General features: G+C 37.4%; 16 protein-coding genes and 3 long non-coding RNA genes across 44 annotated transcripts; 12 read left to right on the top strand and 7 right to left on the bottom strand.

Annotated features, from left to right (window-relative positions):
- The first annotated feature begins 24 nt into the window (after window positions 1-24).
- Window positions 25-4,791, top strand: LOC112280275 (uncharacterized). Of its 3 annotated transcripts, none has more exons than XR_012217229.2 (3): window positions 25-1,204; window positions 1,514-3,492; window positions 3,797-4,791. It is a non-coding gene; the product is annotated as an uncharacterized LOC112280275 (long non-coding RNA). The 3 variants fall into 3 exon arrangements; XR_002969276.3 differs by lacking the exon at window positions 3,797-4,791 and having other exon boundaries at window positions 26-1,204; window positions 1,514-2,070; window positions 2,234-3,250; XR_016502311.1 differs by lacking the exon at window positions 3,797-4,791 and having other exon boundaries at window positions 1,362-3,250.
- A 1,272-nt stretch (window positions 4,792-6,063) lies between these two features.
- Window positions 6,064-10,320, bottom strand: LOC112279633 (uncharacterized). Its single transcript, XM_073532494.2, has 11 exons — window positions 10,292-10,320; window positions 9,012-9,073; window positions 8,637-8,773; window positions 8,412-8,470; window positions 8,074-8,097; window positions 7,793-7,875; window positions 7,334-7,398; window positions 7,074-7,123; window positions 6,718-6,819; window positions 6,547-6,606; window positions 6,064-6,318 (listed from the first exon to the last, which is right to left on the bottom strand). The coding sequence occupies exons 1-11, from the start codon at window positions 10,292-10,294 to the stop codon at window positions 6,211-6,213; spliced, it is 753 nt and encodes a 250-aa protein (XP_073388595.1). The 5' UTR covers window positions 10,295-10,320; the 3' UTR covers window positions 6,064-6,210.
- Window positions 10,321-12,832: 2,512 nt separating this feature from the next.
- Window positions 12,833-13,789, top strand: LOC112280576 (NADH dehydrogenase [ubiquinone] 1 alpha subcomplex subunit 8-A). The gene is made up of 2 exons (XM_024516213.3): window positions 12,833-13,157; window positions 13,381-13,789. Exons 1-2 carry the CDS (start codon window positions 12,967-12,969, stop codon window positions 13,508-13,510), a joined length of 321 nt encoding a protein of 106 aa, XP_024371981.1. The 5' UTR covers window positions 12,833-12,966; the 3' UTR covers window positions 13,511-13,789.
- An 873-nt stretch (window positions 13,790-14,662) lies between these two features.
- Window positions 14,663-17,298, top strand: LOC112280575 (anthranilate synthase beta subunit 2, chloroplastic). Its single transcript, XM_024516212.3, has 2 exons — window positions 14,663-15,817; window positions 16,414-17,298. Exons 1-2 carry the CDS (start codon window positions 15,156-15,158, stop codon window positions 16,682-16,684), a joined length of 933 nt encoding a protein of 310 aa, XP_024371980.1. The 5' UTR covers window positions 14,663-15,155; the 3' UTR covers window positions 16,685-17,298.
- A 988-nt stretch (window positions 17,299-18,286) lies between these two features.
- LOC112280574 (actin) lies at window positions 18,287-20,813 on the top strand. Its single transcript, XM_024516211.3, has 3 exons — window positions 18,287-18,378; window positions 19,015-19,091; window positions 19,276-20,813. The coding sequence occupies exons 2-3, from the start codon at window positions 19,029-19,031 to the stop codon at window positions 20,347-20,349; spliced, it is 1,137 nt and encodes a 378-aa protein (XP_024371979.1). The 5' UTR covers window positions 18,287-18,378; window positions 19,015-19,028; the 3' UTR covers window positions 20,350-20,813.
- Window positions 20,814-35,381: 14,568 nt separating this feature from the next.
- LOC112279950 (actin) lies at window positions 35,382-38,326 on the top strand. 2 transcript variants are annotated; one of them, XM_024514766.3, is made up of 3 exons: window positions 35,382-35,535; window positions 36,591-36,667; window positions 36,934-38,326. In XM_024514766.3, the coding sequence occupies exons 2-3, from the start codon at window positions 36,605-36,607 to the stop codon at window positions 38,005-38,007; spliced, it is 1,137 nt and encodes a 378-aa protein (XP_024370534.1). In that variant the 5' UTR covers window positions 35,382-35,535; window positions 36,591-36,604; the 3' UTR covers window positions 38,008-38,326. The 2 variants fall into 2 exon arrangements, with proteins under 2 accessions (XP_024370534.1, XP_090105405.1); XM_090249279.1 differs by lacking the exon at window positions 35,382-35,535 and adding an exon at window positions 35,549-35,571.
- A 3,304-nt stretch (window positions 38,327-41,630) lies between these two features.
- On the top strand, window positions 41,631-46,761 carry LOC112280136 (inner membrane protein PPF-1, chloroplastic). 2 transcript variants are annotated; one of them, XM_073532990.2, is made up of 10 exons: window positions 41,631-42,319; window positions 43,194-43,304; window positions 43,582-43,717; window positions 43,880-43,953; window positions 44,187-44,291; window positions 44,580-44,690; window positions 44,889-44,992; window positions 45,179-45,379; window positions 45,485-45,710; window positions 46,297-46,761. In XM_073532990.2, exons 1-10 carry the CDS (start codon window positions 41,888-41,890, stop codon window positions 46,375-46,377), a joined length of 1,581 nt encoding a protein of 526 aa, XP_073389091.1. In that variant the 5' UTR covers window positions 41,631-41,887; the 3' UTR covers window positions 46,378-46,761. The 2 variants fall into 2 exon arrangements, with proteins under 2 accessions (XP_073389091.1, XP_024371002.1); XM_024515234.3 differs by having other exon boundaries at window positions 46,291-46,761.
- Window positions 46,762-54,761: 8,000 nt separating this feature from the next.
- On the top strand, window positions 54,762-60,407 carry LOC112280717 (ABC transporter G family member 11). Of its 3 annotated transcripts, XM_024516542.3 has the most exons (12): window positions 54,821-55,078; window positions 55,192-55,274; window positions 56,307-56,559; window positions 56,897-56,977; window positions 57,121-57,203; window positions 57,330-57,619; window positions 57,775-57,946; window positions 58,120-58,242; window positions 58,385-58,708; window positions 58,824-58,910; window positions 59,047-59,427; window positions 59,536-60,407. In XM_024516542.3, exons 3-12 carry the CDS (start codon window positions 56,340-56,342, stop codon window positions 59,926-59,928), a joined length of 2,154 nt encoding a protein of 717 aa, XP_024372310.1. In that variant the 5' UTR covers window positions 54,821-55,078; window positions 55,192-55,274; window positions 56,307-56,339; the 3' UTR covers window positions 59,929-60,407. The 3 variants fall into 3 exon arrangements, with proteins under 3 accessions (XP_024372309.1, XP_024372310.1, XP_090105404.1); XM_024516541.3 differs by lacking the exon at window positions 55,192-55,274 and having other exon boundaries at window positions 54,762-55,078; XM_090249278.1 differs by lacking the exon at window positions 54,821-55,078 and having other exon boundaries at window positions 55,134-55,274.
- A 4,300-nt stretch (window positions 60,408-64,707) lies between these two features.
- LOC112279772 (uncharacterized) lies at window positions 64,708-66,037 on the bottom strand. Its single transcript, XM_024514439.3, has 2 exons — window positions 65,775-66,037; window positions 64,708-65,690 (listed from the first exon to the last, which is right to left on the bottom strand). Exon 2 carries the CDS (start codon window positions 65,614-65,616, stop codon window positions 64,888-64,890), a length of 729 nt encoding a protein of 242 aa, XP_024370207.1. The 5' UTR covers window positions 65,617-65,690; window positions 65,775-66,037; the 3' UTR covers window positions 64,708-64,887.
- A 2,453-nt stretch (window positions 66,038-68,490) lies between these two features.
- On the top strand, window positions 68,491-71,523 carry LOC112280510 (MADS-box transcription factor ANR1). Its single transcript, XM_090249277.1, has 5 exons — window positions 68,491-69,568; window positions 69,765-69,926; window positions 70,040-70,357; window positions 70,547-70,814; window positions 70,900-71,523. Exon 1 carries the CDS (start codon window positions 68,705-68,707, stop codon window positions 69,107-69,109), a length of 405 nt encoding a protein of 134 aa, XP_090105403.1. The 5' UTR covers window positions 68,491-68,704; the 3' UTR covers window positions 69,110-69,568; window positions 69,765-69,926; window positions 70,040-70,357; window positions 70,547-70,814; window positions 70,900-71,523.
- A 7,021-nt stretch (window positions 71,524-78,544) lies between these two features.
- On the bottom strand, window positions 78,545-81,909 carry LOC112279639 (uncharacterized). Of its 2 annotated transcripts, XM_073532989.2 has the most exons (3): window positions 81,464-81,909; window positions 79,016-79,349; window positions 78,545-78,858 (listed from the first exon to the last, which is right to left on the bottom strand). In XM_073532989.2, exons 1-3 carry the CDS (start codon window positions 81,536-81,538, stop codon window positions 78,815-78,817), a joined length of 453 nt encoding a protein of 150 aa, XP_073389090.1. In that variant the 5' UTR covers window positions 81,539-81,909; the 3' UTR covers window positions 78,545-78,814. The 2 variants fall into 2 exon arrangements, with proteins under 2 accessions (XP_073389090.1, XP_024370041.1); XM_024514273.3 differs by lacking the exon at window positions 81,464-81,909 and having other exon boundaries at window positions 79,016-80,144.
- A 449-nt stretch (window positions 81,910-82,358) lies between these two features.
- LOC112280519 (uncharacterized) lies at window positions 82,359-85,414 on the bottom strand. The gene is made up of 6 exons (XM_024516093.3): window positions 84,773-85,414; window positions 84,437-84,535; window positions 83,779-83,956; window positions 83,462-83,559; window positions 83,088-83,155; window positions 82,359-82,931 (listed from the first exon to the last, which is right to left on the bottom strand). Exons 1-6 carry the CDS (start codon window positions 85,385-85,387, stop codon window positions 82,793-82,795), a joined length of 1,197 nt encoding a protein of 398 aa, XP_024371861.1. The 5' UTR covers window positions 85,388-85,414; the 3' UTR covers window positions 82,359-82,792.
- On the top strand, window positions 83,036-83,936 carry LOC141045230 (uncharacterized). Of its 2 annotated transcripts, none has more exons than XR_012217227.2 (2): window positions 83,036-83,175; window positions 83,613-83,936. It is a non-coding gene; the product is annotated as an uncharacterized LOC141045230 (long non-coding RNA). The 2 variants fall into 2 exon arrangements; XR_012217228.2 differs by having other exon boundaries at window positions 83,441-83,936.
- Window positions 85,415-86,800: 1,386 nt separating the features above from the next.
- On the bottom strand, window positions 86,801-87,755 carry LOC149989596 (uncharacterized). The gene is made up of 2 exons (XR_016502310.1): window positions 87,694-87,755; window positions 86,801-87,251 (listed from the first exon to the last, which is right to left on the bottom strand). It is a non-coding gene; the product is annotated as an uncharacterized LOC149989596 (long non-coding RNA).
- A 5,949-nt stretch (window positions 87,756-93,704) lies between these two features.
- Window positions 93,705-97,162, top strand: LOC112280023 (galactan beta-1,4-galactosyltransferase GALS1). Its single transcript, XM_024514929.3, has 2 exons — window positions 93,705-96,229; window positions 96,437-97,162. The coding sequence occupies exons 1-2, from the start codon at window positions 95,022-95,024 to the stop codon at window positions 96,792-96,794; spliced, it is 1,566 nt and encodes a 521-aa protein (XP_024370697.1). The 5' UTR covers window positions 93,705-95,021; the 3' UTR covers window positions 96,795-97,162.
- Window positions 97,163-98,472: 1,310 nt separating this feature from the next.
- Window positions 98,473-101,313, bottom strand: LOC112280024 (uncharacterized). 4 transcript variants are annotated; one of them, XM_024514931.3, is made up of 6 exons: window positions 101,216-101,313; window positions 100,979-101,061; window positions 100,170-100,356; window positions 99,822-99,905; window positions 99,161-99,370; window positions 98,473-98,869 (listed from the first exon to the last, which is right to left on the bottom strand). In XM_024514931.3, the coding sequence occupies exons 2-6, from the start codon at window positions 101,057-101,059 to the stop codon at window positions 98,781-98,783; spliced, it is 651 nt and encodes a 216-aa protein (XP_024370699.1). In that variant the 5' UTR covers window positions 101,060-101,061; window positions 101,216-101,313; the 3' UTR covers window positions 98,473-98,780. The 4 variants fall into 4 exon arrangements, with proteins under 4 accessions (XP_024370699.1, XP_024370698.1, XP_090105402.1 ...); XM_024514930.3 differs by having other exon boundaries at window positions 101,220-101,313; XM_090249276.1 differs by lacking the exon at window positions 99,822-99,905.
- Window positions 101,314-104,060: 2,747 nt separating this feature from the next.
- Window positions 104,061-109,141, top strand: LOC112279404 (peptidyl serine alpha-galactosyltransferase). Its single transcript, XM_024513805.3, has 8 exons — window positions 104,061-105,611; window positions 105,825-105,995; window positions 106,112-106,355; window positions 106,502-106,702; window positions 106,941-107,374; window positions 107,526-107,690; window positions 107,797-108,040; window positions 108,272-109,141. The coding sequence occupies exons 1-8, from the start codon at window positions 105,232-105,234 to the stop codon at window positions 108,953-108,955; spliced, it is 2,523 nt and encodes an 840-aa protein (XP_024369573.1). The 5' UTR covers window positions 104,061-105,231; the 3' UTR covers window positions 108,956-109,141.
- A 5,811-nt stretch (window positions 109,142-114,952) lies between these two features.
- Window positions 114,953-120,947, top strand: LOC112280281 (protein REVEILLE 8). 14 transcript variants are annotated; one of them, XM_090249267.1, is made up of 10 exons: window positions 114,953-115,162; window positions 116,203-116,593; window positions 117,607-117,664; window positions 117,862-117,985; window positions 118,519-118,689; window positions 118,801-118,935; window positions 119,273-119,382; window positions 119,768-119,827; window positions 120,029-120,130; window positions 120,288-120,947. In XM_090249267.1, the coding sequence occupies exons 2-10, from the start codon at window positions 116,412-116,414 to the stop codon at window positions 120,729-120,731; spliced, it is 1,386 nt and encodes a 461-aa protein (XP_090105393.1). In that variant the 5' UTR covers window positions 114,953-115,162; window positions 116,203-116,411; the 3' UTR covers window positions 120,732-120,947. The 14 variants fall into 14 exon arrangements, with proteins under 14 accessions (XP_090105393.1, XP_090105398.1, XP_090105394.1 ...); XM_090249272.1 differs by having other exon boundaries at window positions 115,020-115,162; window positions 118,525-118,689; XM_090249268.1 differs by lacking the exon at window positions 114,953-115,162 and adding an exon at window positions 115,176-115,393.
- A 7,348-nt stretch (window positions 120,948-128,295) lies between these two features.
- LOC112280052 (uncharacterized) lies at window positions 128,296-133,477 on the bottom strand. 2 transcript variants are annotated; one of them, XM_024514993.3, is made up of 5 exons: window positions 130,727-133,477; window positions 130,440-130,594; window positions 129,899-130,304; window positions 129,363-129,508; window positions 128,296-129,136 (listed from the first exon to the last, which is right to left on the bottom strand). In XM_024514993.3, the coding sequence occupies exons 1-4, from the start codon at window positions 132,221-132,223 to the stop codon at window positions 129,368-129,370; spliced, it is 2,199 nt and encodes a 732-aa protein (XP_024370761.1). In that variant the 5' UTR covers window positions 132,224-133,477; the 3' UTR covers window positions 128,296-129,136; window positions 129,363-129,367. The 2 variants fall into 2 exon arrangements, with proteins under 2 accessions (XP_024370761.1, XP_024370760.1); XM_024514992.3 differs by lacking the exon at window positions 129,363-129,508 and having other exon boundaries at window positions 130,727-133,114.
- Between the last annotated feature and the right edge of the window lie 6,155 nt (window positions 133,478-139,632).

Here is a 139,632-nt window from a genome sequence, read left to right as displayed (position 1 = left end):
TGTCTGTATTCGTACATGGGTCTTTCTTGTGTAGGTGTGTGTGTGTGTGTATTCTTCCTTTCGTCGCTTGCGCTGCTCCTCCTACCTCACGGGATTTAGTTACTCTCCTTCTCCTGCTGCCTGCGTGTGAGCCCCTCCCTACGTTTCGACGACACTCGCAGTACCCAACTTCCGCCGTCAGTATTGGATACTGTATCCTTGTTGGATATGGAGTTATACAGCAGGAGGGATGCATGCGTATGAGTGTGCTCGCGTCGACGCCGGGCACGTTCATCCACACGCCTCTCCTCCTCCTCCTCCTCCTCCGCCACCTCTTCTTTCCTTGGTCCAATGAGCAACCAGTCGCTCCGCACCCCAATCTGCTGTGTCGTTACCCTCCCCCCTCCCCCGCCGCTCTCGTTTTGCGTTTGGGTGTCTCTTCTAATTCCCCACCAGTCTCGAGAATTCTTGGCAGTGTTGTCGCTCGGGTTTGTCCTCGCCCCCCGTTGTCATGGCTCTCTTTTCGCCTGCTCGTCTTCACCATCGTTCCTATGAATCCTCTCTCTCTCTCTCTCTCTCTCTCTCTCTCTCTTCATTCGTTCATTATCTCCACTCTCCTTGACATTTCTTTTCAGTCCTTGACAATTCTGCAAGTGTAGCCATTGTTGTGCGATATAGACATGCATTCCAACCAAATAGAATGTTCGAATTTTCTTTCCTTTTATTTATATTTTTCCCCCTCCATTCTCATTGTTTAATTTCTTGAAGCAAACATCTGAAATTGGTCCTACTTGTACACAGTTTTCTACTGTAGTCGAATACAATAGTTCTCTGCAAGGAAATCTTCTGTGAACTTTTTATCGAAGAGAATTTTCCTGTCTCGCTCAATCGAAGTTGAAGTATCAGTCTGGTTAACAAATCACAGTAGCTTGTTGTGGAAGCATTGATGAGCCTGTGAAGACCTTCCAACCCCGGACCCTGTGTGCGATGAACAGTTTTGTTGGTCTGAGGATCAGAAGCTGGGTCCATGTTGCCATCATGGGAAATTGATAAGCAACAATCTGCCAAGAGAGTGATATCCACAACAGAGAGTCTGGAAGTGATGACATCAGCGGGATTTTTTGGCAGACTTGGCTCCACAGCATGTTGTTTTTTGTTTTGGAAGCACATTGAAAATCTGAAGGATGAATAGAAGGTCCCAACAGTGATGGATAATGAAGAATGAGTAAGTGTTTCGCATTTATGTTTTTTTCCTTTCTCTTTTTGTAATTATCTTTAAAGGATTCTGGGCAACAGGAGTGGTAATCTTTCATGTCATCATGTACCCAAGTAATTCTTAAAAGTACTCAAATTTTGAATTGAAATCACTTTTTCATCCACAGATGAGCGAATGTAATCCAATTACATGAGATATAAAAATAAAAATCTAAGTTCAGCAAAACGGTTTTGAAAAGCATTAAAACTGACATGGTTAGAGTTAGAAATACATGATAATCGGCCTCGATAAGTACAAGTAAATCGACCTCGGGTGCAGGGATGACAGGTATGGCAGAATTCTTAATGACAAAGCAATGTCCTAATCATACACTACATTAACAGGAATTTGCAACTTGCGGTGAAGAATCCGCAAGATCTTGAAGCTGTTTTTGTCAAATATTTTTTTATATTTTTTCCCTAAGAGTTAGCGCGGAAGCAAGAGTAGATTGGAGAGGGAATAATCATGAGAGGTGAATGACCGCTCGGTGATTGTGATGGCTGCAAGCACATCTTTGGAAGCAATGATCCCAAGCGAGTATTCCATTTCCTTGACGAAGAAGGATTATTATACTCTTCATTCCGAATTCTGCACTGAAATAACTTCTTTCCAACAATAATACCTTTAAGAAAATGAGTGGTCAAAATGCATTAGGCTTGGGAGGAGACTTACCCAACGACGCCGCCTCACCAACCATGACTAACTCCAACTCCTACGTTGTGAACACACTTTTCTTAATATTCTTTTTCACAGAACCTGTGTCAAGTGGTTTTGGATGCTCTTGCTAGATGGAGAGGCTTTAAATCTGGAAGACATGCAAAGCTGATGCAGCTAGGGTACGTGTGAATCGTACGAGGTTACGAAGTCGAGAATTGTGTCAAATCTATTGGAGCCCTAGCACCGAGCTATTAGAAGTGACTTCCAAAGGAAATTTTCTTAAAGTTGTTCGAAGTTTGAGATTCAATCAGCGAACTTACACTAGTGTTATTTGAGATCCAGGATAGTGGTGGTCGAGACCTTCGACGGCGTCTCGCATGCTTCGAATTGGTGGGATGGGTTGTTGTAATCGCTATGCAATGTGATCACGAGACGAGTTCTAAGCTCACAGCTCAGCATACCATCAGCATTTGACTCTGCCCCACATCAGCCAACGCAATTTTCTGGTACTTAAAAAGCTTACCCAGCAAGAAGGACTCTCTCTTCAGATCTGCAGTGTAACAAAATCATTTTGAGGGATTGAATCTACTCACCAAGAGAATGCTTGTCATGGTGTTCGTCACGCACAGCCAAGCAGCAGGAGAGTTGATGTCAATAGAAAAATTGAAGGAAGGCGTAGAAAGAGCTCGTTCAGCTAATTAAATTGCGGACAACTAACTCTGGATTATTGCTTTGTGAGATGCGCAGCTTGCAATTGTTTTTCTACACATATATATGTCTATACAAACCATATAACAAATCAATGTAAAATAAAATTTTGATTTTTATTGTAATGAATTCATGATTTCTAATCTTATAAACTTTAGACTGTATATTTACACATAAGAATTTAATTCCTAATTCTGATTTGTACAAACGCAAAAACATTTAACACTAAGTTGTACTTTAGTAAAGTTTGAGGCTATTTATAACAAACAATTGTCATAATCAATAATCAAAATAAGTATCAACAGGCACATACTCTTTACCAATAGAACAAGTCTTACAATTGTCTATACACATATGTATCTTCCTGTAATACTTAATTTTCATAATTAGAGCTTGATAATATAATATTTGCATGTTTAATTTGGTTAACAACGTTGCTCACTCAAAAAAAGAGCAATTTATAAAACCATTTTTTACAAGAATTATTTGTTTAGTTTTATGTTGGTATGATACTAAAAGAAAACATGTATTATTCATAGATTTAACAACCCATAAATCAGAGCACGCTCTGATGTCTTATAATTGCACCAATATTATACCATTCTGTTACAAAAGGCCAACTCTCAAACTAATCTTGCATACAAAATACAATATTTATAACTATGTTTGTAAACAATAACTGTAGAATAATGTTATATAAACTCAATATTTTCAATTCTTGATACAAAATTATTGTGACTGTTAAAATGATAAAAAAAAAAAATGGCCATTATGTAAACTTTTATGGGTGTTTGTTTAATATATCCTTGTAGATTTATGAATATGTGATAATTTTTAAATAGGAAAAGAATGTTATGAAAACAAGGAAAAGACATCTACATTTATTTTTTACAGTATGTTTTTGTACCTCTAATCTATGATTAAATAAATAACATTAAAAAAACCTAATGTTATACCTAAGGAGTATGCATCAACCATTTTTTTTTTATCAATTTGCATATAAATTTGAAATAATATAATATATAATATATACAATCATCACATGTACTATTACAACCAAATCCATATTTCTTATTGTTTCACAACACTTTTCAAAAGTATGTTTTTTACATTTTATTATATGCATAATGTTGATTTGTGAGGTTTACACCAAATCATATTTATATCCTAAAAACCACATAATGTGTTTTGAATCAGGGATATACATTTCAAATGAACACTTGGTTTCAACTGAACTTAATGATTTTTAATTTAAGATCATATTACAATTAATGATCAATAAAACTCGTTTAATCAGGTCCAGAGGAAGCCACTCCCTGCTAAAACCCCGTATGACCCAGTTCCTTTAGATTCAAACTGGGTTCGCTGCAATTTTGGTAATCTAGACAAGCAGTCTTCTCTTAGAATCTTCCTCACCAGGCAGACCCTCAAGAGCAGAATGAAACTGATGGAATCCGGAGATTGCATACACTCCGGAAGCTCATTCGGAGGTTTTGTATTGAGCGACGTTGTGTGGTTCATCATGGAAAATGCCATTTTGCGAAGTAGAATATGATGTCTAGATTCCTGAGCTCAGAATTGCGCAGGACATGGAACGCACCTCTACCTCGTCTCAGAGTTTTTGGGGCTCCTCGTACAGTGATGGACATAGGATCAGCTGATTAGTGAGATCCAGCAACTCAAGGGAAGTGATGGGAGTCTGGACAACTTGTGGAAGAATAATTGCAGCACTCGAAATCCACTAGACATACTAGGATCAAGGGTTTATTCGCTACCTAGATTAGCAATGTAGTCAGTCCTCTTCGAAGCATGGAACCTTGAAACCTACTGCAAATCGATACTGGAGTCGAGTCCAGCGCGTTCACGACCGGCAGAGGACAACCAAGTCTAAGTTGTGCATGGTTGATAATAACTTTTTTTAGCCTTTTTGGTTGTTGTAGAAACAAAAGAAGATTGTATCGACACCCGGAGCCGCATAATTACAACCCCTTTTTTCCGGTACCATTGATTAGCTGATGACCGAAATTTGAGACCCTCTCAAGCAGTTCACTGATCTGCTGAAGAGCGGAAGCATATGGTCAGGACGGTCAACAATCATTCACGAGGGAGGAAGTGATAGTGAGGAAAAGCCTGCGTGTGAGATTTGGAGTGTGTGACTCGGCTCTCAGTAAGGAGCCGTTTCTGAGTATCAATAGACTCTCATAAAAACAAGTGTCTACTTAAGGTGTAGACAGCAAGCCGTCATCAACGAAGTCACAAGCAAATGCCTCGCATGTCACACTGCTTGTGGTTAGAGTACTCACACAATTCCCATGTGTGATCTGCCTTATCATTGCGCCTCGTCTTCAGAGTTCTCTCTTAAACACAATGACGGGTGGAATTGACCGAAGAACCGAACCCTAACGCGACAGTTTTCAGTTTTATTGTCTACGTAAACCTGGGATACCTCCAATCACGCTCAGAAAATTCACACAGGAATCAACCCGTAACCTTGTATCTGTTGTGATTGGGTACATCGAATTTCAAATTCATGGTGGGTGGTTAAAGTGTTACATCAAAGCTGGCAAAATGGAGTTGTTATCGACAATCTCACCGTTAATCTGTCTTTGATACTGCACTATTCATGCAACTTAATTGAAGTACGTGCAGCAAGTAGAGGATAACTACCTTCCTAAGTACAGATTAAGCCTTTTTCATGTGCGAAATGGAGAAGCCAACAGATCATTACACAGGTTCACCTTGAAAGTGATCACACTATCTAGCATTGGGTATACCATCATTTTCAGAATTACCGAGGATACACATCCCCAAAGAAACACGCTTTGCATGAATACTTTTGAACAACCACGGGTTTAAAATCTATAGTGTGCCACAATCCGATTTTCAATCCAATACTACTTCAAATTCCTTGCCCGGTTCAGGAATTCTGTTTCTTCTTCACATTAAGGTTGGACTGTCGGACACCATAATGCCTGACACCACCATCAACTCCCGGATATAAGGCAAGATGCAAATGATACAGGATAAGGCTGTCGTGTCAAACAACTTTAACTCCGAAATTGTCGAATCCTTGTATGCATTGATGGACGTACGTATTGCAAGCCTTTCGAAAACTGGGCGCTTACGACTCAGCGGCAATGTAGAAAGCAGACCATTCCCATCAAAAATCCGACTTGAAAATCTTGAGGAATCATGGTCAGCCATAGCGAGCAACCATGGAACACCAGACACCAAGACCTAGTTCAGCTCCACGTTCTTTATACACTCATCTCGTAATTGCTGGGCCCACAAGCCTGTATGCACAGGGCTTGATGGCATGGCCAGGTTTAGCCTATGCAAGTACTTTGTAGTATTCGAACACAGAGTTGCCTGATAAATAGATCTTGGAAAAAAAATGGTCCAAAGCTTAGTCTAGTTCCACTCTAGGATTCTGTCATTGTAACATTCCGGGAAGGGAAGTAATCTTTGAGAATACTTAACACTCAAAATTTTACTGCAAGCACTGGATAGCAGTCGATCGACCTTCCAATGGAGATAAATAGCATGGACAAGAGTCTCAAGCAGGAACAGCAATCCTAATGAATATCAAAAACACAACCAAGCAAGCATACTTAACAAGGATGCACCACCCCAATGTCCCGTAAGTACTCCACAAACTCGTCAATCAAATAAGGCCAAGCGCCTTCTGCGTCGTAGTTCGAAAGCGAAGGAACGATTGTCTGATTAAAAACCAACAAGCGATGAGAAAGCTGTGGTGAGCAGTTCAAAGAAAGCAACACAAACGAACAATGCTAATTTCTGCCCAATTAGAGAACTTCTAAAGTACACATTAGGCATATTCCCACCAGACAGTGTTTCACAAACAATATCTTAGTATTAAAAACTCTCTCATTAAAAATATATTGATAGTAACTTGCGGGTGAACATGAAGAGCACTGTAGGCTTACCCTGGAGAAATCAAGAAGTTGAACCCAGGTATCCTTAGAGATGGCCTTGTTGTGCTTAGCCTGCCCATCCCCAAATCCCATACTTAGAAAAGTAGCAGCTTCCTATTAAATAGAAATAACCAAGGTTACAACAAGATTTTTTAAAATACTAACAAGAGGCAGACGACTTACTTGCAGAAACTGGCACCATGGATCCACGAGAGGCCATACACGCTCTGCAAATAACAATTGCCACATGCCCAGGGCAGTGTCCAACGCCAATGATTTCTGTCCCTGTTTTCACAGCACCAAGACTTCTTGAATCTAATCTGGAGACCACATCGACTATTGTTCATGAACACTATCCAAGCAAAGAGTTGTATTATATCAGTTGTGAATATAATTAATTCAGCTACCCAAACAAGGTTTCACAAAGAGCTAGTCAAGTTCTGTGGCGAGAAGCATTTCATATGGTGCACTTTCTGAACCGAACAGCCGAAATATATGAAAAGTAGGATTATGGCCGATGAAAGTACTTAAGTTCTGACCTTTTCTTTAGCCCAACTGAAAGCGAAGTTGTAGATCTCCCGAAATTTATCTGCAAAATGGTGCCTTTCGGCTTCATATCGAAATTCTTGTTCGTCCAGGATGCGCAAAGTCGGAACGGAACTTTGCGACCATGGGTATTACAACATTTTCTACTGTCACATTTCCTTCTCTAATTTCAGACATGACTTATAACCAGTGTTGTGCTTTTCACAAACATATAATGGAACTCTGAAGCTGGGTGAATAACAAATTTTCTTACGCTCATCTTTTAGCTCTGCTCGCAAGTAGGGGAGGAGGGACTTGAGTTTGTCCAGTGAGTCCACCCTGTCATGTACAACAATAGCAGACTTTATTAGGTGCAAAGATCATGCAGTCCACGGCTGATTGACTGGAAATAATAACTAAAACGACTAACAAAGACTACTCAAGGCAGCTACATCTACAGGGGTTCTAACCTTGACATTTGTAACACGCTTATTCCATGCAGCCATTCAAAGTCGACAAGCTTTGAATGTACACTAAAAGTTCCAGGATAGGAGAATAACTAACTCGCACCCATCCAGTTGTATTAAGGTTAACAAGTATGAATTGTAAGCTTCAAACTTGACAAGGGCTAAAAACTGCAACTTTCAAGACAAAATGTATAATGCTAATTATTTTGTACCGTTATGACACTGAGTACAGCACGAACTGACAAAACAGGGATCGTTTCTCTCACCCTATTGATTGGAGACCATTGGAAAACTCCTGTTTTGAGAACTCAGACATAGTGGCTGCTTTCATATGCCAGGAGATTACAAGCTGCAAATAACCATCAGATACAACCAAATATCCGTCAGTTGAGATCAACGAAAGTTTTTGACACAAAAGAGTTTCTCTTTTCTACACCAGTCAGTGTTAACAAAAGAGCTTCAGTACTTGTTAAGTTAATACTCAGAATCGCATAGCTTCTCAATATTCTTAAGCAACAAGTAAACTTCGGTACAAACAGATGCTCACCATAACGACATCTCCAGGGTCTACCTACATTCAGAGCAGAACAACGATCAGAAGGCTCGTCACTTCATTGTAATAAAAATTACATTAACTCCGCAAACGAGATCGCCCAGTAGTGCTTTCAGCTTCAAACATATTCCAAAAAGTACTCTCTTGACAAATACTACCAGGAACTTCTACGCTTGAAGCAGAGTTATCTCAATGCAGTTCCGACAACTCAACATTCATCAACATTGAACGCCAGAATCAATAACCGTGAGGTTTAGTAAGGTATTAAGAGCCAAGTATAACTGGGTGTGTTGATTTAAACTTACTTCAGGAAGTAATGCACTGATACCCACCTGTAAATCATCACAGAATGCTGAAACTCCATCAACCATGATCATGTCCGAATAAGCATCTGATCACATTAGACGTAACCAATGAGAACAGACGAAAATTTACGACATAAGGGTGAAGGATCAAGAAACGAAATCATAACTGTTGCCCTTTCAATGTTCCACAAATTCGAAACAAATCAGGAGCTCATAAAAAGTGGCAAACATCTATTATATGACTTCAGACACCTTTATATTTCAGATAAAACTCTTCTAAATGCCGTGGATCTACAAGTGGTCTAGCAGGTGGCTGGTTGTAAAAGTTTTCAAAAGCTCCTTCCAAGTTCCAATCGCTAGCCTTCAAGGCTGTCAGAGCGGCCTTTTCACTGCACATACGATGTAGCTTATTCAAAATCGGGCCCGGAAGAAACGAGTCGAAGCAAAGCAAAGTGCGTACTGAGAGAAATCCAACAAGCTAGTTCGAGAGAATCCCAAGTGACCCACACATATCCATGTGAGTCCAGAGTGCGAACTATCACAGTATACTAGAACCTTTCAGTTATACAACACACAACGGCCACTGAAGGAACAAACACGATAGAAAAAATGGTGTAAAAGGAGTACTTCGCTCCAGCAATTCTCATGAACTGTTGAACTTTGTCCCGATGCCCCCTACCAAAGTTGTTCTGCACATTGGCATATGCCCGTAGAAGAATTGAATAAACATCTGTACACATATTTGGTAGCCTAAGATTTACACTCCCAACCTGCATAACCTAACCTCCTTAAGCCTGCAAACAAGATGATTCACAGGCCTGTTTGCATTCAAACCCATCCCATCTCTAAACCTCCACGTTTGATACAATAAAATGACATATGTTGCATTCTTCCCAAATATGATGACAAAAGTGTTGATCATTGCAGCAGGAAATCAATCAAGGGTGTCAATGCAGCACATAAAATGAGCTACTGTCAAGTTGAACGGCGTCCATATGAATGCAACAGATTAGGTCCCAAGAAACTTGCATCACACCACTCAAAACCCATGACTGTTATAAGCCTTGTATACAGTCTCAGGTTCCAACATTAACAAACAATGACGATGACCAATTTTGCCTCTCAACAACATGCACTTGCTGATTTTGAACGACCTCGCATAGGCCGCAGGTCCCAAGACTCCAGACCTACTCTCTCCCACACACTCTCTCTCTCTCTCTCTCTCTCTCTCTCCTCAATTCAACCATCACTCCATCTGAACCGAATGCCCACGATTCACTCCTTATCACAACTCAACACAATCCATAGTCACCTCCCATTATATTTCCCGTGAAAGACACTGGAATAAAAACCAAAAAGTCAAAGCTAACTCCAGCGGGAAAACAGCACAGAATCACCCGATTTCGGATGAACAAAAACTCGAATCCACGGACCAAGAGAGCCCGACACGGATTCACAGCACGGATTCACAGCATGAGAAACCGAGTCGAAACAGGGACATGTACCATAGTGACGGCGACGGACAATTAACCAGTCCAGCAGCGGCACTATTCCAAACCCGTCACAACAAACACCAGGTGCAGCGGAAAGCACACGATTCTGAAGTCACCAAGTCGACGGATGGAATTAGACCCAACCCTAAGCAAGCTCCCAGGAGAATGAACAAGCCTGGAGAAGGCAGAAAACAGCGGCCCACATGCAAACCAAGCGGCCCACCCTGGAAGCACCAATAAAACTCAGCAACTGGCCATCAACACGCTACTTTGCTTCACTGGACCAGAAGCGTCAATGTATGAGAGCCATCAGCATCACAGTGACGATAAAATCAAGACCATTTACGAAGCGAATATAAAACGCACACCACACTCCCCCAAACTTGGACTGTCGATAAGTATGACAAGAGATACCATAGTCAATGCCTCAACCTCGACTCTTTGAAAGTGTCTATGGGGAGTTGTTGCTACCTCTTGAACCAGGGGGCAGATTCCTTTGAGGAATCCATAGCAGTTTCTTTTTTCTGATGTTGGAGGTTGTGAAACAAAAAGCAGAGATGTCCCTTTGTTTTAATTTTGTTTTCTTCTTTCGTTTTTTTGTTTTTTTTTTTTTTTTCTTTGGTTTTATTTATATATATATTTTTCCCAATGTTGTAGACTCCTTGGCATGGAACTAGGAGACCCACGCTTTGTTGGTCTGCTACAGGCTTCGTCAAAAGCATGGACTCGTTGTCTCCCTGCAGGACTGCAACAAAACCATCGTTGACATGGCAGTCACGTTCCTGCTGCGGCGTCAGAGCTGCTTGTCGACGACACAAACTGCACTTCTGCTCCCGTTACGCCTCCTTCTTGTTGCTGTTGTTGTTTTCTTGTCATGATCTGTGAGCTTAGAATCATGATCGACGACGACGATGACAACGCCAGAAAAATCATACCACCATGAAGCAAACTGCATGAGGGCACGCTATTATGGGATAATGTATATGGCTGATGTGGCGAGAAGGGTGTAACTTTGTGCAGTCGACAAAATGTGATTTTGAAATGTGGGTTGTGGTTCTTAGGATTGAAACTGAAAATAAAATTCGAAGATTGTGGATGGATAACGAGTTTTGTTTTTATGAAGATGATTCAAACAAAGTTTTATGATGATTCAGATGTGTTGCGAGGTGGCATAAAATGTGAATTTCCAAGATTGTACTTGACAAATGATTGCTGCGCTTGAGTTCATAGTCTACACAATTAAAAAATACAATAAAACTGCAACCGTAGTTTGTTCATAAGAGGATATTTTGCAAGTATGAAATTAAAGTATCGTAAATTTGTTTTTTTAAATGTACATCATATTTACATTGGTCAAAATACTTCAATATTAATTATTTGGGCTACTTCATCAGGATTAAAATTTCAAAAACAAAATCTATAACTAAAGAGGACATGGATTTTTATTCATTGATCAAACTTTGTTCAGATTTGTAAAACAAATAAAATAACAAAAATATCAAAATAAAAAAGTAAACTTAATTTAAAAAAAAAACATGTATAAATGATGGTATTCTTTTTTGTGTTTATATAAAAATCATATTTTCCTTTTTCTTTTCATCATAATTAAACCAAAGTCTGAGTTAAAACCAAAAAAATTAAACTGTACCAGAAACTCTTTTACATTTAATATTATCAGTCATGTTTTCATACTATAACCACGTACATTGCGTTTTTTTTGTTTTTAATTATCTCTTCCGAATACATATATATTTAATATTAAAATTTACAAGAATAGCTATTTAATAAAATAAAAAAGGTAGGATTTAAATAGTGCTTTTAGTAACAGTATCAATTCCAAATTTCACGTATATTATACATTTTTTAGAAGGGTAATGTAAATTATATTTACAACAAGTTATGCCATAACATTAATTAATATTAACACTACTCATTATGTCTACCCAACTTTATAAATACCACACATACTTAAAGTCAGAGTCCAACCATTCTCTTAATTTCATTGTGCTTCATCTAATACACCATAAAATTCTAGCTTTTGAATATAACTACTAACTTGTTTTAGATTTAATAAAAACTGCAATAATTTCATGACACATTTTTTTAATTCTTTAATTTTAAGACACCACTTGTTATTTGAATTTTTGAAAATAATACCTTTCCAGTATTTGCTTCAAATGATTAACTTTTAATCTGTAAATACATAAATAAATGAATATCTGGTTGTAAAATCTGTGTTTGTCCAGTGTTTACATATTCATGTATCACATTCATAAATTAAGAAAACATCTTCGAAATTGACCTAGGAAGTAAGTGAAATTTTCTTATTAAACTTATATTTAGTTATCTTTTTCTGTACGATTTATGGAATATGAATTCTTCCTTATAACAAGTAATACATAGTTATGTACGTTAGACAAAAAATAATGTGCCATCCTTATTTCGGATGATACTATTAGTATTAATTTTCTTGTTCTGAATAACAAAACAGATGAAAGCATTCATTTGAACAAACACTCTTTTTGAATGTATTGTTTTGCAAAAAATTACAATTTTACAAAATTTTCAAAATATGAGAATGAAATTCTAGTTTTTCTTTACATTACGCATCTAAAATAATTAAGTATTTCAAGTTTGATTTGTAACAAAGATAAACGTGCATGTTAATTTTGATAATATGCAAAAATTTTAAATTCTTCTCAATAACATAACATTTGGTTAAAACTTTTCAGAGGATTAGGCCTCCGTCATTGGATGAAAGCGACTGTCAGTTAAAAACGGGATGAGACCCTCGCAATACGACTATGTTAAGTATACACCTCCTGACACGGTTATTGCAGGACCTCTATTAGCTCTACCGGGTGTCAATGTTTACCGGGTATACATCAATCACTCTTCTTCGTCGTCGTGGTCTGATTGAGCTGGGAAGCTCGGAGTGTCGTCGTGATCTTCTTAACAGCTCGGTTGCGATCGCTCTGTAGGGAGCTTGCACAGTCACAGACGTGAATTCCCTGGGGTCTGATAGCTGTAGTGGGCGGGGATTCGGACATAGAGCTGGTTGGAACGGGACAACAGAATTGCGAAATACCATGGATGTGTCCGCGGATTCAGTGGATAGGGCGCCAATCACTACTTCTGCGGTGTTGATGTCCTCGTCGAAGCACATCGCATCCAAGTGCGGAGCGGAGAACAGAGCCTTTCTGGATTGCAAGAAGAATGATCCTAATCCGGAGAAGTGTTTGCAGAAGGGTCAGAACGTGACCCAATGCGTCATCTCTCTGTAAGTGCAATTCGTGACTGTCGGTAGCCCTAATTTCTGGCTTCTAGGGAGTAATGTACAGGTTGATTCGATGGGGAATATCAATGGTTCTGTATCGAAAGAGGTTGAATTTGGTAGAGAGTCACTGTAAGCATAGGTTTGGGTTTGAGGCTGGTCACTCATGAATTTGGAATTCGTTTTGTGCGCAAAAGGCAATTTTCTTAAATACTCATGGGTATTGCAGGTTGAGGGAGCTTAACACTAAGTGTCCAAAGGCCATGGAGTCTTATACGAAGTGCATGGACTACTATAGCAACGAGTTTGAACTTTGCCGGAAGGAGCAACGGGAATTTGAAGCGAGCTGCCCTCCATAGGTCATCCAGTGTATTTCTAGGGTGTTGACGGATCCTTCCGTTTTTGACTGGTTCTTTAGAGGAAATTCCTTTTGTTGATTCGTTGGGTTGATTCGTTGGTGCACTAGGCTCTGAAGCAGTATGAATTCACCACGCTCGTCAAACCAAGAAATTCAGTAAGCCCTCTGTCATTGGGCTTTTGTTTTTATCAAGTTTGGGAGGTCCTCTTCTCTTTCTACCCTAGTTGACGTCTACTCTTGTCAGTGACTTTCCAGTTTATAAAAGAATGAATTACTCACAGAGAGCATGTTCATGCTAGAAGATGGGTTTCTGGCCAGGCACTTTTTGGAAATTCTAGGGGGTTTGTGAGATTTCAGTATGCAGGTGCATGTGAGCTTGAGTTTGATTAGATTACTGCCAACGACATTATAATTCCGACGTGAACTTTTAGTGATAGATATCTTTCGCTCTTTGGAAGGTTGCTTTTATTTTTCCTTGTTTCCGTTGATATAGGTTTTCATTAAAGTGATGCAAAATGTGTGCTATCTCTCTCCGCAACTTTGCTGAGCGCTTATCTGAACTTTAATGTCTTTTAAAGCCTAGGACATGAAGAGGAGATACTCATTTCTCTTTAAGCTGCCCGATTCCTCTTCCATAGCACTTTGATCCCCTATCTAGGCACACAGTGATCTTTTAATCGTTATCTCTTTGCAAATGCTGGGAGAGTCTGACATCCTTCTTTCTAAAAGAAGATTAGGGTTTCTGGAAGGATGTCCAGGAGTGTCTTGCTTAGTTCTTCCAAGTTCTTGATGGATACTCTGTGATGAAAGTGTAATCGAAAATGCCCAATTTTGTAAATTTAAAGTATAAGAAATATGCTTCGGAATGTAGTAGGCGAGAGAGTGAGCCTCTTTGAAACACGAGGTTTAAACCCGACGATTAATCATTTTGCCAGGTGCGCTTCACGCAGCTGATAAAATACTCTGGAATCAAATCTTGTTGCAGTACTACGTAATGTCAGAGCATATGAAACATGTAAATTATCACGTGTTTTCAGTTATTGTGCTTATCTTAATTGCTGAGCAGAGCAGCTACGTCAAGGACCTTGAGTGTGATGCATCCATTTTTGCTGGCTCTCGGACGAATTATATTCAAACCCATAATCTGATTTCGGATTTATCCTCGGTCGGCACCTTGAAACCGCCCCACAAAACACAAGACCACATGTACTGTGCCGAAAGTAAAAAAAACAAATTAAAGATGCGTATCGAAAGTGAATAAAAGGCGCAGAGGAGGGATAATTCAGATTCGTCGATCGAAGCCCTCGGCTGAACGAACACCCGGCTAGGATTTGAAAGATTCGTCCATCGCTTGCTTCATTGCCCAATGGACATGCGACCTGTGGACTGGAATTTGGGAACGGCATAGTTCGCGGAACACCAACTTCCGTCCAGGAAAGAAGAATTGCGTCTATTGAACGGATGCAGCACGTCTATGGAAACATGGAGAAGCCTCAGGAGTAGCGGCAGTAAAGGGGAGCCGCAGGGCAGCAAGGCTGTTGTTAGTTTGGTCGCTTTCCCCCTCTCAATCTGCCGATTCACAGCCACACTCCAGCGTTCTCGCATTCCCGCTGATTCTCCAAGCCTAGCATCACCCACAAGTCGCTATGGCTACCGCTCAGCTTTCAAGTACGATTTCCGCTCAGATTCTTTCGAGAAGTGGGAGCTATGGAGTGGAAGGAAATTGTTACGAGTCGCAGTTGGGGCAGCGGTTTGTATCTTTTAGGCCCACTGGCATTTCAAGTGCCTCCTCTCCTGGATCTTCGTCCATTCAAGGATTCAGGTTGCGTCAGTCCTTGTTTGAGGGGGACAGGGGCAAGGGGCGGTGTTCATGGCGCGTCGAGGCGGCGGCTGGTGTGGACGAGCGAATAGCAGAGGCGGAAGTGGGGAAGAGGGGAAGCGTCATTGTGATTGATAACTATGATAGCTTCACTTATAACCTATGTCAGTACTTGGGAGATTTAGGGTGCAAGATAGAGGTTTATAGAAATGACGAAATTACTGTTGAAGAGCTCAAAGCGAAGAAGCCGCGGGGTGTTCTGATTTCTCCGGGGCCAGGGACTCCTCAAGACTCAGGGATTTCGCTGCAGATAGTGAGAGAGCTTGGTCCTACCATTCCCTTGTTTGGTGTTTGCATGGGTCTGCAGTGCATGGGGGAGGCGTTTGGAGGGAAGATTGTTCGTGCGCCGAACGGAGTAATGCATGGCAAAACGTCCCCTGTTTTCCATGATGAGAAAGGCGAACCTGGGCTGCTGGACGGTCTTCCCAGGTATTTCATCGTGCTATGGTAGTTACTGTTGTCTCCCCCCCCCCCATATTTCCTATTTTTCTATTTAAACAAATTTTAGTACCTCCCAAATGTGTTGAATCGACTTTTGAGAAGTGCGTGGGGGTTGATTCCTGCATTGCTTTCCTTGTATACACACACCATCAAGTACGTAGATCGTGTCTGTGAAGCCCTGTATTTTGGCATTGGAATAATCTTTTTAACAAAGAAGATCCATCTTTTAGTTTCTCATAATGTTGAACAACGTACTTAAGGATTTAGAAAGTGTGTTTCGTTGCTTCTCTTGTTAGAATGGCGTTATGTAGCCTGTGCTGTGTTCTTCTTTTTAGCTGGATGAACTGTACAATGTTTCACAACTGTAGCCTAGTTGATCGTGCATATTTGCGTCATGACTCCCGGCAAGTTGATGTGTTTTTTTCTTGCTTTTGAATCCCTTCAACCTGTATTTGGTGGCTCGGACAGTAACTGCTACGATATACGTCAGTCTTTAGTAAGTAATATGTTCCTTTTTCTCTCGCCTCACGTATGTCATATTTCCTGAGATAGTTTTTTAATTTTCGCTCTGTGGTTTCTTGTAGTCCTTTCACTGCGTGCCGCTATCACAGCTTGGTCATAGAGGAGGCCACATTTCCAGCGGACCAACTTGAGGTTACAGCATGGACTGAGGACGGGCTTGTGATGGGAGTCCGTCACAAAGTCTACAAGCACATTCAAGGAGTGCAATTTCATCCTGAGAGCATCCGAACTCAAAACGGGATGCAGATCGTCGGAAACTTTCTTAAGATTTTAGATAGAAAGGAGGCGGCTGACAAGGAAGGAGTTGAAACACAAATTTTGGAGAGTGTTTGAGTGATGAGTGATACTGGGATCCTTTTTTCTGGGAAAGATTGCCAGCAGCAGTAAGCTTGCTTTTGTTAGATTCCTCTCCCTACAGCGTGTACCTCCTCGAATATGCACTCAAGCAAGCCTAGAGGTTGCTGCTATAGATTTCTCGGTAAGACAGGGTATTATTGAGGCATTTTTTGCGCTTCCAGATGGAGCTACTACCACAAGTATCTATCCTATTATTATCTTTAACTTCGATGGATTTGCCATGATCACTGAGGTACGTCGAAGTTGTGATTGGACTTGTAGTGATCACTTCCAGAGCGAGCTATCAAACTGGTGCCTAGAGGAGCAACGCAAGGAGTGCTGAATTATTCTAATGATCTCATTTAGCCTAAGTTTTCCGTCAAACATAGTGATGTTTTTAAGTTCATCTCGTTAGTGAAACATCTCAAAGAAGGTACACCATTAAATTATTGCAGGGGTTGTGATGACTTTATTTAATAGTTGACCTCTTCAATTGAGAACGCATTGCTCTCCTTTTGTATAGTTTCAATCATATCAAAGCTCTATTTGTTCTCTGTACCTTAAGCCTTGTGTAAGGCATTTAAATAATCTCTTCCACGATTAAGATGGTAGTTATGTCGCCGGTTGCAACTTCCAAGATGTCCTAATGCTATAGTTCTCATTCACAACTCAGGAGGTTTGTTGTTTTATGTTTTTGAAAGTGACGAAGGAAATTGTTTACTTTTCGCTTTGTGTCTGTGTATTTTAGAATAGTACCTTAACTTCTTACACAATGGTGTCTAATTTGTTATTCTTGTGTATCACGAGCGTTAATCGGTTTGGACGTCGGACCCTTTTAACCAATCTCAATTGCTTCTGTTCTAATCCACGCGTCCCACGAATGGCAGGTCAAATACCGATTATTGCCCGACTCTAATCGTGACAGTCACTGAGACTAATAACGGGAGGTCACTATCTTGTGACGTTCTCGTTATTTTAAAATCTGTATAATGGCAATCCCTTTCTGCACCACGGCGAACTCATGATGATTCTTATCGAGTCCTGCTCACCAACTTTATCACAAGACCCTACGGATCTAACTATGATGACCAAAAGCTTGTTCTACGCATGCATGAGTCCCTTCGTTTGGGAGATTTTAGAATTCTTAGGAACTCACACGTTGTCCATAAATTTTAACACCGGGCAACATAGGATGTTGACATGTAGTCACAAATTTAGAAAAACCGACTTCAAAAGGTTGCCCACGTAGACAAAACAACTCGAACGCAGAAATCCAGGCGACCGGTGAAATTGGAACATTCACAACAAAGCGAGAAGAGGTTCAAAAAAACCGCAGAGTAAACCCTATGCGCCAGAGGGGAATGGGAGATCCACGGGATTCGGAGATGAAAAGGCATCGCGCGAGTAAAAACAAAGAGTGCGGGGAGCAAGGGCATCCAGAAGAGTTTCACTGAGATCTACAGTGTAACTCAGAAAGGGAGCCACTGGTACAAATGCCAGCTTTGCAACGCAGAACGAACGCGGGAGAGCTAACAGATCCGGGCTCAAAATCTCCTTCTTCTACCTCTCAAGCCGTCCACAACCCTCATTCTCCATTCTCGCACTATTCTCCTCAAACCAGTTGCATCTGCGGTTCCCTCCATCTCCAACCCTACGGCTTTCGTGCGAGCTTATTTGTTGCCTATACTAAGGTTAAACCCACTCACTTTGTTGCCTATACTTTGCTTTGCTATTTGGTTGCTTTCGTCTTCGCTTTTGTTCTTTGGTTTATCTCAAGTGCACATGTTCTCGCGACGCTGTGCCGCTGTAGGGGCTGGTGGGCTTATAGACCTGAGCACCGAGGCGTGGGTTTGCTTCGACTGGCTGTGGTTGTTAGCAAGGTGTTCTCGTAAGGTAGTTGTGTTCAGAGCTAGATCTTGTGACGGTGATGCGAAAAATGCGTTCATCAGAGTTAAGTGATAGAGGGGCTTTTCGTGAGATCTGCTTCTGTGATGGATCTGCTGTGAAAGCGGTCCGCGTTCTCCTTTATCTTCAGCTCTGTGTCTGATGTTTGGGAAATGCATCCTTTGGATACGGTGCGATTCAGGCTGTATATTGAATCCCCGAGTTTTGGAAATCTTTATGACCTCACTTAATCCGAAAGCTAATGGGCTGTATTGAGTGAGGCTAATACACATCTCTCCATACCGCGCTTCGGTTTCGACTCGTCTTACCGACCACATTGATTCACATGCGGAGACATCAGTGTTGGATCACTTACAGTCTGACCTAAATAGCACGTGTGCTACACATAGTTTCAATGCCAGTAACAGTCTTTTGATGTGCAGAGTATTTCTTCTCCATGGCTGGAGAGGGTGAGGATGTCCAGCCTTTGGTGTGCGACAATGGATCCGGAATGGTGAAGGTATGATATTAACTGTTTTGATGATGCATTTGTATTCTCCCTATGTGATGAAGTGGCTTGCAATAAAATGCAGTTCTAAAGCATGTCATGGGCCAAGCTGGGTCGTTATCGTCTTCTTCACATCGTGGTATCTCTGTGATCGGCACAAAACCTAAAATGTTGGTATTGTGCGGATTTTATGCAGGCTGGTTTCGCTGGAGATGACGCCCCCCGCGCCGTGTTTCCGAGCATCGTGGGACGGCCGAGGCACACTGGTGTGATGGTCGGTATGGGACAGAAGGACGCGTATGTCGGCGACGAAGCTCAGTCGAAGAGGGGTATCTTGACGCTGAAGTACCCGATCGAGCACGGAGTGGTGACGAACTGGGACGACATGGAGAAGATCTGGCACCACACGTTCTACAACGAGCTGCGTGTGGCACCGGAGGAGCACCCAGTGCTGCTGACGGAGGCCCCGCTGAACCCGAAGGCGAACAGGGAGAAGATGACTCAGATCATGTTCGAGACGTTCAACGTGCCGGCGATGTACGTGGCGATTCAGGCAGTGTTGTCGCTGTACGCGAGTGGGCGGACGACGGGTATTGTGTTGGACAGCGGAGACGGTGTGACGCACACAGTGCCGATCTACGAGGGTTACGCGCTGCCGCACGCGATCCTGCGGTTGGACCTGGCGGGGCGCGACTTGACGGACGCGCTGATGAAGATCTTGACAGAGCGAGGGTACTCGTTCACGACGACGGCGGAGAGGGAGATCGTTCGGGACATGAAGGAGAAGCTGGCGTACGTGGCGCTGGACTTCGAGCAGGAGTTGGACACGGCACGGAGCAGCTCGTCGTTGGAGAAGAGCTACGAGCTACCGGACGGACAAGTGATCACGATCGGGGCGGAGCGGTTCAGGTGCGCGGAGGTGCTGTTCAACCCGTCGTTGATCGGGATGGAAGCTGCGGGGATCCACGAGACGACGTACAACTCGATAATGAAGTGCGACGTGGATATCCGAAAGGATCTGTACGGGAACATTGTGCTGTCGGGAGGATCGACGATGTTCCCGGGGATCGCAGACCGGATGAGCAAGGAGATCACGGCACTGGCACCGTCGAGCATGAAGATCAAGGTGGTGGCACCTCCGGAGAGGAAGTACAGTGTGTGGATCGGAGGGTCGATCTTGGCCTCGCTGAGTACGTTCCAGCAGATGTGGATCGCGAAGAGCGAGTATGACGAGTCGGGTCCATCGATTGTGCACAGAAAGTGCTTCTAAGCTAGTGCATACCTGTCTCCTGAAATGCTATCACACCTTGTCAGGTGGGGTTATGGAGTTTATTTGTAGTAGCTGAGCAGCTCGAAGAGGCCAGTGAGAGACTGATTTTTCAGGGGTTGCAAGGGAATGGTTACTCGAGTAAAGAGCCAGCGCTGTCGAGACCTTCTTGGTGCAATTCCATCTTTGAAAGTATGCATCACAAGTTAGATTCGTGGCTTTTGAGCTTGTCCTCATTATTTTGCCTACCATTTATGTTTTTGTGGATTTAGCATCCGCGGCGTTTAAGTTTTTGTTTTAACATTCTTTCTTGTAGGTTCGGGTAGAATGTTGGGGACATTTTATGCTTGAAGAGCGTCTTGCACTGTCGGACTGTAATGCAATGCTTGTGGACCTCAGCCTGGCCTGCAATACTTGTATATTCGTGAAAACAATCATAGCGACTCTGTGTTATTCTTCCCATGTCATTCACTGGCTCTCGAACTTTGTCGAATGCATCTGATGGGCACGCGTGCAGAAGCCGTTCTTTAACCTCGATGGGATGGATTAGTACGATTTGCTGTCATTTAAAACTATTTGCTATCCGTATTTGTCTTCTGTTCGGAAATTTGTGTAGCTTGTTATTTTATGGTATGTTGTAGGAAATCAGCTTTGGTGAGAAATTTGTTTCATAACGACACAATGGAATGATGAATTAAATTGTTGCCAGACCAATATCGTATGTGTCAATCTGATTCCTCAATGCAGATATGGTTGTGGAGCGTCTGCTGTACCTCCTTGTTTTAACCGCCGTATCTGAACCAACTCGAACGTAGTTTGAAAAATGCACTAAATGATGCATATTCAATCGGTCAAGTCATATTAAACACGCGGTTTTGAAAGGTAGCAGGTGTATATAATATAAACATGTATATCGCAAAGGCCCATTCCTGACATTGGATGGTGCTAATTAAGATCTAATGAACCGTTCCTGGCAATGTATCTATCAAGCAAACTGAAGACACAATGAATCGTTGAGTGTATGTAGAAACACAAAACGATCTTGTATTTCCTTTTCATGTGCCAGAGTGAGCCTCATCGATGTACACTGATAGGACTCAACTTTGATATTTTTTGAAGATTCTTATGCCTGAATAAGGTACTTGGAATCATAGTTCTTTGTCTCATGGCTTAACTTGATTAGATTTGGGGATTTGAACCTTTGTAAGAGGCAATGAATTCAAATATGATTATTGGCAGAGGATGATTGTTTCTTGTAGGCTCCAACTGTTGTGGGTGTCACTGTTTTTTCTCTTTATTGCTACGATTAGCAATCAGCAGTAATGTTAGATGTCACATATTTTTAGGTCTTAATCGTTTCAAATTGAGTGATACGTACAATTCAAGTAATTGTCTACTATTTTCTTCCATAAAGTGCAATTAAAGAAAAAGAGAATGTTTTATTTGCAATAAAAATAATCATGAAAACAAAAAAAGTGCTACTGCAATTTTATTATTGTAATAATAATAATAATAATAATAATAAATATACATGTATATATTTTTTCAAATGGAAAAATTAAAAATAAAAGACTTAATGGTGAATTATTAGAAGATAGTATAATTTTTTTATTAAAATTAATATATTTTTTAAAAAATTTATTATTATTTTGAAAATGAATAACAAATAAATATAATCTTTCATTTTTATTAAGTCCTTCAACATCTACTGCATAAGACTTTTTAAAACAATGATTTACCACTTTTCAATTATGAGTAGGTATGATAAATATGCTCTCTTTATTAGAATGTAAAATATCTACAAGCACAACATGACTAAACTTACTTTAAACATTAAGTTGCTACAATACTTTGCAAATTATTGAAAGACCAAAAATATTATTTTCAATACTTTAAAAAAAATTAATAAGTCATACATGTCATTTCTTCTACTCTATATAATTCTTTATAATTTTTTTATTTTTATTTCATCCATACTAACAAAATACAAAACTTTCACATATTTATCACATGTATATTTTATTCTCAATTAATGTACTTCTGTATCCAACAAATTTTTATTTCAATGCATAATAACGTTGATACATAAATTGATAGCTAAAACTTATTATTGATAGAGCTAAGATACCTTTGCTATGTACAATAAGTTTAAGCTTCATCAATTTCTACTAAGTATTTTTTCTTTTAACACTTTGAGTCTTTTACATACATCCTCAAGACTTTGTCATTGTGAAGAATTCAATGCCCAATATTTTTTTATTAATTCTATATTTTTATTACAATTGAAAGATAACTTTTGTCTTTTAAAATGTTAATCCTATTTGATACTTTTTCTTCATTTATCACACCATTACATAGATATTTGCTTAAAAGAATTATAGAATATATTATTAGAAATAAATATACATTCTTTTCAATAGGACATATCTTTATTGATTCTCTTGTATATTTCAATGCATCTAAAGTTAAATATCTTGAAGCTTTATATATTTAATCATTGCTTTTAGCTTTAGTTTCCTTCTCACATCTATCTTAGGTATACGAAAATTAATCAATTTTACAAAAATACATTAAAATCTATTTTTAAATTTATTATTATTTAAAATATTCAACAAAAAATTATGAGCCTATAGATCTTAATAGATTATTTCTATGTCATGTAAACAATATATTCTTCTTGTAATTTAATAAATATTGTTAATAAAAAATAACATAATATTGATATTTTTGCTCTAATATTTCATTCAAAATTTTTTATATTAATTTTCTAAAAATAAAAAATATCACTTCAATTTTTTCTTACTATATTCTTACCATGCTTATTGGTATCATTTTTTTTAACCTAATGATATTTGATTAGATTTAAATGACTTAATCTATCTATAATGCATGTTACGAACATACACATGTAAGCCAATAATTACCTGTATAAATAGGTAGAAGTAAATAGAAGTAGGTAAAAATAAGTTAATTCTATAATATCTTCTATGAAAGCTTTCTAGAAGCTTAATAGATGTTGCTTTGACTTTATAGGTGTCTTTAATTGACTTTTTGGATTAGAAACATGGTCAACAAGTTGGCCATGTGCCACATAGGATGTTAGCTTGAAAACCAAGCTAACTATGTGGCCTACACATAGAAAAACTTGCCTTGTAAGTCAAGACATGTGTCCTACAAAGTCAACACATATTAGAGGTCCTATAGAATATTGTCACGTAGCCCCTAATTAGGTAGTATATATAAAGACAAGAATGAAGCCTTCTTCACTCTTGTCAATTCTTTTCTTACTTTAAGTTTAATTTCAAGAGTCTCAAATTTTCTTGTCTTTTGGCAATATGTCTTTCTAGTTTCTTTTAATATATGTACTTCCTTATTTCTATTTTGTCACTCTTTCTTTGATACTGATTTCATTGGTTTATGCATCATCTTTTAGTTCATATCCTTGACAGATTGATAAGAGTACTCATACAATATCAAAGCTTTGCCTTGTCTTGATTAAGAGTCGATTACTCCTTTTTTATGATAAGACATAAGCATATTAGAAGTTGAAGATTACCCTCTTCTAAAATGATATTGTTCTAAGTATTTTCTTTATCTTCAAGTCCTTTCTTGTACTTGTCTTCAATGATATTAGATATTTTTTTAAGTGTTATTATGGCAGAGCTTGTTGAATTGAAAAGCGCAATGGTACAAATGCAAGAGCAATTGAAGAGTTGATGCTTGCGATGCATCAACTTAGCTTATCACTACAAGGATCAACAAGAATGGTAGGAAATGAGAATATAGAGATGATTAGAGCTGCTTCAACATTTGTACCAAATCATATCCTTCCACCCATGGTGGAACATCCTTCAAGTGTTAGAAAATCAAGAGTTGTCATGTCCAAGAAGTTTGATGGTACAAGATCCAAATTTCAAAGATTTATTAATCAAGTACAACTTATAATTGAACTTCAACCTCAAAGCTATTCAACTCCAGGATCACAAGTTAGATTCATTGGTATACTTCTTTTAAGTTGAGTACTATGATAGTTTTGATCTTTTCTTGAATGACAAGATCCAATATTAGATTATTTGGAGGCATTTTTGATAGAATTCCAATCCATGTATGGAGAACATGATGCAACTCGTATTACAACCAACAAGATTTGTATTTTATAATAAAGCAATCAATTTGAAACATTATATACTTCACAGTTTCGACAACTTATAACTAATATCAAGTGGAATGATGTTGCACCTATTAGCCAATTTTTTTATGGATTATAATATAAAGTAAAGAAATTGATGCTCAACTTACATGATTCTCAAATATTGAGTCAAGAAATTGACTTTGTTGTGAAATGTGACAATTGACTTTTTGAATTTCAATTTGAGAGTCATATAAATAGACCTCAATGTTACTACAATTCAATGGCAACACCAACATCTCTTCAACACATACATTCAGAAGATAAGGATATGCAAATTGATGTGGTACATTTTAAACCTCTTACTGAGCTAGAAAAGACTCGTTGCCATCAAGAAGGATTGTGCTTATATTATGGAGAACCTAAATATATTACTCAACATTGTCCAAAGAAGCAACAAAATCACAAAATCAAGAGCTTATTGTCAAAGAAGATAATGTGTTAGAAAATGAATTTGTCTAACTATAATTGAAACCATGCAATTGGAATCTTATACAATTTCTAATGAAGGTCCTATCTTCTCTTTAGAACCCTCTCTTTGTTTTATAATAGATGTGTATTTAGGACCTAATAATTATAAAGCCTCTGCCTTCATAGATTCATGAGCCTCAGCTTGTTTTTTAGATGTAGAATTTGTTAAAAGTCATAAAATATCGTTAGTACAAAAAATCAAACTTGTTCATATAGAAGTCATAGATAGTCATTTGTTGTCTTCTGGAGATGTTACTCATATAATACTTTCTATATATCTAGCAATAAATGGTCATAGTAGTTGCATAATCTTTAATATAATTAAATCTCCCTCTTATCCATTTATTTTAGGTTTATCATAGTTAAAAAAGTATAATCCTTGTATAGATTAGATTTCTCGTATCCTTGACTTCTCTAAAAACATAATTAAGAATGAAATTAATCCAATAGAAAGTTACAAGTCTAGTGCAATTAAACCTATGTTTGTAGGTACAAGAGTTTTCTTGCATGCTGCAAAAGAAGGATCACCTTGTGTCATTTACGCCACACTTATTTCTAATGATGTGAAGACTTCAAGTGGCATTCCTAGCCAATATCAATAATTTTAAGATGTATTTGAGAAGAAGAATGTAAATACTCTTTTAGAACATCATCCCTATGACTGCTCAATTGACCTACAAGAATGAATATAACCACCATTTGAACCAATCTATAGTTAATAACAAAATGAATTGGTTGAACTCAAGGAATATATTGAAGAGAATCTGGCCAAGAATTTCATACACCATTCCAAATCACCACTAAGAATTCCAATCTTATTTGTGAAGAAAAAAGATGGATCATTACAGATGTATATTGATTATTAAAGATTCAATAAGATCACTATCAAGAATAGGTATCCTCTACCTTTGATATCCGGATTTCTTGATCAATTGAATCAAGCTAAGATCTACACAAAAATAGATCAAGGGAGAGCATACCATCTAGTACGTATTAAAGAAGGAGATGAATAAAAGACTGTGTTTTGAACTAAGTATGGGCATTTTGAATACAACGTCATGCCTTTTGGACTTACAAATGCACTGGAAGCTTTTCAACATCTAATAAATGATGTTTTTTAGAGTTTTTAGAGGATTTTGTTGTCTATTATCTGGATGACATCTTAATCTATTCCAAGAATATAGATGAACATGAACTTCATATTTATTGTGTGTTACAAAAATTAAGAGATGTGAGACTCTATGCCAAGATAGAAAACTGTGTATTCTACACTACTCAAGTCAACTTCTTAAGATACATCATTTAAAATGATAGACTTATAATGGATCTTAAGAAAGTTCAAACGATTATGGATTTGAAGATTCTAAAAAAGGTAAAAGATGTTCAATGCTTTTTGGACTTTGCCAACTATTATCGGATTTTCATTAAAGACTTCTCTCGAGTTGCAGCTCCACTTATACGTTTGACTTGCAAAGCCAAATTTAAATCAAGCAAAGAAGCTGAAGCATCGTTTAAAACTTTGAAGTGAGCTTTTATTTCTCTATCAATCTTGTAATGCATCAACTTTTCCAAGATATTTTTTAAAGAAATAGACTCATCAAACTTTGCTTTTGGTGCCATATTATCACAAATGGAAATAGATGATAAACTTCACTTAGTAGCTTTTTATTCGAAAAAAAATTTAGCATCCGAGATTAATTATGAAATCCACAATAAAGAGCTTCTTGTAATTGTGAATTCATTTCAAGAATAGCGTCATCATCTAGAAGGTGCTTCTAAACTAATCACCGTATATACGGATCATAAGAATCTCAAGTATTTTATGTCAATACGTATTTAAAATCATTGCCAAGCCTGTTGGAGCATGTTCTTATCAAGATTTGAATTCAAGATCACATATCAACTCGAAAAACAACAAGGTGTATCAAATGCCCTTTCTAGATGTTCTAATCTTAAACCAAAAGAAAGACATGCATCTTTTGATGAACAAAGAAAAATTCTCTTGAAGCTAGAGTATTTTCATCTTTGAGTAATGAAATCAATATTGATTGTTGATTTGACCTTTGTGAAACAAATCCAAATAAGTATGTCTTTTGATCTTCTTATTCACAATATCAAGAATCCTTCATCTAAGTCCCAAGATTCTTCTTAGTTTGACTTCAAAAACAACCTACTCTATTTTGAAGACTAATTATATGTTCCAAAAGGAGAAGCACAATTACGTGTTCTTCAAGTACATCACAACTTTCTAGTACCATGACATTTTGGATACAACAAGACTTTGGAGCTTATATCCAGAGATTTTTTGTGGCCACAAATGTAGAAGGGTGTAAAAGACTTTGTTCAATCATGCAACATTTGTTCAAGATCAAAAACTCCTCATCATCGATCTTATAAACTTCTTCAACCATTACCTATTCTTGAACAACCATGGCCTTTTGTTTCTATGGATTTCATCATGGATCTTCTAATCTGGAGTTTTTATGACTTTGTATTCGTGATAGTAGATTGTTTTATCAGGATGGCACAATTTTTTTCACATACAAAATCTATCATGAGTGAAGTAACAACTAAACTCTTTCTTGACAATATCTATCGCTATCATAGATTATCCAAGGATATTATATCAGATAGAGGAACTCAATTTGTATCAAGATTTTGGCAGATTCTTTTTAAGATTTTAAATGTAGATATAAAACTACCTTTGGCATTCCATGACCAAACTGATGAACAAATGGAGTATGTTAATCAAGTTTTGGAGTAGTATTTAAGATGTACCATCAACTACCAACAAGATGATTAGACAACTTTTTTGCCATTGGTAGAGTTTGCTTATAATAACATGGTACATTCTTCTACAAAATAAACACCTTTCTTTGCCAATTATGGTTATCATCCACGATTTAATACTTTTGACTTTTCAAAAGCTGATAATCCTATGGCGAAAGATTTGAGAAATCATTTATTAGAGTTATATGCAACAATGAAGAGGCAATTAAAAGAAGCTCAAGAACAACAAAAGACCAATGTAGATGTCTATCAAATGAAACAAATACCATTTTCTATAGATGATAAGGTATGGTTACTTCGTCGCAATATCAAGACCACTCGTCCTTGTGACAAGTTGGACTATCATAGACTTGAACCATTTTTTATTACTGTACAAATCAATCTACTTGCATATCGTTTACACCTACTAGAGTCAATAAAAATCCATTCAGTATTCCACATGTCTCTTCTTGAACCATACAAGATAGTGGACATACGAAGAAGAAAACAAGCTCCATCTCCTCCTATAAAAATGGACAATAATAAAGAGTTTGAAGTGGAAGAAGTCCTAGATTCAAGGCAACACTAAAATAAATTGGAATATCTTATCTATTGGCACGGATATGATATTAGCGAATACACATGAGAGCTAGTAAAGAATCTTGTAAATACAATAAATGCAATGGAGGTTTTTTTATCAACGACACCCATTAAAATCAAAATAAAAACCTTCCTTACAAAAGAAACAAGATCTAGGCAAAATAACATTCTACTTTCAATCCTTGTTTGAAGCTTCTTTGTAGTTATGATGCTAAGGAGATGGAAAACCAACAACTAGTAGATTCAACTAAAGAGCCTTTGTTTTCCAACTTATAAGACAAGACATTGAAATTATCAAAACCTACAAGACAATGCAATTGAGATGAAGATCCTCAAAAATGAAATATTTTTCGTCAAATAGATGGCGAGATATAAAGCTTTTAGTATCATGACCTTGGAAGAGACTCCCGATGTTTGGTAATTTTATTAGAGGTAGGAACTACTCTCGATAGTGTTCCAAATATTTTATTTGAAGGAAGATATGAAGGCCTCAACAACAATCAAATAATAGGATAGTCTTCTCGCCCTAATATAAAACATTATCGATGGTTGAGGGGCCCTATCAATCAACTTTGAAGAGAATAAAGATTTGGATATGTAACAAATATAATTCGTCCCATCATAGATTTCCTCAACATATGATTATCGCTCTTTGTAGAACTTGTTGTCGTGTTGCAACACAACTATATGGTGAAAATATAAATGAAAAAGATTTATTAATATTTAGTCATCTTGGATGTTAGAAATAGTAGTCAATTCTAGTGCCAATATTCAAGGGCCAGTTAATTTCACCTCATTGCAGCTGTACCACCGAACGTGACAATAGCGTATGCTCCACCGATGTCATCAAACCAAGTATCCTCCTTACCAACGAGACGACCAGGATCATTTTCTAATCCTACATGGAACAAGCCTAGTAGGTATATATCGGTGGAGATACCCGATATGCCTGATGGAGGTATAAGAATACTACTTCGTTGTTACCATTGCAAACAAAATGGTGATTATGCTAGTGAATGTTCCAATTCCAGAGTCAGTGATAATTACGCTCTAGTGTGTGGGAATAGCAAGTAGTCGGGGCATACTTATCAACAATATAATGCTTAGTTCAATTTCAATAATCGGGATTAACAGATATAAAGCCAAGGAAAAATTGAGGAGATAAATTGAGGTCCTCAAGATTCTTCGATAAATCGAGTGGAATGAGTCCAAGCCGTTCTTACCAAGAGTTGGCAAAAGAGAAAAAGACCAATTCAATATTCGGATGAGTCTGATGTGAAGGGCCAATTTGACCCAATTATTGGGACATCCAATCTAGGTCCTATTACGGACTTCTTACCCAGTATGAGACCAGACTCAGTTGGGCAACCCAATGAGGTCCTGAATACGGAGGCTTCAGTTCCATTTCAAATTGTTTTGTTCTTTATGTCATTTCAAGGAAACGTCATTTCCATGGAAAGATCCTCTTAGAGGCGAAAATTCCATGGATGAGGGTTTGCTGTTCCAATTCGGAGTTCAGGGCGGAAGAATGGGGGATCTCGCGGAGTTAAAGGAAAGAAGAGGAAAAAGAAGAGGACATTCAGAGATCGGGATTTTGGGATCGGAGAGTTAGCTTCAAGCTCCTTCGACAGGTGTAGAATTGGATTTCATAGGGTTTGGGATGACTTTTGTAATCATTGTTGAAAGTTTGTTTTTATATTGGTGATTTGGATTTTTTTTGCATTAAAGTTAAGGCTGGTACTTTTGACTGTTTTGTGAAGTTAGAGAAATTTCTGCAGTTGAAATTTAGAGGTATCTAGAGGGTTGAGTATGCCGAGTGCATGCAAAAGTTTGTGTTAATCTTACAAAACAGATAGAGGATATTTAACCATTAGTGTAAAGAGATATCAAAAGTTAGCAGATTAGGGTTGTTTAGGGTTTCTATAATATATGAGGATCTACCAGCTGGAATAAGGTGATTTTTGGCATGGTAAGTCGAGGACTTTTAGGCGATGATCAAGATATATTAGTGTGGATTTACGGCATTTTTTTGCAACTTGTAAGTTAGATTAGATTGAAACTTCTTGAGTATTTAGAAGGCTTGCAAAGACATTAGTGGTAGAAGTTTACAACAATCAGATGGTCAGATTGAGAATTACAGCTTGCCAAAGCTCGCTGTCTAGGATTAAGATTAAAACTAAAATAAAATAAAATAAAAAATAAAAATTAACAAATAACAAAAGACTTTATGCTTATAATATCTTGAATTTATTAAAAATAGTGTTTCTAAGCACTCTGTATTGAGATTAAGCATTTATATTGAAATCATTCTCAAGCAAGATAGTACGTAATACAACATCGTCCCTAGAAAGGGAGGTAATGTCACGGACATACACATGTAAGCTAATAATTACTTATATAAATAAGTAAAAGTAAGTAGGTAAATGTAAGTTAATTCTGTAATATCTTCTATGGAAGCTTCTTAAAAGCTTAATAGATGCTGCTTTGACTTTATAGATGTTTTTAATTGACTTTTTGGGTTAGAAACGTGGTCAACAAATTGGCCATGTGCCACACATATTGTTAGCTTAAAGACCAAGCTAACTATGTGGCCCACACATAGAGAAACTTGCCATGTAAGTCAAGGCATGTGTCTTATAAAGTCAACACATATTGGAGGTCCTATAGAACATTGCCACATAGTCCCTAGTTAGATGGTATATATAGAGACAAGAGTGAAGCCCTCTTCACTCTTGTTAATTCTTTTTTTGCTTTAAGTCTAATTTCAAGAGTATCAAGTTTTTTTGTCTTTTGGCAATAGGCCTTTCTAGTTTTTATTAATATACATACTTTCTTATTTCTATTTTGTCACTCTTTCTTTGATACTGATTTCATTGGTTTATGCATCATCTTTTAGTTCACGTCCTTGACAATGCCTAATTTTTGTAATTTTGATTTTTTAGTTTAACATCTATTATTTTTTTATACTCAAAATTCATATCCACTTAGTTCTATAAATTTTTGTAAAAGACCTATTATCAATGTTATATATTATTTTTAAACTTTTTAAATCAATTAATATTTCTAACATATTTTTAAATATATATATATATACATATATATGTGTCCTGAGTTCTTCAATCTTTATAATAAATATCTTTTCAATTCATAATCTTTAGATTGCACATCTTTACTTACATAAGCCAATCTTTTCTTTATTTCTTCTTTATCATGATTTTCTTCTTCAAAATTTGATAATTATAACAAAACTACAATAATTTCTTTTAACTTCTTTTGACATTTCTTTAAAAATATATCATTTATTTTATCATAATAAGACTTCAAATCTCCTAATAGTTCTAAAAATATCTCTTTATTTTTTATTTGAAAGATATGTGCTTGACACCAATATGGTACTCCACATTCTTTCATTACAATGCATATTTTAAACAAATGCATTGGACATCACAAAATAATAGTTCACATTTGAAGCTTTCTTTCTTACAACTTCTAAAGCTTTCAAATACTTTGTTAATATGAACAAATGATTTTCAAAGCTTTTTATATTTATTTTTTTATGAAAGTATTTTTCTTTAATAATAACTTAATATCTTTGTTGTAAATTTGACATTAAGATAGAGTATCCTTAATATCAATTTTATCACTTTTAATAAATCTATAATTTTTTACAAATTTTTTTATATTTGATTCAATCATAAACAATATAATTATAAATTTTTAATTCTTGATGATTATATATATATATATATATATTTGAGATATAACAAATAATTTTTATATAACTAATTAAATCACATATGTATCTTATCATCCATAAAAAATTCATGATAATTAGTGTATATACCACTTCAGATATATAACATTTCATTCTTAAAAATTATTCATAAATTTCCAAAGCTTGCTTGAATATAAATAAATATTTAGAAAGTTCTATAATTATTGCAACCCTTATAAATAAAATCAATTCAAACATTAATAAAACCACCTTTTATAACAATATACAAACATATATTATAAACATAAATTTAAATCACTTATGTGACAAACCTCAAGTTAAGTGAATTCAAAACATAGAAGCCTATTTTTTAAAGGATTCTCTATAAAATAAAATCTTATAGTAAAATCACATGTGCATTTAATCACATCATATTATGCATAATATCCAAAAAAATAATTATCATAACACTTTGTCAATATTGCTATTACTTCATCTCTAGTTGTCTGTTATTACTTTCTATATTCCTTCTTTTGTGTGTAATCTATACCATTAGCAAAATTACAAAAAAAACAAATCTGTTTAAAAATAAAAAATAAAATAATAAGATAAAATAGCTTAATTTATACTCACCTTATCTTAAATAAAACAAGGCTCCTAAATTATACAATAAATGTATTATTTCAATCTAAATCTTTTATATTCTATGCATTTGCATATCCAAAAATTATTATTGTTAAGCTCTTTACATAAGCAAATATTCTAATCTAATGTAGCTTTATATTTCTACACAAATATGTAATCATTTTGATACCACTCTCTATACTATAGGTCTAATCTTTTATCCTTTAAGAAAGTGTGAACTAAATATCACAAGCATTCTCTTCAAATAACAAGTTTGGTTCGTAAAAACAATCCTACACATAATCAAGATATAATATAGCTTACCAATTATAATTTCAAGATGTATTCTATACCTCTTTAACCAATACTATCTTATGATAATACTTCATTTTATTTATTAAGTGATTTTTACAAATATATTTTTTCTTTTTTTTCTTTTTTATAAATTGTGTAATTTTTTACTCAAATTTCAGATTTTGAGATTAAGAATGAGACAAGAATATGAAATAAATTATTTTATTTTCCTTGAAATCTTATACATTTAGTTTTAAAATCTGTAAATGTCATGTTAGATATTAAAATTGTAAATTTCATGTCCAAAACATTCATATTACAAATTTATCTTTGAAAATATCATTTACTTTAATACCTTTAATTATAAAATATAGCTCCAATACAACTTAATACAACAGCATTCTCTATTTAGTATGTAATGTGATGTTACACAATTTCTTTTACTTTAACTTTTAAACAAAATGAGGCACTCGCATATAATCTTATATCTACTTGGTATCATGATACAGTAGCAGCATAGTGCAATTGAATTCATTTCATTTATTGTTGAATCATGTTAATTGCCAATGGTTATTAATGACCATCATATTGTACCTGGAATGCATTGGAAAAGTAATGTTCCACTAAATAAAAGTTGATCCACCAAATATTGTTGTCTAGTCATATCGACAAATAGATTCAAAATAAATTAAAATTAAAATTAAAAATGTATAAACATTGGCATGAAAATGATATTAATTTAAAACAATTCAAAACTTATACAATTATTTAAAATACATTAGTCACCGGGTTAAAGGAGACAGACTGACAGAATTGGATTGCGGCAATCAGTAGCACTGCACAAATAAATTTAACATGAAAACATTATGATTGCTAATACTCTGTTTGCATGCACTTCTACAACAACAAAAACAAAAAATACAATCAAACAAAACAAGCAAACAATAAATGATTTTAGATTTTGCATGATACAAGCACCAGAGATAATTATGACCATGTGATAAATACAATTTGGACCATTTATATCCTACAAAAAAAAGAAAAAAGAAAAAAGAAAAGTTTTTGTTTGTATTTGATATCTTTATTTTGTTACCAAAATTAGATAATTGCAAGCCTTGTATTGTCTGAGATGGAATGTATATGTAACACATTTGAGCAAAAAATTAAATTAAATTAAATTAAATAAGATTTTTTTATATATAGTAAATTGTAAAATTGACCCAAACATTTACTAAATCAACCCACCCATTCTAACCATCATAAAAAGAATTCCGCTATCAAATCCAGGTTGGTTGAAAACCAATGAAAAAATGGTTGGCTTCTCAACCAATGATAATGGATGGGTTAATTTAATAAATTCATGGGTCAATTTAAAAATTCCATATATATAATTAAAAATCAATTGCAAAAAATATTTTGACACAATCACACGTGTTTTGAAAATCATACATGGACAAAAATACAAAGAGATTTTTTAACCAATATTTTGGAAACACATTTAGCAAGGTGTCCAATGCCCTTCGATACCCACAAGAACACACCTTACTTTGCCCATATTTACCGATATATGCTGCAGTCAGTTAGGGTTGAATCCCTGAGGGAGGGGGGCTCCCGTGTGAACAAAGTCCAATGTGGGGCCGCCCAGGATTAGGGCACCAGGTGTGAACGAGGCTCCACCCGAGCGAGAGCCAGGAATTTGAAACTGGCATGGGAAAGGGGGTTGGTTCCACCTGATGGCACCTGCCCACCACCACTAGTAAAGATTCAATGCCCACCACACTGGTTTTTGAATATAGGATCTTCCTTCTCCTTCTAATTCTTCTCTTGATGGATGAATAATATAACCGATGAATGAGTGGGCACATGGACGGGCCTCGCCCCCTCTCTACTCTCTGCAATACATTACAAAATACATACATGTATACATAGGGATTTGATGACTTCAATACATACACACTACAAAACCGGGTCAGGAGGGGGGTATAACCAGGCAAGCCCGAGTGGCGGGCAGTAACAAATACACACCCCCAAATCGTATGGGCCGGACACGTCTGAGCGACACGCGGGTGCCCTGCCCTCCTGCCCCTTCCCTCGCCCCTTTTCTCTCGACCGCCTGTCGCCGGCCCGGCCCAGACTCCTGCCAACCTGGGAACCAACCCCCCTTTTTGGTGAGTGCTCTTCACTTCCCTCGCACTCGCTGCTCAAGTTGAGGGAGGGAGGGAGTAGGAGTAGTCACTCACCCGGCCTGGCCCGGTCCGGTTCCGGTCCGCGGGGGCTGCGTTGCGCGACCCGTTCTCGTGGGGTTATCTCTGGTTCTCTATCGCTCGCTCTTGTGCATCGTACTGCTCCTACTTTTTCCCATTGTTGCTATGCTCGCTGCCCTGCGCTGCTTGGCCGTCCGTTGTGCCCCTCGCTCGTCAACCAAGCACTGCAGTTCGCTCCCGCATTCCTTTCTGCAGCACGGTGTATCTCTCTCTCTCTCTCTCTCTCTCCTCATCTGTTTAGCGCTGGTGCCGGTTCTCTTAAGGTGAGAGCTTCTGTTCTATCGGTGTTCTCGGTTTTGGTATGTGTGGTGACCGACGATCGGTTTGTTGTGCACGGTCGCTGGATGTATGGTCGTCTTTGTTCTTGTTTAGTTCTGTGTGGCGATTAACGTGTTCTTGGAGGAGTATTTTTGGCCTTTGTCTGCTGATGCGCTCAGCAGCGTTGCGTTAGTGTAGGCTTGTGCTTCACATGAGCGTGCCGCGCGTCTAGGCGTGGTGTTTGAGTTGAATCTTTTGCCGAATGACTATAGTTATTGATTTCTTGTTATCTGTAGATCTTGTGCTGAGATATGTGGTGTAGGGATTCGAGAAGTGCTATCCCCTTGTTGTGATGAACAGTTTTCATTTGATGTGGTTATCATACTTTGGAGCCTTGCATTCCGGATCGTCATTAGCTTCATCTACGTGGCTGGATTTTTCCGTCAACCGTAGACTGAAGTGCCTTAAGGGGTTACATGTGCTGAGTTGACTACATGTAACAATGGCATGCAAACTGATTGCGTGCACTTCATACTTGTATTCAGTTCGTTGTAGAGTCCGGGATATATGTTAGGTAGAATAAAGAATCTTATCTTTCGGCATTCGAATAAAAATTTCATCCTTTTTGAATGCACCTTGTTTGAAAGGTCGCCCCATGCCCACGGTTGACTGAGAACAATGTCTGCGCATCAGTTACTGATGGTCGCACCTGTTGTCACTAATTTGAGTGATTAAGGTTTCCTACCGGCTTTTTCTTTTCCACTGATTTAGTTTATTCTTCATCAAGTTTACAAATATTGCTCTGTATATCACGGTTTTTGTTAGTCTTTGATGTAATCATATTACCTGGGTTTATTATCTAGTGAACTATGACTGATATGCTGGCGCATATTCTCCTACTTAATTTGACCTTATTAGAAGATGTTCGTACTTCGAGTACCTTTTACTTAATGTAACTGAATCTATCATTGCTTTCGTTCTTAATCGTGCTACAAAATTTAACTCATTCTCTCGTTAACTAATGTTTTTGAGCACTTGCACTGTTTTTGAACTCCTGTAGGATCATTCTAAAAAATGGCGGGGGAAGGTGAGGATGTCCAGCCTTTGGTGTGCGATAATGGATCCGGAATGGTCAAGGTATGCACTGTCTACTGTTTTTTACCCTCACACGAACATTCACGTTCCCCTTCTTGTTATGATACACATTGTAACTCCTGGAATTTGACTCCAAATTAGGATGTGTTTACCTTCGCACCCTCTGGAAGATAATTTTCTGTTTCAATAATTCTACTCAAATGAATATAACCTTAACTTGCGTACCCTCAATTTTTATCATCACTTCATCTGTCTGGAGTTCACATCTCTTGTAACATGATGAGTAATCACGTGCGGATTTTATGCAGGCTGGTTTCGCTGGAGATGACGCCCCCCGCGCCGTGTTTCCGAGCATCGTGGGACGGCCGAGGCACACTGGTGTGATGGTCGGTATGGGACAGAAGGACGCGTATGTCGGCGACGAAGCTCAGTCGAAGAGGGGTATCTTGACGCTGAAGTACCCGATCGAGCACGGAGTGGTGACGAACTGGGACGACATGGAGAAGATCTGGCACCACACGTTCTACAACGAGCTGCGTGTGGCACCGGAGGAGCACCCAGTGCTGCTGACGGAGGCCCCGCTGAACCCGAAGGCGAACAGGGAGAAGATGACTCAGATCATGTTCGAGACGTTCAACGTGCCGGCGATGTACGTGGCGATTCAGGCAGTGTTGTCGCTGTACGCGAGTGGGCGGACGACGGGTATTGTGTTGGACAGCGGAGACGGTGTGACGCACACAGTGCCGATCTACGAGGGTTACGCGCTGCCGCACGCGATCCTGCGGTTGGACCTGGCGGGGCGCGACTTGACGGACGCGCTGATGAAGATCTTGACAGAGCGAGGGTACTCGTTCACGACGACGGCGGAGAGGGAGATCGTTCGGGACATGAAGGAGAAGCTGGCGTACGTGGCGCTGGACTTCGAGCAGGAGTTGGACACGGCACGGAGCAGCTCGTCGTTGGAGAAGAGCTACGAGCTACCGGACGGACAAGTGATCACGATCGGGGCGGAGCGGTTCAGGTGCGCGGAGGTGCTGTTCAACCCGTCGTTGATCGGGATGGAAGCTGCGGGGATCCACGAGACGACGTACAACTCGATAATGAAGTGCGACGTGGATATCCGAAAGGATCTGTACGGGAACATTGTGCTGTCGGGAGGATCGACGATGTTCCCGGGGATCGCAGACCGGATGAGCAAGGAGATCACGGCACTGGCACCGTCGAGCATGAAGATCAAGGTGGTGGCACCTCCGGAGAGGAAGTACAGTGTGTGGATCGGAGGGTCGATCTTGGCCTCGCTGAGTACGTTCCAGCAGATGTGGATCGCGAAGAGCGAGTATGACGAGTCGGGTCCATCGATTGTGCACAGAAAGTGTTTCTAGATCTGTACTGCACAGTTTTACATTTTTCAGGCTTGCATTTTGCTGGGATTGAGTTCTTGTTTTGATAGAACTCTGGACGCAAATGTCTTTGACTGCTTAGTTGGGCTGGCGAGCACACAGTAAAGAGTGGTCCATGTTGCCGAAAACTATGGTTTGTAAAAATAGAACGTATCTGGGCGCATAACGAACTGCTTATATATGTCGCTGTCTGTTAACTTCAATCTCTACATGTCCAGATCGATGCGGTAGAACCCGACCATTTTTTGATCGATGTTTGAACCTTTTTATGTTAAATAAAAGGTACCATGTTTTCAGCGCATTAATCATATTTATTTTGGTCACTATGGACTTGATGTACACCGGATGTTACAGCTCAGTTCTACTTCACAGTTATTCACTGACTTGCCCTGAAAAAGTCGGAGTGCAGATCTCGTTGTGTTTTGGTAATCTGGTTGGCCAGTCTCAGAGCTCTATTTTTTGATGAATCCAGTTGATTGGCACTCAATGTTTTTTTTTATTTTTTACTTTTATCATAGTGTCAAGGTTGCTACGCCAGGAATGCTGTGAGGCACATTCTACCCGTATGAATTTCCTCGTTCGCAATAGCTGCAAGCTCAATTTAGGTTTTTCTGAGCAAGTTGTAGAACTATCGTGTACTCTCACCAGATTTCAGCCTCTCAGTGCTGAGTGCTTTCGTCACGTTAACTAATTGTGGAAGATTTGGAATCATGGTTGCATCCCTTAGTTTGACAGAATTCACAGTCGTTAGTTGACTTCTCTATCTTGGTCCACCATATGTCAACCTGTTCAAGAGGGCTGTGCTCGGTTAGGTAATCACTCAGAAGTTTCTTCCTACAGAAAACTTGTTTTGTGGGCATCATCTACGTGGAAGAATTGTTTGAGCATTAAATCATTCAACACCTTCAGTTACATGAAGTAGGTTGGAAGCAGTGCCTTGAAGAGATCCTTCACAGAAAGCCTCTCAATTCTCATGAAGTCTGCATCTAACTTCTTTTGAAGTTTGTACACGTGTGGGCAGAATTGAAGTTGGTTTTGTGTTGTTTGAAACAACTGTAATTTAATAAATCCCAAACAAGACTAAGGCCATCTAACGTTTTCACATGTTTTAAAAAATTACATTGAACTTTGGGCTATCGTAGTTTTAGACAGATGCAATTAAAAATAAAAAGAAAAAAATGAAAAGAAAAAAGTCTTGTTTGTTTTAGTTGTCTGTTTTGTACAGTTTTGTGACCTATTTTAGAGTGTCATGTATCGAACATTTGACTCACAATTATAAGGTTTTATATTTTAAATGAGTCTTGTTGTCTTTTATTTTATTTTGTTCTACATTCTGTAATATTAAAACTTCTATTGAAAACACAACAAACATTTAATTTCAAGTTTTTCAAATTTATATATGCATATTTTGTATGTAAATTGTACAAATGTTCATAATGCAAATTGAAATATTTAATGTAAGATTATAGCACTTAAACCTGATCCAAAAGATAATAATTTTGGGCAAATAATTAAAATTATGATAGACAAAGTTTAGAATGTTGTAATAAAAATTTATGGTAAGTGCTAAAGTATGTAAAACAAATTTCATAAAGAATTGCTTGTAGCATTTTCAAGAGAAAAAAATAAATACTTACGACTATTTTTAAAATGACACAAATAGTAAATAACAATATATTGATGTATATATATATATATATTTAATATTTAACATTAGTGATTTTTAAACTTGCATAGTATTAATGTATGGGAACTGCAAGGTAGACACCTCCCTCTTACTGTATAGACACCTCTACATATACACAATAAAACTTTTACCTATGCTAAAAAGTTCCAAGGTAAATTTACAAAAAGAGATTCCTTATAAGAAACTAATAAGCTATTTAAAGTAAATAAAATAGTTATATGAAATATATTATGAAATATTTAAAGATTCAATTTAAAGAAAAGAAAAGTGCTATAAGCTATTGTATGTAAAACTTTTAGTGTAAATTTACCGTATAAATTTTAATATAATTAAGAGTTTTTATAGTATGTATGCTAAGGTGTGTAGCATAGGGGTGGTATTCACATAGTAAAAGAGAGATATTCACCCAATGGTTCTCTAATGTATTTATAAGGAATATGTTACTTATCATTATTATTATTAACAATGTCTTATTTTTAATTATAAAATATTTGATATTTTAACACATGTAATTGAGAACATGGATCTGGACAAACTTGTAAAATAACAATATATTCAAGAAATAATATCCAAGAATAGATATAGTTATAAAGTAAAAAGTTATTAAAATCACTTCTGCTAAGTAGAAAGAGATTAGAGGATCATGAATGAAGATTGGAATCAAGAAAGATGTTGATAAGATTGAAAAAGGTTTTTAGTTTTGCATCTATAAATACTAGCAAATATAAAGACAATGTAAAAGTTTTATAAGAACCATAAATTGATTTTGCTTACAGACTCAATATCTAAGTTATAGGATACTTCTATAGTGGCTTTTTAGAAGTAGAAAACTTATTAGTGAAGATATAATTGCAGTATGAAATAGATCTAACTTGAGTTTGAAAAGCTTTCTTAATATTTTTTAACAAATATAATATTATATATCCATCATATTAATGTCTACTTATACATACTTTTATTTTTATAAGTAGTGCATGTATATCCATGATATGTGTTAATGTTTATATATAAAACCAATAAGAAAAACAAATAAATAAATAAATAGACCAACATATCATTAATATTTTTTAAAAGTGAGAACAAATTTGAGTTAAGTACTTTATTATATATTTTTAAATTAATTTAAAATAATCTTATTTGAATGAATATTATAAAATTTAAATGATTTACTTTTAGTCTTTTAGAAATACAACAATGATAATGCTTTAAGTAGTTTTAGAAAGATTATTTATTAATATACTTACTATTTTATTTTGTAATAAAAAAATCAAAAGTATCTTAAAGCTATAAGTAGACCCATGCCAATATTCTATAACATAATTTTTTTTTAATAGAAAAAAAGGATGATGGTCGTTTTGCTTCAAAGTTAACAATCATAAAATTAATACACCCCACAATGCAGATTCAAATTACAATTAGTGCACCAACTCAATGTGAGAGGAATCACAATAGTGGAATAGTACATATTTTGCATACAACGAAAGTTTCAGAGGCAAACAAAACTACCTTTATGCATTATGTACACATTTCTTGATATTTGGAAAATATTTACAACAAAATCAGTAAAAAGAAACCTCAGTCATTCTAGAAGTTTCTGCAAAGAAGCTCAAGGGCATGCGGAGAAGCTCATAGCGCGGGGAACCCGTTCACAGTTCACACCTGCGAGAGGGGGGCCAATTGATTGTCTCTTTGTTCATGACGAATGCGAACCTCGTCGTCGTCATCGAGAACCGGCGAATTGCGGTGACGAGAATTAGTTGAGGCAGAAGAAGGCTCAGTCGGATCCGGGTCCTGACCGGACATGGCGAGATTACCCTATCCTCACTGAGGCTTTGCGATCAACGTCGCTGCTCCCCACGTCGCACAACCAGTTCCTCAGGATAGGCTGCTGTTGGGTCCGCGAGGGAGGGACTTCATTCACCTGCCATCTCACCGCTGTTGCTGCTGCTGCGGTCGATTTTGTGCAGCAAAAGCATTCGGGAAGCTGGTGGAGTGGTGGTTCTTCTGCTCCGCCGCTTCTTCTCATCCTCGCGCCTATTTTAGTGTATAATTGCGGAGACCGGGGAATGGTGAATTGAGTTCCGAGGCTTGTGTACGAGAGCTAAAACCCTAGGGAGAGGGAGGGCGGAATTGGTGAGATTAGTAGGGAGGTTTGTCGTGGAATAATAGAATAAGATGGCGACCTTGTCGATTCATGCGTGCTCGCCGTCGCTGTCGACCGCGTTGGCAGTGGAGACGAATGTGGCTGTGAAGCCGTATGTGGTGTTGTCGCTCTTGCCAGCTGCGAGAGGGTTGAGGCCGAGGAGGGGATTGCTGTCGCGGGGACCATCTCTGCGAAAGCATTCGGTGAGGAGGAATGGTCTAGTTGTGCCTAAAGCTTATTCCGGCCAACTGCCTGACCCTGAGCATGTGAGATTGGCCTTGAGTGCTCTGTCGAAGACGCCAGACGCGCTGGAGGGATTGCTTACCCGGACGGAGGGGCTGTTCTTCACGCTGGCGGATGCTGCTGTGGCAACTGATCCTGGTCAGGTGACCGACGCTGTTGTGCAAAAACAGGATGGAGGTTGGCTTGGAGGCATTACGAATACTCTTGAACTAGCATTAACGGTGAGTATGTTTTTCTTTTTCTTTTTCTTCCTATTCTTCCACTCTCGATGAAATCTCATATTTTTTTTTGTTTTTCTGAGAAACTCTCCTCGAACCTCGGTGGTTCATCAACTAAATGTGTATTATTTATTTTCTTTATCACAGTTTATTTTTCTGACGTTTACTTGCTTTATTAGTTGTGGATTTTAGAGAATTTATCGCGTCTTGAACTTTATTGAGAATTGAATCTACTGTGAGTCGTCACTATATTTACGATGTGTCTGCTTTATTTTTCTGATACCCGTAAATTTTCAGTACAGAAACTTTGAAATGCCATGTCGATATGTTTATATAGAGCGGTGAATTTACTTGCTATTTTTGTGTTCAAAATGGAAGCAGTGTTATGTCATCTAATTCTTGAGCCTAGCGAATCAGTCATTGACGTGGTTAACAGTATCTACACTTTTCTAAAGGCATGCACATATTGAGTTACGACACTGTTGATGCTACATACGTCTGAGCGATAGTAATCATGAATTGTAGTCTGGTTTCTGAGCGTGCGTTATGATAGACACCGGAGATATTTAATAATGAACAAAGAAAATGAAGTTGATTTTTACATCATATCTGTCTCAAATCCGCATTCTATATACTTCGTCAAAAAGTTCTTTTCATAACGAGTTTAGTGTACATGATAGCCTCTTCCTTGAGGGAGCACAGCCTAAACATCTTTCATGTGTCCCAAAGTTCATTCAATTTGATAATGACAAGCATTAATAGAGCACCGTGTTGAATATACTGGTGTCATTCGGAATGGTGATGACTTAAGCTTGCTGAAATTTAGAGGTAGCACCATACGAGATTCAGGGATTAACTGATGTTTTGTTGCTTGCAGTTTTTGAAGGACGGCATTGCTAAGATAGGCCTACCTTATTCGTATGGTTTTGCCATTATTCTTCTTACTGTAATCGTGAAAGCTGCTACTTATCCTCTCACTAAAAAGCAGGTACATGATTGTTTACATTTCCTTGTTTTTCCCCTTTGAAATCTCTTGCTTATAAGCTATCCTACTATTTCATAGATTTTTTCTTTGCAAAAAAGAGAAATTATCTGGTTTTGCACAGTTCTGAAACCGTAATTAGTGCTGGATTCGAGTATTGATTGTGTTGATGTATGTTAGTATCTGGTCGGGATTGAGTTTATTGTCAGGCCCAAACCCTATTTATTTTGGGAGAATCACATTGGTGTGTCACATTTAATTGAGAGTGGGATTTATGTGACAGGTAGAATCGACTTTAGCCATGCAAAATTTGCAACCTAAGATCAAAGCTATTCAGACTCGTTATCAGGGCGATCAAGAACGCATTCAATTGGAAACAGCAAGGTTGTACAAGCAGGCTGGAGTCAACCCTCTTGCAGGTGCGGTTGCTTCGATAAGCCCTTTCTGTGGAGACACTTGCATTGTTTGGAGAGTAACTTCAGGTTGTTTTGTGACATAGAATATAGTCGCAGAGGCACGCTAATACTAACTTGGTGCTACACGAAACTCGCTAAGAAACGTTGTGGTTTCTGATTGTACAGGGTGTCTGCCAACCCTTGCCACTTTACCGGTGTGGATTGGTCTGTATCGTGCTCTATCAAATGTTGCTAATGAGGTATTGCATCGTCAAATGCAGCGCATAAGATGGTTGTCTATGTATTGTAATTTGTTGCATATTTGACTTGTGAAATGTTAAGTGTCTACGAAAAATTTATAGCTATTGAAGTGCAGTAACGGATTAATTTTTTCTATTTCAAAGGTACATTTTTTGACAACGTTTCCGTCGAGAAGTCGTGTAAGCATGAACTTGTATTTCCGGAATTTACTGATGCAGTTCTGGACTTGCAGGGACTCTTGACTGAAGGCTTCTTCTGGATTCCATCCTTAGCAGGCCCCACTACAATTGCCGCACGTTCTAGTGGCAGCGGGATCTCATGGTTATTTCCCTTCGTGGTGAGTTGGTCCCTTGGACGCCACCCTTTTTTTTTTGTTAATGATTGTTGATATCAAATCAAATGACGCTGATCATATCTATAACATACAGCAGTTGGATCAGCCATGAAACGCTTTATTTTGTTCTTTGTTCAGTCCTTGTTAGAGTAATTATTGGTCTTGGTTTTTGTCTCTTCTGAGACGAGATGTGCCCTGTATGTGAAGTGGGTGGGCAGTAGCTAGCTTGATCAAGTGAATCATTTCTACTTTTCAGGATGTGCTTACTAATTGAACTTGATGGGTGATCAGGATGGTGCTCCTCCTCTGGGATGGGGCGACACAATTGCTTATTTGGTGCTGCCAGTACTCCTTATCGGTTCACAATACGTATCTATGCAGATCATGCAACCGGCTACTGCGGTACGCCTGTAACATATCTGCAGACAACTTCATTAACTTTCAAAAAAATTCAATATTTTGTGCACGTAACAAGCAGAGCTGATATTAAGAAACAAATAAAAATTTAACTTAAAAATCTATTCTACAGAAATCGTAACATGTTCGTAGGTGCACAAGAAATAGTAGAATAGCATCTAACCATAGCTGGTTCTGTTGCAGAGCAATGATCCAGCTCAAAATCAATCTCAGTTGATCCTAAAGTTCCTGCCCCTTATGATTGGTTACTTTTCTTTGTCTGTGCCATCAGGACTCAGTCTTTACTGGTGAGTTTATTTTTGTTGTTGTGTGTGTATGTGTGTCGTTTTTCAATTATAGTGCTCTCTTTGTTGTGATTACATTTGAGCTTAATTGTTATTTTCAAATCAGTGTTAAATGACACAATCAGACAAGCTCTGGTGCTATCGTACATTTTAAAAGTAATTGCTCTAAGAGTTCTTGTTTATGGTCAGGTTGACCAACAATGTGTTGAGCACGGCTCAACAAGTGTACTTGCGGCAGTTGGGTGGTGCTCAGCCAATAGTGGACAAGGAGGGATCAGGCATAATTAGTGCCGGTCAAGCTAAGCGGACTCCTCTCCCACCTCCATCTGCTACTGCTACTGCTACTGATGCCCCTACTAGTACGTCAACAAAGGACAGCCGTGGTACAAGGTTGATCATTTATTACGCTTATCTCGGACTCCTCACTCCTTGGTATTACTTTTCGACGAGCTGATTCATTTGTGTAATTAACCTCTGTCAACATTTTGCCAACAGGTTCAAACAGTTAAAGGAGGAAGAGGCCAGAAAGAAGGAGGCTCGCCGGAAAGCAGCCGAAGAGGCTTCAAAAGCTGCCGCTGCTAAGGCTGCAGAAGAGCGAGATAATATATTGAGGGCACAACTAGCGCAGGAAGCTCAGAAATCAGCTGCTTCAGCCGGAGAAACCAGTGACGAAGCACAAGTTGAAAGTGATGGAGAAAAGGAAGACTCTGATAATTCTAAGGTATTGACGCTAACTTTACTATTTGGATCATGGTACCAGTTTGAATCAGTTGACATGACGAATCATTGTTCACCTCACATCCTCTAATTTCGATAAGTATAATGCACTAGACTTCGCTGCCTCCCAGAAATTTTGGCATGCATAAATTGCTCCTAATTTTTTAAGCATGTATTAACAATGTTTTCGACGACCTGAACTTTGAACTCTGGACCTTCTGTGCCTTCTGAAGGATAGAACTGGGCTGAATCAATCCAATTTCGAGCGGAAGATGCATCAGACATAAACTTACTTAAATCACCTTTTGTTTCAGGCGATTTCTTAGTCATGAAGTTCTCATTATCATTGGAATGAAACACCTTAAAGAAAATCGATTCTAGCAACACGCGAGTAAGACGAAGCTTGTCTAGGATGCGTATTTCTGTTAGCAATGCTCCTATCTAATCTTGGGACCATCCGACTCTTCGTTTCATGAATTCGAAAAAAAAGAGTAAAAACAGTAAATAAAAGTACAAAAAGAAAGTATTGACTGGCAACGATATGCAAGGACTGTTGCTGACTTCAGTGAACATATTGGCTGCAGGAACAGGCCTTAGCTGCAAATGGAGCCGTAGGAGATTCGTCGGGGAAACAAGCAAGCAAGCGATCGAAAAGAAGGCGGTCTCCTTAAGTGTTCTCTATTCTGATTATTGAATACTTGATTTTGAAGTTGAGTTTAATGTGATCCAGCTTTTCTCTTGGGTAATGCAATTGTAGACTGGTAACTTAAGTGTTCGCTCCATCTTCGTGGCTTTGGATCAGATTTTTACAATTCAACCCAAGTTTGTATATTAAGCTGGAGTTACTTACCTGTTCCAACTTCTCTTTGGAGGGATTGGATAATGCGGCCAATCTGGAAGTTGTAGGCGTTCCCGCTAAGAGATAGATATCAACTTCAGCTCTAGTGGTATTCGTATGCTATTTTTAGGGCTACGTATATTGGTAGTTGGTTCTTGTGTTCCAGTGAGTGAATCGATATCTTAATCAATTGATGAGCTTTTCCCTTTCTTTATAACTCTGATTTTTGTTACCCAGGTTATCTGATACTCTGCACGATGGTTTTTCACTTCCAGTTTTTCACTTCTACTCACTAATGGAATACATTTCAAATACCACTAGGTAAAGGATTCTCTGGTGAAAAGATTGTGCGCACCTCTCCATTTTGTTGTATCCTTCCGTAGCGTGCGGAACCTTCTGTAATTTGGGGGGGGGGGTTGACTGTAGTTCTTAAGGTTACCTCTAGCCGTAAAGTTCATGCCAATCGAGTCAATCTTCTATACGATATTTTGTAGACGGCTTCGCCAGATGATTAGTACGTGTGTATGCAAACATTTGATGAATGCCTCTGCGCACGTACTGGAGATAGTTGGAGAATTGCCTGGCCTACCCACCTGATGCCTCAGAGCCCCATTGAAAGATAATATTATTATTGAAAGTACTGAAGTGCAGAAATTCAACACACAAACCGTGTGTCGGAATGCTACATTAATTTCTCAGTTGCTTTTTTTTTTATTTTTTTAAAAGTATCATCCGCTTACAGGTGGTAATCATACTTCAACCCATAATCCTGTAGCTCACTGAACCCAACTAGAATTAATGATCTGAGCCTTCCTCCACTCGCTCATTGACTCCAACTGTCAGTCAGCCGACGCTCTGAGGTCCACCAGTGTTAAAGCCACCAGGGGGAGGGGAGCTTAAGACCAAAGTACAGAGGACTGTAAGCGGCCCTGTATATTCCGAGGGGGCGCGGGAATAGGTTCCAGGGTGACCATTAAAGAAGAGTGCGGAGAACAGGAGCCCCGCCAACCAACTCTGCCCAGCTCTTCACCAACTGGTATACTGTGGTAATGCCCTCCTCCACCACCTACATAGTAGTCTGTTTCAGCCTCGAGGATGGGGAACGCGAATCCTCCAACCCCAGCCTATGCCAATGCCAATGCAGGGCTGGCCTTCTTTCTTCCTATGCACAAACTCCACTATGAGTGGGTTTGGTGGTGCCTCATCCACCCCCCTTATCATTCATAGGAAAGAAGCCAATATATATATTATATATATATATATATATATATATGTATGTGTGTGTGTGTTTTTATTCTACTTTTAACTTTTTGTGAAATTGCTAACATTATTCTGGGTGTCTGTCTTGGGGATAAGAGTTCACAACAAAAGGTGTGTTTATTGTGTACATGAACAGTGTGTGTCAATGTTAGGCTGGTAGAGAAGACTGGTTTTGAAGTTTGGGAGTGAGCCATAACAATGTAAGTTGCAATGTAAGGTAGCCAATCTATTTCCAATAACTTAAGCATTTCACCATATGTGCAATAAGTGTGGAAATGAAAGAAAAATATTTTTATGTAGGAAAATGGAAATTAAGAGGATTCCATGTGTTTTCACACAATTTGATCCAAAAATAGATATTTCAGATATTTTGTATAAATATTTTAGCTGAAGATTCTTTTCAACTCAAAACTAACATATATGCTGATCTAATTCCAATCAGTGGAGGGTTACAAAATTGAAAACCCTCCTTTTCCATAATCAAGAATTGTGGCACCTAATTATGCTATTAAGCTTCACCTATTTCTATACCACATATGGATGTTAATGTGTGGATGAGGTAACCAGAATTCAACCTCTTCTTATTGAACTTGAATTCCATCCCAACCAATCAACAACTGCCACCTAAATTAAAACATGCCATCTTGCGACACTTTTTATGATAAAAAAATGCTGTAAACTTAATAAGCATTGGACTTATTTCCGACTAGAAGAGTGTCAGAACCAGTCATAGATTGGTTGCCAAACTCGTGGAAATCCCTACTCTATAGGTTGGAAATATGGAGGTGGTCTAGAACAAGTTGGCTACCTTAGACATGTTTTTATGATATTTTTAATTTCTAATCCTTTGAATAAATGTACAAGGTTTTATTGAGATACATAAACATTAATTTAAGACATGCTTTGAATTGGATGTTTGGGATTAACAATGTGCAAGGTGGGAGTTGTGGTATTGTGAAATAATGTGTTAAAGCAATAAAAGTTGGTATATTATTATGCCGCAAAAATTATTCATGAAAATTTGATATCAAATTCTTTTTGTTGAATGCATTTTTATATCATGTAAGAGTGCAAATGAAGAACATGTAGAGTTAAAAAAAAAAAAAATAGCCACTGTTTTGTATGTGTATAAATAAATCACTTTAATATATATATGGTAAAAAAAATAAAATTTTACATATATATATATATATATATATATATATATATGTATATGTTTATCACTTATTTATAATTAAAAGAGCTCAGGAATTATTTGAATGTTTACCAGCTAATAAATTGCATGGAAAGAACTTAAACTCAAGTTAGAAATTCATTTAGAATACTGTACCATTATATTCAAAGATATAAGTGTGTGTTCTTTTTTTTCTTCTTTTTTTCCCTTTCCATTCAACAAAATTAAGAAAAAAATAAAAAAAGAAAACCTGAATGAAAATGATGGTTCAACCTTTACAGGACTTTAGATTGTGAATCACATTTATATAAACCCTCGCTGATACTACATCATCCTATCATATTAATTTGATAAGACATTGCTGGATCATCCAAATTAGAATATAGATAGAGGAAGAAAAAAAAACTAAAACAAAAAACTAATTAACATTGTGAGAAGGGAGCCTTGGCACCACAGATGCCAAGCTCACCCATTCTTTGAGACCCAGAAGGGCAAGATTTCTTATAATATTGTCAAAAGCTTACTCTCAACAAATAAATTTCACACACTGTTATACTTATGTTGAATTGTTTTTTGTTTTTGTAAGGAATGAAAACAACAGCAATACAAGAAGAAGAAGAAGAAGAAGAAAAATTAACAAAGAAAATAAGATGTTTGACATGGGCTTTTGGTGATCAACTCTCATGCTCCAATTGAATGTGTAAATAGGAAGAGCAAATTGTCCATGTCTATGAGAAATTTATTGTTTCCATATCCACCAAAGGATCTGATACCAACTTCTAGAGATGTTCTAATTGAAGAATTTGAAGTTTCTAGCACCATCTACAACTTCAACCTTAGATTTGTCAATTAAAAGGCCAACTGCTAGAAGAAAGCTAAAATGAAAGACTACTAATAGAACCAAATAAATAGAGAGTGATTGATCAAAGTGTTGATTGATGATTTCGTTTTTGGTCCATTTAACCTTTTCTTTTTCTCTAAGATTGTTTACTCCAAGTTTTGCTACTATTTAAAACTGAGGAGATAGTAAAACTTCCTGCATAGATATGTGTTATTTATTGTATCATCAATAATTCTGTTGCACAAAACTTAAATTTAAGTACTCACGAACCATCAACATTGAAAAGGTTTCAATACTTTTAATTGCCCCCCCACACATACACACACACATGAATATCTCTCTGGAATAATAAAAATTAAAAATAGAATTCACACTTCTATTTTGTTAGCATACCTATATTTTAATAACAAAAAAATAATTGTTTGATAAAACAAATCCATAAAACATATCTAAAATATCATTGTTGTTATTGTTTGTTGAAGATGCTCTAAAAATACCAGTTCAAAGATGCTATTTACTAAAGACATGTGAGGTTGCATTGGAAATTAGAAAATAAAAATTAGGCCTTAAGTTGGAGTGATCTTAACTAGTCAAGAAAAATTTAAACATCAAAATCTTATCTATGTATCTATCTATATATACATATAAATACGATTTTGAATTAATAAAAGGATGGCACCAACACCATTGACACACTCACAAAAAAGGAAAAAAAAGGAGAAAGAGTGTCCAAAATACCCTTATTAAAGAATGGGACTTTTATGATTGTAGATATATTAAATAGTATGAGACACTGGGTATTGCTCTTAACTGTACAATATGCATTTTTGTTGTTGTAGCAATAGCTTTTGATTTATGATTGATGGGGTTCTAAATTTAGTTTCTTGTTGCTATTGACATGACAAAAATGCTGATCTGGCTGCTTTTTTTGACAACATGGTGATTCGTTTTTCTTGCAATTAGCACAACAAACTTGAGGATGGGGATACAACTCATTTCAAGTCAATCTGCTCATGTGTGTATTAGTATGCAAATAAATAATCAAATCTGATATATATGGTGAGATAAGAACATGAACTAGTAATGCTAGAGAAATTCTGAATTATGTTGTTTTTTTTTTTGAATTTTTTACACTTCAGGTGAATTTGGAACTATTATTTAGATGTTTGATAAGCATTTCCCATTTTTCTGTGTGGTGAGATTAGTTGATTGCCAAATTTTTGGTATGGGCTGCTTCTGTGTATAAGTATATACTTTGATACCAATATATATATAGATTCATTTCTTAATCATTGCAATTAATGAAACCACAGAGTAAGAAAATGATGTAACCTAAACTAACATACATTGTAGTAAACTTTTATTTATAAATATGTTCTGCTTAATCTATGTACTTTACAATTTGTAATAAGCTCTATAAACGTCTAACACATGATTGCATATTCCTTTTGGGTTGTGAAATGCTTGACTAATAATTGTACAGTGTCAAAAACTTAAAAGTATAATTATTCTATTTCTACCAATGAAATCTTCCATATTTACAACAATCTATTTAAATGTCAATAACTACATACATAAATATGTCTTGTTTACTTAACTAAGAACCATTAACACTAGTTTGAAAATCAATGTTTCATAAAACGATATTTAAAGTTGAATATGGTTTTTGAAATTTTACACACTGGAGGGTATTTTTCATGTCAAAGAAAGTGAAGCTGATTTGTATGTAAATGAATTTATGAATACCTAAATTTAAAAATTCTGCATTGAAGTCTTAAAATAAAATTTGAGATATTTCACTGTTTACTATTAAAATAAGGAATTTACATAAAACTGATAAGGGAAAAATACATTAAAATTCATCTTTTGTATTATTTTTATGTTATAATTTTTTATATAATGTTTTATTGTTATATAATAAACTCTTATGTGGTATTTTGAGTTTCACTATTAAATTTACATTAGGTTTAAATAGGATTTGTTAAAAAAATATTTGTTTCTTTTAGTAACTAAGATGAATTAATTTTCTGAAAACACACTTCAAAGAAACTGGACATATGTCATGCTAAAGAGTTTCATAACGCTCTCTTAACTTTGATTTTTAACTATAATTTTCCAATTCAAAACATTCCAATGTGTTTATTTTAAATTTCAACGTAGAAGTCAAACTCCTTCCTCTTTATGGTTTATCAATTATTTAAGTTTGGATGCTTTTCATCCATCCATTTGGGGTTTGTGGGTTTGGTGAAGGAATAGTGAGATGAAGTTAGGGCTTTCCCTTAATAATGCAAGGTCAGTAAGGCCCATTGAATACGAATGGCATTAAATAGTAATGGTCATTACATTGTGGTACTGAGACCCCCGCTTCTGCTGAATACGCATGGATGGATGAATAAATGAACGCCTTTACTCCATTCGTACAACCCCTACTTTCATCCATGCATTACGGTCCTCCTGCCCTTATAAGTGCCACGTGTCATCATGGCCCTCGTTTCGGTTTATAAAAATAAATAAACAAATAAATAAACAATTGCTACTTCCATAAATAAATAAACAATTGCTACTTCCATAAATAAATAAACAATTGCTACTTCTATAAATAAATAAATAACTACTTATATTTTATGTGGAAGCTTCTAGAATCTTGTAAAGCGGGGGGACATGACCTTCAATGGGTTTTGCAGTGCACAGGCTTGAGCAAAAAATTATTTATTTTTAATATATATATATATATATATATATATATATAGGATAAATCATTAACAATTATTGTTTTATATCCAACACATCAATGTATTCGAACATAGTAAGACTGGATGGAATAGAACCATTAATTTTGTAAGTGTTGAGTACAAGTGTGCGTTGTTTAGTAAAGATATTAACTAGTAATTAGGGAGAAAGCTGAATTTAGCAAAGTAGAGGAAGAGTTAAATTTAAAAACTATGTTTTTGATAGAAAATACTACAATCTTAAGGGGCATGAATTTTTTAAGAAATTGGTTTTATACGGTTTTGTTTTTGTTTTTATTTTAAATAGTTACTTTTACGTTCATTTGGTTACATATCATTGAATCATTGGTCATGGGTTATAAATCATGGATTAACTAATCCCAAGCATAATTTTTGAATTTGAAGTTTAAATGTAAACACCAGAGTTGGGAAGAAAAGCATATTATGATTTTTGGTACATGGTGCATAACCAAATTGAGTTTACTTGATTTCTTTGTATAATGTGATAGGTATTCTAACATTTACATTATTTAATTTTGGACTTTCAAATCTCAGACAAAAATTTCAATCTGATATTCTCATAAATGTTGCAAATCTATTGAAAATTTATTAGCATGGTTAATTTCAATAACTCAAATTACATTGATTTCAACTTTTTTAATGCATCATTTAACAACATAATTGAAATTAAAAACTGATTTACAAACTCCTCCTCTCTTCCTTCAAGCATTGTTTATTATTTATTTATTTATTTATTTTTATCTTTCTTTTACTTTCTTCTGTAATGTAGAAAAACTTTAAGGATTGCAATAATTCTTTTCACATCAAACTTTTAAAGTAAATTCTTTTAATATTTTTTATTTCTTAATCACATCTGATCTTGGTCTTAGCTCTGTTGTATAATTTGGTGCACCTTCCACATTTTCAATTGAAGATGCTAACTACCAGCCCCACTTCCATCATTTATTGTGTTCATTTAATTCAATTCAATTCTTTTCATTTCATTTGATACATTCATGGCCAACCATGAGCTCCAAGTGAAGTGCCTCATCAGACACAAAAAGTAATATCTCAGAGACCTACTTCCACTGGCTATTAACTCCTCCTCAATTTGTCATGTTAAAGCCCCACTTTGTGATGGACTTGCAAACCATTTGTGGGCTGAGGGAGAGAGAGCCCACAGTAAATAAACTAAGATTTTTTCATGTGTGCAGGTAGCCATCTTCATAATACACAGTGAGAGTACAACCCAATGACAGGTAGAATCCCATTCATTATTCATTTATGAATATGTGATGTATATCATTTATTTGCTTTGCCTTTCTTCCAGTCTCTCAAGCCAATTCACCCATCATATCTCCCTCAGGGCTATTGTACATCCATGAAACCTCCTCTCTTTTCCTCGTGCAATGGATTAATTGATCCCCTTCAATGATGTGAATTATACACTCTCTCACATACACTGCCTTAAGAAATCCACCCACTTTCATACACATTCACTCTTTATTGTCATATATAAATATATATATATATATATACACACACATACACACACACACACATATATATATATACACATCTAAAAGTGTGTGTGTGGATATTTTGATAGATATTTTGATATTCATTCATTCATTCACAGGGATGAATTTTTATATCGATATTAGTGCTCACTGGCTGTTTTTATTCTTTAAGGAGATTCACAAGAACCACTATTGCTAGACAAGAACAAGCAAGGGACTAGAGAGTGAGACCAAACCAGTGAGTGGTAGATTAACTTGACAGCAACAAAACAGGAGGACAAGAGAGTGCAAATGAGAATTGCACTGTTGTGTGTGATACGTCTTCATACGTGTTTTGTCATAAGCAGCAGTGAGCAGCAGCAGCGAATGAGTTTCTCTCTGGGCGACTTCAACTAAGCCAGCCGGGGCAGGAGAGGACTCTGACACGCAACAATCTCCATGTGGGAGTATTCAAGCCCCCTTTACTGGCATCATCGACCATGCATCCCATGACAGAGCATTGGCAGTTGTTGTTTATTATGTAGTTTTTGTTTGTTGGACTAGGAGGAGGGTGGTTAGAGGGCCTGATTAAGGGAGCTAAGTGGGGCCTCAGAATCTAGAAAAGTGCCGAAGGGAAACACTGCTCGGGTGGGCACGGGCTCTGCTTCACTGCAGCACAGCACAGTATGTGTCATGGGTGGGTGGTCGAGGTTGGCCAGATGGTTGGCATAAGAGACAATGCGGGGGCACTGTCCTAGGATCGCAGCTTCAAAATAATGAGCTCCCATAAATGCCCTCTTCAACTACCTTGTCTGCTTCGTCTCTCCTTGTCGCCCGGGGTTCAGGAATTCCGGTGCACCCTACCTCCTTTTCCCCCCACTCCCCCTCCCTCCCCCCACCCCCTCCTGAGGTCTCATGTTATCGCAACCTGCAGTTTGTTTTTTCCCTTGGCAGCATGGCCACGCTCTCCACACCCGAAGCAAGCGAGCTTTGAAGCTTCTTCCCCTTTGCTGGACGCATCGTTAGTCGAGGTGGGCCATCAGTCTCGTTTCGAAGTTTCCTATGTTTCATGAGTTGGATCAGCTGAGTAGTTGGTGGTGGCGGGTTCTGGATTGAGAGTTCAGTTCGTGTTCTGCTTCATCAGGCTGGTGATTTTGTTGGAGCGCTGGGAAGCTTGGCTGGACCTTGAGTCTCTCAACATCCTGTTGCAGGAGCAGTCGTGTTGAGGTAAAGGGACTAGTTGTTTTTTCTTCTTTGCAGTTGGGTCTTCGAGGTTCTGTTTCGCAGCACGCTGTGCTTAGTTCTGGATACAAGGGGTTGGGTTCGGTTTTCGAAGCTTCGGTCATATGGTGGAGGCGGCCGACGATGGTTGCTGTACATACAGCATAGGTCGGTGGTAAAGAATCTAGATGAGTTTCGTCTCCTTCTTGCGCCAGTCCGACGTAATGGACCATGGCTCGTAAGTGTGAGTTACAAGGACATGAGTATTCGAGGTGCATAGTATGCTTTTGCAGCTAACTGTGTCGAGTTGGTCAATACCTTCCGCATGCTTCGACGGGTCTATCCGAACTACTGTAGCTCATGGGAGATTTGTTATTGGGCAACTAGACTGCACTTTATTCAGTGTGCTATCGAGCATTGAGAGGGCGACTTGCTTTTCCCACGGCTAAGTGATCTTTTGTCAACTAGTTTTCACGAGGTTAAAAATACTGAAGAGGGACACAAATGTGCTTGCTAATATACTTATTACGCGTTGGGCACATCACCGGAAGAGGTTTTGCACACAGCGAGCCCAATGCTTCATGTTCCAGTGGATCTCCCCAACACGGGTGGTATTTACAGATGTGAAAGGTGCCTCGACGTACAAGTCATTTTATTATCTCAATCCACCAGAACCGACATTATTGCGTCACAAGTGTTGAGAGATTCATAGCTTCGTCCTCAGTCTCCGCTGCGCTAGAAGCTGCAAATATTTTGTTCACTCGACTCATGTCACTCATTCCATGCTTATAAGTTTTTAATTTTGTCCCGAATAAAAGAAATTACGCTACCAGATACTTGGTTTAGATAAAAGGGAGACGCAACAGTTCAAGGTTTAAGCATCTAGGCAAACTGAGAAACTCGTGAAACACGGGCGAAGATGAGTATTGGGTTTAGTGTAAGCAATGTTGGTTGAAAGCACTGAGAAGTCTAGCATGCATTGCAACTACAAGTGATGACAGTCGCAAGTAAAGGAATGATATTGGCAAATAATTTCAGGTCGCTGTAGAGGTGAATGCGGAGCAAATCAACATGGCAACTGCTAACGGGAGGCACGGGCAGCTTAGTTCTGGCACGCAACGACAAGTGCCTCACACAATGCCCGGCATGAGCCCCTTGAGCGAGAGCCTGTGGCGGGACAAGACTGATACTGGAAAGGTAGGAGATATGTCAGCGCGCCTGACATGGGTCGACTTGTGGGTTACCATTGTTCAACGTGGATCCAAGCAAGCCATTCTGCAAGGAATTACAGGTACGCAGAGAGTCACACACCAGGCAAGTTATTCATCAAAAAAAAAAAAAAAAAAAAACACTTCTCGAAACAGTTACTTCGCAGATCCTGCGCTGTGTTGGACGATGACACGTTTGGCTTTAGATTTCGCGCAATTGAGCCGTTGTGATGAACATCTCGTTGAGAATTTTAAAAGAGAAACCGATAATTACATCTAAGCAACTCTGACAACGCAGAGGGTTGCTATCGACCTGTTGCGTTTCCAGCTTTTTTTTCATGACTTGGGAAATTTCTGAGGACTAGAGGTGTTCAAGCACTGCATGGGGTTGAGATAAAAGTTGATTTTTGGTGATTTCAGGTTACGCGGAGCCGGGATCTTTCATGGCCATTATGGGTCCATCAGGGTCGGGGAAGTCCACTCTGCTAGATACATTAGCAGGTATTTAGATTCATTAAAACTCCACTGCATCGGTTCCACGAGAGATCGTTACTGTGTTGTCGTGTTAAGCAGTTACATCAGAGATTTTAGTGAGTTTGGTTTATTCAGCTGCAGTGTGGGGCTCGTGGGGTGGAAATGTCCAGGAAGACTGGCGAAGAACGCTGCGCAAACAGGACAAGTTCTGCTCAACGGTCGTCGCAAAACAACTCTGTCGTACGGAACTGCTGTAAGAACATGCACCGCATTCGAAATGAGTGAAAAACAACTCTTGGCAGGGGACCCCCTCTAAACATTCTTCACATGCAATGTCACAACTTTTTTCAGATGAATTAATGCGCTTTTTGCTGACCAGGCGTACGTGACTCAAACTGACGAACTCATAGGAACACTCACAGTGAAGGAGACGATTTATTATTCAGCCAGTTTGCGGATTCCGAGCACTGTAACGCGGTCTGAGAAGAAAGCCATAGTGGACAGCACCATTCGGGAGATGGGACTGTATGACTGCCGCAATACGCCGGTGGGGAACTGGCACCTGCGGGGGTTAAGTGGAGGCGAGAAACGACGGCTGAGCATCGCGTTAGAGATTTTGACTCGACCTCGTCTGCTCTTTCTTGACGAACCCACCAGTGGATTAGATAGGTTCGCATTCAAACTCCATGCACTTCAACCAAGCTTCAACACATTGAGAGCAGGCTAAGTTGGTTGCAAATCGTAAACACAATCAGTGATCAAGTGTGTTGAATGAACATTACTTTTCCTCCCTGCAACTGATAGATGGGGTAATTCACTTGCAGCGCTGCGGCATTTTTTGTGGTCACAGCATTGCGGAATCTAGCAAGAGATGGGCGTACCATCATTGCCTCGATCCATCAACCCAGCAGTGAGGTGTTTGAGCTCTTCGACAATCTGACCCTCCTCTCTGGCGGCAAGCTTATCTATTTCGGACAAGCCAACAATGCAATTGAGGTACAATGATCTCAGAGTTCTCACTGTCGCTGGCACTGGTAGAAATCACTCATCCTCGATTTTGGCTGGGATTGGGCTCGTGGGCATGCAACTGCGAAAAAGTTTCGATTCTCTTCCTTGTGAGGTAGATGGCCTGCATTCTATTAAACGAGGGATTGCTTGTTTGGTAACAGCATTTCACATCTGCAGGGTTCCCTTGCCCCCAACTTCGGAACCCCTCGGATCACTTCTTGCGTGCCATCAACGCTGATTTCGACCAAGTGAAGTCCAATCTGAAAGGATCCTTCAAAATAAGGGTGAGCCTGCACGTTCCCACGAGCCAGTGTGGCGAGCAGATGATTAGATTGCAGGTTTTTGTCTTGAAGATTGCGCTTCCGCATTCCACTTCTCACGTGGATTGCAGTGCTAACCATTTGTAACCTAAATCTGCCATTGCAGGACCGCGAAAGCATAGATCCCATCGACAGGATGAGTACCAACCAGGTGGTTAAGATACTCAGCGACGCATACCAGAGCAGCGACTACGCCATGGGAACTATATCGCGAATCCATGAAATTCTGCAAATGCAAGGGACGCTACTTGAAGCCGGTGGAAGTCAAGCTAGTTTCTTCAAGCAGTGCCTAACCCTCACACGTCGCTCATTCGTCAACATGAGCCGAGACATCGGCTACTACTGGCTTCGCCTTGTAATCTATATCGTCCTTTCGCTTTGCCTAGGCTCCATCTTCTACGACCTCAACACGAAATATGAAGGCATTCTGGTACGTCTGCTTCACTCTGCAAAAGTTTCTGGAGTTTCTCATTTGAAACGGTGCACATGCAGTGTAAAAATCTCTAAATGCAAGTCATTTACTCAATCCAACTCGTATCTGACAGGGAAGAGCAGGATGCATCGCTTACGTGGGCGGGTTTTTGACCTTCATGTCCATTGGGGGATTCCCATCGTTCGTGGAGGATATGAAGGTACTGATCTTCACTCATGTTCGATGGATGCGATCATCTATCTTGATGTGAAGAACTGATTCCAAAATTATGGAACAGAGAACATTGCAAGGCAGAACATAGTGACTGAACGATGGAGTTGAGTGCCTTTGTGCAGGTTTTCAACCGGGAGAGGTTGAATGGGCACTACGGGGTGCTAGCCTTCGTGATTGGCAACACGCTCTCCTCACTTCCATTCCTCTTCCTCATATCTCTCGTTTCCAGCCTCATCGTCTACTTCATGGTAGGCTTGCACCCCGGATTCGAGCACTTCGCCTACTTCGTGATCTCTCTCTTTGCTCAGGTGGCCATAGTAGAGAGCCTCATGATGGCAGTCGCAAGTCTGGTCCCCAACTTCCTCATGGGCATCATCACCGGCGCAGGAATCCAGGGCATCTTTATGCTGGTAGCAGGCTTCTTCAGGCTCATTGACGACCTCCCGAAGCCCGTGTGGCGGTACCCCCTCTCCTACATTGGATTCGACATGTATGCTCTTCAGGTAACCTCCGAAACCCTAAACCCCAAGTTGGTCATCCGGCTAGAATTTGAGATCTCTATGATATCCCTCTATCTCGAATTAGTCATCGACGGCTGCGTGTGATGACAGGGAATGTACCTGAACGAATTCATTGGGTTAACTTTCGAGAACTACGTACTGGACGGGAAGAAAATCGGTCCCCCGATTCCAGGCTGGTACGTGATCAGAGAGATGTACGGGATCAGAACCTCGATGACGAAGTGGGAAGACATCGCGGTGTTGTTCGGCATGATCATAGTGTACCGCATCATCTTCTTCATCTGCATCAAGCTGAGGGAGAATCTGGGGCCTTACATGCGCTTCAAGGTCACGCAGTACCGCACCAACAGGAAGCTAGCTCGGAAGCCCTCGGAGCTGCAGAACGTTATCCGCCCCGTGGTGACCCCAGTGGCAACTCCGCAACACGACTCCGTCCCTCTCCAATACTCTGCCAAACGACACGCACTCGAACATCACCATTAGCATTCTCTCCGACCTCGATCCACAATCTACCATTCCTGTACACCAAAAACAATCAGTCACTTTCCTGCAGGACCCCAAAATTCATTTAAACTTCCGCACCCACATCATCGAACTAGTCCCACTAGTCCACTAGTACAATTCTGATCTTGAGCCTGGAACTGTGTCCGTCAAACCTCAAGGCTCAGAATCAGTATTCAATAAACACAGGCTCTCTCTGCGAGTTCAGCGATGTGTATCAATCGCCGACACCGAGTAGGATCTCGTGTAGAACTTCATGCCCTGTCGAATCTCAGTGACGTGAACCAGTTTGACACGTGAAAAAGATTAATTGCCAGCGTTGCAAGCTTGGACTCCTCCATGAGTACAAGCATCATGTTGGACACAACTGCGGTGCAATCTGCCCCACAGCTTACTTGTAATTTTGGCCAGCATTCGCCTATCAAAATCAAATGTATGATTTGCTTTAACTCTTGCACAAATTAAGCTCGCAGATTCGTTTGAAATTAGCATTATATTGGAACAGGCGAGTTTTATTTTATTTTACTTGATTTTATTGTTTTATCTCAATTCTGACAATATTGCATTATGAGGAAATGGTTGTGATTGTCTTATCTGTTTTTAATGTTCTGTCTCTTGACCTTGAAGGATCTATCTTGTTACTAAAAGTTTTGGTTTATTGCAGACACGTGGGATTCTGTGCTGGAGTAGTGAGTGATGATGGGTCACTAGTGAGCTGAAGAACTATATCTGAGGGAGGTGGAATAAAATCGTAGTAACCCCTATAATTTGTTCTCTTGTAGAAAATTTGATTTCTGGTGCAGCATCTATTGAATTTCCAGACAATTGATGTGAGTTTGTTGGGAGAGTTGGAGTTTTGTTTTTGTGTCTTGAACAAAAATCGACTATTGTCTGCAATGAGGATGACCTAGATGAGTTTCATTTCTTTGCTTGCCAATTCATCTTGTCATTTCTTTCAACCTTTATTATTTACAAAGAAGTTTGTATGATTTGCTAGTTACTTTTTCCTGTGGGGTACGATGTTAGAAGCTCTTTTCTGCATAGAGTTTGTTTGAAGTCCAACAACTTCCAAGAAATAACTTCGCTTGGATATATATTTTTAAAAATTAGGTCATTGCTGCATAAAGTTTGTTTGAAGTTCAATTTCCACTCTATACTTTGCAAAAATAAATTTACTTGGATTTAATTGATAAGTGAAATGCACTAATATTAAGCTCTATTGCAATTCTTGTAATAGGAAAACATAAGAAAAAAAGACATAAAACACAAAATTTTGTATTTTTTTGATACAACAGGTAGTACAAGTGAATTTCTTTAATTTTTTCAGTAGTATAAAAAACATAGGGGAATTTACAAATACGAAAAAAAAATTGAAAGTATTTATGAAAAGGAAAAAAAAAAAAAAATACAATAGGAAAAAAATGTTTTTACTTGCTTTATCTGTTGACAATATGTATAATAGCATAGCAAAAAGATTTAATAGTGAATAATGAAAACACCACTTTTTTGACTTAAGTAATTGATTCATCAACAACTACCTTTGAAATATTATATTTTCATTTTTTTTTTTTTTTTTTTTTTTTTTTAAAGAAGTATCTATTTCAAACTTGAAAAAGTTACTAATGTACAAAATCTTCCAAAAATAATGTGCAATTTCATTTTTTGCAAATAAATTATCATAAAGAAGAGATTTTACATAACAATGATAACTCTATTATAATAAGAACAACCTCTATTATTAGCTGTGACAATCACAAGTGCAGTGGTTGTGACCTTTTTTGTGATACTTTCTACAAGTAAACTAGTCTTTGAGATCAACCTCTCCCTAACTACAAAGATAGACCTTGCTCAAGTAGCCAGCTTATCAAATTTTGTAAAATTGAAGAGTAGTACCATTGATTGTGTCCATGTCTATAGAGACTATAAAACTAGTCTTAGAAACAAGGTAGATGAGTGCATTAAACGGCTTTGTGTGGCACAATTTAAGAATCCAAGTATTTATTGCTTTCACCATGTTTGACATAAGTTCTTCAAAACATGAAATTTTTGCATAATTAAGAGTCCATGTATCAAATAGAATTTCTCTTAAGTACATATGTGCTTTAAGGTGCATCTTATTAATTTCCGCCAAGGCAACTTCATGTGTATCCATTGTCAACGCTCTCTCATCCAAATCTCACCATTGAGCTTTGTCTTGATTTTGTATTGAAATTTTTCTTAATTTGCTAGATGTAAGTTATATGCACCATGTTTAAAAGTTTTGAAGCCACTCTATACTATATCTTCTAATAATATCAAGAAAAAATATATTCATTGTTTTTGATATAATAAAGTTTTTTACTATTATGTTCCAATTTGCAATGTATCTTTTCATGATTGCTAATTGTAGTCATGGTTTTTAAATTCAAAAATGGCATTGCATATGCAACTTGCTCATAAAACTAAGTATAGTTTTTAGAGCTTTTTACTAGTGCAATACCAAAAACAATAAACACAAGCTAAACCTCTCTCTATTGATGCGATTGAAGCCTAAGTAAATACCTTTATAGGTGAATTTTGATTGAACTGCATCAATTGTGTCTATTAGATAATAATATATAGCAACAATCTTTTATGTGGTAAGGCACAAAAATTCCCTACAAAAGCACCCATGGTTGTCTATATTAATTATTGCAAAGCTTCTAAAATTGACAATATGTAGTTAATTAAATAGCCTAACTATTTTTTAAAATCCAAGCTTGTAATCTGCAACAAAGAGATTTTGGTGGACTTCTTGGCTTCTCTAAGGTATAGTATATGAGGTTTTTACTTCCACTTGTGTCTTTGCAAGATTAAAAATGTTATGCAATCAAAAAACTTCGACATCGTACAACAAAAGTGCAAAAACTTTTATAAGAATAAGTCCTTGGAGGAGGAATATTTGCATGAATGTAGAGCAATTCTTATTATACAAAGTAAATGTGATTACATAAAATTACTTATCTTTGCATTGGTTCATAGAGATGTGGAAGTTGCACCTAAGGCCATTGTCTTACATAAATGTGTAGATGACATCTATTTTTTATTGTTCTTAAAATGATAGATAATAAATGTCCTTTGAGAATAGGAATCTAAGAGTGGCAAGAAAAGAAAGTGGTAGAGAATATAAAGGTATTGTAACTGCAATTGTAGTCCTATATAAGGAAAATTATTATCCTATTTGTAACTATTTTGATATTGTATTCCTATTTGAAAATACTTTTAGATTTTTTTTTTATTTGTAAATTCTTCAAAAATACATGATTAAATATTTTAAGATTTTAATTTTTAATTTTTTTAGAAATTATTTCAATATTGACTTCTAAAAAAATAATGAAATTAATTTATAGCTTTTGAAAAGTTTTTTTAATTAACCAAATTTAATTGAATTTAGAAATTTATAAAAACCTTCTTTAATTTACATATTTAGGTGCAAATTTTGTCTAAATTATTGATAATATTTAATATCTTGTACTTACTCATATGGACGTTTTTCTCTTCACTCCTGAATATTTGATCTTACAATTTTTAACTTAAACTCTTCTTTTTTCTTTTTTTATCCCTTTGTAAGGATGTTGGTTAAAGACTCATTGAAAGTTGGATTGAAGCTGGGCCAGTGGCCCGCTCATGGCGAAATTTGAGTGTAAGGCGAGTGAGAGAGACGAGCATCATTGGCTCAATGTGGTACCGACAGGTGTTGAACATTGTCGGTAACGAGTAATTTGGAGAAATTCGAGAAATTTCCTTCAAATCATCGGAGGTGGAGGTGAGGAGCAGAATTACGTGATTTTTCCTTAATCAGTTTGTTCATTCAAACCAGCAACATTTAACACACAATTCCTGGAGCACAAGATGTTGCTTCTCATGGAAGCAGTGTGTTTGAAATGTGGAGATCTTTCGAAGGGTAGGCAGGGAGAAATTCGAAAATTCATGAGGCTGGAGGATTGATGCCAGGCTTGTGGCAGGATCCTGACTTGGAGCTCTTGCACTCGTCTCTACCGATATGTCTGATAAGATGCAGGCATAATCAACACGGTCACCTGGCAAGTATGATAAGCTCGAATCCACAAGTATTCCGAATATTCTCCATCCTCCGTGTTTCGTTGCAGTGAAGCAAAATCGTTACTCTCTTTGTTCCGCGGGAAAATTGCCTTGGATTTTCCGCCCGTGTCTCGCCGTTGTGGTTCAGAATTGTAGACAAAGGGCTGGGTGCGAAACTCACAATTCAGAAGCGCATATCTATGTCTTCCATGATTTACTGGGTGCGTCAATGAGTCTGACGCGTTGAGTCGCACATTAAAGATTGCACTTCAACTATTCCGGGTCGAGCAAGAAAAGGATGAGAACCAAATTACTGCAGCTGAGAGAGCATTTGTCGATGCTTCAGCACTGACAATGCCCCTTCGTCAACACCGAGGGCCGCAGGAACGTATGCTAATCTGACCATCATATCGGTGATATAAATGGTTGGTGTCAACAACTGTAGATCCGAATAGACCTGAAAGCAGCTACTCATCAAGAAAAATAAACTGAATCCGACATGTGCGTTGTTCACTTCACAATGGATGCTCTAGTACACGGTTGATCTTAACATACACGAGTGAATTGGTAGACTGGCATCATAATCACAAATAGACAAACAAAGAAACGAAAGAGTAATCTACAGACACAAAAATAAACAAATGTGATGAAATCATGTGTTTTTTGAAGGAACCGTATAATTGTAGTATTTACATGTTTGAAAGAAAGATAGTTACAGAATAACCATTGATTTGAGTATCCTACTGCGAACACCATCGGAATAGGGGATTCACTTCATGCTAACGATGGGTTCCTCGATAGAAGTTCTTTTCTTCGTCTATACAATAATCTCAGGCACGATGCAGAGTAGATCAGCACGACCACCGGGCAAGGATGACAAGCTCAAGCCCAGAAACGGACAGAGTATTCGCACCGTGCTGCAGCATGTCTCATTGCATACTGCAGTACAGGTAGCTGACCTTGGAAATGGCTGCGTCTATCCCACCCAGATTGTGCGCATTGATCTGCACGAAGTCCCGTTGTACGATGCAGCTCCGGCAGGTGACCTTGGAAAACGCGGCATCCACCCCACCCAATTCGTGCACACAGCGGTACAAAACGTCCCATACGAGGCTGCAGCCCCAGTCGCGCACCTTTGAATGCGCCGTATTCATTATAGTGACCACCGCGTGATGCAAGTTTTATGTTGGGCTGCTTACCGGGCCCCACGATTTGTGCTTCCGATGTAGAAGCCATAGACTGCACAAGGACATCATGAACTGGCGTGTTTGATGCTGATCCCGTTGGCTGCAACTGGCCAAGGGTCGAATCTTGTGGAGCCTGCGGGTGGTTGAATGGCGCCCCGGTACTTGAAACTTGCACAGATTGCACTTGTTGGGGGTGGAATTGTCTGAAGTCCAGAAATCGCTGCAGGATATCCATGACATCTCCGTTCGTCGCCACTGCTTCTACGTCGGAGCCACTGGGATTGAACGCTATCATGACCACTTGGTTACCGCACAGAATACCCAGCTCCTTAGCCTTGTTGATCAAGCCAACCTTCCTCTTCGAATATGTGGTTTGAATCTTCTTAGCAGGCAACAACTCGATGTCGATCTTCTTCCGCCCCATGCTGCGCAACGTCTACAGACAACTTCTCCGCGGATCATGCACCCACAGCAATCCTCCAAGAGAGATTCCGCACCCTGCGATGAGAAGACAGCACAGTTGAGTTTGAGGAAACAATACCCGGTTCAAAAATATCATTGAAGTGCAGCGTGTAACTTTACCAGGGAAATAAAAAATGTGAAGTGATGTTGGATCTGGCGTGAACAAAAGAACTCTGTCTAGGTCTGTGGAATGGCTAGAGTTCAGTAAACAAGGCGTTGATCCATCTGTTATAACTCCACCACAGAAACTAACGCACCCGAAACTAATGCACACTGACTTTGCTGTGCAATCAGAAGCTACACAACAGTTTCAACACCAGGAACTGATTCAACCCACTTCTGATGGGGCAAAGGCCGAATGGACACTGCAGATTCAGTGCATTGAAACATAGAAACTTATGTTGAGGATTAATAGACGGTAGCCATCGCTTTTACTTTTCCCCAACACTTTTTTTTGTCTGCCGGGGCTTTTCCTTTTTCGAGCACATTTACCTTTTCCGACGTGCCATTTAAACTGGGAGAAAAGTTTCTATGTGGGAACTTCATTGAAACTTTAATGTCCTCGGGAGAATTGAATTTTCAAATTGCTACACAATGTTTTTAGTTACCAAAATTTTGTGGTTAAGTTATTGAACCAAATTTAAGAAGTTTATGTGTGGTTATATATATATATATATATATATATTTATAGAGGGATGTTAAATAGACCCCCCTTTGATAAAGAATAAGATAATCATGATGAATGTGGTTGGTTTTTATTGGTTGCAAATCTAACAGTGAAAAAATAAATCCATAAATCATTATTTCTTTTCATGATGGTTAGGATAGATGAATCAATTTAAAACAAAACTTTGGTCTATTTAATATTCCCTTATATTTTATGTATATATATATATATATATATATATATTAGTAGAAATATTAGGCACATCAATCTCTTGCACATCTATCCATTTCCTTATACATCTTTATGTCTTTACATCTTTATGTCTTTATTTTATACCTAAAGTGCTTTTTATTTATATATAGATAAATATTCTAGAGTTTTTGCTGGGTCCTAGTTTACAATCCAAATAAATAAGAAGATAATTTGGAGGTTTCTAAAAATCCTTTGGTATATGCAAACATTAATATTTAATACAATTATTTTTTTGTAAATTTCAGAATGTCCAGAAGTAAATATTGGAAAAATATTCGTAAATGGAAGAATTTAATGCATCAATTATGAAAATAAGAATTTAAGGCATCACCTCAGATTTATTTTACTTGTTAAATATGAGTTTTGTTATAATAAAGATAGGATAGATGCAAAACTTTCAAATATGCATAAATAGCTACTCTACAGCAAATGTGTGAAAAATAATATTCATTATAAACATTGATATAATAACTAACAGATTCATATGCATTTACTTGATGTAATCTTTGTATATTTTTTTGAGTATGTATAAATATCATGTTTGATAAATGTCATGTTTGAGTCACTTTTTAACAATACAATATTGAACTAATAAACACAATTGGAATTATAATACCAAATGTATCTATAAATATCAGTTAATTACTTGTTAGGATAAAAATATTTTGATAAAATAAGTTTTAAAATTAATTATTTTTAGAGGTGTGAGATTTTATTTAATTACAAAATCAATGTTTTATTTTTCAATCTTATTCTTTAAACTAGGTTTGACTTTTGTATTGATAGAGGTATGATTTTGTTGCATATAAAATTTGTAATATTAATTAATAGTATACAAAGACAAATATAGAAAAATTATTAGCTTGCATTTTATTTTTTTCATATATTTTTTTACAAGCAATTGCATTTTTGCACTCAACATCATTTAACAAGATTAGAAAAGAATGCAATGAAAGTTGTTAGACTGATGCATTACATTGTATATATCAAAATATTCTAAAAGTTGATTCATGATTACTTTTTATTATTACAAAAATATTTGAAATTCTAAGTCTTTGTATCACAATAGCAATTGGGAGGCTAGCTTTGTGATGTGTGATTCTTCAAATAAATTACATCCGCACACAGGATTTTCAAATATTTATTACTATTAATATTATGCTAACAGTTTTCAAAACGAACACATAATTCAATTTTATTCTTTATTTGTCTTTTACATTCACTTAACTCCATGCATCGATTCTTCATTTCAGGAATGTACTTTCAATACAATTACACTTCTATACATTCTAAAACTTACAAAAAATTCTGCATTACACATTAATGTTTGCAAACACCGAATGATATTAAAAAGCCCCAAATTATCCTTTTATTTTACTTAGTCCATAAATTAGAACTCAACAAAAAAATTAAAGTATATCCGTATACTCAGAAACTTTTCAAATATGGTTCAACAACTAAACCACAAACATTTGGTAACTTGGAGTAGCAATTTAAGAATTCAACTCTACCGAGAACATTAAAGTTCAAACGACGTAGACGACGCTTATCTCACACCTCAAACGATGCATCGCAAAACGTAAACATTTTCGATAAAGGAAAAGTCCCCTCAGAAGTAAAATGTGTAATGTACAACACCAGTTTCTATATTTCAATGCACTGAATCTGCAGTGTCCATTAGGGCTTTGCCCCATCAGAAGTGGGTTGAATCAGTTCCTGGTGTTGAAACTGTGGTGTAGCTTCCGATTGCACAACAAAGTCAGTGTGCATTAGTTTCGGGTGCGTTAGTTTCTGTGGTGGAGTTGTAACAGATTGATCAACGCCTCGTTTACGAAACTCTAGCGATCGAAATCAAACTCCGGTCATTCCATAGACCAATACGGAGTTTTTTTTGTTCAAACTAAGATCCAACATCATTTCACCACATTCGTTCCAAAATTGCAGTGGGTCATGCTTTGCATGTTACTACTCTGCTAAAATTACACTGTGCACTTCGACGATGCTTTTATGTCGGGTATTGTTACCTCGCACTCAACTGAGCTGTCTTCTCATCGCAGGGCGCGGAATCTGTCTTGGAGGAATGCTGTGGGTGGATGATCCACGGAGTTGTTGTTAGTCGACGGTGCGCAGCATGGGGCGAAATATGATCGTGGTCGAGTTGTTGCCTGATTCAGAGATTCCAGTTGGGTATTCGAGGAGAAAGCATGGTTTAATCAACAAGGCTAAGGAGCTGGGTGTTCTGTGCGGCAACCAAGTGGTCCTGATCGTGTTCAACCCCGATGGTTCCGATGTAGAAGAGGTGGCGACGAACGGGAATGTCATGGATATCTTGCAGAGGTTTGTGGACTTCAGAGAATACCATCTCCAACATGTTCACTCTGTGCAAGTTTCAAGTACCGGGGCGCCTAAGGACCACCCCCAGGCTCCACCCAATTCGACCGTAAACCCGCTCACGGTGCAGCCTACGGGAACTTCGTCGAGCGCACAAGGTTTGAATCCCGCTGTGCGATCCACGGCTTCGACATCGAACACTTAAGTTGTGTGGCGCGGTCCGAGGCCTCACACACAGATTGCGACATTCCCACGCCATATTAGATACTACCGCGGATTCAATGGTCAGCGGCGGAGGGTGCAGCTTGTACCGAGATGTCCTCCAGTTTAATGAGAGTGGGGTGGATGCAACGAATCCCACGACTAGCGACCAGGACTGCTGCCTCGTAAGGGACTCCCTGCAGCGCAATGCACACAATCTGGGTGGGGGATGGATGCAGCGAAAACTAAAGTCAGTAGCCGAGATCGCAACCTGGAGTGGGACATCCTGCAGCCCAATGCGCGTGGGATGGATGCAGCGAAATCCATGAGTAGCAACCGAGACCTATGCCTCGTGTGGGACTCCCTGCAGCGCAATGCGCTGAACTTGGGTGGAGGAATCTCACTGAGGAAGATCTTATGTATTTCGGGGGACTACATTTAATGCCTCAGTCGTAGCAGAACAGTATCCTCTTTCGTTCACATCCTTAAGCTTTGACATTGAGCAAACTTGTTTTAGATGACCTTCGAATATAATATCTTCTTATACAAGGCTTTTAATATCCAGTTGCACGTTTAATTATTTTGGCTTCAATAAACACGCACCAAATTGTTCATAATCATTTTATGGTTTTGATGATTTTGCATGTAATCTAATGAAGATTTCAAGCTTGTGTCTCAAATCAAGAAAGTGCCCCAGACAGAGCACACAGGACGGAGCCAGTCTCGAGATTCAAAGCTTTCATTCCAGACTCGTTAAAATTGTTTTACAAATGGATAGGGTGCAGCTTTAAAGCCACCTGAGTTCCACGTCAACTAGGACGGTAAGCTTGACATTAACTACATGCAGTAATCACTGTCCGTATGAGTACCACAACATCACCACCTGCATTAACGGTTAAGCAACTAACAGAAGGTGTTCTATCAAAAAGATCAGGTGGACCAAGATGTGACTGAATGCTGAAGTACCATTTCAAAGCATTGCTGGAGAAGGGGACATTTGGTCTGTGTAGTACGAGTTGAACCCACCTGCAGTGCACAAGGACAACAATTTCCCCTGGCCAATTTACATTTTATAGAAACCATCAGACTCTGGGTTGATAACATCTGCCACAGAGGGTGTCGTTCTTCTGTGCGACAATGGCTGCCACAATGCTCGTGTTCAGTAATCCTCAAGCACACAAGTTCTGAGGACTACTAATCTCTAGAGCTCAAATTATCATGTATCGTAAAGTTTTCCAACTGGTTGTCTCAGGTATTTACCTATAAAGCACAATCACGAAGTTCGTAGGATGGTATAATATTGTGGCTTCATCCAAGTAAGTTGTGTTTTTATATATGATTTATATATATATATATATATATATATTTATTTAATTCATTTTTACTGTATGGATTGTTTACATGGTATAATCTGAAAATTGCCTTGCTGTGTGTTTTGAAGCAGATAACATGGAATTAGGAGATTTGACAACTTTTTGGCTCAATGAATACAGGGTTTGTTTTAAGCCTCCTCATGGTTCTTGTTTTTTATTCAATGGTGCATCCACGGTACAGTGCACCACAACAACTTCAAGGATGGGGATATTGGGGTTAGCTTTTATTCAAAAGACACCCTTTATTAGTCAATTGAAAAAAAATACTTAAATGATCCAAATGGAAGAGTTGGTGCGGCATTCATCAAATCAAAAAAAAAGTATGAATTGGATCGGGTATGGTTTTCAACCTTTTTATTCCATTTTTGCCATTTTGTAGTTCGACTATTAGTACTAATTAATGACTTGAATTTTAATGCAGGATATGTGGCGCAAAGCCTGTGCAAAGCCACAAGGCTGTGACTCAATTCAAGAGTGTTAGCTGAGAAAATGTGCGGTTTTGAAGTAGTGGACCAAAACAGCCATGACAATAGTCATTCCAACATCGAACGAAAGCATCCAACATTGACAATACATGGATCTAGAATCTTACTTTATAATCAGAATCCCTCTGAATATCATTTTGTGAGTATGCTAAATAATCTGGTCTAACATTAAGCCAAAAGAGGTGATAAAGTTAGAGAGACCAAATTCTAAATCCCGGAAGGACGATGAACATGATTCAAGACTAACTTCAAATTTTAAGTTATCCAATAAAACACCCATATTTACCTTTACGTTAGATATTACAGCCAAAATAATCTTTTATTTAATATCCATAAAGTAACATGAATAAGCCATAACACAAGACATAATCTTTTAATATAAAAGAAGAGTTTTTTATATTATAAAATATTAATTGACATATTTATTATAAATACATAAAATTTTATTATTATTTTATATAATCTATTTTTTACTGCTTACAATTATAGCTCTTTGTTAAGTACTTGAATTTTGTAATTATCTTTCTATCTTTGGATAAAATTCAATTGTAATTAAAAATTAATATATTTCAAATTCTTAATATTTTTTAATCAACAACAAAGAAAAAAATTTACAATAAGAAGAAATGTTTATAAAAATTTAGCTATTAAATTAGCAATGTGTTGTACATATTGGCCACTTATGATATAAGTTGGCTATGTGGTATATATATTGGAGATGTGTCTTTCAAATTCAACACATGTCACATGATCTATAAAACATCATTATATAATTTTTTAATTAGAAAGTAATTATAGAAGCAAGAGTTATGCTTCTTCATTCTTATTAATATCTTTTTTACTTCTAATCTAATTTCAAAAATCTCTAATCTTTTTTATCTTTAGCAATAACTAATCCAATAATTTCTAGATATATATATATATATCTCTGTTAAGTACTTGATTTTTTTTTATTATAATATTATTATATCAAAGCTTCTTGAATTAAAAAATATAGTATTGTAAATGTAGGAGTGAATAAAAAATTTAATGCTTACGATGCATCAACTCAATTTACTACGACCATGAGCAACAGGATTGATTGGAAGTAAAGATGTAAAGATAATTGGAACTAACTTAATATCTACACCAAATCAAATTACTAGTTTTATAGTAAAATATCATTTAATTGCCACCAAAATTAATAGAAAATAAAAGATATTTTTCTTGAAAAGTTTCATAGTATAAGATCAAAGTTTCAAAGATTTATTAATCAAGTTCAATTAGTAATTGAGCTTCAATCTCAAAGTTATCTAATTCTTGAATCAAAAATTAAGTTTATAAGAAGATTGCTTTCAGGTTATACTTTATCATAATTTTTATCTTTTTTTAAATAACATAATTTAATATTAAAAAAATTTGAGGCTTTGTTGGTAAAATTATGTTTTATGTATAAAAAAAATGATATAATATACCTTACAACTAATAAGATTTGTATTTTGAATTGAAGTAATTTTTGACTATTATTATATATTTTATAATTTTAAAATTTTAAAATTAATAAAAAAACAAAATGATATTGTATTTATTAGTTAATTTTTCCATAAATTTCAATATGGTGTAAAAAATTTGATGTTAAGTTTATTTAATCTTTAGACATTGAATCAAGTAATTGATTTTTTTTTGTAAAGAATGACAATTGATTTTTTGAATTTTGATCTAAAAATTTCCCAAGTGTACCTTTACATCATTACAATTCAATAGCAATGCGAACATCTTTTCAATATATAGGCACAAAAGTAAAAGATATGCAAATTAATGCAATATGTTTTAAATCTCTTACTAAGGAAGAAAAATCTTCACATTATTAAGAAGGATTGTGTTTATATTTTAGAAAACCTAAGCATATTGCTAAATATCATATAAAAAAGCAACACAAATATAGAATAAGGAGCATAGTTGTCAATGAAGACAATGTATTAGAAAATGAGTTTGTTTAGTAATAATAGAGATTATGATTGGAATCTTATGCAACATCTAATAAAGGTTTTATTTTTTCTATACAACTATCTTATTATTTTACAATAAATGATTATTGAAGACCTAAAAATTACAAAGTCTTTTTTTTTTGTTAGATTTAGGAGCCTTAAGTTTTTTTTTAGATAAAGACTTTGTTAAAAGATATAGCTATCTATAGTAAAGATAACCAAGCTTATGTATATAGAAGTCATATATAAAAATAAAAATATTATAATAATTTTATTTTATTTAATAAAAAAATAATTATTATATCTATATGTAAAATGTAAAAATTATAAATATAAAAATTATAAATTTATAAATTTATTGACAAGGATTTTAGAATTTAGATTTAGACTTCAAAATTTAGAAATATAAAGTTTATGATTTAGAATTTAGAGATTTAGAATTTAATTTTTAAAAATATAACATCAAGAATTTTAAAAATTTAGGATCTAAATATTAAAAATTTTAAAATTTTAGATAGGTAGATGGAACAAGTTAAGATGTAATATGATCTAACATTTTATAAGTAAAAGGAAAAAATATGCTTTTATTTATTTGTTTCAAAAAAAATCCAAAAAATCCAAAAATTATAATTTATAAATTAACAAAGATAGATGAAGAATCTACATTAATGTTTTTTATTATTACCATGTTGAATTTATTTTTATTAATATAATAAAAATAAAAATCTTTATAATAAAAAATTCAATCATGTATAATTTAAAAATGTATTAAGATATAAAATTAGATGCACTAATTTCTTAAATTTTATTTATTTATTTATTTATTTTTAGTAATTTAGTATCTTTATTTTGTATGATTACTAAAAAATACAAAATAATCATATTTAATATGTCTATAAGAACTTTAAATAAAAATTAATTAAAATTTTATCATATTTATTCTTAATATATACACATATTAAGAATATTAAATCAACCTCAGCAGCCATTAATTCAATCCACCTATCATCAAAATGACTAAAAAATTTATCATTATCTTGTGACAACAATATCCATATGAATACAAAATTAAAAATTAGATTGTTAGGGTATAACATGTCACAATAAAAATCATTAGTAGAGCAATTAGATTAATCATAGATACTTGTTTTACAAAGGATGTTTTACCAAAGATGTTTTATTCATGCTATTTGTTATAACATTGTTGGCAATGGCAGCAACACTTGACGAGATTCAATGCGGTCCAAACATGCATTGTAATGTAGCATACAATACTTGAATCTTCACTTTGAATTGCAACAGCACTACCAAGCTTGTATAGTGCAGTATTGGAATGTGCAAACTCTAAAAGGAGAAAAATATTGTAATATTAAAAACAAGAATTTATATGTTGCAGATGCATTGTGATTTTTCAATAAAAAACTTAGATGGATTAATTATATATTAAATTAATAGGTGATGTATTGATTCACAATCTCACTTGGTTGTATGATCCTCACTACTTGTCTCTGCTTTAAACCATAGTACCACAAAACATGATCATTTTCTTATATCCAAAGAAGCTACAAAAGAAATTCAATGTTTTTTCAAGTTCAAAAGAAATAAAAAGAACTATATATTGAATATAATACAATATATCACATTTTTAATAAGTAAATGGTACTCTCCAAAGGTTGCAATACATGGTTGTCTTAATATGGCCAAATGGTGATTGATTTTTGTATTTTTACCTACAACTAAAGGTAAGAATGAAAGCAAGTATGTATCTAAGTATCCTTTACTATATTATGCTCCAACAAAGTCTTTCCTTTTTTGAGAGTCAATATTTCATATTCATTCAACTAACTAGCTTTCTATTGCCAATTTCTTCAAATGTGCAATTCTTTAGCTATTAACTAAGTACACATGGACAATGTAACTAATGTAAATACTTCCAAAGTAAATCAAGTTTCCATATTAGCATTGAACCAAGCTCTGCATAATATCAGTCCAATAGTATAAATAAAAATTGCATCAAGAGTTTTATATGAATTTGAATAGTACTATAGCATCAAAGCAAGGATTGGTGCCCATGTCTCAAGTAAAGTAATTTGACCATAATATTCTCAATGTAGCCAATATTCACAATGTTTACAACTCAACCAAATTGAAATCTCCTTGATGTTCACTTATTAATCAATATCCACTATATCCATAATCTAGCCAGTTCAATGGGACAAAAATATTTAAAATTTAGTTGGATGAGTAGATAGAATGACAAAAAATTGGAAGCCCTAATTTTCTCTCATTTTACTTCTCTTCTTCACAATAAATCCTAATGTTAGACATAAGGAGGAGTAAGAAAATTACTTCCAAAATCTTCAATATCATACTTCTCTTTTTATTTCTTCCTATCTATCATTAATTGTCTTAGGTTAAAAATCCTTGAAATTTTTAATGACCAAACAATAATGGCCTTATGCATTGGTATAGTAGGTGATACAATTCCTACTAACACAACCAACAAGTATAAGGATGGACTTCAATGATATGTCCAAGTAAGAAGGTTTGTGCAATCTCAATAAGAATGAGACATCATCTTTTGCATAAGTGCATTGGATGATGTTGTTGTATTATGTGTATTCTTGCTTGAGAATGCACCGGGCATCTAACTGTGGAAGGTAAGTAAAAATACAATAACAATTCTATCAAATCTAATAGAGCCTTAAATAAATTACAAATAATTCTTAATAAATACAATCAAACTTTAAATTATTTTTTCAAAAAAGAAGTCAAAAAAGAAATACAAAGAAGTCATGATTTAATTTCAAAAAAAAAAAAAAAAAAAAAAAAAACTTAAATTTTTTTTTAAAAAAATCTTTAAAGAAATAAAAATAATTTGAATATATACTATAAATAGAAAATTTTAGAAACAATAAATAATTCTTTATAAATATTAAAAATAGAAATTTTAATATAACCTTAATTAAAATCTTAATTGAATCTTAACTAAATCCTAGGTCAAATCTTAATTGAAATCCTAATTGAATCTTAATCAAATTCTAAATCAAATTCTAATCAAATCCTAATCAACTTTAAATCAAATCCTAATCCTAATCAAATCTTAGATCAAATCCTAAGTCCTAATCAAATTGTAGACAAATTCTCATCAAATTCAAGATCTTAAATAAACTCTTAACAAATCCTATGGCAAAACAATTAATGATTAAACTACTGATACCAACAACTAATGATTAAAACATTGATATCAACTCAAAATTTCCACACTTCTTAATATCTTAGTTAGAAACAAGTACAAGAAAGATGAAATTGATTTCACTTATTAATTGAGAGAAATATAAGATAATCCAATCAGATGTTGGGTGGCTTCCTACTCCAACCTGAATGCTAAACTTCCAATGCAAGTATCTCTTTCTTGAACCATTGAATTACTCTCAAATTTCATCAAAATGTTGAAAATCAAGTCTAGTATCCATACAAAAAAAAATCACTTTAATCCAATTGACAAATTGCTAAAGATCTTAGAAACACTCACTAACCCTCAAACTCCAATTTTTGAGACCTCAACCTACAAAAACTTTCTTATACTTTAATCTAATTATTTGGTTAACCTCAAAATTTGCATATGCATTCAGAATTAGTAGGATATTACACAATATCTAACAAATAAAAGTTTGTTTAGATGAGCTAAGTAAACAATATCATGAACATATACAATTGTGCAAGTAAAATCAAGTGTAGGTATGTGTTACATACTATATGGTACTATAAGTGGAAATAATCTTTCTTTAGATGGAATTTTGATTTACAATATTAGATTCTTGCAAAGACCACATTTGTGAGTTTAAAGGGTTGTGTTAATAAAATACTTCTTTATTACAACTACTAAATTTAATACTTTTAATCATACAAGATCATTTTTGTGAAACACCTATAATATCCAACTCAAGATATTTAAATTAGACAATTGGCAAGAAGACTATACAAGCAGGATGCTATATGTGCCAAGAAGTCTATATACATGGGATCTGCTTTTAGACCTCAAATTCTTATAGAAGAAGTTTTTGCTCTGATAAGAAAAATTACACAATAATATTTGATCTATGAGTTATCTTTTAGTTTGTTTTTGAATCTATCTATCAAACTTTTGGCTTCAAAGAAAGCTTTTGGATGTAGCCCTATATATATGCATATCTATTTTATTTCATGAAACTAGGCCTTCTTTAGAAGAAAGTTTGTCTTTTTTTTTTGAAATAATTATTTTTGAAATACTACTTATTGTATTGCCAACTATTGCAAACTATATCGACAAATACTATGCTGATTTTTTCTATGTACTGCAAATCAAATAATTATGAAAGAATAAAAATATGATTCTTTATTTTTTAATTTTTATTTCAATCTTTTTAATATTACTTCTTAATTTTTTTTAAAACCATCTCTTTAAAATAGGTCCAATTAAAAATTCTATAAAAATTTATTATTTATAATATATAAGAAAATAAATACATTATATCTTATTTTTTTATCTTGATGTATTTAGACCTATTTTTAAAATATAAAAATAATTTAAAGATGCTTAACAATTTCAATCAATCAAAATATATATAATTTAGGATTTCTTACCTTATTTTTTAAATTTTAAGGTATGTTTTAGAAGGAAGATATTCGATCAATTTTTAATTAATCATTTATTATATATATAAGAATATAATTAAATAAAAAAATATTAAATCAATCTATTTAAATCTTAAATTAATCTACTTTATTTCTATAATATAATCTTTGTGACCACTATTTAATTTGGAAATAGAAAAAATATGTGAACTCAATAGACAATAGCAAAGATTAACCTAAGATTTTTATAAAGGAAGAAGGGATTTAGAATCTCTTTCACCTTGTTTCATAATGGTTCCAATTTTGAAGCATTCTTTAGTACCCTATTCCTACATACATATACTATAGGGCACATCCTCGCCTAATATCAGCTACCCATATTCCATATTGCTTCTTTTCTTATGCAATAGAACTTTGTTATTACACCTTTAGCTTTGCCAAGAAATCAAGGTTGAATCAAATAAATGAATTCATAGGTTTTTTTATTCCCAAATTGGAGAAGTAGTTATAAAAATTGAACCATGACAGTGAGGTGGGTTGATACAAGGTTTCAGTAGCTGAGTTCAAAGACTCCTTCGGATTTGTTGCAATTTTCAGACATCCAGCCTTGTGGGAATTGCAAGGGAGTTTGTCACCTGCCCAGACGCATGAATGCAAGAAGCAGGATAGTCTATAGCTGCCCATTCACCATTGTGAATGGTTCACAAACCATTTGAAGTAAATTTCATTTCGACGACAGTTCGGAGATAGAGATGCGTATCACTGACAGCTCTTCGATTTCACTCTGAAGCATGGAAGAGAAAATGGTTAGAAGTAAAATCACTCGGTGATGAAAGTGTGTCGATGATCATGTTTTACAGATCACCGATTTTGGTTTTAGGCGTCCACTGGGATCAATGGTCCGAGGGCACTCTCAATCTTTGGGTGGAAAATAACTCTCGCCACTTTATGATGGCATTGATGATACAAGGAACCATCATCCACCACAATCATTCGATTTGCTTTGCAAAAGAATAAAGCGATGGCTCATATTATTTTGCCACTGGAATGTACATGTACAATAATTCCTCCGCTGAGGGTCTTAATCGTTGTTCACGATTTCCTGTGAACTGGTTTAATACACGACGTTAACGAGAACCATTTGGAAACGGTTAGATCATGTTGCTAGAGACAGTTTTAAGGAGAGGCGCACAATCCAACTCAGATCGACATCGCGCCTCCAGCTGCGCACGTCAACTGAGTCGGCACCATTAATGGTGATCCGGAACTAGGCGGAGGCATCCGACCAGGGTCGTGGGGATGAGAGCACATCTGCACAGAGACAGAGCAGCAAACGGTAACAGTTCAACCAGAAGCTCAGGTTCAGTGACGTAGGCTACAACTTCAGAGTCACTAGAAAGAACGGAGAAGTCAATCGCATTGATAATACACAAAACATACGAAAGAGAAGGATGAATAGAAGGCTGACCGAAATCCTGATGAGTTCCGGCGCTTGAGAGGAATGGCAAGCTTTGGGCCGCAAGATTTGGCAATATGAGGGACGTCGCCTTCACCAGACCTGGTCGTCCAACAGAAGAGGACCTTCCACGATTGCCAGAACCAGTGAGACTTGAAGCTTGTGCATCGGCTGGGCCAGTCTCGCAAGACGGAGGGTGGTAGAACGACCGTCCTGTTTCAGGATACCGCCCATAGAAGCGGAACGCGATCACGAACCCCAAGTCCGCCAGCTCCCGCAGCGACTTGATCTGAGCCATGTTCAAAACCGCAATCGATACCCAACGCTGGAACAAACTTGCTGCAGTCTGCGGAACAGTGCGGTTCGTTGTTAGCACTGCAGCAATCCGCTCCACCAGACACCGGGACCACCCTCCCACCAGTCGTCAATGTCGGGAAAACTGCAACTCCTCACCGGTCGCAACCAGTGGTCGCATTTATGGAACACCTCAGCGCTCCACGGATCCGGAAACCAGAGGCGCATCTCACAAGGTCACGCTCACGACAACCTTGTAAGACACCAACACCCACCACACATACACACACATACACACACGAACACACGCCCCAAAACACAACCCAGAGGTGGTGGGGGAGGGATGCAGGGCCCTAAAAGCAGGCACCACTGCGCACAGTCAGAGACGCGGAACCACAGCTCGCAAACCAAACTAAGCGTGGCTCACACAATTCTAGACGAAAAACAAAAAGGAAAAAAGGGGAGATCCCTCCTCCTTAACACACTCCCACACGAATTCCACGTTCGGGTCAATCCAACCCAGTCAGTCAGTCGCAAAGGCCACGCCGCACTTTTGGACGCAACTCCTCATCTCTAAACAATATGGATTTTAGTCTACGCACTGCCACTCGCAACCACCGCAGCAACAACAACAACAACTACTACTACTACTACGGCGACGCCGACGCCGACGACGACTACGACGAGGGCGATGGCAAGCTGGGATTGGCGGTGTCGGTGAGACGGTGATTGAACTTGTTCGGCTTTTATTGTTGCAGTTCGTGAGCAAGTTCTTCTGCGCATCCTCTTTTAGCTTATTTGAGTTTATTTTGAAGTCAATGGGATAATTGTATAAATTAAATTTTAAATTTTTTTTCTTAAAATTTATATAATTATTAATCAAATTTATTTTTCGCTGACAAAAAACTCAAAAAAATATCAGAAAATTATAGTAAACGATTAATAAGTTGTCCCATCCAAGTGCTTGATGAAAAAAATTCCTCTGCAAAGTTCCTAGGAAAACGGTTCTTCAACTATGTAATAATAGAAGGTGGTTCAGTCATTCTAATATTAGATCCATTATTGGTTTTCAAATACTTCTTAAACAACCTTGAAGATACAACATCCTTTTCTATTTATGTTTTGATTGAAACAATCACCATATACTTTTTCAAAAGACTGTACTTTCTTATGCAATTTTGTGCAATGAGCAATAGCATGAGTTTTAGGTTTAATATTTTTCCCATAAAGAAGGCTAGAATATGCAGTATTTGTGTGTCTTTTAATTTTAGAAGTACAAGGGTTAGAAGAGTTTGATGCAACTTTTTTTCAAAGCAACCATATTCTTAAATGAATACACAATATTTTTAGAATTAGAACTATGTAATTTTTAAGTGTAAACTTATGTAACTATATATATATATATATATATATATATATATTTAAATGTACAAATATCCTATAATTTTATATTTTCACCTCATTAGTATTTTTTTTATCTAATTAGAAGTATACTACATTAACAAAAAATCAACAGGTTGATCAAATACACCAATAGAACTTTTTTCTCAAAATCAGTCAATTTTTTTATCAATTTGGTCTGTATTGGAGAAAAAGATCTAGCTTGGAGATATTATTAATTATTTATAAAAGTAATACTATAACTTTATTAAGATTAGATGGCAATTTATTTTTTGTTTGTATGGATCACTAATTTAAAAAGAAAACAAAAATGGTGAACTAACATCTTCATTTATAGAATTTCAATATTTTCATTAAACCAAACAGTTGTCATTAGATGTGCACATAAGTTCTAAAGGAAAAGAATTTTTAAAACAAATCATAGTATACTTTGAAACTTATATGCAATCAAGAATTTAAAATAGATTCAACACGTCTTTTGCTTAAACAATATATATATATATATATATATATATATATATATATATATTATAATTCCTTACTGAAAATCATAGTATACTTTAATGATTTTTAATATACAAAATAAAAAAATTACATAATATGTAAAAAAAATAAGAGTATAATATTATTATTATTGATAATGGATCAAACTTGAAGAACAATTCCAATCAAAAAGAAAAGAAGCCAAACAAGCCTTGTCTAAAAAATAACTGCAATCAATAATGTGGTAGATTTTGTAAGAAAAGAGAGTTCTCGAGTTATTACATGTGAAATATTTTTATTGGTGCCACGTTCTGTTTTTTTGTAATTTGGGGGCCAACATTCTATGTCTTCAATCATTAATTGAAATGTTTGAACTCTTCATGGTATTCATTTGAGAGTTAATTAAATTCTAACTTATTCAAGTTGTGAAAATATCTTTTTATTGTTGAGCTCAATTCAGGAACAATATAATCCCAAAATAGTATGATGTTAAAAATTAAGAGGTGTAAACCAAGGCAGAAATAGAAAAATTAGAAACGTGATCAAGATAAGCAGTTAGGTGAATCCAAAATCCATCAAAAAAAAACAAACAAAAAGTTTAGAACAATTCAATTATAAAACTAGAGGATCCGAAGGGTCACGACTTCAAGATCGTCCACCTTAATTTGGAGAGAAACAACCCTCTAAAGACCCATGAAATGGCGATTGTCCAAAGGACACAATTTACAGGGGCACAAGACAATGTCTATGCAGACATGTGTACTAGACAAGCGCCAGGATGTTGCATGCTTGTCACTACTGTCATGGAACATGCACAAGAGGCTCCACTTGTTATATTATCTATCACAATGTGGTTCAACAGAGTCACCGACTCTTCTTTGACGGCAAGGGAAATACGCTTCGTTTTTCATTGACAGATCGTGCCACGACGTAAATGCGATATTAGATTAATAATTTTACCACGTAAGGTATACTGATTTGCAGTTGTCTAATCTTTGAATTGAGCACTGATCCCGCGGCATCACTTGAATTACATGATAAAATGTTAAAATGATAAAAGGACTACTATTTCCGACTTACCACATGACACCAAAGGCTCACAATTTCAGTACACTCAAAGAGAAATTTTATCTGATTCATGGAGCAAATATAAACGGGACAATCATGACATCCTTGCTTATGTGCAGAATAACCATGATAGAGGTTGTGCAGCAAGTGCTTCTCCAAATGTTATTAAACATGGGTTCAAACCCAAGAGCTCCACTGATCATCGCTCACATCTTTCCATTGGAAAACTAGTTGTACAACAAAGTAGTTCTTCGACTTTGTCATTATCTTCTAACTCTATCTTTGTCACAGAAAACCTCATTTCACTAAAGTGCATTGCTAACTGAAAGACCGCTTCGCTAAAACGGATCCCTTCAACGAATGAGGATGAAAAGTTGGTATACCGGATAACGACAGATGGTTCTCCTCCGCTCCTAATGCCTCTCTTTCCTCCTGATGGTTTCTACAAACTTCGCGCAGAAACTGGACAAACTAAGCTTACAGAAGGCACCCACCTTAGAGCAATAATCGAGGGTAGTGTCTCTTCAGGATTGGGCTTTTCGACTACTTATCCTTTTCAGCCTCGGGAGAAGCGACCTCCTCATCGTCAGACTCTGAACCGGCAGATCCAACCATACGCTCCAGAGACTCGACGTCCGTTTGTTCGGACAGAGTATCGATCCGAATCTTGTTTGCATCATCGCTGCAGCAAATAAAAAGAAAGTAACCACCTTGATACAATACTTTTCAACTCAACTCGAGATCTCACAAAACCCAACATGAAACTTTTGAGTCCATAAATCGAGTACATAATATCAAATGCTTAGCAATAATTAAAAAGTAGTGTATGAAGACTTACTCGGTAACACCAAAAGTTGTCTTGATGGTCAAGGCACTTCTATTATCACTCGTAACAAACTCCTCCAACTGGAACACACCAGCAGCAAGTAAGATAAATTCTACAATGAAAAATACATCCGCAATCTAATCCAAAACATTCTTAAACATATGATAAGAAAACACAATTGATGACACATGACAGTCACATAGCCTTGCACATTGTGAATCTTTGGTTGGAACATGTCATGTGAGCAAAGTCAAGAAAATCAACCATGAGTTTGTTTAATTGGACTTGGAGGAATATACATATCTTTTAATCCTGAAAGCATAACTGTACTAGATTCCTTTAGAAACATGCCTAAATTGTTGCAGCAATTGGAAGGAAGAACTTACTTCAGAAAGATAGAGGAGCTTGGAAAAGAGCGCCTGAACTGCAGCCTTTCGCTTAATACCCTTTTCTGTCATGCCTTCTGTATTCATCACGACTGGGCCTGGCACAACCACATTCTTTAACTGTTGATATATTCTTTATCAAATCGTTCAGAGAATACAAGTCCCTATTTCGGATATACCAGAAAGGATGCACTTGGAGCAAACGAAAAGACAACAGAACATGCCAATATGGAGGAAGGTGTACAAAAAATGAAGTTTAATATATATAACCAAAAGACATTCAAACGAAGAACAATAGCCGCACATGGGTGAGGTACCTTTAGACTTCACTAAGCGTTTGGCAACGTCATTCAACACATCAGCAACCTCGGATTCACTTAAACCTGAGACCTTTCTCAAGTGGAGCAGGTCAGCAACTGTCTCTGGGGTGAATGGCCGCTCATTTAGAGCATAACGTACGTATTTGCGCAGAACCTCGCCTAGAGAAAAATTGCACTGCACATCTCCACAAATTAAACCATAGAGTAAGCTTTCTAATCTTAAACCGACTATGATCAAAGAAAAGGTTCAGAAAGTTTGTTTCACGACATGAAAAAATTAGCGAGTGCTAATGTTACAAACTCGCATGTGAAGGAAAGATGTTTAGAAAGATAATTATCGAATCGTAGAAACCCCACAACTTCTTAAGTCAAAATGCAAATTACCTACTTATCTGAGATAAATCGCTAATCGAAGTAACCAGCAACAACGAGCAACAAAAAATTTGATTCATAAGAACGATGTCTTCGTAATGTCTTCGTTTAGAGAACAATGAACGAAAAAGATTGATGCACACCTAGACCTTTCACACTGATAGATTCGACAGTTAAGATAAGTGCGTTTTAGACGAGCATTGTATCCAATGTGAGCGTCAGAATAGAAACTGCGGTTCTTAATTAAAGAAAAAGAACGAGAAAGGTGGATCAGTGATATTACCTTGTTTGCGAGCTTCTGAAGCTTGTTGGCATCCAATTCATCTCTTTTCGTAGGAAAGTACTCTCCTAAACTTTCCACCAAAAATGCATTCTTTCCTACCTGCCACCACAGTCTTTCGTCAGATACACAGCCAAGTCGAGACAAGCACAGGTTTTAGGGGCGGGCTGGGAATGAGTCAAAAATTGAATCCCTCTGAAATGCAAGCAAGAGACAAAGGCTAATTTGGGAGGGGGGGGGGGGGAGGGGGGGATGCAGTCAGAAATTACACTAAATACCCAAGAATTCTCGAAAACTTATATATTTACCCCTGTCGCTAATGTGGCCAAACGAATCTACCTGGCGTTTTCGTTGTCCTTTGGGGGAAGTGTATTTCTTGTACGTCCTGACACAGGCAATGACAAAAGTAATTCCTAGGTAGGCTAACGGCAATGCAACGAGCCAGGGCATGCGAGTCTCCGCTACTCGCGGCCCAGGAACTCTATCAATTGCTTGGCCAGTAGCAATAACAAGATCCTCGGCCTTTTCTTGAATCCAGGATATTTCTACTTCCTCCTCTTCCTCCTCCTCTTCGCCGGCAGGTGTACCGACCTTATCCACAGCGACTTCAACTTCTGCCACCTTCTTCGCTTGCACAACAAACGACGGCGAAATCCAACGGCCAGGTGACGAATTCCAAAGGACAGAAGAATGCGAAATCGTGGCAGCGTGCGAGCTAAACCCTAGAAAACCCGAGTTGCATCGTCGAATTGAGGACGAAGCTACACGGTTGACTGCCTCGACTCGTGAGCTTGCTACGTCTACAATTCTGGACCGAATTCGACGAGGATTGGATAAGAGAGGAGCTGAGGGAATGGGCGACACATTGGTGCCATGAAGGGAGGCTGGGGAGGCGAGAACACAGGCGTAGGAGCACCGCAACACCTCGGGAGCTGCTGCTGCCATGGTCGCCATAGCCACAACCAAAACTCTCCTTCCTCCAAAGCCCTAACTGGGCTTTGCTCACCCTCCATCCTTGTTTCTCCCTCTGTGCCCGGTTCCCCTTTGTTCCCAATATGTTCCCCATGCCCCATCTCTGAACCCTTGCTGAAACTGGCTCACCTTGCTTTGGTGGTTTCTCCGTTCCCCTTGTTCTCCACGGGAACGGCGTTCCCTATCATTCTTGGTTGTATCCAATCATAGGTAGAAATTTAGATTGATGGCCAATTTTTAAATCATAATAAAAGAATATTTGTTCCATATCATAAATTTCTTTTATTTTTTATTTTGTTTAAAATTCAAGGTTTTCAACTTTTTTTTCAGATGGATTTTTAATCAAGACTTTCGAAGTGTACTTCTAAGTCTAAAGGCCTCTAGATTCTTCACAAAACTACTGCAATAATTTTCACTTAAAAAACAATAACTCTAAAAGGTTGTTAATCCTATAATAATTTTGATGGGTAATCTACAACTACTATTCTGCATTTAAGTGTATCAGTTACTGTGAAAAACAAATCCAAAAACAAAACAAGTACATGTGAGTGGCAGCAAAATTGCACCTTACAAGAAAACTATACAAATTTTCCATCTTGATAAGATTGAGGATGCAGCCTCAAAGATAAAATTAAAACTCATTAAGTATAAAAGTCAATATCTGGTTTTTAATTGTTAATAAATATGGAAGATGTAATTCTCTCTATGTATTAAAACCTATGTATTAAGATCAAATATATATATGAAATATCTTTAAAATAAAGATTTTGATTTCTTGCGACAACAATTATAATGTATTTAAAATTTACCTAAGTGGGACTCACAATAGTACAATATTTGGATTGTGATTAAAAACCTCAACTCAGATTTAAATTAAATCTAAAAGAAAATTTTCATTTTGCTTCCATAACAAAGCATATAAATCAAATGTTTCCATGTTGAATATGAGTATTTGAAGTTGAATATGCTTACAATCAAACATTAAGTACATCTTGTATGTTGTTGTTTAACATTTGATTTTGAAATGATAATAAATAAATAAAAATCCTAATACTACTACTGATAATAAACTGTGATAAATACTGAGAATCTACCAGATATTAAATATTTTTGTTACAAACATGTTCTGATTTCTTCATTAGGAAATGACTTAATGTAATGTAGGGAGATTGTAAAAACAAATCCTTTCTTCATGTATCAAATAAAAAAGCATTAGCATTATCTAAGATTTTTAAAATATGATATTACTATTGATCTAAGATAGAAAATTTCATCATGCACAACACATTTGAATGAAGTATACTAATTAAAGTTGCAATACTCAAAGTCAATAAAACAATGTAGAAATTATCGTAATTGTGAAATCAGATGATAACAAGAATACATTTACCTGGGTTTACATGAAAATAGAATGCAAGTGAACAAATTCTCATTGAGTATCTGAAGCCATTGTTATAGGATGTAGCATTTTCGTGCCTCTTCAAACAACTTAACACTAATGTAGTTCACAGCATAAAGAGTTTTTTAAAAAAATGTTAAATTAGTGTTTTAATTTTAGAATTAATAATCAAATGGTTATACTTTTACAAAATTAATAAATTAATAAATTATACTTCATAATGCAAAGAGGCAATTCAACACTGATGAACTCACACTGTGGGGTGAATGAAGATTTGAATTCCCAAGTCCCACGGCGCATCGTCAATATCGAGGAGGCGTCGTTAACGAGGCATGCTCGTCACGGCGTCGAGAAGATTCTCAATCCTTAGCTGTGACAATGCCGATGCCCCGGCAGCTTGAAGCTTCGCAACTTGTCCTTGAATTCACGGTTACGGGAGATCCCTTGCTGCACAAGCATGACACAATCTCACTCAACCCTGCGATAATGCGTCGTCGTCTAGTCGTTGAGGATTTCTTGTCAGACGAGCACGTTAACTTTAAACCAAGCACCGAAAAAAACACACACACACGGCTTCATAATGCGGTTTCCCTTCGCACTGAAGGGATCGGAAAACTTGAGGTGACGCTACAATTAGTGAGAGCTCGTTTCCTGGTGCACATGTGCGTGAATGACGACGACACCGCACGATTCCACCGGGGTGGTTTTGAAACAATAGACACGTTGTAATCGAGGCCGTCGCGAAGCGCTTCAAGGGCTGTGGGGATCCCACACCTACCTACTTCAACACCCAGTTTGACCAGTGAAGGCTACACGAAGATGATGGTCTACAGCTGATAAGCCTGGCGCATGTAAATTTCAGAGAATTGGCGTGAGAAGAGGAGCGCACCACGATGCTGCTGTGCGAGGCAAGTTTTGCGCAGGTCTTTTTGCGACCAGCATCTGCAGTAACGGATTATTTATTAAGAGAGCCTCAGGAGCAATTTGACCGGGATTCTGTTTCGTGCAGTGGCGGTGGGGGAGACGATGATAAACATTATAATTTTAAAACTAGATTATAAACATTATAATTATGTATTTATTGGTATATACATACACACACAATGTGATTATAATTTATTTTTGATAATAGAGATTTCATGAATATCCTGAATGAATTTTGAAGCAATAAAACACGTAAATGTTCAGATTTTTTTCTGTGTTTTTTTATTAAACAAATACCAAATAGGCTTTAGGAGCTATAATTGTTTTTTTTTAAACGCCAAAATTTACTTGGTTTGGTAGCTCAAGATGTTGAAATCTGTTCAAAAAGAATAAATCTAAAATTGAGATTTAATATATAACAATGGTATTTTACAGTAAACAAAAAAAAACAATAATAATAATAATCTATGACTTAAATTAAAATATTCAATTTGTGATTTGTTACACTAGGGTACTTTTAAAAAAACCAATCTTCTAACAACCGTGATGAGTACATTATGAGTTGCTAACTTAAATTATGTGTTATTAGTTATAATCTTTAAGTTAAAAAAATGAATTAATCCAAAACTACTTCTTTGACACAAATATTAAATACATTACCGGCCATGCATGTATTTATCATAAAAAAATTATGATAATAATAATCATAATAATAACTTAAATATCTTGCAATAAAGAGTTATATTAATGATTTTAAAAATAATCTAGATAGATTTAAAGTAATTCAATGTAGAAGCATGTAACAAAGCTTTATTATAAGAATATATATATATATATATATATATATATTTATATTTGTTATTTGTTATTACACAAATACTTTATGTGAATAGTTTAAGATAAAATTTGTTACCATGTCATCTAAGAGTTACATGTAAATTGATCATAAACTAATTTAGGATTGGACTATTTTTTATTTGAAGAAAAATTTTAAACTATAAAAATAGGAGAATATTAAATAGATCCGTGCTTTTACTAAATAGATCCACTCTTAATGAAGAATGTAATAATTATAATGAATGTGGTCAGTTTTTATTGGTTGTAAATCCAATAGTAGAGAAATAAATCTACATGTTTTTTTAATTTTTAAAATTTTTCCATGATGGTTAGAATAGGTCGATTTAATAAAAATTTATGTCCATTTAACATCCATCTAAAATTAATATCAAAACAATGCATGTATAATTACAAAGTTAATTATAATCAAAGAAAAAATAAACTATTTATCTTATATGAAAATTTGAAGTATTTAAATTTCATAATAATTGATGTGAAACATCTACTTTTATATAACAACAAAACAAAAACAAAAAAAACTTAATAATACAATATACTATTATCATTAATGAATTAATACAATGACAAAATACATTAAAAATATAGACAATGTATTGCACTTGTTTGTGTAGTCTTGTGTTGTTTTATGAGTACAGAGTAAAATATTGGTATTTGAATACACTCATTATTCTAATATGTAAACACTAATTCAATAATAGATTAATAAGATGATTTATTATTAACTCAAATCTCCTCAAATAAATAATAATAAATATCATATAAATTTTTTTGTGTAAGTATTTAAATGGATGAATAGTCAAAAAATGGATGAATAGTCAGGTAGAATGGATGAATAGTCAGGAAAATGGATGAATAGTCATGTAGAATGGATGAATAGTTAGAAAAAGTAGTTATCATCTATAGTATAGGAGTTGGTATCTCGGGGTAGTATAAGGAGGATGGGAGAGGGGAAGAAAAGGCCAAACTGTGAGAGTTGTGAGCCGGGGTAAGCTTAGTGCTACCTCTTTTCTTTTGTTTGTTATTTCCTTTGAATAAGAGGATTGGAAGTTTCTGAATATTGTGAAATGAATTATGGAATGGAAATGTATTTGGTATTATTTGAAAAGAAGAAAGATTGAATGCTGAAATCTGATTGTAGTTCAGAATAGAGAGAATGAGTCTGTGTTTGTCTAAAACATTGTAATGTGAATGGTAGTTCTGTGTGAAGAATTCCAGAGATTGGAACGAGGGTAATTGTGTGCTGAAAGCTGTGAGGGCACAGTATTACAGTTGGAGATTATGAGGGTGAATATATTGGTAGAAATAGCAGTTATTGGTATGACTGAATTATTGTAAGGAAGAGACTGATAAGGTGAAGGAGGAGATTATAATTTCCTTGTGTGTTCAGATATTGGAAATAGAGACGATACATTCATGAGGTAATTGATTGTATGACCTTAACGTGAACACTTAAGCAACTAGTCATTCCTCGTGTTCGAATCCCCTTATACGGGTTTATGCTGGGAGGTTTCTTCCGGAATAAGTAAAACGAGCAATCACATTTTGGTGCCGCTGCTGGGGAGTGATAATAGCTTTGAGTGTTAGGAATTAATTACCAAACGTGTGAGAAAATTGGCAATGGAAGACGATTTTAGTAGTGTTTGAAGAAAGAGTATGCTTATTAAGAATGAGAATTTAACAGCAAAGAGAATAAAGCAATCAAAAGAAAGAATAGAGCGATCGCAAGCAAGAAATTTGTTGGGTAATGAGCGAGATCGTAAATTAAAAAAGAAGCATCGACAAAGTTGGATTAAGTCGTGGTTGCATACCTATCGGCATATTCGATCCTACCCAGAAGACGATCAACCTCTAATATTTCAGAAGTACATATCGTTAAAGAAATTGTTAAGAGCACTCGCAAGGAGCGCTGCTAATAGTCCAGTAAACATCTCGAAGCCGTTAACCGAAAACGAGGAAGGCACAGAGGAATTAGGTACCCCATTGGATATCTTTTCAATTGGAAATACGTCCGATCCTAACAAGACTAGTTTTGAAGATCGGCATAAATCACTTGCTAATAAAGATCAATTCATAGTATATCAAAACCTGTCGTTTTCACCTAATATTCAACTAGTAAAATTATTTGGGGATAATAATAGTCAATCGAGAAGGCCTGGAAGTTCGAAAAAGACTTTTACGGGAGATAGTTTTTATTTTAATAAGAAATTGAGCGGAACATCGGCATCTTTAATGACGTCCGGAGGACCAGCAGTTCCGATTGCAGTTCAAATGGGTGCAGTGGGCGATCGAACGACTAGTGTCGCGCCATTACCTACTTTTCGGGGTTTGCCAGGTGCGGATCCAGATCAACATTTGTCTCAATTCTTGACGGTGTGTGTAGCCAATAATGGAAGAATAGAAGACATTTGGCTGAGATGGCTGCCAACGACATTGAAAGACACAACGTTTGAGTGATATAACCGCCAACCTGTGGGACAATTTATCAATTGGGGGGCATTGAAAAATACATTTTTAGCCCATTTTCGACCAATTGGTTTTGAAGAACGTCTTAGAGAAAAACTAATGAACAGCAGAATTGTACCAAGGGAAGCTGTACCGTCATATTATGATCGTGTAGCGGATATACTTCGAAAATGGCCAAATAATCAAATGCCGGAATCATTTGTGTTGTCCATATTGGTTAATGGACTACACCAACTAGAATTGAAAATGTTTGTAAAGGAGGCCCAATCAGCCACCATTGCATCATCTCTTGAGCGAGCAAAAGTATGGGAGGAATGTCACTATGACCAAAACTTAACAGTTGGACCCACGATGATTCCATCTCAAGGAGGTTATCAAATGACAAATTGGAATGACGCATCGGGAAGTTATCTGGGAAGGAATGATTATGGTACAATTCCATAGGGAATAGTGGATGTCGTTCCATTGCAAGCTGTACCACCATCATCATCACACCCATATGCGCCTTATAAATATTGGTGTTTGAATACACTCATTATTCTAATATGTAAACACTAATTCAATAATAGATTAATAAGATGATTTATTATTAACTCAAATCTCTTCAAATAAATAATAATAAATATCATATAAATTTTTTTGTATAAGTATTTATGCAACAGTAGGTAATTCATATTATTGTAATACATACACAAATATAAATTTGAGAAAGAGCTATTTAAAACAAAAGTGTCAAGTGAAATGGAAAAGTCTTAACTCTTTTAGTGTCACATTAGAAAAAAAAATTAAGATATATATATATATATATATATATATGGAATAATATAAATTAGGTTTAAAAAATATTAAAAAACCATCTTTTTATATGTATTATTTTTTTGGTCATTATTATAAAGGTTATTTTATATTGCTAGGAGTAAATGAATTATGGTTTGATTCTTATCAATAGCATTATTGTATATATTATTGTTTGAATTATAGGCTACCAAGTTAAAGTGTGTAATTTGAAAATCTTTGGACTTACATGGATTCTTTATTTGGATGAGCATCAATTATATATTTGCATCTTCTCTAATGCCATTGAGTTTGTTTTTGGCAGCTATTCTTTAATTCTATGATTCATAGTTTACGAAAGAAAGGTTTTAAAAAAATAATCTTATACTTTTAATCTATTATATTATTATTTCTTTTTGAGAATGGCAATGAATATTTAACTCACACCGTTTAATTTATTTATTTTAAAAATTTATTTAGATTTTACTTTTCTATCTTCCTATAAATACAAGTTTGCAAAAACATCACAAACATTTCTTTAACAATGGATGTCCTTCTAAATAGATATCCATCTATTTGCACCTTAGGCAACCTATTGTCACCCAAGGTCTAAGAATGTAACAAACTTATATTTCTTTACTTTTATTACATACTATATAGGGATGATAATGTTAAAGGATTTTAGTTTTAGTTTTAGAGTAAAGGATTTAGGAGTTGGGTATGGGGGGTTGGGCAACCCCGAAGCAGCAGGCACCTGATTCCACGTCACCACTTGCCAAGTGGCAATAGCCCAGGACCGACCCCGATGAGCAAGTGCCAATTAACTGTCCGTGCCAAGTCACCCACAAACACCCTGGGGCTCATGCCACCGTGGCACACCACCTTCGAGCAACCCTGGTTTGCTGTGTGAGCCGCCGCCTCATGCCCAGTTGCGACGGTAATCCTAATTCCATCGCTGGAGCACTCCATCCCCTGCACCCACTCCACTCCACTCGCACTGTTTCTCTCTCGCAGCAGCTGTCGCCAGCGTAGGTCTACGTCCGCCACGGCGTTAGCAGCTGTCTGGACGACTTCGCGGACGAGCTCCAGCGATGGAATTAGGGGGACGGGTCTGGAGGGAGACAGACAGACTGGAAACGCGCTTCGTCGCCAGTTAGGTATGTCAGGACATCGACTGACCTCGTGTGCAATTTAGAAATGCCCCATCGCCCTTCACCATCTGGGCTGGTGGGCAGGCAGGCAGGTTGGCAATCCGGTCAATGATTGAATCTGTCGAGCAGGAATCCGTTGGATCTTGTTGACACGATCCATGACGAAAAATAAATAAATAAATAGATGAAAGCAAACAGAAAATCGTGTGTGTCGTCAACCTGAAGGACAAATCAGAACGGTGTTTTATCGATAATTGCACGGTGTTATTTAGTGGGGCTTCAGAAAACCATCCATTCAAATAACCGCACTGTGGGAGCTTCACACCCCCACACGTAATGCGCACATCATCAACATTACCAACAATGATCATCACTTTATTGTTGTGCTAAGCAATCACGTTACAAGATCACCCTGTGTCATTTGACAGTTGCTGTTCCTACATTACGCGTCTTCGTCAATCTAGTTCTCCCACAAAATTGAAGTATTACTTCAATTCTCAAAATACTAAAAAAAAAAAAAAGAGCATTTTCTTGGAAGTGTTAATTTGGTTGTCTGTTCGATACTTAAACTCGTAACGGATAATTATGAATTTCAATTCAGATTCTGTTCCTGTGAATGAATTAATTTGTCCATCAAATTTTCTATGTCGTTGCAAATTGTTTTCATACATAGCTCACCTCAAATATAACACCAACTCTGTAAGTATTGTACCGAATTTGCTAGTTATTAGTACCAACTCCTGTTGTTCGCCGTGGATTGAGTTAGACGCTATCGGGACACGAGCATCGTCGACGCGTCGGCTACGGACCGGGGTCGCTGCAACGAACTTTCCACCAGTCGGCGTTTCATCAACTAGGATGCCAGTTCCGAGAAATAGCGACACGGATTCTGTGCATAACAATTCGCTTCTTCACGCGAGGTCCGGTGAAATTACGGACCTTCATGTGGACACAGATTCTCCAACAAGAATCCTCGAAAGCAGAGTGTGTGTGAATCCGCGAAGTCTATAACCCAGTTTCAGCATATGCAAATATATATGTATATATAGGTAAAGTTGTGTACAAAATAGAAAACACCATCGACAGTGACCTGTGACATCGGCAAGTTTTCTAGTTCGTTGCTAACGATCCCTCTCCCTACACGATGCCGTCACGTGACGATAAATGGCACGGGGAGGGCGCAGATTTGCAACTGCCGCGGTGAGCAGTGGGATCACTGACCTAGGACCGGTCGAGGATAGAGAGCGTCGACCGGGGAGAGCTGATTTAGCGTGAGTCTTGTGCTTTGTCAGAGTTCCGCGTGACTGTGCAACTGGTAAAGCAGGCGATGGAATGGGCGGACAGCGGAAACCAGGTGGACTGATATCGCAGGTGTGCTATGCCCTCCGAATGCGAGCTGGTTTTAACCCAGCTGCCACTTGTTTTGAACCGTTTCTCCATCAGCTCTCGCTCTCCGACAGCACAAAGGTGGTTACTAGTCTGCTTCAGTCTGCCCGCTCCGTATACTTTAGTTATCAGCTTCTGTTCGTCGAATGCAGGTCTGATTTGAGCTCCAAGCTGATGTACGCGCAAAGGATTTCCTTATTTTTATGTAATGTGTGTTAGATTAGTTGGGTGTTGTTTGCGGGGGAGCATGCTGTAGTTTTATACGGTTCTGAGTGCGTGGATTAAAACTCGTGCCTCGGACAGTGATTAGACTTGAAACGGCATCAGGAGCTGCGTCAGTGTAATGACATGAGTGTGTAGAAGAAATGTGACGATTCGAGATAGAGCAGACCGTCTCACATGCACGTTAGATGAACTGATGTTGAGTATCGCATATGAGAAGATTTGCGTCATTTCTGTTAGTTTTTGAGCTTAGTCGTTCTTCGACTGTGACTCAGAAACGGATCGATTTGAACTACAACCTCGTGATATTCAGTAGCTGGCGACCATTTACAGCTTCATCAGCTGTTGGCAGCTCGCAGCTCTTCTCTTAGTTTTGAAACGATCGACGACCATCTTTTTTTTCTTTTTCCGTGAGCTTCATATGGAAGCATAGGATACCATGAAGATGGAGAAGCATCAAACTGTCATCAAGGTGGAGAACGAAACGGGTAGAGTGAAGGACAAAGTGCGGTCCAAGGAGCTTAGATGCCACACAGCCATTAAGTTCCACATGAGGGCATTCCCGGATATTCGAGTGAATGTAATCTACACCATGGTTTTGGCAATCGGCCTCTGCCTTGTTGTTGCCCAGTTCTCACCTCTACTCGGCTTCGACCCGAAGGTCTGGTGCGCAGTAATGGCGAAACTGGAAAAGCTAGGGAAGCCGGAAGTCTCACATCCTCCTCAACTCATCTCGGAGGCCTTGTTCCATGAGAAGATCAACACTTCCTCTATAGATTTAACTCATGGAGAATTGCGGCTCTTCAAGCCGCATGGGTTGGCAACGCACTTGTACATCGAGATGAGTGCCTATCGAGGAGGCCCGCGAGTATTTTCCATAGTTGGCCTTGCATCGAAGTCTCTCGAAACCCATCATAATCCACCGTATGCTTGCGAGTGGGTGTCAAATTCTACGGGCGAGGTGGTGCAGGGTCGCTCTCACAAGGTTTTGCCTGACTGGGGCTATGGGAAGCTGTATACTGTTGTGGTGATCACTTGTAATTTTGCGAAGGATGTGGGAGTAGATGGAGAGGATGGCGAGCTAATCCTGCTTGCAAGTTACGGTGATCAATATAGGCAGCCGGAAAGAATAAAGGTTCTCTCGGAATCGAAAGGGGAGTACAATGGGAGCATTTTCAACCCTCAAAACTTTCCTTACGATTATGTATATTGTGGATCTTCTGTCTACGGCAACATTAGCCCTCAAAGAATGCGTGAATGGATGGCGTATCATGCGAGATTCTTCGGAGACAAGGCACATTTTATCCTTCACGACTCTGGCGGCTTCCACGAAGATGTGCGCAAGGTGCTGGAGCCTTGGATCAAGCAAGGGAAAGTGACCTTGCAGAACATCAGGCAGCAGGAGATTTACGACGGCTACTACCACAACCAGTTCTTGATTGTGAATGACTGCCTCTTTCGGTCTCGATTTATGGCGAACTGGACATTCTTCTTCGATGTTGATGAGTACATGTATGTCGAACCCACAACGACTCTGTCGCAGGTGCTCAACGAAAATCCCAACATTACCCAGATTACAATCGAACAAGTTCCAATGGCGAAGGATATTTGTGTCGCTGATAACGCTACTCGAGGTGACCTCAAAAGGTATAAAAACCTACACTTCCTTCAAGTTCTTGTGGTCTTTGATTGTAGCAGACTACTCAGACGAAAGGACTGTTAGTCGCCTTAGGCTAGTGGGACTTGGCAATGTTTTAGGGTTTTTAGGAATCCAGGAACGCACGCGCAGGATTCAAGCCTGACGTAGCCGAACCGGTGATAATTTGCTGTGTCATGTTTCGTTTTTGCGTGCAGTTCGTGGGGATTTGAGAAACTAGTCTACCGGAAGGTTTTGAAGCCAGGACTACGTTACGACCGCAAATACGCTGTGCAAGCTCGCCACGCTGAGGCAGCCGGAATTCATATGTCGATGAACATGCTCAAAGGGCAGAACCTCTACCCGAAAGGTGACAAGATTCGCTACTACCATTACCACGGCACCATTAATAAGAGAGGGGAAGTCTGCAAAAAATTCGTCGATGCGGGAAACAAAACAGCCTTGCAGACACACGACAATCACTACCATAGACTGGAGGAGACAATAGCAAAAATGGCGAAGGATGTGAAGTTGTACGAGCTTAACACTGTTGGGACACAACCATTCATTGTATAATGCCAGGAGAGGCATGCAAACAACGGATCATCTCCTTCTCAGCAGCAGTGAGAATGTCAGTTAGAACGGCAGGCAGCTTCGGCAGAGGCATCAAACAAGAAATCTCGATTCTTTTTGCTCAGGCAATCCTCATTTAGATTGTAAATACGAATTGCAGGGGATCTGACTGGTGCAAAACTGTAGCAAACATGGTCGCGCAGGCTGCAAACACGGAAAAACCAAAGCCGTCTTTGTTACGTGCTACATATTCCTCGAGTGCCACTGACAGCACGCTCATGCTCGAAGCGTACGCCAAATTCAGAAAGCAACAAACAGGCATTAGATTTATTTGTAAGCAAGAATATTCTTCATAACAAGGATATTTCTTACACAGTGTCAATTCTCAAATGCCAGAGCATTCACACCCATGATATTATGATATTGTAGATTGTAGATACACGACTACGAGTGCAACATTTGAGCAGGTCACATTTAAAGTAATGCTAATCTGGATCAACTCCGACTCTACATGCCAATCATACAACGATCAACTTCTGATGTCAACAGTGAGATGGATTCGACGATTTGTTTGGTTGGGTCTGGCAACCAAGAATCCGCAAATCTGCACCTGCTTCATGTTGTCGAAGTCCCACACGCGTACATGACACCAGAGGAATGTCTTCTTGCACTCCTCGATCACCCTCAACGCCCTGGGCGGCGTCCTGGCATCCGAACACGAGCCGTGGCTTCCACATCGTCCAGTACTGGCCGTCGGAGTAGCTAGAGAACGAGTAGTTCTCACGGATCACTTCGTTGTAGTTCTGTTCTCAAACACCAGCACTGCTCAGGAATGACCGACTGTGAGTTAAATTGCTTCTTGAGGCGACACTGAGGGTATCGAAGTAAGCTTCAAACTTAGTCATGCCGATGGGGTTCCACCCTTGCACATACGGCACGCTGCGGTCATTCTGGGCGGAGCTCAAGATCTGAGACTTGCTGGAGAAGAGAATGGCGCTCTAGAAGACTTCACAGAGATGATCTCAGCAGGTGGGCACTGAAAATGTGGCTGCAGTGAAAGCAGTCAGGAGCCACAACGAGACTCTGCGACACCAGCAGCCATCTTTCACAAGAAAATGGCGTGAAGGCAGGATAAAGACTGAGAAGATGAACAGCTGAGGGTTACGAGTGAACAACACAGGAGTGGTATCAAGCAGGATTCAGAATGGAGAGTAATGACCACAAAGCTAAAGCTGGAGTGGGTTTCAACAACCGTCAGGTTGTGGGGCAGCATCATCTTCACCCCTCAGACCACATCCTTCGTTGAATGGAGGCGGAAGTGTGACGTCGAGGTCGAAGAACTTCGTTGATGGGGGATTTCAGAGGAACCTTTTCGTTACTCCATTCAGAAGTCTAACAGATTAAATAGTTTTCGTCGTTCTCCACACACACAAAGATGTACAAAGCATTTCATGATTTGTTGCAGATTACCGATAAACCACCGTTGTGGCTTTCTTGAAATGAATCAACTCGGGAAAAATTGCCCTTGCACTGCTACTGGTGGAGATTGCTCGAAACCCTAAAACTCAGAGAAATATTTGCTGTTCACAACTCATACAGCAATAATACGTACATTTCAGAATTTCGAAACTGAGAAACACAAGACAAGTTAGCTTAATAAGTCAAGGAGCAACTCAAAAAGGAGCGCTGAAAGATGCGAGTCCAGAACATGCAAGCCCCATCTCGCTTTTTACTATTTAAAATCTGAATTGTGTCATCGATTAGAGTTAAATAATGTGCTCCTAAGCTTCAACTGCAGGAACACCCCGACTGGATTGACAACCTATACATTACAAGTATCATGTCTGTACAAATAATATTAAAATGGTCATATGGTTGTAACATTAATGTTTGATAATAGAAGGGCAGTGCTAAGTACTTCTGCGATAGGAGACCTAGAAGATACAGTGGATCTTAACCATGAATGTTTTTCATCTGCCACAAAACATATTACATCTGAGAAAACTCCAGAGCATTGCCGTCAGGGTCCCTTGCAAAGAGGGCTGGTCGTCCAGACTGGCTGAACGTGTAAGTAACACCTGCACATAATAGTTTAAAAGTTTGTGACTAGTCTTCTAAATACAGAACAGGATTTCAGTACTAATACCATAAGAGAACATAGATTTGCAAAACAACCTGGACAGGAATCATTTCAAGAAGATGTATGTGCGGATTAGCAAGTTCGACTTAGGAGAGTACGACTTAGACACTAGTATGGACCTGCACCTTATTTGTAAACTTCTTAATAATGCTGCGATGGCGCAAAACAAAGAATAAAAAGGCAGCGGTGGTGCAATATAAAAAGAGGTAGAGATCAGGTTTGAGCATACCAGCTCTATCAAATACTTCCTTTATTTTCATAACATCCTTAACCGAGACACATGCATGGCGATCCCGCCCACCATGTTTTGGGCGACCTTCTTTGGGATCTGGATTGGGCAACTCCATCAAGTGTATCATTTGAGACGGTGACCCAACATTTAACCAGACACCCCCATAAGGGAGCTTGTCATTAGGTCGATTTGGGTTAATTTCAAGACCTGTTTCGAAAAGAAGAAAGGTACCACCGATTAAAACTCTGGTAAGCAGCAGTAACATAAGACAAGTAATAACAAAGCTGTCTTGTAAGCATACAGCCAAGAGAAACTTGATTTTTTAGAGGAAAACAAATTAAAAGGTAAAAAGTAGAACGTGATGCAAGCGTATCTGAACTCTCAGGTAAGATGAAAAGAAAACAAGTTAACAGGTGAGAATATTATCCATCACAACGTGCCTTTGAGGTCTGCTATTTGAATGGCCAAGACTATTCTTCTCATATGGAAGCTATTTCCTGATAACAATTTCTAAAAATATTCTAAAAAAAGTAAGAAATTTTCATTTAAAAGCAGGAGATTGGGAACTGCGGAAACATTGAAAGCATTCTACTAGTGGAGAGAGACATGAATAGAATGATTTCCGTGAGATCGGGTGCCAAACATGAGAGAAACATACCCAGTAAGCCACAATAAAATTCAAGTGATTTCTCAACGCTCTCACAGAGCAAACCTACGTGATGCACGCCCGTGAATTCAATTGCTGATGTCACACAAGCATTCACGCTTCTATTAGAACTTTACGCGATGGACGCAATTAGCATTGCAGCAAGCTGCTAGGTTACATGGCATACTTCTTAAATCTCTACATTTTGCTAATATCACACCGACAAGTGTCTGACGATTGGCATTATCAATAACAAACTGCGGTTTGCATTCTGCTTTTGAAGATGGTTTGACACACGTGGGAATTACAGGATAAAGTAAGCATTGTTAGTGAGCCTTTGAATCATCAAGTGGCACAAACCTTTAACAGCAGCTTCCAGGCTATCGTCAGATGACTTCTTTGCTTCTCTTTCAACTGCTGATGAAGCCTGTGGGATTGCAGATAGTCTGCAGACTTTCCTACCGCTTATTGGAACCGTCTTTGCGCTCAGGTATTGCTTGTTGATTCGACAAAATGACTGGCTTGTTCCACCCAAAGAAGGGCTAGCCTACTCACACCATCCAATTATTTACACAACAAGACCCGTTATTCTTCACATGCTTCTTGGACTAGCAGACTGTTGTACCCAATTCAAAGTCCAGAGTGACCAATTCAGCTTCACGTTTCACTGTTTGCATTCACCTGTGCAAGAGTTGTAGCTTTGCATACTTTCTCTCGTGTTGCGACTATTCTCATCAATCTGTACGTGGTTGTTAACTTTGACCTAAACACTACAACGCCTTGCAAATTCTAGATCCATTCCTCGCCCTCGTCAAGGCAACTTTTGCACTCCACACCCTATGTATACTCAATGAAAATTATCCACAAGAATTTGCTAGTCACATCAAACATGAGCTATCATCGTCTGTAATTTCATATGTAATTCACGAAAAAAACGCAAATATTACCACTTCAGTAACCTTACAAAACGCCCCAATATCACGGATTATCATGAGCAGATTAAGGTTGCCAGCAAAACCTCGTCAGTTCACCAGCGAATGAGACACTTCATTCGATGGGCTAATAGTAGTTACGAACTACACGTAAAAAAACAAGACCCGATGGATCTATCAAAAATGGGTGAGAATTTCAAAAAGCTCAACCAGAGGAGTTGAATTTTGGTGGGTTACCAAGGGCATGCAAGAACGACTGCAGCAGATAGAGCTCATCGCCCCCAAATTCAGCATCGCCCCCAAATTCAGCGTCGCCATGTCTAACAAACCAACGCATGACCACACAATCAGAAACCAAGTACAAACCCGCAGAGCTCAGATAACACCAGAAACCCCACCTCATCTCCAACACCGAAGCAATATATATACATATGTAATAAAACAAAGAATAAAAGAATAAAATAAAAATCATACCCACCAGCAAATTTCTCCCCTCGAATGTCCAAATTACTAAACCAGCTCAATTCTCAAGCTTGTTCACCTCCTCCGAACCACACACACACAGATTTAAGGAAAACATCAATAAACAACCATGTGGGCGTTACGAATGCGAAGGTCCATCGCACCCAACAGAGCCCACAACGGAATTTGGGTCATCCAACCCTGAGCTGAGCAAACCACAGGAATCGAATTTGGTGTCCCGGATCGAATGCAGTCGGGAAGATTCCAGGGATTCCAGAGCTATCGTGGAGCCCGCGACTTGAAGATCCACCTGCCAAATTTGTGGCCTTGGATTTGTGCCACGTGTCGTCCATTATAAATCTACGGTATGGTGGGGTCTAATGAACATGTTGGTATTCAGACGAAAATGTAGATTCTATAGGCTACTTTCGTTATCGGCGGAAGACTGGGATGACGCTTTACCGTGTTCGTAAGGTCACGAAAAATAAAATTTTAACAATATATATAAATAAAAGGGTTTAAGAGGAAATCTATATCATTTATTAAGCCTTTAGGTCATTGTATGTAATGGAAGTAATAATAACAATAATAATGATGATGAAGATGGTGGTGGTGGCGGTGGTGATTTGAATTACTGTATTACTTTTATTGAGACTAGCTATGAATATTAGTTGTATTGTTACAATGTTTTAAAACCTCAGAATAATCGATGTGTTCGAGGATATGGAAGAGTTCACATTATTTGTTACCTATTTAATGCTGTTGTATTATGTTTTTATGTGTCGTCTTTTTTGTGTAGTGATACAAAAATCAATGAACTTGCAATGCTGGTATTGATCAACTGAGATCTAAAAATGCAATGAAAAAACCACATATGTTTTTAAAAATATAGTTACGAATTCACATGATAAGTTGGAATTACATAGATATAAAAATAAATAAAATATTACTACATGTAAAGAAATTGCATTGCAACTACTCATTAAATTTTATCATATATATGCAAAAAGTCTATCATTAACTCAATTGATGTTAAAATCATAAATTCATGTACCAAATATCATTCATAATTTTATGTACTATATCTAATATTTGTGTCTAAAAAATCACTCATGGTTGATTTCAATTTGATATACCTCTATAGTATTACTCAAGCCACTTATTCTTCTTCATCTCATAACATGTAAACAAAGCCTTGAAAAAATACTATAAAAATGCACAAATCCAAAAATATATTGATTTAAAAATAAAATAAAAGTCATATATTGCAGAAATTAAATTTGACCTAAAGGCTTTTGTAGTGTTTATAATTTTATATAATTTTTTTGCTGATTGTGCAATCATATCTAAAGTATGTAATTAGTATAATAGGTGCACCTCTCAAACAATCCTAAATAAGGATGTCATAAATACTTCTTTAGAAAACAGACTCCAAGTGAAAAATGCTCTCCCCTAATTTCAGAGGATCAAGCCCATCAGAATTTGAAAAACCTAGTTTTTGTATGCACTTTTTAGAAAGAAAAAAACATAAATACAACACCCAAAAGTGGTGGAGAGGAAATTAGGGTTTTATTATTGAAAAGAGAGTGTTGTGTCTTTTGAAATGTGAGAAACTACTTATCTTAGAGATGACTAAATTCTAACAAATTCATAAATCCATAAATCCAATGCTAAGAACTTTATACTCAGTATAACAATAATAATAATAATAATAACAATAACTGATACATGACCTATTTTAATGCAATATATTGATGCCTTGGACAACATATGAATTAGACAACAAGATGATAACATATTAACCAGTTTTTGCAAATCTTTTGCTATTATATGATTCTTTATGATAAACCTTTTAAGTTTCTATCACACAAGATGCTACATTAATTTATTCTTATTTATTTTTGTACTAGTTTTAGAATGTAATTTTTAAATTATATTTCATGAAATAAATTGTAAATTCACTCTTATACTCTATTCCAAGAAAGCATGCTTGTCATGTCTTCATGAGGAATGGTAGAAGTGTATCAACTTTCAAAACAATAAAGTACTTGAAATCTCAAAGCTGAAGATTTGGGGGAAAAATGACATGTGTCAAATCAAACATTGCTAATCACCAATTCTATAGGCAAGGTCCCAAGTCTCCATATTTTGTATTTTGAATATCAAACCACTACACAGTATCATTATACATTAGGATCAGTTTTAAATATTACAATATTTAGTCAAAACATTGTATGTATTGTAACAAAATATGATAAAACAACCTTCAATATTCAATAACACAGGTCTGTGCATGTGTATATACAAGTTCATACTGACATGAAATCTTGTGTTGTCGGGCATGAAAATAGTATTCACAAGCTCCGATGACTTTTTTGATTAAGAGGCATCTCCTTAAAACTCCAACCAGCACTTTAATCACAAAAAAATTATTCACAGAAGAAGAAGAAGAAGAAGAAGAAAAAAAAAAAAAAAAAAAAAAAACTTTGACCAGTGGGGAGACATGCATTCATCCTCTATTGATTTTGTCATTATTTCTCTTTTTCACATGAAACCCATCTTAATGTAAACATATACACACACACACACACACTACAAATGAGAAGTAATAATGGTTCACTTCTAGTCCACCTGGAGAATGAATGCAACTAAACTTGGTGGAAATAGTACAAAAAGATGAAAAGAAACAGAAGAAAGAGTGGAGAATTCCCCTGAATGTTGAGGAATTCTGCAGCTTCCTTCACCACTAGCTTGACTTGGCATGGCTTGATGTGGGGAAGCATGGCTCCCTTGGCAACTGCAAGCTCAGCTCTGATCCATGAAGATCATGGTGTTTCTACACCTACAACACATCCTCCTCCTCCTCTGCAGCAGCAGAAGCAGAAGCAGAAAGACCTGCAAGCGATGGAAGATATGGTGGCGTTGAAGTTGGGGGATGATGGGAGCTGGATGGGGTGAGGTAGGTGGTGATGTTTCCTAAAGCTGCATTCAATGCCTGCGTCCTTTTCCTCTGCACTAGTAGGTTGAGGCCTGCACTGCTCGAGATCATCAGCAGGGCTCACAGAGAGAGGCGGTTTCTGCACTTGCAGCTCTCGTTTCGAGCACGCTCTCCGGTTCCTCTCTTCCCCTTCCTCGCTGTGGGTTGTGTGTGTGTGTGTGTGTGTCTGTCTGTCTGCTTACTTGCTTGCTTGCTTCCCTTCCTGTGGGTTGCAGTTGGCTGTCTTCTGGTTCGTTGAGGAATGAGTATCGAGCTACTGTTCTCAGCTGTCATCCTGGAAGCGTGTTGATGCTGGAACAAATTGTGCTGGCGTTGCTGGGGTTAGTTGTGCGCTTATGTGCTTGTTCAGAAAACTGGTCGGGGGTATGGGAGAAGCTTGAGAGGATCAGTTTCGGCAGAGCAGAGGTTAGGCTGTTATTATGTAGCTAGTGAAGTCTTGGGTGGAGTGTGGGCGATTTATTCCACGTCTTTACTACATGTGCAGTATTATTGTTTACAGTTCATGACGTGAGGATACGAACCGAGAGAGAAAATCTGCTTTAGCGCGTAACGTAGTATACTTGTTCATAATTGTATAGGGGTCCATCGAGCCGGATCTCACAATGTGTAAATGAGATAAGCTTTCGGCACTTTGGGTGCACTTTCAGAGCTCGAAGCGTTTTTGAGGGCGCATTAGTTAATTCAATGAAGCAATTTGGAGCTTGAAGCGAGTAGAACTTTTTTTGGGTTTAGTAACTCTGTTTGGTTGCACCCGGAAGCTTCACGAAGTGTTGCTGTCCACGTTTCTTCACCTGTCATTGTAATCGAGGCAGAGGAATATCTGGCCAACAATGTGGACGTAGTAAGGAATTAATCGTGTTTAATCGTTTGAATGTCCGAGAAATTACTGCCCTAGTGGATGAGGAGATCGAGCTATAACCAAGGGTTTGAAGAGATATGGACTTGTTATCCTATTGCTAGAGAAACTACCGCCAATAAATGTTTTTGTCGAGTCTCTGAGGTTCTCTACGGGGCCATTCCAATATAAATCATGGCAAATGTTGAGAGTAACCTCGACCTCCTGGAGCGCATCTTCGTGTGGAGTGCGTTGACTGCATGGATGCTCGGCTCTCTTACCTCTGTGACCACAGCCAAGGTCATTTCGAAGGAGTTTCCGAATGTGCAGACATTCAGTGATGGTACTCTGAAGAGCCCCTGGCGTATGCACACCCTGTTCTCCGTGGAGTGTCATGTATACTTCGACTGGCAGACAGTGGGCATGATACACAGCTTCAAGAAAAGTGGACAGCCGGGTTCTGTGACTCGTCTGCTCAGCTGCACCGACGAGAAGCTGGAGAGTTACCGTGGGATGGACTTGGCCCCCACCCACAAAGTTCCTTCCATGAGCAAGCACCCTGTTACTGGAGACTGGTGTGTTTAGTCCCTACTTGTCAGCATAATTCTTTTTGATTCTCTATTGTTATGCTGCATCACGTGCCTTAGCCGATCTGGTACATTCGAAGTCTAATGGAAGCACGTGCACGATAGGATGTCAATATGCTCCATCTTCTATCTTCGACAGTCAGTGAGGTATGTTAATCAGGTGTGGTTTGATGCATTTATTTGTCATGGATGTTTTAACAGGTATCCAGCGATTAATAAACCTGCAGGTGTGGTTCACTGGCTGAACAACAACAAAGATGCCCAAAATGTTGATTGGGTACTCATTCTGGACGCAGACCAAATCATCCGTCACCCCATAACACCATGGGCTCTCGGCGCTGAAATAGGGAAACCTGTTGCAGCTCGATATGGGTAAGAGGCCCCTGCAAAACTATTCTGCTTTTATGAATGTTTTTCTTATAAATGGGTTGGTGTTCTTCAAGGGAATTTTACCACTACCCATAGCTAAAGATGCATAATCACTCCAGGTATCTGATAGGATGTGACAATGAACTTGCTAAGCTGCACACAAAGCATCCATATCTGTGTGACAAAGTCGGAGGATTTATCATGATGCACATCGAAGATTTGCGCAAGTTTGCTCCACTCTGGCTCTCAAAAACCGAAGATGTGCGGAATGATCGTGACCACTGGGCAACTAACATTACTGGCGACATTTATGGCAAAGGCTGGATTAGTGAGATGTATGGGTACTCGTTTGGAGCTGCTGAGGTACAACTTATTTTGTAAGGATTCGAGTCTGATTAATTGACGTTTTCTTTTGTGAGATTGATCTGCATGTTTTTGCAATGTAAATGATCATGTTGTATATTTTACCTTCACTCCCAATTCTTAGAGTCTGAATTTTGTGTTAACAGGTGGGATTAAGGCATAAAATCGATGACGTAGTGATGATCTATCCAGGCTACATACCACAAGCGGGTGTAGAGCCTTTGTTGATGCACTACGGCCTCCCATTTAAAGTCGGGGACTGGGAATTCGCAAAGCTGCAACATTTCGACGACGATCTCGTTCATGAATGCAATCGTCTGTTTGCAGCTCCTCCTTCTCCTCACGAGGTAAACCCTGTCAATACCATTCCTGAAAAGAAATGCAATGCAAAACTAGAGATTCTGTCAATCTGATAGTCTGAAGTTCCGCTATTCAACTCATCATGTTCATAAACAAATGAGGGAATTCATAAATTCGTTGTGAATATAAACTGAGAGTTATTTCCACATCTTTTATCCTAGGAATAAAGATGGACATAATAGCAGAAAAGATATTGGCACTCATGTCGTCTGTTTTGTTAACCAGGTTGAAAAGAAGCAACTTGATCGCAATCAGCTGAGAGCCGATCTCTTAAGTATAGAGTGCATCAATACGATCAACGAAGGACTTGTTATCCACCATGAGACTCATGGATGTCCCAAAATTGAGGAAACGGACTATGTCAAGTTTTTGATGGAGAATGCACACCAGGAAGCTCATAAACTACCGCAAGAAGAACAACAACCTGCAAAGATTCTATATTATCCTCGCATTCACACACTTTTCTCCGCAGAATGCACTCCATATTTTGATTGGCAAACAGTTGGACTGGTGCATAGTTTCAAACAGAGCAAGCAGCCAGGGTATATCACTCGGTTGCTAAGCTGCACAGACGAGAACCTCAAGACTTATAGAGGCATGAACCTGGCGCCCACCCACATCGTCCCCTCAATGAGCCTTCATCCTCTTACTGGAGACTGGTAAGAAGCCATGGCATAAACAATATACCACTTCCCTCATTTGGTTTTTGGAATTCATTTGCTTGGTTTTTTGTCTAATGACATAGGAAACAATATTTAGAGCTGAGAAGGTGTGGGATGTAAATTTGATGTGCCCCTCATTATTGTTTAGGTATCCGGCCATCAACAAGCCAGCCGCCGTGCTTCACTGGTTGAACCATGTACAAACAGATGCAGAGTTTATCATAATTTTAGATGCAGATATGATAATGAGGGGACCTATTACCCCTTGGGAGTACGGCGCCGAAAAAGACCTGGTTGTTGCAGCCCCATATGAGTAAGTCTCACTTTTTACCATGATACTTCTAGCTTTGTCTACAATGCTTCAATGCGCAACATTTTTGTATGATTCATTAAGTACTAAGTAGGTTCTCTGTTTGCAGCTATTTAATTGGTTGTGACAACATTCTCGCTCAACTCCACACAAGAAACCCACAAGCGTGCAGCAAAGTAGGTGGAGTCTTGATTATCCACATCGAAAATCTTCGCCGCTTGGCTCCTTTCTGGCTCCACAAAACAGAAGAAGTGCGGGCAGATAAAGCCCATTGGGCAACGAACATCACTGGAGATATGTACGAGCAGGGATGGATCAGTGAGATGTATGGATATTCATTTGGTGCAGCTGAGGTAAATGTTTTTTTTCATATTTTTCTAAACTATGTTTGGGATTGCGAATTGCGAGCGGCAGGGTCGGCTTTGTTGGACTGACAGCCAACACGTCAAAGGATGAGTTCCATCTCTCCATGTGGTTTTGTGGCTTCTCTACTACACACACAGCACCGGTCTTACGAGTTCCTCAAGTTCTTCACCAAACTTGATCAAGCTTCTGCAATGACTGACGATCCCTTCTTTTGCCAGATCAACCTGAAGCACAAGCGACGTGGCGACATCATGATGTACCCGGGCTACGAGCCCAACACACCCCCGCGCCTGCTTCACTACGGTCTAAAGTTCAGCGTTGGAGACTGGCACTTCGACAAGGCAGAGTGGCGAGACCACGACATGACCAACAACTGCTGGCAACAGTTTCCAGAACCTCCAGATCAGTCCACGCTACCGAAGACTCTCACCACCCGAGAATTCGCCCGGGACAACATTAGCATTGAATGCATCCGGACTCTCAACGAAGCACTCCACTTGCACCACCTCAAGCGGGGCTGCCGAGTGCCGCCAGTGCAAGAGGAGGAGGAGGAGAAGCCACTGGAAAAAATATCCAAGACACAACAGCAGCATCCCATCAATCTGTCTTATGTGCAGACTGAAAGAGAAGATTCACGGCATTCTAGAGCTCTGTCAACCAGGCCTGCCGATACTGTTGCAGTTGTGAGTCTCAGTCTTGGGAAGGTGGCGTTGTGGACGCTGTTGGTGAGCTGCTTCTTGCTGGTTGTGTCGAGTTTGTTTTCTAGAAGCAAATCTGCTCCGCAACGGCACAGAAAACCTAGGTCGTCGTCGTCGTCGTCTCACCGAAGGGCCAGATCTCACTCCAGGTTGAGCTTACCAGGTGAGGCCATCACTCTCATTTCTGGAGACTTGAATGCTTAGATCTACGCCCACTTCTGCCTCCTCAAAATCAATGCCCAACTCCTCCCTCATTTCTTGCTTTGAAGAGTTCGTGAGAGCTGCAACAAAATCATTTTTTTTTGTCGACATTTTATTCGAACTCTTAGTGAATGTTTCAGTTGACATAGGAATAGTGAAATTTTGGCCATAAAAGCGTTTGGTTGTGTCCTTTGTTTCTTCATTGTTTCTTTCTCAAGTGAGATTCTTTTCTTTATTTCTTACATGGATTGAATACTATGATTTTGTGGTTGATAGATTTAGTGGGTGTTGAGCATCCAGATTGAATATTGGTTTCTGAGCACAGAGAACGTAAAGTTGTGAGTTTTGTTTGTCGGTATATTGTGCTGCCATTTTTTTGGGAAAATCCTGATGTTTGTATTGTATTTGTTTTTTTAGAGATGCTTGGGATCTCATGAGAAAAATGGATGAGAATAAGGTTTTAGAGTGATCCATGTGACATGTAACAAATGATACATATCAAAATAGAGAAAAAAAATTGATAAAGGAGAGAAGTTAAAGATAAAAAGTAATCGTAAGAGTAATTTAAAATAAATCAGAATAATTTTTTTTAATTGGCATAACTTTTTTGAATGAGGAATATGTTAGCATCTATCTGTTAAATGAATAATGGGTGCTAGATTATATGCATTATTTTAAGTAAAAGTAAGATGAAATGAAACTTAGAAAATTTTAACATAATGATTAAGGAACTTTATATAAAGATATGTGTTAATTTAAAGAATTAAAGTAGGTCTTTTACTTATTTTAATATTTTAGAATATAAAAATATTGATGCTTTCCTGTCAGTAAGTTCTACTAACTTTTTCGCCACCAAGGCTCTGCTTGAATAGATAAAACAAATCTTAAAAAGAAAATTATTAATTAATAATGTCAACAAAAAAACATATAAATATTTATCTATATAGATATGTATATATATACATACATGTGTACCTTACTATTATATCAAAATTAAGTTCGAAGCTATACCATAAATCTTTACATCTATATAGATGCTGAAGTGTAAGATGATGATAATGCCAAGTACAATGAATTGTGAAACAAAGTAATAAGATTCCACAATATTAAACTCAAGTTCAATGTTTTACTTAAATTTATAATTTCAGTATTAATATTTAAAATAATTTTGTGGAATTTCATAAAATACTCATTAGTCAATTGTGATTTATAAATATTGAATTTTTATTATTTTTTAGTTTGTGCAATACTTTTATCAACAAAAGATGCTTAAATTTGGTAATATTTCTAAAAAAGACTGCTTTTATTTAGTTTTTGAGGACTGATTTATAAGTTTTTAGTTTTCTGAATTGTTAATTTAAAATATACGTATATATTTGCATATAATTTTTGTAATAATATGTAACCAAACTTATTGTGGAATAGTATTAATTAAATTATATATAACATCAGTATGTTTATGGCATTATTGATCTGAATAAAAATTTAAATGTACCAAATATATATATATATATATATATATATATATATTGTGAATAGTTTTAGTTTTTATGCAATTTAATATGATAAAGAATATGCATAAATATATATACATATACATATTAGGTGGTATCTTCTTACTTTAAAATTTTATTTTATTTTTGGTAATTAAAATTAAAAGTTCACCAAAAATCCATTTATCTATATTCGCTTCTACAAACAATATATTTTCAAACATCAGCTGGTTGTTTTAAAATATTTAAAATACTTAAAAAAATCATAATCAATTAAATATATCATTGATTTTTCTAAATGATAGTAAATAACATCATCCAATATAATACACACCTAAATTTAAATTGGACTATAGGTTAGACCACAATTGTTTTTTATATTGTATAAACATAATGTTCAAACTCATTATTCAATAAAGTGAAATGATTAACATGATTGGATTGGTAGAATAAGATTATAGTTTAAATCTTTTAACCTAAGTTGCTACTATTAAGATTTTAATTGCGAAAAATAAACATATAACAAATATATAATAAAATGAAGACAGGAAAAAAGATAAGAAGGTAAAAAGAATCAAATTCTGATTTAAGTTACATATTTTTTTGGATTCTTAACATAATTTATCACATACCTTCTGTATTGTTGCACGCCAAGTAAGATATTTAAAAAACACAATAAATAAAAAGTTGACCCTTGACAACCAAGTACATGATGTATCCTCAAGTAGAAAATTCACAAAAAATGAAATAAATGAAAAAAAAAGAATAAAGAAAGAGTTTCCAAATGGATAAGTAAAAAATTTCTGATTTAAATAATAATAATAATAATAGTAATAATCAGAAGAAAAAAAAATCCAGGCTCAAAAAATGAAAGCAACACATGAAATAAAATGGATGAATGAATTAATGGATGAATGATATGGCCACCGACAACTGATGCGATTCGTTGCCTACGTAGCACACGTGTCGACTTGACATGCGTGAGATGTACGTTTGGGGAACGTTGTTCCCTCACCCGGTATGGGTGGGTGCGTCCAGGCCTATGACCACGAAGTCCGAAGTATCGAGCAGCCGGAGAGACTTCAAGGGTGAAGACTTCAAGGGCGAAGACTTCATTCGTCCCGAAGTGAGTCAGCTTCCTCCTGGCCAGCTGTCCCTTCTAACTGGCTGATGTGGCACTTTAGGAGTTCTTCTTCGCGACAGGTGGCCATACATTCACTACGATCGCGGTGCCAACAAGGACAGAGTGACCCGGGTATATATCCACGTGGAAGCCGGCACGTATCCTGCGTTGCTAGAGGAACTCTCCTTCCTCGTTCATCCATCCATCAATCATTTTGAAGCGGCTAATTCACTAGTTAATTCACTAAATTAAAAGTTTAATCCTGTTATTCTTCCTTCATGAGTTAAAGGAGTTCCAATTACATGCCAGAATAGTTTTCAGTATTTTCTCAACCAAATTAAGAGTATTAAAAGTGTATTACAGTGACCTTACTTATTTTTTTGAAAATAAGTTTTATTTACATAATTTGTTGTAAATTTAATCTCACACTAGTATATAAAATCACAGATATATCTATATATATAGTTTGTGTGCATGTATGTTCAATAGCACTTGAAAATCAATTTTTTATTTTTAAGAATAATCTTTTGACCAAGTATATTATCAAATGAAAAAAACCATTGTTCTCAACCGTGAATGCATACAAAATAAAATATATTCATACGTTTTATTTATTTAAATGCAATTGAATTTAATTATGTCACTATTTTATACGTATTTTAGTGCTATATTATAAGTTGGCATAAGAACTCAATGATGATGCTTGATTTAAGATGTTGGTTTTTGTTTGAATCATTGGTGATGAGGAATTGAACTCATGTGTAAGTATATTATTCAAGTCCTATACCATCAATCTAATGTGTACAACAAAGCACTATAATGTTTTGAGCAATTCTATTTAGATGTTTGAAGGCAGATTCCTATATCCTGAATATTGCAATAGGAAGCAACATGGGATATACCTTTTGATTGGAGACTTGGAGATATATTTTTTGTAATAAAAAAGTTTACAATATACTTTTGTCTTTGTCAAAATATTCTCATGCTTTGTTATTTTTTTATTTATTTTGTTTTAATTTAATATGTTATGTTGTTTTGTTTTGAATCACCATGTTTGAAGTGCCTCTACCTTGACAATGTTTGTGGTGTCATGTTAAAGAAGGTTGTATGTATTGATGGTAAAAATTTAAAGATATTTAACCCTTTTTAAAAATAAAAATAAAATTATTCAACTAATTTAAAGGTTCTATTTGGATGCTGATTTAGCCTAATTCCAATTCTACCCATCTTCAAAAGATTTACTTTTCTACTTTCAAAACTTAATTAGTGATATCAAAAAAACACTATGTTTACTAGAACTATGAAAAGGAGTGCAAATGTAAAAGTGAAAAAACTACCCAAATTAGAGTTGTTATAATCAACCAGGATCTCCAATTAATTTTTATTAAGAAAATACTGAATTATTAATTTAATTGTATGTTTTTTATGTATAAATCTAAATAATAATTACCTTTCAACAAAAGATTATCTGAAGATAATTACACTAATGACATGAAATTATTTGAAAATTTCTCAACGTTTTGAAACCAGTTGTATGAAAGAACTTAAGAGAATCACACATTGTATAAAATACTTTGGATTCATCATATTTAAATTTTACAATTAAGATTGTGCAGACCAATGAATTTAACAACATTTTTCATGCAAATAAAGTAATTACAAAAGTTTATTACAGAGCTTTTTATGATTTAAATAAAATTTGAAAAAGTCTTTAGTGATGATATTAGAAACATATGTTCTGTTTACCTTTATATTGCAATTTTCAGAGCTCACATATCATAGCACGATTTCTACAAACAAAAAGATAAAAATATACTCCGAGAGCAAATTAAAAAATGTATTATATATATATAGTTTTTTATAATGATAAAAAATGATCACATAATTGTGAGAAATATATAAAATATATGTTGGACGTTATGTAAAAGAAAATCAAACCAAATATGGAGAAAAGACTAATAACATTAAAAAAAAAAATCGTAAACCAATAATCAATAATAATAATAATAATAATACATGCTTATATATATAAATATATAAATAAATGAATCTTAATATGTTTCAAGCCCGAAAATAAAATATGCTTACATATGCATTTGGAAGATTTGTCAATGTGGTGACAACTTTTTGAACTAACAGTATGTATGCATTATAAATTAAAACCCAATATCTAAAATTCATGATGCATACTAATAAATTCATATGATGTAAATTATTTGAGTCATTTAAAAGCACATTAGATTACATGCTATAGACAATGGAAAGTTTTAAGTTTTATTAGATATTCTAGAAATTTACATAAATTCACACAGATAATGATATAATTTAATAAAATATTAAACAATTAATTTCTTATCAAATTGTACCAAAGAATGTGAACCATTTCTAAAAATAAGAAAAATAAAATACAAACATCATTAAAAGATACTGGACTTCTTCAAACAATATTTATATACCCATTTCAATGTTAGTCACAACTACACTTTGCTTTCAAGTAAATGCATTTCCTATACTTGTAAACCATATTTCAAATTCCATATCAAATTCTCTTAAGAATTAAGAAATGAAAATATAAATCTTAATTTTTTGGTGGAGAAAACGCTCCATTTCAAAAGTAATAGAATACTTTCTAATCGCATTGTTAAACTTTATTTTATTATTATTATTATTATTATTATTTTTAATTGTTTTTTTGGTACTTGAAACAAGACCCTCCCGCGAGATTTAGGGAGCGTCGGTGACCCCACCCGGGCCCGTTATAAAGGGCGCTGCAATTCACTCCGCATTATATGCTCACGGGCAAGGCAAACGAAACTGGATCCGCGGAGGTAGGGAGGGGGTGAGCCTTTTTACTTTTTCCGATGCAGCCGGAAGCTTTATTTTTGCAGTTTCCCACAGCTGGAGCGCATTTATTTAAGGAAGCCATTGACCGATCCTTTTTCTGCCTCCTTCAAGCTCTTTCATACGCACCCACACCTGGAAAGAGCCTATGAGCGCGCCCCTCGGGGCCCCGGTTTAGGGGCCAGATATTTTGTAGTGCAAGCTTTTTTTTCTATCTCTCACCCCCGCCCCGACCCGACTTTTCCCCCCGCAAGTTTTGCCAGTGTGAATGGTTCCCACACTCGCTCTATCTCAACATCACTCTCGGAAAGTTTAAATATAAACTACATTGCCGGAGTATGATATGTTCCAAGTCGATCCCTGTGGAATAGTGATCACCAGTGTGAACAGCACCTAAGAGCGCGGGTGACTTGGACGGTGCAAAGTCGAACAGGTGGCGACCATTGGGCCCAGGTGGGTGAAACCCTGTTCAAATTGGCACGCTGCTATTGGATAGCTGTCTATTCACCGCGGTGGTTTGAGTTTGACTGCGATTTGTTTGTTTGTTTGTGAGTGAGTGAGTTTGTTTGCTTTGCTAGGTTTTGCTTTGCTTTGGTTTTGTGTTTTTAATTGTGGATGGATCCCTATCTTGTACGCTCGCGGTCTCGTTGTGTCGTCGCATGGAGGCGTGGTTGGGAGCGAGGGCTGCTGCTGATGCTGCTGCTTCTGTGGGACCCTGGGCTGTGGAGAACGAGGCCTTGATTGTGGCCCAAGGTAAGAGTGGCCACGGCTGCGCCTCACGGTTTCCCCCCGCTGCCTGCGATCCTCGTGCTGCACCTACGCTATGCTTCTATCCTCTGCCGCTGCTGCCCCTGGTCTTTGTTTGTTTGTATTTTTTTTGTTTTTTGGCTTGCCCCTTTTTCTCGTCTCCTCGCCACTCTTGATCTATCACACCTGTGCACTTGAGTTTTGCTGCAACGTTCTTGTCTTAACCGAATCAGCAAGGTATTCCCCGTCGAATCCTACGGGCTTGTCGGCACGGATGAGCGAGTGGACATTTTTGGTACTTTACTTGGCACTTGCAGGGTGCGTGGTCGTGAAGGGTGATGTAGTATGTTTGCGTGGAATTTCTTGTGGGGATTCGAGCTAGCTGTGGTGTGGATGGTTGAGATGTGACATGCGGGGTTTCCAGTGAGGGAAATGGTGGTGGTGATGAATGGCCGTAGGGAGAGTGATATAAGTGGTTAAGATTTTTGGCGCATTGGAGGTTTGATTAGGTGTGTTGTAGGAGGAGTTGCGGTGGCTGTGGTTTGGAACGAGTTTGGACGCTAGGTTTCCCGTGTGTTGAATGATTGTGTTTGCATCTGATGGTTGTGGAACTCTCTCCCGGCCGTGTGGTTGGCGGCTATTTGAGATTCTCTGCTTGTCTTGTAGCGCTTTGTTGCGCTTTGGAGCTAGTTTCTTGGGCGTTTCAGGTTTTCCTGGCAAGTGCACGGATTTCTCTGCGTTGTAGTCTGCATCTGACCCCGTTGTGTGGTCGAATTCCGGGTTTGAGATGAAACATTTTCGGATAACATTGACACGTTTTTGAGTTGTGGCTAATGGCGTGAAGGGATTACATGTGGACTCTCGCTGTTGGCGTCCTTCGAACAGATGTAGTTAGTTTAGGTGCAGAACTTGCTCGAGTTGCCTTTCGTTTGCTGGTTGAGCTCCGTCAGCACCTTGCCGTGTTATTTCAATTAAATTCTTTGGTTGCTCTTATATTTTCTGTTCTGAAATTCCCCTCATCTTTTTTGTGTGTGTGTGTGTCACAGGGAGTTACTAGTTTTCCTTGCATTGCTTGACAGGTAAAGCTCTTGTTGTCAGGCGTTCTCCATGGTTGCTGCCGCATTTGAATCATTGAAGTCGGAATTTGGACGAAGTACATCAGGGCGGCTGGACGCTGTCATTCTTCGTAGATCTACGCCTATGCGGTTGAATACTGTGGGAAGAGTTGGGGAAGAGATCTCTTGACAGGTTGCACATGAATGCCGCTGGTTCAGAGATGCTAGGTGTTATGGTAGCAGGCTCTACGGTACCTGGCATGACCTCAGTCTCTGTCTCAGAAGAAGGTTCCAAAAAAATACGAAAACCTTACACCATCACTAAGTCGAGGGAAAGCTGGACTGAGCAGGAACACGATAAATTTCTCGATGCGCTGCAACTGTGAGTGTTTCTGTTCCATTTTGTTATTGTCCAGGGATTTCATACATGCTCGGTATTCTGCATGAGTAGTGAAGCTTGTTATTGCTCAGAGCCTTGAGGACAAAAGTTTGCAGTTTTCTTTGAAGTTGATTCTGTTCAATGATTGGCGACGGAACCCTTGCATTTATCACGGTGTCCCCAGCGTTGAACTCGTTCAGTCTGCATACAGCGGTCTTCCGTAGTTTAACAATGCTTTTCACCTCAAGTTTTAGCGGTCACTAGCAAATGAGTTTATTTTGTAAGCTGAGCCGTGATTCTAGCTCTGGCATTCAGAAGCCCAGAGAGCATTATGAAAGTGTTGTTGAAATGAGTTATTTCTGTTTGTGTTCATTTACGTGGATGGAATGGACTCTAGCCCCCTGTTATGTCTTCTGCATTCAGGATCTTCTGAACAGAGATGTTATTTAGTTATTTGTTTATCAGACTATCTCTCAACTGTCACATTACATCGTGAATTTTTATTGTCAATGTGTTATACAGATCTGCTTCGGTCCTCAGTTTAAGAAATTTGAGGGGATAAGAAAGTGCCATGATTAGCTCTGTAATATTCGTAGTTGGTGCTTGGAAGGCTTGCACCGTAATATGAAGCCTGTGTGGTTCATTGTAGTTTTCGGAGGTCGTTTCCTTGTTGACATTGATCTAAGAATGTGTTCTAGATAATTTTCTCTCCTCAGGATTGCAATATCTGGTTTTGTTTATTCTTAGAACCTTTTTGTGTTCTCGTTTGGGCTGCTTTTAAGTACCTTTTGCCGCAAAACCTTCTGTAATTCCAAAATATATTTTCCCTTTTTACTAAGCTGTGCTCTGTATATGAGTATCCAGTCATCTAGTTTTAGAGGAGCCAGATATATTTGGGATTTCTAGCACAATTCACTAGCGGTGAAGTTAATTGAAGGTTTTCTCCTGTACTTCTTGGTTCTCTTAGGGGCACAGGACGCATTTGATCAGCACTTATTCTTTATTCTTCTGTACAGGTTCGATCGTGATTGGAAAAAAATTGAAGCTTTTGTGGGGTCCAAGACAGTCATCCAGGTACAATGACGTTCTCGCTGATTTTCGCATGGAGAGAGAATCTACGTTCACATTGTTCTAGTCTTGCGGGTTTTAGTGCACAAAGCAGTTTTCATGTTTTTTCAGTGTGTGAGACATGTTCTCAGTTATTTTTCCTTTTGAAGTTCTTGCTTATGAAACGAAATTCATATGCTGCTCTTTATGTTAATTTCGTGCAGATCCGAAGCCATGCACAAAAATATTTTCTGAAAGTTCAGAAAAACAGAACTGGCGAGCATGTTCCTCCACCACGTCCGAAACGCAAGTCCGCTCAACCATACCCGCAGAAGGCATCAAAATGTGGTACAGTTCTTGACACATATAGCTTTGACGATGGAACGTTTAGGTACTCCTGTAAGTCTGATATAAGAAGATGCTTATTTTACTCTATACGGTAGATAAAAGCAGTGGCCTCATCATCAGATAGGATTTCTTGGTGCTTGAACATCCTGATTATTGGACAGTGTCGCCGTCCTTCAGTACATTCCTTAACTTGTTTCTCGTTCCGACTGCGGCCAGATCTTTTAGTACTCACGAATATGCACTAATTCACATATGAAAATACAAAGTTGATAAAATGTACCTCGGTAATACAGTAAGCATAAATAGCGAAGTCTTGAGCATCTCTGTAATGGACGGGCGGCTGCGAGAAATGCATTGTGTGGAGTATGTACAATTAAATGTCATGGACAGAGAGTAAGGTGCAACAGAGTGTGGATTCAGTGTAATTCATTCTCAGCACACACAAGCAGTTTTGTGCTATTAGAAGAGATTAGTGGAATTCTTAACGAATTTATGTTCCGGGACTAATATGAATACACACTTGGTATGTATAGTACCAGCTCAACTGCAGGTTTCGGATGGATTAAGAACTCATTCTGGACAGACAGAGTCCAGCCATGGTACATGTTCTCGAATACCTTCCATGTCCCCTGCAAGCCCGTCTGTCTCAGCCTGGGTTCAACAATCAGTCTCTCCTAACACGAGTATTTCTTATGATGCCCCTGGTGAGTGCTTGACCTTTCACTTGCATAGACTCTGAGTTGTTCCAGAGACCCGCTGTTTCCAGAATGAACCTGCCATATATTTTTTCGTATTGATTACTTTTTCTCATGTAGGCACCAAACCAGAAGTTGGAGGCGTAAGTTTGACTTCTGTGCGCGCTTCGAGTAACAGCATCAGTGGTAGTTCCCCAGGAGGTTGGCCACATGTCGTGTCTGCAAGTCCACTAGCACCTGATTCCTGTATACGAGGTAGGCAATTTAATGTATTGATCTTTAAAATCTCGTTTCTATCTATCTATCTATCTATCTATCTATCTATCTATCTATCTATCTATCTATCTATATATATATATATATATATATATTTTTGGCTTGTTTGCTCTCTCTGCACAAAACATAATCATTATTGTAAATAAATCCAGTCTACTTTCCTTGAGTCGTTCCAAACTGCTTACCATCCAGTTATGTACATTTATATTTACTGTTACTTTTATTAGGCTTTGTCATCAAGTTTGTAGCCAGTCTGGCCTTGTCAATTTAATGGCTTGGATCAACCTGACCATAATTTTACTGTTTGGTTCACCAGCTGCGCCTGATTTTGCGGAGGTTTACAAGTTTATTGGCAGCGTGTTTGACCCAATTGTTTCTGGTCATCTTCGAACGCTCAAGGAAATGGCTGCCATTGATCGCGAAACGGTAAGTTTTATCTTCAGAATAGACTATTTCATTCTTGTGTAGGTCCCAAAATGTTTTTCTGAGGGATTAGAATCATCCGACTTTTATGAGATCTTTTGGATATACAGGTGTACTGTAAAGATTGAGAGTTTTTCCTTACTCTATGGATATTATTTTGTAGGGATGGAAACGCAATTTGACATCATGTGCATACTTTAACATATAATGAACATGTTTTACCTGGATTTTTCAATAGATTCTAGTGAGAAGGAAGCCAACCTCTCAGTTTAGTAAACAAGTCGTTATGGTTGAATGATTTGTGAATATTAGTTGGTTAGAATTTCTCAGGGCGTCTGTCGTGCTACAAGATGTCGGTATCTAATCTTGCATCATTGCTGACTGGCAGGTTTTACTTTTAATGCGTAACCTCTCCATTAACCTGTCCAGCCCCGACTTCGATGAACATGTAAGTTCAAGCGGTGAATTGGATGTAAATAATGCAGATAGCTCCAATCGCTAAACGAAGCTATTAATAGACGTTTTTTTTTTTTTTTCAAGATCTTTATTCGTCCAAGTTATATAATTCATAATGTCTTCAATTTTCTTTCATTGAGAGTTTTATTTTTTAAGCTTTTTAAAAAGCATTTTTTGTTCTTTGTTTGAACAGAAATTATTTATGCCAGTAATTGATAAGAATGTAATAAGAGAAAAACCCTCTGAGGCAGAGGACTCGACAAGTATTCCAGGCGCTGTTCCTCAACCTTGTTCGGTATGCTGCCCATGATTTCTGACGACTCTGAGCCGCTCATTTTCCAACTTGACGGTCGGATTTTGTGATCACTCTGCCACTTTTTGATGTCTCAGCTTTGAAACTGAGCCCAAGGTTCTTGATTTAATGTTTAATATGTAAATCTTGTGTGATGCAGCAGGATGCAGGTGAAGCAACCACGTGCGTATCTGGTCAAGGAGGAACGCCTGCACCCTCTACACCCTTGCTCGTTGGTCCAAGAAGTGGAGACTCGGATCACAGTCAACAAAAAGCATCGTTGTTGCAAACATTCGCAGACAACACTACTGATGCTGAGACACCTCGAAGGCACTCATATGATGGAGGCGGAACAATGTCAGCTTCGTATACTAGCTGTTGTGTGTCTCCTGCTTCACCTGGAATCCTTGAACCTGGATCAACAGGATTGCCCACTTCTACAGCACTGCAACCGCAGAGCCCGGTTTTGACATCAGAACCGGAAAGTGTGTACTCGTTACCTAGATTACCCAGCTTACCGAGTTTGCCAAGCTTGCCTAGCCTGCCTAGTCTGCCTGCAGGCTTAGTTGGAGATGGGATCGGTGTAGATAATTGGTGGACTTGAAGGAAGTCTTGGCTTTTTGATCGAAATGTGTAAGAACTACAGAGTCACATGGTTCAATTTTTGGGTCCACTGTGCATACGATGTGGCTTCTGTCACATGTGAACGAGGTTCCTGGCCTTGCGGGAGGTTTCCATTCTGCAGGGTGCTGAACAGGCCAATGGGATTCCTCTCACGAATGTGGAGAGTGTAATAGATTGCGGTTATATTTTGTTTGTTTTTTTTTTGTTTTTTGTCGCTTTCTTCGGTGTTTGTGAGAACGTTTGACCTTCGCATTTCTTAGAATCTGGCGTGTACATTTTTAGGAATCTCTCATTTATGAATTCACCACATTCTATTTTTAGGAGATTCACAGCTATCTGATCACTTTTGTGTATCAGTCCAGAGGCAGTTGACGAGGTTAAGATTATCCTTCTTTAAATATAAGGATCTAGGTTAGTTTTTGGCGATACTACATAAAAAATTATTCAAAGGTCTTGTAAGAGACTTGTACCTGCATTATTCGCAATCAGGCTTGGTCTGTTCAACACAGGAATAGATGTACAGATAGTTAACTATGAGTTTCATGTTAATTATTAATATTGCAGTTCTCTCAATTGTTAAATAGTTATATTGCAGTGATTTGTTTTGATGACTGCTTCATGAGGATTGCTTCGCATTTTACGTGTAACAAGCATAGCATACATGCTTGTAAATTTTCTTTATTACCTTCTGTGCAAAAAGCTTTGTCTATACATATGTTGATTGAAACTTTCAATACATGCCACTTCATAACTGTTTCATTGTAGTATACAATCTGAAATTATTTGTGATAAGTGGTAATTGTTGTAACATCTACTATTCTTATTACAAATGATACACTTTTCAACTCATCTATGTTCATATTTCATTTTACTTTACAAATGGATTAGAATTTGGTGACCCTTCCATTTCACACTTACTAGTTTTTCAAAAATACAAGATCTAAAAGTGGCCAAAGAATGGTTGATATAACGATCTAACTTAAATGAAGTTTTAAATTATAATCTTGAACATGGATTGCTTTTTTTTTAATAAAAAAACAAGATAAATTCTTTGATTCTTTCAAACCAGTCACGTTTATCTCATCTTATTTGAATAGTCCCTTAATAGTTTGTCTTATTCTTTTTTATTTGAATTCATTCTCATCTTTTAATCTTTTAATGACACTTGATAAAAAAAATATTAACATTAATTTTTAAAATTAATAAATTTCTATTTTAAGGAAAAATATCATACATACTCTTGAAAGTTGCCAAAATATCAAGAATGCCCTTATATTCTTGATTATATCAAATCTATCCCTCTTTTTTGTGATAATTGTTAATTTATCTTTCAACATGATAAGCTATATATATATATATATATACATACATATATTTAGTTGTAAATGGAGCCCAAAGCAATTTTGGTATGGCAGTTTGCCTCACGTCTAGAGCACCTCACAAAATGGATGCCGCCTTTACTTGGAAATGCTAGAATTGCTTGAAGCAATGAGTGCTTGACCATGGTTGAGATCATTATAAAAGTTAGGGCTGAGAAGTATCTAGACTTGCTAGAGAAGATTAGCAACCCATAGGTGCAAGCATTCATAGAGAGATGCTTGGCTCTTGCATATAAGAGGCCCTATATGTGGGAACTGAGGTGGAATCCTTTCCTAGCCTTTGATTTGGATATCTCTTTAGCATCCAGTGTTATTGGTTCCTTTGACAATATAGAATTCTAGTTCTAGTTCTAGTTTAGGCTAACGAATTGTAACTATTCTCTTAGTTTTTTATATAACATTATCATTTATTTTATTTTATTTTATTTTTTATTTTACCTTTTAACCTTATTAATATTGAATTTGTTGAAAAACTTATAGCAATGGTCTACTATTGATGTGGCATAGGAGAGGAAGTGGTGTCCACACAATAAAAGGGAGTTGTCTAATTTAGAACTTTTTAAAATATAGTATTATATTTTATATAATTTTTTTAAATATATGATTATCAATACTAATTTGTTTTAAAATATCTAAATTTAATATTATTTTATTTTTAGAATAATTTAAAAATAAACTTTCTTTAAGGCAATTCATAATTTTTATTGATTATTATAATTGATTACTATTTATTACATTCTACATCAAATTTTATTTTTTTCTCAAAAATAATAAAAATAGAATATTGTACGACTTTAAAAGTTGGAATTTTTTTAAAGATTTTTAAAGTTTTACTTGTGATTTTTTTTAAAAAAAAAAAGAAGAGCTTGTAAAAATAATATTTAAGGTTTTTATATTTGGTATTTGGTTAAAAGATGTTTATATTAGATAAAAGAATAACTTATTAAAAGTATTTTTTTATTATATTTAAATATAATCATTTAAAAAAATATAATAAATATTTATTTTTTGTTTGAATTTTTTTAGAAAATTGACTTGTAGACACCCCTCTTTTATTGCATGGACATTCTCCTTACCATGCAGCCTTGCATACACATAATAAAGTTCTTATCTATACTAATTTTTTTTAGAATAAATGAATAATAAATGACTTGTATCCAATGGCATATGACACTTCTTCTTATCATTTAAATTTTTATTTTTTAAAAGCAATTTTAATAAAAATTTATAATAAATTTTATATAATTCTATTAAAATCTTATTAATTTATTTAGAATTTAAAGTAATTCAAAAGCTATATACTAAAAGTGAATTTAAAGTAATTCACCTTAAAAGCTCATTAATTTTATTTAGAAATTTTTTACTATAAATTTATCCTAAAGCTTTTAGAATAAGAATTTCATTATTTATTAGAAATTTCCAAACATATATATATATATATATATATATATATACACAAATAGTATAAAATATGAAGTAATTTGATAAGAGCCATAATCCACTCTTTATTTCTCAATAAGCTCCAAATGAATGTTTTTATAATCATGATATAACTTATTAATGTCAAATTAATCTCAATGCTTTAAACCGTTAGGAATGTAATATTAAATCTTTATTTGCTTGTCTTATCTAATAAATATAATTTTTACCAATTTTTTTTGAGGAAATCATCGTTCATTTTTTAATCAATGAGTGACCAAGTTCTAAAAATTTGACCATTTTGAAAAGACCTTACTATTTTGCTGGCACTTTAACCATTACAGAAGGTTTACCGCAACACAAATGTAAGGCTTGAAGGTACTGAGATGAAAATTCTTTTGATATTAAATTTGTTTCCATTCATTGAGGTCTTTGATTGAAGCATGAATTCAATAAAATCTTCATCCTAAGTTGAAATCATGTGCATCGAATGTCTACAGTCATAATCTTACCACACAAAAGAGACCTACATTCTACAGTAATCAGCAGGTAGAATGTGATATGGAATTTTACTTTTTGCAACCAAAAGATCTGCAAGAAATTACAAGGGGTGTGAAGAGATTGTGTTGTTTTCTACGTAAAAAGCCACCGACAACCCAAGACGCAAACTGTGAAACAAGCTGTCGGCAAGGTTGAGGATACCGACAATCCAACGGTTCGACAAGATCATGCTCAAGAATGTAGGAGTAAAACAGCGACAACCTGATGGCTCAGCAACTTAAAGATGAATTGGTCCATGTTTAGCTGATAATTCAACTTCACAAAAGACTTTGTGCCAGTAAAAATCCTTGGAGTAAGTAAAGACTCGAATGGAACTGAATACAGTGGTGTGCTAACCCAAGAACTGAATGATGCAAATCAGAACTGCTTGACATCGATCGGTGAAGTTCACAAAAACTAGGCACGACCAGAGCTTATTCAGTGCGTGGAACCCACGGGAATTGTTCGATCTCATCCAACTTTAACCTGTTATTTTTCTTCAGGAAATTACCACGTCGCAGTGTCATAAACTGAAGCTGACTTGGCTTCTATCGGGACAAAAGTTGGTGCGAGAAGGTGGGAGAGACCTTAACAACGCCAACTACCCTGGTGGTGCGCGATCAATCGCATGAGTGCCGAGCAGTTGAAGGGACCGGTCAATACTTATCTATTCAAACTGGTGGCGGGTCTGATAAGGCATTACATTTTGACCGCCCCACGTGATGTGACCAGCAAATAAAAATTTGTTTCTCGTCCCCAACATCATGGAACTTATCTACTACCTCGCACGTCCCGGATTTGAGGATGCGAGTCGATCAAACTAGATGCCGGAAACTCTGGAAGCTTCGCCGCTCCGACACCATTCAGACAGAATTCACGAATCGATTAAGGTTCGCATCTCCAGCACAAACACAAACTGTTGGCTGCCCGGTCGAACAGATTGCGTGTTGTTGTTTTACATTCACATGACGCGACAATCCTCGGTGCTCCGATCTTCGAACTGGTGCTCATGCTTCGGCGTTGACCGGATTCATCCCGAGCAGGGAAATGGTTAGGAAGCTTCGGCGCTGGTCCCTGGAATGGATGGTCTCGTCGGTGTCGGCAGATGTTTGTCGGTGGACGAGCCCACTGTACGACCGCTGGCGGTAAATGCATGCTAAAAAATAGTTGAGTTTTGCTTCAGGAATTGTTATGTTTGAATGTGGTTTTATTTTTTGATACAGGGATGTAGTTTTTATTGCCAATAATAAAATATAATTAAATGAAAACTATATATATATATATATATATACATTAGTAATATTATCTTTATTGATTTACTAGAGGATATAAGAAAACCAAGATGATTACTATTTCGATGAAGGATGATAGTTTTTCATACTACCATTGTCATAGCTTAGAATTTTTTAATCTATCCAAAATTAATGTTAACTTTCATTGTTATATATATATATATATATATATCTTATAAATATGTATCTTATATCATATTAATAAAATATTTTTTCTTTAATAAGAAAATGTAAATACCAATCTATAGATATGTATGATTCTATCACATTTATTTGTTTAATACTATACAAAGTAATTGAGTAAGTTTGATACATAATTATTAGTTCTTTTGCTAGTAAGTGCTCTCAATTTAAGTCATATTTTTAGATCTATTTTTTTATATATAGTTTTAGAAAATATTTTACAATGAGTCAAGCTACTATCAACCATCATGATGTGGTATTGTGACTATTAGTTTGTTTTTGAGACTTTCTTAGGTAAATGTTATAAATGATTATTTTTTTAATAAATTTGATTTGGTAATGTTAACTCATTTTAAATATTATATATTCTAAAATAAATTTAAAATTTTATTTTATTTTATTAATGCAAATCTTATTTAAAGAAGCAATAGTTCTAGTATTATTTATTTATTTATTCAAGAAGCATTTAAATTTTCTTAATTTCAAATGGTCTATCATATAAAATCAAGACTTCAATAATATATATATATATATATATATATATATATATATATATATGTAGGGAGTTGTTAAAGTTATACATTCAAACCATGTGATGATTAATTTTAGGATCTAGAAAACAAAGGATGGAGATGAGGAATAAGAAATAAGAGTTGTAAACAAGGAATGGGGGACATGGAACAAGGAATAAAGATAAGAATGGATAGAATCAACCATAAAATAGTAATATGGTATGTGGCTTTAACTTCCTATATATATATATATATACATATTCTTAAATAAAGCCCATTGTATCATGATAATTTGTATATAACATCTTCTACTACATTCCAATTATTTCTTAAAATCTATAGAATGACTTTTATAATATTTTACAATATTTAGTTACATAAAAGAAATTTAATTCATTTAATAAAAAAATTAATTATACAACTATAAAAAATACATATTTCTCTAATCCTTGATCTATTCAAAAAAATTACATATTTTAATATAACTTTGAAGACAAAAAGTCTCACTTTGTGCTAAAAATAGATACGACTTAATTCTTGTCCCCAAGTGCCACATAGTTTATGTTTATGCAAAAATACAATATCATATCTTGGTTATAGACTATATATTTAATACTTTAATTTGAAGATTTTTTAAGAACATTGTTGACCTTTAATACTTTGTAGTGTAATATTTAATCTTGTTAGAAATTAGTATGAAAAGAATGTAAATACATAACCAAATTATAAGTTTTTATAAGAGGATTGGAATAAGTTCAAAATCAATTTTATTATTTGTATGTAGGTTATATTGCCACATGGTTCTTTGTGCATAGAATAGTGAATAGAAGTAGATTTTTGGATTACTTTTGCCCAAGGTTTCTAATAATAATATGATGATGTAATTATGTAGACCTAATCCTAATACTTGAAATTGTTTCAAGTGTTTTTTGCCATGTATCTTGTAATTTGCACTTATCAATAAATTAAATTGCATTGCTACTATGAGTGATTTGATTCAAGATTTAGCTGATTTTGGATCTTTATCAAGTCTTTATCTACTTGTATTAAAATTTAATAGCAATTGAGATACTTTGCATGAATATTTTTTCTGGTATGTCTTAGTTGTTAGATAAAAACACTTATAGCAGAAAATGTTTCTTAGGATAGTATTTTGAGAACTAGCAGTTTATTAAATCTATTTTACTAATTTTTGTACTAAACTTGGATATAATTGATCATAGTTTATATTTAATACTCTCAAGTTACCAATTCAATAATTGCAACTAATACAATCAACTTATATTTTTTTTATATTTTAAAAAACTTAATATATAAGATTGTCAAACTTTAGTATTTTTGATTGATATTGCCAATTGATAGTATCATGAAGTTAGCTATCAAAATGAAGATTTCACATTACAATACTAAGATACTTAAATTTAAAGATTATGTACATTTGTATGTTTTGAAAAAGATTACAAACTTGTTTGTAAAGTTTTTAATACCTTGTTGTATACGTTTCTAAAGGATGTGTTTTATAAAAGTTTCTAAATAAGACTTGCCATCTACATTTTTGTAAAAAATATCTTATAAAGATGTGTTGACCAAATCTTTCTAAGATATTTTTGTTTGAAACATATAAATATATTTTAAAATGAACTCAAAATTAATGTTTTTGACATCATCACCTTTAGTAAAATCTTGTATATAAAATATTCAAATCTTATTGTATGATTCAAAATGTATATATATATATATATATATATATATACTTTTTATTTTGCATGAAAACTACTAAAAGACAATTTTAACAATACTGTAGAGGTTTTTATAAACTTAGTGATGGCATTTGAACTATGCAATGTTCTATCCACCTTTATAATATATTACATTTTATTCAATTTTCCACCCAAATTTACATTCAAGTTTATAAACAATGTTAATACATGAAATACCTCTAAACTTTTTGGGAGTTTGTAACTCAGTTTTTTTATTTTTTTATTTTTTTAAGATGCATAAAATAGTACCAAAAAAGCCACCAACAAAAAAATACATCTGCATCCCCTGAAAAGTGACAAATAAATGAACAAAAGAAACAACAAATGATGCTTCAAAGGAGAATTTCACGACGTTTAAAACCTACACTTAATTCCACATTCTTCAGAAGTGTTTTTTCTTCCGTATTCACCAATATTCAACACCCAGTTCAAACCAACAGTTTGAGGATCCAATCCAAATTCTCGGAACCGAAAAGTAAAACATCACATTGAAACACAATTAAAAGATTAGAATACACATTGTGGCTTCAGATGATGTATAATGCTAGGTGGGTGCATCGAATGAATGAATCCTCGGCGAGATTGTCTCTTCTCCAGGCCGAAGCCTCCAGTATGTACAACTTCGTTTCACTTTCTAACACTCACCGACAGTGCAACTTGCGTTCTGTAAAACTACGAAAAGTGTCTAAAACGTTTTCCTGTAATGGGACTTTTCCCATGTCGGTATCTAATAATGCTGCAGCTAACGCGCAAACGACAACCAGAGGAGTCTCAGAGTCGGCGGAAGCAACAATAATGCTCACCTCGACGACGTCGATGTTGAGCAGGGTTGTTCAGCAACAGGTGGTTTCGTGGTCACCGTGGCTGGCATCGAATGGAATGTAGCAAACCTGCTCCGGCGAAGAGCTCTAATGAAGTGTTAAACACTGAAGGGCATCGTTGTTCAGGTGCTCAAGGAGTTGGGCGTTTCTGCCGACGTGCTGTCGCCGCTCGAACTGGTTTTAAGGTAAAAAAAAACCTTTTGTCTTCGAAGATGAGCTTGTAACACGTGGTGAGAAATTACTATTTAGTGCGGTGTCGCTGTCCGGTGCCTTGCGTTCATGGGTCTCGGCCGGAACGGAGCTGAACCTGATCCTGATCCAGACCCAGACCCTGATCCTGACCCCGATCCCGACCTCATCCTAATGGGGTAATTGTGAATGGGTTGGTTCAACGACCTCTCTCTGATGGGCCTGTGCTCCACTGGTCTGTGCTCTGCTCGTCGGTGCTCCGCTGATCTGTTCTCCGTCGAGCTCTCCCTCTGCAAGATTCCTATCACAATGTTAGTACAGGGTGGTGGAAAGCAATGTAAGTAGAAGAGTTGTGCAATAGAACTTGAGAGCGTGCTCCGAGGCGGCGTGAAGTAATAGGGGAGATATCCAGTCGAGGTGGGGGAGTCTAACGAACATGGCTGGCTCGCAACCATATTGTTTCACTACCACGTTGTCTTATGAAGGTTTACGTCTCCCTATCTAGTCAAGACTTACATTGGCTAGGTCTTGGCAGCCCAAGGCGCTGCACAGCACACTAATCCCGCGCTCTGAGTGAGATCCGTAGTGGATGTCCAAGGATGGTCATGACCAGAATCTCTCCAATACTGTCCCATCTTGGGAGGAGCCTTCTTCCTCGTAGCCTACGCATCCATGAATTCAGTGGATTACTCTCAAAATCCAGCTGTAGGTGATATAGGTCTCAATGACTCACCTACACAACACCGACCTCTCTACCGACTGGTTACCGACACACAAAACTTCATTGAAAAATGATGATGGGGTCAAATGCGTCGAATGCCGGCTATTCGAAGAGAGTATACTACGAGAACCACTGCTCACTCTCCTCCAAATCCCCTTGCCATAGCTACTGAACCGTCACGAGTACTACCGATTATGAGGATGACAGAGTCGGGCATTGGGCGATTCCCTACAATGAAGCTCAAGCAGTTGTGGATGAGGACCTCAGAGATAAGTGAACCATAGAAAGTCTTCTAAGATGTAGTGTACAAGCGGAAGATTAGACTACGTACCGGACTTTCTGGCAGTGGCGATTTGTCACCCTCGTATTGAACCAAAACGTTTCCAAGCTCATCCTTAAGTGCGAGGTATACGACACTGAATGGACCTTGGATGCGTCTTCGAGGGTCGTTCGAAGGAAGGGGGTGTGCACTAATCGCGGCAGGAATTCGCAGAGATACGTGCCACTCAGCAATCAATTTGACATCATCATCTATGATGAACTCACGGCTGCTCTTTGCATTGTACCACCATAGGCCCTTCTTCCATAGGAAAGCACCGTTTAGGGTTGCCTCGATCTTGTTGAACCCGAAATTTTTCGGCGTGGGCCAGATTTTGCATCTCAAGGCGATCTTCTGGTTGTTTCCCACAGTGCATCGTACGAGAATCGTGTTGTCTTTGATGTCATACGAAGATGACCTGCAAATAAACTTCTAAATGGTTAGTCAAGCTGTTATTGGGTTTCCAGATAGAGCTGCGAAACAGATCTCGAACGTAAACAAGAATGCAATGCACACAAGCAGGTGACATGATAGAAGAGATGAGAGAGCTTACCCGTTGCTCATCCGGGCCGATGATGGTGGTGGCATTGCAGATGGCAGTGGTGGCGGTGACGATGGCAGTGACCCTCGTGGTAATGGTGGAAGATGTGAAGTGAAGGAACTCATATTGGAGTCAAGACTTATCAAGGACGTTTGGTCCAACGTCGTCTACAGAAAAATAAAACAAAAGTAGTGTAAGACGCCAACTACGTATAAGGAGCTCAAGGGATACTACAGGAGATAAATTGATCACAAATTTGGAATGTAAGACAGGCATTCCGAGGAGTATAGAACCATTACATCGAGGCTGCTCAATTCGGAGCTGGGGTTTCCCATGAAGCTGACGTTGTGCAACCGCACAGCAACATCTTTCATGGTGAGCCGATCCTCTTGCCGGTCTTGGACGCACGCTTGGGCAATTTTCACCACCTCGAACAGCTGGTCATTAGAGTAATCGTGACAGTCAAGAATGCGCATGTCAACCATTTTGGAAACCTTATACCTCATGACGATGGGGTCTGGCTGGAAGAACTCCCTGCACCAGTTCACCAGGGGGATTCCCTGATGAATGACGCGCCGGCCAGTGATGAGCTCCAGCAAGACTACTCCATAGCTGTACACGTCGTTCTTATCGCATGGCGTGCCATTCATAATGTACACAGGATCGACATAGCCGTGGGTGCCACGCACTCGAGTGGACACTGTCACCGTATGGTCCAAGGGCAGCGGCTTGCTAAGCCCGAAGTCTGCAATCTTCGCGTGCATGTCCTCATCGAACAGAATATTGCCCGACTTGACGTCCCTGTGCACGAGTGACGGACTTGCATGGCTGTGAAGATACTCTAACCCCTGTGCAACCTCAACTGCACACTGCATGCGAGCTTTCCAATCGAAAGCCACCACCCTATTTCCTCGTTCGACATGGAAGTTTTTGTGCAGATGCTGGTCCAAGGTACCTCCCGCCATATATTCATACACTAGAAACAAGTCCTCTCTTTCGATGCAGTAACCCAGTAGCGCTACGAGGTTGCGATGGTGCAGGCGTGAGATTGTGTTGAGCTCCGCCCAGAACTCCTTCTCCATTACCTCCTGGTTGCGATCCTCGAGGTTGTGGAGCAACACATTGCTGCCATTCTGCAACCGTTTCACTGCCAATGGACGCTGAATGAGCTCGTCGGGGAGCGATTTCGCAAGGTAGACCACTCCTTCGCCACCTCGCCCGAGCTCGTTGCTAAAACTCATCGTCATCTCCACAATCTCCTTCAAAGTGTACTCTCTCACCGCGCCGGGAGTCGTTGTTCGCTGCAACTTGGGACTGTTGGTGGTAACAGTCGTTGATGAGGGAGAAGGTGGCGTTTCCGGCTCAACGGGAACTAACTCCTTCGAGGATAAGGACAGCACAGCCGATTCCGCCATTTTTTGGTTAACCTTCCACAACAACCCCGTCGTAACTCCCACAACGAAGATAGCAAGCAACAAGACAAGGCTAGTGAAGCTATCCATGCTGCGACCATGACGCACGAGAGCCCCCTGACTATCTCCTAAATTGTTAACAATGAGATTGTCCGACTTGTGTGTCGACCAGGACGGGGACTTGTTGAAATCGACGCCTGTGTCGCTGCTATACAATCCCAAACCCCCATCCACTTGCGCCATGGCCATCAAGCTCGCAAGCATCCAAGCATTCGTCTCCACCCACTGCCATGTCCGCCAAGTCTCTCCAACCAATACTTTCATCACCGGTGACAATTTCTCAAAATCCTCCGATTCACCTCGCACAAGTAAACTCCTCAGCATCCTCTGCAGAGCCTCCTTCAAGGATTCCAACTCCGCTCAAGCCACTTTGCCGGCTTCCCTCTGCCCTCTTCTTAATTCAGGCTTCAAGACTACAGTTCAACCCGCTGTTCCGAAAAGGTCTCTGGAATTCACCCTTAGAGATAACAAGAATTTTCCACAACATTCGTCCACTGATTCCTTAAGCGTCACACCACACAGCTTCTATACTGATTACGATGCGAGGCGCTCGAGCTTATTATTGCGTCTGTTTTCGGTTCTAATCCAACACCAACAGACTGGTCCAATTAATAAGCCACTCTCAGTTCCTCAACGACTTTTTGACCTCCCACAACTCTGAACGACAGTGATGCTCCTATCGCAATAGATTCCTTTTTTCCTGTGATCTATCCAGACAACCTCCTTATTCAGCGGATATGATCACAGAACAACGAACTGCAATTTATCGCACAACAAGTAGCTCACTTCACCTCACTCAATCAATCACACCCTCCTTGAATACGAAATCCGATAGCAGAGATTGTAGTTCGCCATGATAGTCTTTTAAGCACACTGAGCTGCGGAAAGCGGAGACGCGACTCCCCAGAGTTTCATGAGGCTGGAATGAATCGTCACAAACTCTACCAATACTTTCAATCATAGAGGAGGAGAGAGGGTAGAAATCATCGAAAGCCGGGCAGAACTCCTCCTCGCTAGTGACACACGGATCAAACTTTTAGAGGTCTGCACCATACCGCCAAAATTCTAACCCAACACTGTTCCCACCTAACTCTCCCTCCGATGCCCCTACACCTGCAAACCCAAAAAAGAATGAAACCCACTGGGAAAAGGACCCGAGGATTAAGACAACACAGCCGAACAGCTGCTTGAAGGCGCCCCTCCTCGGCCCCCACCCGCCGTCAATCGAACCAGAGCCAGTCGTCGCGACTGGTGTTTTCACCCCGAGGAGCGGTAAAAGAGCAACAGTGGAAGGATCCGGAAGTCAATGGTTCACGCACCAGCTTTGTCGATGCTGAGGAACTGGATAGCAGAAGAAGAACACGGTCGATAAGGATGTAGGCATGGGACTTTCCATCGCATCACTAGCACAATTAAAATTCTCGCGTAGGGGTAGCCGCCAGCTGCAGCGCGAGTTTACTGCACACTAGTTGACGTAGGTGGGTGGGGTCACAAACTAGCATCGTCGAATGCCGGCAGATTAGGAACCCAGGGTGGGAAATTACACACACACACACACTCACTCACTCACTCACTCACATGGAGAGCAGGGTGAGGATATGGAGCAGCGTTGCGATTTTCCATGATGATCAGGGAAGTGATGAGGAGGGTAGCAGCAACGAGATCTGCTGCATGATGATGCGTCGTATTAGTCTTCGTCGTCGTCATCGTCGTCCAGTCTGGTGCCGTTCTCGATCCGCCCACCAACTTCATAATCTCGCGCCTTGATGGCGCCGAAGCAGATCCCCGCGTGTCTTCTCGCCTCGCCCCCATCTCGCGCCCGCACCTTTGTTGGGGTTTCGGGGCACGGTCTTCGGGGTCGCGGTGAGACCTCCCCGTTGGTTTTGCTAAGACCGTGCTCTTGTGGATTTATGGATTTGTTTGACCACCCGTGCCGACTGTAACCAACTAACCTTTTGTTTTTTGTTTTTTTATTATTTATTATTTATTTTTATTCTTGTTGTTGTTTTGTGATAAGATGCTGATTTTTGATATGTAAGCTATCGCCCCACTTGATGTCAAAAGTTGTATTGAAGTACAAAAATGGAGTTTAAGCATGGCATATGCTTTTCCAAATATGAAATATGAATTTAGAGATTTTAACTGCAAGTTAAAACAAGATTCAAATCTGAGAATAGATTTATTAGAATAAAACATTGAGATTTATGATTAAAAAGAAAATTACAATTATTTATTTATTTATTGTTAGATTGGTTTTTGTTACACTATCATTGTTGTTACAAACATGGTGCAATGAAACTACCAACTACAACATGTGTTAAATAAAGTAAAACCATCAAATTTCTTCCCTTCAATACAATAGACATTCCACATACATAAAAAAAAATAGATATTAAATTTACGCATGTTGAAAATGATTCCTTCAGCACCAAGCAACTGAAACAAGTAAAGTCACAAACTAAAAGTGAGAAGAGTGGAATGTGCGTGCACACGTGTTTATGTGCATGCGTGTACAACCTTGTTTATATTTATATATAGAAATAAATAAGTAAAGAAATGAAGAAAAGGGATTTTCCAATGGTGGTATTCTCTATCTTTCTTTAGCCTCTATCTTTTATCTTTTATCTTTTTTTGTCTTATCTTGTCTTTTTCTTTCCACTCACATGAGGGGCATGAAGCAAAGGGTAATCAATCTTTCCACATGAGCAGACCAAATCTTCCACCTCGAAACCCAACGCGAATCCCCCTCCTAACCTCCTTTTCATCCATCCATAAACACACAACCACGTGGATGAATGCGTAAACAAACGAACTAACGAACGAACTAGCGAACGAATGTGTGATGGGTGTGTATGAACGCGATGAGACATTCATGGATGAAGTCTCAGACTCTCGCACAGACCCCCCCGGGTACCGAAGCCCGCGGGCGCGGTGGCATCATCGGAAACCCTAGAGTAGATCCTCCTTCCTGCCCATCGATCAATTCTACTTCACCCAAAACGAGGATTTCTTCCACACCGCAACAGTGCGCAAGCAAGGATAGATATGCTTCGGAACTGCTCTCGGCAGTGGCATTCATGGGATTAGTGTGGGGGTCACATTCAAGTTCCGAGCTCGAGCGGATTGTGGATGCTCGCGCCCACTACTCAATGCCGCCAGCGGGAGAGAGAGAGAAGTGCCACAACGACGCCGTGCAGTGGAGAATGATGGTGGCTCTTGGGTGGGGATATCAGTTTTCTAGTTAGGTGGCCGGTCTCATCAATCCAATCAGTTGAGACCAAATACTTGAGTGAGCAATTCTGTCTTTCTGGCATCTCAATTACACAGGTGGGACGTCTGCTATTCCACCTGACTGGGTGGAATTGGTTGGTGCAGCATTCGCATTTCGTTTTGCGATTTTTTCTTGCTCTTGTGCCAGCACCTGTCCCACCAACTGATCATAATTTACCCACTAGGTCAATAATACAAGAAAAAAAGAAAGTAAGAGAGAAAGAGAAAGAAAGAACTCCGAACTGTAATGGATTGCGTCTTTACCGGTGCTTCTAGTAAATTGCCCTGACACAGAAGTACAAGTACCTTTGATGGCTGGAGTGCCTCGTTTTTCGTACTGGGCTGGGCGAGTGTGTCAAAAAGTGGGAGAATTATGATTCATTTGTGCACATTTCTTTAGTCGGAAGCTGTTGGGTTTGAAGAAGCAGAAGGAATAGTCTGAGTGAACGAATGGACTTATGTACCGATTATACTGTAGCGGAAATATGCGACACATGGTGGAAGATCTGGCACACAGAGTCACGCAAATGGATGGCGGGTGTTACGGCCAACAATTACGAACCGAAGCTTGTGGAAGAGTCAGGAAGTAAATTTGTGGGGTTCATGCTGGTTGCAAGCTGTTGAGTTACGTGGGAATTGCTTGGGACGTGCAATGGGGTCATGTGATCAATGCCAACTTCCTTTTTTACTGGAACAGTGTAGTCTCCAAACATGAAATTATGCCGGCTCCTGAATCCGAGCACAGTGCTGAGTAGCTTCTAATTTTGGATGATCATGTTGAGACGTGAAGAGGGAATTCACCGTAGATGAGTACAAACGGAACCCTAAACTAGTACAACTCACCTGGTGGTACCGATTCTTACAGTTGTTGATTGTGTAAGGTCGATAATGTGGTTCCCAGCATGCTACAGTACTCGCAGTCTTGACCCCATCAAATTGACATGGTCCATGCCAGCTCAGTACTGGGGTTGCAGCTACACTATGGTGGCAGCCTGAAAGGGCATCGCACTAGGATGAATTGAGAAAGGGGGGGGGGCATCTTGTGAAAAGAAATCTAGGTGACTGTGTTGAGAAGAATCTTCCGGATGCCATTAGATAAACTTGCAGACCAAGTAATAAATGCAGTTCGAACTGGGCCCAGAAACTTGTCACCTCCACGACCCATTTCCAAAGATGAGAACGATGAGATGAGAACGATGAGATGATGGACCTCAGAACTGGCGGCCAAAACTATTGTCTGCAACGGGGGAACCCTTCGTTGCGATTGCAAGGAGGAACGTCACACAAGTCGCCACTTTCATTCTCTACGCTCCAGGCCAGGATGTTGGCTGGGTTTCAAATGTTTAGTCGTCAACGTGTTGTTTTGAGGGGCTCCAGTTTACGGCTGCGAAGTTTGATGAGAAGCACCTCTCTAGTTTAGGAACCCACTTTCAAAGAGCAAGCCAATAACACTGATCCGTCGATGTACGAAATCGCGAGCATAACCAGGAAACGTCCCTCCAAACCTTTGTCCAGCGGCAGTTAGGTAAGATGCGTGGCTGAATCTTTCATTCTGGTTTCTGATCACGTGGCATGTCAGCTATTGCCTGCAATGTGATTTGGACGCTACCAGCAGCAAATCCCAGTGCAGTTTCTATTCCAAGAGAGTGACGGGACCAGAGGCATTCAGCGGTACTTTTGAGTCCTTTGGACTGTCGTTGTTCAGCATCCAGTTTTCGAGGCCGTTTTCATAATTTTGCAGACGTGCGTTCCACGACATTCTTCCGAAACTTCGCTGCTTATCAATGCTTGTATCGGTGGAATGGACTGCTGAGCATGGCTGCTCTTGATGATTTCCTAACCCTCCAATAGAATCATCAAAACAAATTTCAAGTTCGAAATCCTCAAAAGGCTAAGAAAGGGAGTTTCCACGTTCACTCACTGCCGAAAAAATTAGTCGGTCTCTCCCACGAATTTCCGAATCTGATTTATGGAAAGATAAACTTTACAGAGTGGAATGCACCAATCGCATTCCCTCCCCACTCATCATCGTTAACAAACCTATCATTTCTTCCGCACTCAAATTACTCGCTTGTCACGACTTTCATTCTGCACCATACGAGGCAATCTGACGTGGGGGAGGGAGAGTAAGAAAGTCTGGGCAACCGATGAAACCCCTCGTGGAATTTCTCGTCGACATAAAGCTTGTGCAGCAAGACAACCGTAATTAGACCTTTTTGTGTAGTCAAGCATCCGCCAAACGGCAGCATGAAGCTTTCATCAGGCCAAGGGCATGAAGCCCCACAATTCAGCACAGTGAGTGATGAGGTCGAGATCCCCTCCTTGCGAAGTTGACCACGCCATGGCTTCGGGCACAATCTCGTCGAAAGCTCAAACCAGTTCATCGTCCGCACAGATCAAGTCAAACTCCCTCCCCAACCCGCAATTCCTCACCCTAACAGGGAACATATTCACAGTTGGAAAGCAGCTCAATTATACACACATCCACACACACAAACTCATATATCTCTCTCTATACATATTAATACATCGTATTCTTAGGATGCTCGCATTCTTCGAGAAATTAGTGGAGGTCCACACTGGGGTGAACATCCCTACACAAGCTTGGCGTTCTTTCTATTCTAGAGCTCTAGTTCCGTGTGGACTTTCCCCATGTCTGGCGAGGTTGCCGCCACGATGCTCCATCGAAGCTGCGATTAAACCGACAAAAAGCCATAGGATTAAACTAGCACCAGGCACTAGGATTAGGATGCACTAATAATAGAAATAAGAATATATATCAAGGTGTATGTATTCTTTGCAACAAGAGTAGCAAATGAGAGCTAGACATGGTAAGAGTTGAAGGGGAATGAGGAGGAGGGATGAATTGTGGGTTTGTTTAGTGTGTGGGAATGTGGGTGTAGGCCCCACAAATTGAGTGCCTTCTTCATGTCCCATGTGTGTTGGGTGACGTCAAGCTAGTCTTTTTAGGGTTTTGGATGTTGTGCAATGTGACACTTCTCACGTTTGAGAGACGACGGCTCAGTTTTACTTTTGCTTCATTTAACATAGGAATGTGATTACACATTTTGGTCTAACTAAAGCCTTGTACAATTCAATAAACACATAACATGTCTTTTATATATATGTAAATATGTATTTGCACACATTCATAAATGCATACATGTTAAACATAAAGTTCATAAGAAATCATGTAAAAAATAGTTTTTAATTATTATTTGAATTATAATTAACTTTAAAATTTTATTTTTTTAAAAAAATTACAATATATATATATATATATATATATTTATTTATGGTGTATATAATATGTCTTTTATATATATGTAAATATATATAAAAGACATGTTATGTATTTCCCTATTTAATTAAAATACTAAGTGTTTTATTTAAATAATACAAAAACTATATCTAAATTTATATTTTGGTTTCCAACTTCATTTTAATTTAATTTATTCGAATAAAATAATATCTATTAAATATTATAGTGATTGGATTTCTAATAAGCTCTGACATTATGTACTTTAAGTCTTTGATTTTAGTAGAAAAATTATGTAGGTGATTGAAATATGAAATATGAATAGTCAACTTAAATAATTGATTCAAATTACCTTTTATTTGATAAAATCGTTACAAAATGATGGATTGTGGGTTTGTTTATGTGATGTTATAAGAAATGACTATTACTAATAAATTTTTGAGCCAAATAGTTAAGAACTTGTGATGTTAGATGTGGAACTGATGATTTTTAATTTGAAATGTTCAACTTCTAACACTTGAATAGGGAATTCTTTTGTGATGTTGTTTATTATGCAATTATCTTGTTATGTACCAGCTTTGCTTGAAATGAGCGAATGGATAAATATGTAGGCAAGGATTAAGGATCTATACGTTTTTATTTATTTTATGTTATTTTTGTAATCCACAACTTCTATACAAAGAATAGTTTTGAATGTAAGATTTCTCTCTTTAAAAAAAATGCAATGTGTTGAATGTACTAACGTACAGAAAATGTCAATTTATTTTATTTTATTTTTTAGTTATGTTTCAACTATTTCAAACTGTCTATCATCTACTACATATTTTTTGCCATCTTTAATATATATATATATATATATATACATAGTAAAGTAGTAAATTAATGGAATTAATTTTAAAAAATACACCAGCATTAGTATCTTGTCTTCTTATTTATCAACACTTGAACTGTAAGTGCACATACATGTTCCAAATATGATAGTGTAATATTAGCTTTCTGCTATTGTTGGTTAGCATGGCCTGGATCCCGATTCCTTATAATGAGCAGATGTAGATTCTAAGTGGAAAAGTTTTTAATCTTAAACAAGTAGCCATATTCAGTCATGCTTAATCAGAACATGACAATAATTTAAAAAATTATTTGACCTTAGCAAGGGTCTTTAATAAGATTAAAGTTTTAAACCACAAAGTTAATCTATAGTGTG

Source organism: Physcomitrium patens, chromosome 3 (assembly GCF_059467195.1).
Source record: "Physcomitrium patens ecotype Gransden chromosome 3, ASM5946719v1, whole genome shotgun sequence".
NCBI lineage: Eukaryota > Viridiplantae > Streptophyta > Bryopsida > Funariales > Funariaceae > Physcomitrium > Physcomitrium patens.
This window is presented reverse-complemented; position numbering and strand designations above follow the sequence as displayed.

Excerpts from the sequence above, each read along its gene's own strand:
- LOC112279633 (XM_073532494.2), bottom strand. Across the intron at positions 8,471-8,636 it reads GTTTTATCTGAAATATAAAG|ATGCTTATTCGGACATGATC; the intron begins GTGTCTGAAGTC and ends TAATGTGATCAG. Across the intron at positions 6,607-6,717 it reads CATGGTGCCAGTTTCTGCAA|GCTAAGCACAACAAGGCCAT; the intron begins GTAAGTCGTCTG and ends GGGGATGGGCAG.
- LOC112280576 (XM_024516213.3), top strand. The coding sequence starts at position 12,967 with ATGGATGTGTCCGCGGATTCAGTGGATAGGGCGCCAATCACTACTTCT. Across the intron at positions 13,158-13,380 it reads ACCCAATGCGTCATCTCTCT|GTTGAGGGAGCTTAACACTA; the intron begins GTAAGTGCAATT and ends TGGGTATTGCAG.
- LOC112280575 (XM_024516212.3), top strand. The coding sequence starts at position 15,156 with ATGGCTACCGCTCAGCTTTCAAGTACGATTTCCGCTCAGATTCTTTCG. Across the intron at positions 15,818-16,413 it reads CTGCTGGACGGTCTTCCCAG|TCCTTTCACTGCGTGCCGCT; the intron begins GTATTTCATCGT and ends GGTTTCTTGTAG.
- LOC112280574 (XM_024516211.3), top strand. The coding sequence starts at position 19,029 with ATGGCTGGAGAGGGTGAGGATGTCCAGCCTTTGGTGTGCGACAATGGA. Across the intron at positions 19,092-19,275 it reads ATGGATCCGGAATGGTGAAG|GCTGGTTTCGCTGGAGATGA; the intron begins GTATGATATTAA and ends GATTTTATGCAG.
- LOC112279950 (XM_024514766.3), top strand. The coding sequence starts at position 36,605 with ATGGCGGGGGAAGGTGAGGATGTCCAGCCTTTGGTGTGCGATAATGGA. Across the intron at positions 36,668-36,933 it reads ATGGATCCGGAATGGTCAAG|GCTGGTTTCGCTGGAGATGA; the intron begins GTATGCACTGTC and ends GATTTTATGCAG.
- LOC112280136 (XM_024515234.3), top strand. The coding sequence starts at position 41,888 with ATGGCGACCTTGTCGATTCATGCGTGCTCGCCGTCGCTGTCGACCGCG. Across the intron at positions 43,718-43,879 it reads TGGAGTCAACCCTCTTGCAG|GGTGTCTGCCAACCCTTGCC; the intron begins GTGCGGTTGCTT and ends CTGATTGTACAG. Across the intron at positions 45,711-46,290 it reads AAGACTCTGATAATTCTAAG|GAACAGGCCTTAGCTGCAAA; the intron begins GTATTGACGCTA and ends TATTGGCTGCAG.
- LOC112280717 (XM_024516541.3), top strand. The coding sequence starts at position 54,824 with ATGAGCTCCCATAAATGCCCTCTTCAACTACCTTGTCTGCTTCGTCTC. Across the intron at positions 56,560-56,896 it reads CATTCTGCAAGGAATTACAG|GTTACGCGGAGCCGGGATCT; the intron begins GTACGCAGAGAG and ends TGGTGATTTCAG. Across the intron at positions 57,947-58,119 it reads AAGCCAACAATGCAATTGAG|CATTTCACATCTGCAGGGTT; the intron begins GTACAATGATCT and ends GTTTGGTAACAG.
- LOC112279772 (XM_024514439.3), bottom strand. The coding sequence starts at position 65,616 with ATGGGGCGGAAGAAGATCGACATCGAGTTGTTGCCTGCTAAGAAGATT.
- LOC112280510 (XM_090249277.1), top strand. The coding sequence starts at position 68,705 with ATGGGGCGAAATATGATCGTGGTCGAGTTGTTGCCTGATTCAGAGATT.
- LOC112279639 (XM_073532989.2), bottom strand. The coding sequence starts at position 81,538 with ATGATTGAAGACATAGAATGTTGGCCCCCAAATTACAAAAAAACAGAA. Across the intron at positions 79,350-81,463 it reads CCAATAAAAATATTTCACAT|ACTGCAGCAAGTTTGTTCCA; the intron begins GTAATAACTCGA and ends ACTGTTCCGCAG. Across the intron at positions 78,859-79,015 it reads CGGAACTCATCAGGATTTCG|ATGTGCTCTCATCCCCACGA; the intron begins GTCAGCCTTCTA and ends GTCTCTGTGCAG.
- LOC112280519 (XM_024516093.3), bottom strand. The coding sequence starts at position 85,387 with ATGGCGACCATGGCAGCAGCAGCTCCCGAGGTGTTGCGGTGCTCCTAC. Across the intron at positions 83,957-84,436 it reads TTCAGAAGCTCGCAAACAAG|TGCAATTTTTCTCTAGGCGA; the intron begins GTAATATCACTG and ends GGAGATGTGCAG. Across the intron at positions 83,560-83,778 it reads ACGCTTAGTGAAGTCTAAAG|GCCCAGTCGTGATGAATACA; the intron begins GTACCTCACCCA and ends TGGTTGTGCCAG.
- LOC112280023 (XM_024514929.3), top strand. The coding sequence starts at position 95,022 with ATGAAGATGGAGAAGCATCAAACTGTCATCAAGGTGGAGAACGAAACG. Across the intron at positions 96,230-96,436 it reads ACTCGAGGTGACCTCAAAAG|TTCGTGGGGATTTGAGAAAC; the intron begins GTATAAAAACCT and ends TTTTGCGTGCAG.
- LOC112280024 (XM_024514931.3), bottom strand. The coding sequence starts at position 101,059 with ATGGCGACGCTGAATTTGGGGGCGATGCTGAATTTGGGGGCGATGAGC. Across the intron at positions 99,371-99,821 it reads ATTTTATTGTGGCTTACTGG|GTCTTGAAATTAACCCAAAT; the intron begins GTATGTTTCTCT and ends TTTTCGAAACAG. Across the intron at positions 98,870-99,160 it reads GGAAGTATTTGATAGAGCTG|GTGTTACTTACACGTTCAGC; the intron begins GTATGCTCAAAC and ends TATTATGTGCAG.
- LOC112279404 (XM_024513805.3), top strand. The coding sequence starts at position 105,232 with ATGGCAAATGTTGAGAGTAACCTCGACCTCCTGGAGCGCATCTTCGTG. Across the intron at positions 107,375-107,525 it reads CATCCTCTTACTGGAGACTG|GTATCCGGCCATCAACAAGC; the intron begins GTAAGAAGCCAT and ends ATTATTGTTTAG. Across the intron at positions 107,691-107,796 it reads GTTGTTGCAGCCCCATATGA|CTATTTAATTGGTTGTGACA; the intron begins GTAAGTCTCACT and ends CTCTGTTTGCAG.
- LOC112280281 (XM_090249267.1), top strand. The coding sequence starts at position 116,412 with ATGAATGCCGCTGGTTCAGAGATGCTAGGTGTTATGGTAGCAGGCTCT. Across the intron at positions 116,594-117,606 it reads TTTCTCGATGCGCTGCAACT|GTTCGATCGTGATTGGAAAA; the intron begins GTGAGTGTTTCT and ends TCTTCTGTACAG. Across the intron at positions 119,383-119,767 it reads CTGCCATTGATCGCGAAACG|GTTTTACTTTTAATGCGTAA; the intron begins GTAAGTTTTATC and ends GCTGACTGGCAG.
- LOC112280052 (XM_024514992.3), bottom strand. The coding sequence starts at position 132,223 with ATGCTGAGGAGTTTACTTGTGCGAGGTGAATCGGAGGATTTTGAGAAA. Across the intron at positions 130,595-130,726 it reads CCGAATTGAGCAGCCTCGAT|ACGACGTTGGACCAAACGTC; the intron begins GTAATGGTTCTA and ends ATTTTTCTGTAG. Across the intron at positions 129,137-129,898 it reads CGCCACTGCCAGAAAGTCCG|AGGGAGAGCTCGACGGAGAA; the intron begins GTACGTAGTCTA and ends GGAATCTTGCAG.